Source organism: Hyla sarda, chromosome 10 (assembly GCF_029499605.1).
Source record: "Hyla sarda isolate aHylSar1 chromosome 10, aHylSar1.hap1, whole genome shotgun sequence".
NCBI lineage: Eukaryota > Metazoa > Chordata > Amphibia > Anura > Hylidae > Hyla > Hyla sarda.
This window is the reverse complement of record NC_079198.1, coordinates 24256565-24389044: the sequence shown is the minus strand read 5'-3', so window position 1 is coordinate 24389044 and position 132480 is coordinate 24256565. Positions and strand designations below refer to the sequence as shown.

Here is a 132480-nt window from a genome sequence, read left to right as displayed (position 1 = left end):
GCGTATGTAATGTACATACAGGCTACAGCAGTCTCCTGCAAATTACATAAGTAATATACGTACAGGAGCGTTAAGTTACGTTGAACACCGTGTGATGATGTCATCACTCGGCCTGCCAGAGAAGTCCTGCGCCACTTTGAAAGATCCAGGGAGTCCAGCCCTATGTTTCCCTACGTTTTGCACTTTTGCTTTCTTTACACATGTTCTGATCTTTAGGGTTTTCCCAGCTCAAATACACCACATTTTCTGTGGAAACCTTAGTTAAAGGGGTATTCCAGGCAAAAACTTTTTTTTTTCTATATCAACTGGCTCCGGAAAGTTAAACAGATTTGTAAATTACTTCTATTAAAAAATCTTAATCCTTCCAATAGTTATTAGCTTCTGAAGTTTTCTGTCTAACTGCTCAATGATGATGTCACGTCCCGGGAGCTGTGCATGATGGTAGAATATCCCTTGCATGATGGGAAAATATCCCCATAGGAGCTGGACAGCTCCCGGGACGTGAGTCATCAGAAAGCAGTTAGCCAGAAAACAGCAACTCAACTTCAGAAGCTAATAACTATTGGAAGGATTAAGATTTTTTAATAGAAGTAATTTACAAATCTGTTTAACTTTCCGGAGCCAGTTGATATATAAAAAAAAAAGTTTTTGCCTGAATAACCCCTTTAATATGTTGGGATTTTTTTTAAATATGGGGTACACGCCCCCTTTTACCTGCAGCCATGCCCTTTTTTGGGGTTTTCTAAACAAAATGCAGAGTTGGTCAGGTTTTTACATCTTTTGGCGCACATTCTGGCGCTGACACAATTTGTGGTGCAATGTCCCAAATTCTGGCGCACAACCCAACAAAACAGGTCGGGTTTACAATGTAAATCAGGCCCATTGTTTTATATCTGTAGGAGCTGATATTGCCCAAGAATTCCATATGAGCCCCTCTTTCAGTCGCCATATTCGTCCTTTTAATGTATTTGTATGATTTTATCATGTGTCTGAAATAATAAAAATTGTATTTTGTGTATTACAGTAGTCCCGTGTGCGTTTTTCTTGTAGGTTTTTTGTAGGTAGTGAGCGCACGTCATGCACGCTTTGCTCAGGTATGGTTAGAATGTGTAGAATTGTATTGTGTAAATACGCAGGAGGAGAAGGTATTGCTGTCATTGAAGCAGATAGAGAAAGATTTATCAAAACCTCTGCAGAGTTAGAATGGTGCAGTTGCCCATAGCAACCAATCAAATAGCTTCTCTCCTTTTTCAAAGGCCTTTTTAAAAAAAATGAAAGAAGCAATCTGGTTGCTATGGGCAACTGCAACATTTTTCCTCTACAAAGGTTTTGATAAATATTCCCCATAGTACGGGTACACTGTATGGATAATGCAGCATTTATTGATGCGTCATTACACTGTGCTGCCACATTTTGATCTACCTTTGTTTGCAGGTTGAGAAGAAGAGATGGTGCTTTAAAGGGGCACTCTGCCCCTAGACATCTTATGCCTATCCAAAGGCTAGGGGATAAGATGATCGATCACGGGGATCCCGCCGCTGGGGATCTCCGTGCTGCACCCGGCGTTCGTTTAGAGCATCGGGTTCAGCGCTGGAGGCTCTTGACATCATGGCTGTGCCCAGCTCGTGGCGTCACGGCCACGCCCCTCAATGCAAGTCAATGGGAGGGGGCATGACAGTCGTCACGAGCCTCCGCCCCGCATCGCCAGTCATCTGGAGTTCGCTCCGTGCACCGGATGTCTGGGGTGTGGCAGGCTACATCATGGGCGACCCCCGTGATCAGACATCTTATCCCCTATCCTTTGGATAGGGGATAAGATGTCTAGGGGCGGAGTACCCCTTTAAGGTTAATGGACAAAAATATTGCTTTGCTACCCCTCTTTGCCGTTGTTTTCATACCTACGTCAGAACACTGGATTATGTATATGTTCTTATGTATCTGTTTATGTGTAACCTTTTGGAAATATTTGTGATGTGTGACCCTTCTCTCCCACCTCCCTTTTTTTTTCTTTTATACTCCTTTCTCCATTTCATCTTCTGGTTCTTAAAAATAAAAAATAAAAATATTAAATGTGAAAAAAATATATGGCTTTGCATTTATTAGAGGACTGGTACTGGTGTGTCATAGGGCACTGGTGAAACAGGTGGATTCCTCCCTTGACCACTGGGAGACGCACTTTTTGGGTGCTGTCTGGGGACCCTGGATTTGAGAGAGTTTGCACAATGGGGGCATTCACTAAAATAGGTGTGATGCAGTTCATTATTTTTTTTATTTTTTGTGTGACTCCGACAAATGTATTAAATGGTCGCAGAACATTTGATACATTTTGTGGAGGACACACATTTTCTGAATTTTCACTCTTCACATACACAAAAAAACTGGACTGGTGTAGTTTTGCGACTTTTTGGTGTTTTTTGTGACTTTTTGAAAACGTTGCAGTTGATAAATTCATTACCACTGCACAAGACTAACCTTAACAGCTGGTCTATAAACTCTTTAAAAAAAATAAAAAAAATAAATAAAGTGTAAACCAAAAAGTCGCAAAAAATAGCCTAAGGTGCAGTGCTGCGCCAAAATAGAGACAAATCTACACTCAAAAGCTCTAAAGACAATGATAAATGCCCCCCAATATTTCTACCACCTCTGCCACTAGGGGTTGGGGGAAGTGGTGTTACTTTAGGTGAGTTCCTGAACCTTACCACGCATGTCCGAGAGGTGTGACCAGGAGACCTGAGACTGCCAAGAGAGAAGCATTGATGCATTCATGCAGTGACTGCCCATAAGTGAAGCCTCTGATCACATGTGCTAGAATAGGTGCAGTAGTCTACATCTATCTCTGTGGTTACAAATTTAACCCCTTAAGGACCAAGGACGTACTGGTACGTCCTTGGTCCTGCTCCCCTGATATAACGCGGGGTTACACGGTAACCCCGCATCATATCACGGCGGGCCCGGCGTCATAGTGAAGCCGGGACCCGCCGCTAATAGCGTGCAGCGCCGATCGCGGCGCCGTGCACTATTATTCCCTTTAGCCGCGCGCTCAGAGCTGAGCCGTGCGGCTAAAACCGAAAGTGAAAGCTGCCGGTTAACTCAGTGGGCTGTTCGGGATAGCCGCGGCGAAATCGCGGCATTCCCGAACAGCTTACAGGACAGCGGGAGGGCCCCTACCTGCCTCCTCGCTGTCCGATCGCCGAATGACTGCTCAGTGCCTGAGATCCAGGCATGAGCAGTCATGCGGCAGAATCGTCGATCACTGGTTTCCTATGAGAAACCAGTGATCAATGATGAAGATCAGTGTGTGCAGTGTTATAGGTCCCTATGGGATAACAATGATCAATGTAAAAGATCAGTGTGTGCAGTGTTATAGGTCCCTATGAGTCAGTGATCAGTGTGTGCAGTGTTATAGGTCCCTATGAGTCAGTGATCAGTGTGTGCAGTGTTATAGGTCCCTATGAGTCAGTGATCAGTGTGTGCAGTGTTATAGGTCCCTATGGCATAACAATGATCAATGTAAAAGATCAGTGTGTGCAGTGTTATAGGTCCCTATGAGTCAGTGATCAGTGTGTGCAGTGTTATAGGTCCCTATGAGTCAGTGATCAGTGTGTTCAGTGTTATAGGTCCCTATGGGATAACAATGATCAATGTAAAAGATCAGTGTGTGCAGTGTTATAGGTCCCTATGGGACCTATAACACTGCAAAAAAAAAAGTGAAAAAAAAGTGAATGAATATCATTTAACCCCTCCCCTATTAAAAGTTTGAATCACCCCCCTTTTCCCATAAAAAAAAACACAGTGTAAATAAAAATAAAAATAAACATATGTGGTATCACCGCGTGTGGAAATGTCTGAATTATAAAAATATATAATTAATTAAACGGCTCGGTCAATGGCGTGCGCGCAAAAAAATTCCAAAGTCCAAAATAGTGCATTTTTGGTCACTTTTTATATCATTTAAAAATGAATAAAAAGCGATCAATAAGTCCTATCAATGCAAAAATGGTACTGTTAAAAACTTCAGATCACGGCGCAAAAAATGAACCCTCATACCACCCAATACATGAAAAAATAAAAAAGTTATAGGGGTCAGAAGATGACAATTTTAAACGTATTAATTTTCCTGCATGTAGTTATGATTTTTTCCAGAAGTACGACAAAATCAAACCTATATAAGTAGGGGATCATTTTAATCGTATGGACCTACAGAATAAAGATAAGGTGTCATTTTTACCGAAAAATATACTACGTAGAAACGGAAGCCCCCAAAAGTTACAAAACGGCGTTTTTTTTTCAATTTTGTTGCACAATGATTTTTTTTTCCGTTTCACTGTAGATTTTTGGGCAAAATGACTGACGTCATTACAAAGTAGAATTGGTGGCGCAAAAAATAAGCAATCATATGGATTTTTAGGTGCAAAATTGAAAGAGATATGATTTTTTAACGAAAATGCAAAAACGGAAAAAACCCCGGTCCTTAAGGGGTTAAAGGAAATCTGTCACCAGTGTCACCTGCACTAACCTGTCGGTACCGACAAGTAGTGTAGGTGACACTGATGACAACGGTATTTACCTTGTCCCATTCCATGCAGGCGATCTCCAGTAATCTCCTCCATTAGCTTCAGCTCCGGCCTGGCTTGGGGCATGGGCGGAGCTTAGTAACATCACTGCTGCTGTTCTCTAGCAGCGGGACCCAGCAGAGAGCAGCAGCGGCTTGGGGCATGGGTGGAGCTTAGTGATGTCATCTCTGCTGGGTCCCGCTGCTGTTCTCTGAAGTCACTAAGCTCCGCCTGCGCCCCAAGCCAGGCCGGAGCTGAAGCTAACAAAGGAAATTACCGGAGATCCCCTGCACGGAACGGGACAAGGTAAGCACCGTTGTCATCAGTGTCACCTGCACTATCTGTCGGTACCGATAGGTTAGTGCAGGGGACACTGGTGACAGTATATTGCACTGATTTATGGATAGCACAGTATTGATTTAGGTGTACTTTCTCACCTTAAATATAATAAGCACTGACGTAGCGAGATATAAAACTTGACTTGTATTGGGCCATGAAGCATGCACCAAATGAAATTCAGCATTAGATCCTCAATATAGTATTAGCGTCTACAGAAAACTTAGTCTATATGAGCACAATAGTCCTCCTTAAAGTTCATCCTATAGCAGATGCAGTGCTAATGATTGTACAGTATAGCTTGATAATAGATGCTGTTACAAAGCTACATATGTCCAGATAGATGTTCAGGTCGGGCCATTTATATGGATACACCTTAATAAAATGGGAATGGTTGGTGATATTAACTTCCTGTTTGTGGCACATTAGCATATGTGAGGTGGGGGGGGAACTTTTCAAAATGGGTGGTTACCATGGCAGCCATTTTGAAGTTGGCCATTTTGAATCCAACTTTTGTTTTTTCAATAGGAAGAGGGTCATGTGACACATCAAACTTATTGGGAATTTCACAAGAAAAACAATGATGGGCTTGGTTTTAACGTAACTTTATTCTTTCATGAGTTATTTACAAGTTTCTGACCACTTATAAAATGTGTTCAATGTGCTGCCCATTGTGTTGGATTGTCAATGCAACCCTCTTCTCTATATACTGCTATATACTACTATATACACCGCAGGAGAAATGCTAGCACAGGCTTCCAGTATCCGTAGTTTCAGGTGCTGCACATCTCGTATCTTCACAGCATAGACAATTGCCTTCAGATGACCCCAAAGATAAAAGACTAAGGGGGTCAGATCGGGAGACCTTGAGGGCCATTCAACTGGCCCTCGACGACCAATTCACTTTCCAGGAAACTGTTCATCTAGGTATGTTCGGACCTGACACCCATAATGTGGTGGTCACCATCTTGCTGGAAAAACTCAGGGAACGTGCAGCTTCAGTGCATAAAGAGGGAAACACATCATCATGTAGCAATTTTGCATATAGAGTGGCCTACATGATGATTTGTTTCCCTCTTTATGCACTGAAGCTGCACGTTCCCTGAGTTTTTCCAGCAAGATGGTGACCACCACATTATGGATGTCAGGTTGTAAACTTGTAAATAACTCATGAAAGAATAAAGTTACGTTAAAACCAAGCACATCATTGTTTTTCTTGTGAAATTCCCAATAAGTTTGATGTGTCACATTGAAAAAACAAAAGTTGGTTTCAAAATGGCCAACTTCAAAATGGCCTCCATGGTCACCACCCATCTTGAAAAGTTTCCCCCCTCACATATAGTAATGTGCCACCAACAGGAAGTTAATATCACCAACCATTCCCATTTTATTAAGTTGCATCCATATAAATGGCCCACCCTATTGATAGATGTAACCATATAATCTTTATAGGAGTCAATACACACTGGCCGACATTTATCATTGTAATTAGACAGTTTTTTTTGTCTAAATGAGGCACATAAAGGCGCAAGTAGGGCTTTTTTTGCGCCATTTTTGTGCCTTTTGGCTTACACATTTCTGATGATTTTGAGTTGCAATCCACTGATTTTGGCAATACACATGATATAGAAGGGATTTATGAACTGCGCCTTTTTTTTAAAAGGCGCAAAAAAGGTGCAAAGCCACTGAAAAGTCTCTAAAACTACACCAGCCCAGACCTGGCGTAGCTTTTTGGTGTATGTGAAGAGAGAAATTTGAGAAAATGTGACCTGCAGAAAATTGATCAAATGCTCTGTGAACATTTAATACATTTGGTTCTCCTACACATTACAGCACATGAAAAAAGGTGTAAAAAAAATGCTTCACTTACACCTACAATGATAAATGCTTCACTTACACCTACAATGATAAATGTGGGCCACTGTGCGTACTTACAATTATTCACACACACTGTGTAAGAACAGTTCCTTCCAAAGTTATTATGTCAGTGTCCACACAGTACGTATCCCATACTCTCATGGAAAGCATAGTCAGTGTCTCTATATTCATGGTCACTGTAGTTAGGCATATTCGGAATGAATCCTCTAAGATGAACATGTAGCATATGATAATCTTCTATAGACAAACACATAGCCTATGATAAGATACCATTAGCAATATTCTCCACAGCGGCCATCAGAGTCGTGCCCACAATATGCCACCATGTGCTTTCCATGTTGGAATATTGCAAAGAAAGAAATGCTGCTTTAACAGATTCCTGATGACTTCAACAGCAAGAAACGCGTTGAATCTATGAAGAGTTTCTGTACTTATGGACCACACTGAGAAAGTAGAAAGTCCGGGAATCCAGGTTTTTAATATCTGTCTGAGGAAGTCTATCCTATGATACATATACCCAGGGCTCAAGTCCTGCAGGAACTCATGGGAACGGAGTTCCTGCACTTTTTCCACAGCAGGAACACAGTTCCCGTTAGCAGGAGTCCTGCAGGACCAGCCCTTAAAGGGGTACTCCACCCCTAGACATCTCCACCCCCGCGATCTCGGCTGTGGCACCCCAGATATTGGGTGCATGGGATGAACTTCGCTCCTCAACGAATGACTAATGAAGGGGGGCAGAGGCTCGTGACATCATGGCCATGCCCCCTCAATGCAAGTCTATGGGAGGGGGTGTGATGGCCATCATGCCCCCTCCCATAGACTTGCATTGAGGGGCTGTGGCCGTGACGTCACAAGCCTCTGGTGCTGCTCTCAACACTCTAAACGAATACCAGGTGTAGCAGGGAGAATGATGGGGTCCCCAGCGGCGGGAGCCCTGTGATCAGACATCTTATCTCCTATCCTTTGGATAGGGGATAAGATGTCTAGGGGCGGAGTACCCATTTAAGTGGAAATCTTGGGTGAGTTCCCACACTTTTTTTCCCAGGACTTGACCCCTGCAGATACCCATGCTATTACCAAATTACCAAGAAGTGGGACTTTCATAATACTCTGCTTTGATAACCCCATAAGTGCTATACCTGTGGAGAATATTGCTAATGGTATCTTATCGTAGGCTATATGTTCGTCTATAGAGGATTATCATATGCTACCTGTTCGTCTTAGAGGATTCATACCGTATATAAGACGTTAGACAGACTATGCCTAACTACAGTGACCATAACTATAGAGACACTGACTATCCTTTTTAGGAGAGTATGGGAAACATACCATGTGGACACTATATAGATAATAGCTTTGGAAGGAACTGTTATGACGCAGAGTGTGTGAATAATCACAAGAAGGCACAGTGTGTATTGACTCCTATAAAGATTATGAAGGAGATTTATCAAGCTCCGTAGTAGGTTTTTTTGTGTTAAGAAGTCGCACGTACTTGAGCACGTGCAACTTTTCTATACATGCTGCAACTTTTAGATTTTTGCTTATTCAAAAGCACATTTCGGAAATCTGCTCACATATTTATTTTATTTTTTTTACTTTGCAGTGGTCATGTATTTATCAAATGCGATAGTTGCTATTTAAGAAGAAAAAAAGTAGCATTTCCATCTAAAAGTCGCATATGTATTCCAGGTACAACCTGGCTTTCAGAAAGTGCATACGACTGCACAAAAGGACCTTAACACCCACTTTAACAACTGTTCTTGTTCTGCATCATGAAACAAAGCTACTACATTAATGTTAATGTTAATTATAGAAAAAATGTATTATATAACTAATAACGCAATCACTAATAACTAATTAATTTTAAGGTTGAAAATACACACTACACACCTTGTTAAAGGGGTTATTCACCATAAGGTGATTTTAGTATGTACCTGGCAGACAGGAATGGACATGCTTAGGAAGGATCTGCGCTTGTCTTGGGGATAAATAGCTATGTTGTGAGATTACCATAACACTGTGGCTAGCTTTTTGTGAACTTGTAGTTCCTGTTTGACTTTTCTTTTTTTTTTTTTTTACTACAAAAGCCACAATTCCATTTTCCTCCCTCCCACACACCAGCCACCCCACCCATTGAAACATAAAAATCCATCAAAAGACCTGTGGTTTTCAATCAGGGTGCCTACAGCTGTTGCATTAGTTGCAGATTGATCTCTCTCCCACCAAGCGATCGCTCCACCCATTGAAGCAGACAGGCTCCCTGTCATCAGCTGACTAGTGATGTTAGGTCTCGGCCGCATTGCAACCTGGGAAAAATCTGAGACAACAGTCATTTTGTATGCTGTTAAAAGTAAATATTGGGCTGAAAATCACAGAAGAATTGTGAGAAAACCGTCACACACAGGTACAGATACTATATTATGAACTACACTAACTTTACAGCCCCTGTAGCATAGTCAAAAAAATAATAATCCTGGAATACCCCTTTAATTTTAGGACACATACATGCTGGCATTCCCACTAAATATTAATGTTTTGTTAAAATAGAATAAGGCACAAAATAATTGTGTAAGAATTTTTACAGACTACCGAATTTTTCGCACTATAAGACGCACCTGACCATAAGACGCACCTAGGTTTTAGAAGGAGGAGAACAAGAAAAAAAACAGCAGCCCCCCCCCCCCCCCTTGTAGACAGTGCCCCCTTGTAAACAGCAGGCCCCCCCTTGTAGACAGTGCCCCCATGTAAACAGCAGGCCCCCCCCCCCTTGTAGACAGTGCCCCCTGGTAAACAGCAGGTCCCCCCTTGTAGACAGTGCCCCCACTTGTAGACAGTGCCCCCACGGTAGTTGCTCACCTGCGATTGCATTTGACGGCCGCACTGCAGCAGCTATCGGCCTTGGTATCGGGGACATTAAACGAGTCCCCGATACCATGCAAATGCAAGGTGACAACACACACATTCGCTCCATAAGACACAGACATTTCCTTCCCACTTTTGGGGGGAGAAAAAGTGTGTCTTATGGAGCGAAAAATACGGTACGTAAATAACCCATATGTGGCACTGTGGTGTCCCAGTACCATATTGCATACCGTGCCTTGTGTGGTGGTCCCCAAAGTCAGAGTTACTTTGTTCCAGTAGCATCCTCCTGGTAGGATATCCCCTAGTCGTCTCTTTCTTATGCAATTCTATGATGTTTATATGTATAAATAATTGTATACTTAATTAGCTATATAGTGTCACAGGACCTTAGGTCACATGACTCATGTTAATTCTAGTAAGGTGTGTTGAAGGACCTTTGGAGGTCTCATGTGTGGTCACATGGTTAGACCATAATTCCTTATAAAGTGAATGACAGATGGTATGGACCAGTGAGCTTAAGGCCAGACCCTGCCCATATAAGGGATCTGCCAACCAATTATCGCTCTCTTGTGCTCTTGTTCCTGTACTGCAAAGCAGTAACGGCTCTCTTGGGTTCCGGACTAGTGTAGAGAGAAGTGATCCGTGCAACTTACAAAGACAAGCTTAGGCCTGAAGCCTGCCAGCCTCAGCCAGAATCTAATCGTGAGTTACGATATCAATCCCCGCTAGTGTGACTGCTGGACCTAAACTCAATCCCCTAAATCCAGCGGAACAGCACTTATTCATTTTCTAAGCTCTAGAAACTCACGAGGTCCCAACCAACTGTCAAACTCCAAATAAACTTTGTTACATGTTACTGTTTCCTGTTTAATGTTGCACAAAAGCTGCAGTAAAGGTTCCGACAGTTTTATGAAAACCTCCGGTTGTGGACAATCATTTATTATACCTCCCTATCGTTCTTGGGACTGCTGGCGATAGGACAAGTATATACAGAGGAGCCCTCACCCTGGCATCACGAGTGATAAGGGTTAAACAAGCACCCTTTAGTTACCGCACAGCTACACCCCATATCCCCTACAACCCCAGGCTACCACAACACAAAAATGTTTCCTTATAAAAAAAGAAACATCCTTAGTAATACAGCTTCACATTTTGGAGTGGGTAATGTACCGAGCCATTTTTTTTATCTTTTTTTGTGGCTTCACTATTGTTTATGTGACTGTTGGTGCTGCGCTGTCTTCCTTCCTGATGTAAACTCTTGCCTCCGCCCACCAATGTCACAAAATGTGGGCTCAAAATAAAACAAAACAGCCTCCAGAGTACGGATATTCATGGTGCGGCATGGTATGTTTTTCATATTTTTTTATTTCTGAGGAGGGTGGATGGGTTGTTGCGGGATAGTTGGAGTCCAGCTATTTAGTGCCAGGCCGGCCAGTCAGGGTGTCACCTGGAGCTGTACGCCCCCCCCTCCCCGTCACTCTCTAGCAACGCTACTGGTAATAAAGGGTAGATAAAGAACTTCGGCTATTAACATAAGGGAAAACTTTTCTGCTTTAAAAAATGCTTTTGTAAGCGGGTTTCCCAGGTTTTGCTTACCTGTGATTTATTTATCAAGGTCGTGCGACTGTTTGATAAATAGGTCGCATGTAAGCAAAAGTAAGTTAAAAAAAATTGTCATATAAAAGCCAAACGTTTAAAAAGAATGATACATCTCCTTCTATATGGTTACATCTATGCTATCTGGATATATATAGCACTGCATTTGTTATAGGATGAACTTTAAGGGTACGTTCACACGAGCGGATTTACAGCGTATTTTACACTGCGGATCCGCTGGTGAAGGCCCGCTCTATGCTATCTTTACATGTGCCTGCTCGTATTGGCAATACGTACTCGCACATCGTGGCCACTCTCCCTGCTCTGAGCTAGGCAGAGAGCTTCCCCGATGTGCGAGTATACTGCGATTCACACATCGCAGTGTGTCTGCTCGTTGCGGCGTATTGCCGCTACGAGCAGGCACATGTAAAGACAGCATAGAGTGGGCCTTCACCAGCGGATCCGCAGCGAAATACTCTGCGAAAATCCGCTCGTGCGAACGTACCCTAAAGGAGATATTCAGTGGTGAAAAACTTATCCCCTATCCTAAGGATAGGGGATGAGTTTCAGATCGCGGGGGGTCCAACCGCTGGGGGCCCCCGTGATCTCCTGTATGGGACCCCGACAGCCCGCGGGAAGGGGGCGTGTTGACACCGCACAAAGCAGCGGCTGACCCGGCCCCTCAATACAACTCTATGGCAAAGCTGGAGCGCTGCCTTCGGCAATCTCCGGCTCTGCCATAGAGTTGTATTGAGGGGGCTTGTTGGCCGCCGCTTCGTGCAGTGGTCAACATGCACTATCTGGCCAGCGAGCTGGGGCCCTGTACAGAGAGATCGCAGTAGGGGATACGTTTTTCACCACTGGACTACCTCTTTAACCCCTTAAGGACACATGACGTACTGGAACGTCATGTGTCTACTCCCGATCTATAACGCGGGGCCACGGCGTGGCCCCCGTCATAGCTGGTCGGGCCCGGCCTCTAACAAGGGCCGGGACCCGTGGCTAATAGCGCGCGGCATTGATCGCAGTGCCGCGCCCTATTAACCCTTTAGACGCTGCGTTCAAACTTGAACGCCGCGTCTAAAGTGAAAGTGTGCCGGTTAGCTCAGTGGGCTGTTCGGGATAGCCGCGGCGAAATCGTGGCATCCCGAACAGCTTACAGGACAGCGGGAGGGCTCCTACCTGCCTCCTCCCTGTCCGATCGCTGAATGACTGCTCAGTGCCTGAGATCCAGGCATGAGCAGTCAAGCGGAAGAATCATCGATCACTGGTTCCTTATGAGAAACCATTGATCAATATAATAGATCAGTGTGTGCAGTGTTATAGGTCCCTATGGGAGTTATAACACTGCAAAAAAAAAGTGGGGGAAAAAAAAGTGAATAAATATCATTTAACCACTTCCCTATTAAAAGTTTGAATCACCCCCCTTTTCCCATAAAAAAAAAAAACACAGTGTAAATAAAAATAAACATATATGGTATCGCCGCATGCGGAAATGTCCGAATTATAAAAATATATCGTTAATTAAACCGCATGGTCAATGACGTGCGCGCAAAAAAATTCCAAAGTCCAAAATAGTGCATTTTTGGTCACTTTTTATATCATGAAAAAATGAATAAAAATAAGTCCCATCAATGCAAAAATGGTACCGTTAAAAACTTCAGATCACGGCGCCCTCATACCGCCCCATACACGGAAAAAAAATTTTTTATATGGGTCAGAAATGACATTTTAAACGTATTAATTTTCCTGCATGAAGTTATGATTTTTTTTCCAGAAGTACGACAAAATCAAACCTATATAAGTAGGGGATCATTTTAATCATATGGACCTACAGAATAAATATTAGGTGTCATTTTTACCGAAAAATGTACTACGTAGAAACGGAAGCCCCCAAAAGTTACAAAACAGCGTTTTTTTTTTCAATTTTGTCTCACAATGATTTTTTTTTCTGTTTCACCGTAGATTTTTGGGCACAATGACTGATGTCATTACAAAGTAGAATTGGTAGCGCAAAAAATAAACCATAATATGGATTTTTAGGTGCAAAATTGAAAGAGTTATGATTTTTTAAAGGCAAGGAGCAAAAAACGAAAATGCAAAAACGGAAAAAACCCCGGTCCTTAAGGGGTTAAGGAGGACTTTTGTGCTCATATAGACTACGTTTTTCTGCGGGCGCTAATACTATACTGAGGATCTAATGCTGGATTTCATTTGGATCATGCTTCATGACACTGGATGTGTGGACTCCTATATCTACATACATATATACTGTTGAGTAGTAAGTTGGATGTGAACCTTTGTTGCATTACTGATGGCGGCCTGTTATAGTATATTATGCTATACGTTTTTCAATTTTTTCACTTATAGTTTTTTTTTTCTTATACTTTTAATTGACCAAATAAAAGTCAAAGTTTTATATCTCACTACGTCAGTGCTTATTATGAGACTGGTGACAGATTTCCTTTAAAGGGGTACTCCGGCGCTTAGACATCTTATCCCCTATCCAAAGGATAGCAGATAAGATGCCTGATCGTGGGGGTCCCGCCGCTGGGGACCCCCGAGATCTTGCATGCCGCACCCCGTTAAAATCAGTCCCCAGAGCGTGTTAGCTCCGGGTCTGATCACTGTCGATTACGGCGCCCGGGAGCGTTGAGACGTCACGCCCCCTCCCATAGACTTGCATTGAGGGGCGGGGCGTGACGTCATACGGGGACGGAGTCGTGATGTCACGCTCTTTCGCTCGTGTGGTTGGGATCTGAAGCCTCCAGCGTTGCTGGTAGCCGTTGAGGTGGGTGCTGCAGCCGAGATCCTTTGGATAGGAGATAAGATGTCTAGGGGCGGAGTACCCCTTTAAAGCAACCAGATACCAGCCTGTTTTGTTTTTTTTTGGAAATGTTCTCAAGTTTGTGACTTTCTGCTGGGAAGAAAAACCTGACTGCCTTCAGCCTTTTGCAAATAAAAGTTGATTAGCAAGGTATCCGAGTGCTGGAATGTGTCGTTCGGCCGTCACGCCCCCTCCCATAGACTTGCATTGAGGGGCGGGGTGTGACGTCACACGGGGATGGAGTCGTGATGTCACGCTCTTTCGCTCGCGTGGTCGGGATCCGAAGCCTCCAGCGTTGCCGGTAGCCGTTGAGGTGGGTGCTGCAGCCGAGATCCCGGGGGTCCCCAACAGCGGGACCCCCGGGATCTGACATCTTATCCCCTATCCTTTAGATAGGGGATAAGATGTCTAGGGGCGGAGTACCCATTTAAAGCAACCAGATACCAGCCTTTTTTTTTTGCAAATGTTCTCAAGTTTGCGACTTTCTGCCGGGAAGAAAAACCTGACTGCCTTCAGCCTTTTGCAAATAAAAGTTGATTAGCAAGGTGTCTGAGTGCCGGAATGTGTCGCTCTGTGTCGGGGAAGTTATTCCTGTAAGGTGTTGTCTTCTCTAGCTCCGTGTCCATGTTTTGCCTAGGGGAGGGGGGGGGGGGGGGGTTGTTGCCCAACACCCCTATGAGTTTTCCAGTGTCTATACACCTTACCCTCTAAGTCAGGTTAACTTTGTGTATGATGAGTTCACAACCTGATACTTACCTGGAAATGTGACAGGTGATAATGGTGCAGATGATTCACCTGTACGGTCTCAATGTCATAGGACGAGCAATCTGGTCAACAGGTAAGCTAATACGTCTCCTGTGATCAGTCTATATGCTTTTACAATTTATATATTAATGTACAGAAGTGTTATAGGGTTGAATTTTTAGTCAAATGTCTTTAGGGATGTAACAAGAATCCAGAAGTTTAGGATCATTAGACCTTGTATTGTAGCAGAGCTGAGCTGGGATTTTATACAATAATTGCATTCTATTACGTTAATCCTTTTCTTATCCTCGGTCATGGGGCAATTGGCATCAGTCTCATGTTTTTTTTTTGTTTTTTTTTGCCTTCCTCTGGATCAACACAGTACGGACACAGTTAGGGTTGCTACCTGGCCGGCACAGCCGGGATTTTGGCGACCCTGCATGTATTTTTATATTAAAAATACCGCCAATGCAATGGGCGGTATTTATGCAACCAATCCTCCAACTATATACTACACCAGTGTTTCCCAACCGAAGCACCTCCAGCTGTTGTAAAACTACAACTCCCAGCATGCCCGGACAGCCGTTGGCTGTCCGGGCATGCTGGGAGTTGTAGTTTTGCAACAGCTGGAGGCACCCCTGGTTGGTAAACACTGACCTATACTATATACTAGTATATAGTTAAACATGCTGGGAGTTGTAGTTGTAGATTTCATTTGGGGCAGCTGCTGAGCCACAGGCTGTATCAGGGCATGCTAGGAGTTGTAGTTTTGCAACAGCTGGAGGCACCCCTGGTTGGTAAACACTGACCTATACTATATACTAGTATATAGTTAAACATGCTGGGAGTTGTAGTTGTAGATTTCATTTGGGGCAGCTGCTGAGCCACAGGCTGTATCAGGGCATGCTAGGAGTTATGCAACAGCTGGAGGCACCCCTGGTTGGTAAACACCGACCTATACTATATACTAGTATATAGTTAAACATGCTGGGAGTTGTAGTTGTAATTTTCATTTGGGGCAGCTGCTGAGCCCCAGTCTGTATCAGGGCATGCTAGGAGTTGTAGTTTTGCAACAGCTGGAGGCACCCCTGGTTGGTAAACACCGACCTATACTATATACTAGTATATAGTTAAACATGCTGGGAGTTGTAGTTGTAGTTTTCATTTGGGGCAGCTGCTGAGCCACAGTCTGTATCAGGGCATGCTAGGAGTTGTAGTTTTGCAACAGCTGGAGGCACCCCTGGATGGTAAACACCGACCTATACTATATACTAGTATATAGTTAAACATGCTGGGAGTTGTAGTTGTAGATTTCATTTGGGGCAGCTGCTGAGCCACAGGCTGTATCAGGGCATGCTAGGAGTTGTAGTTTTGCAACAGCTGGAGGCACCCCTGGTTGGTAAACACCGACCTATACTATATACTAGTATATAGTTAAACATGCTGGGAGTTGTAGTTGTAGATTTCATTTGGGGCAGCTGCTGAGCCACAGGCTGTATCAGGGCATGCTAGGAGTTATGCAACAGCTGGAGGCACCCCTGGTTGGTAAACACTGACCTATACTATATACCAGTGTTTCCCAACCCAGTCCTCAAGGCACACCAACAGTCCAGGATTTTAATTTTTCCCTCTTCTATTCCAATGGAGTAACTGAAAAAACCCGGAATGTTGGTGTGCCTTGAGGACTGGGTTGGGAAACATTGCTATATACTACTATATAGTCCAACATGCTGGGAGTTGTAGTTGTCATTGTCATTTGGGGCAGCTGCTGAGCCACAGGTTGTATCAAGGCATGCTGGGAGTTGTATTTAGTAACTAACTGCAACACCCAAATTTAATAAAAAAAACAATTAAAAAGTCACATAAAAACAAAAACTACAGATGGGGGTGCAAAAAAATTAGCCTTATACATCCCAGTATAAGGAGAAATAAAAAAGTGATAGGGGTCAGAATTGGACAAAATTTCCCCCACATATGTGTATCCTGTGATGTCACGCATATATAATTAATTATGCAAATTTGCATGGACGGTATTTTTATTTTTTTGCAAGAAAGGTGGCAACTAGAGATGAGCGAACTTACAGTAAATTCGATTCGTCACAAACTTCTCGGCTCCGCAGTTGATGAGTTTTCCTGCATAAATTAGTTCAGCTTTCCGGTGCTCCGGTGGGCTGGAAAAGTGGTTACAGTCCTAGGAGACTCTTTCCTAGGAATGTATCCACCTTTTCCAGCCCACCGGAGCACCTGAAGGCTGAACTAATTTACGCAGGAAAAGTCATCAACTGCCGAGCCGAGAAGTTCGTGACGAATCGAATTTACTGTAAGTTCGCTCATCTCTAGTGGCAACCCTAGGCACAGTAGAGCTTTAGGTTGAATTTGATAGTCTTGTCTTTGTTCAACCTTACAAACTATGTAACCATATAGACAGACATTTATCAACCGATTTACCCGAGTTTTTTTTTTGCATAAAATTGTCTAAAAAAAATTCGCAATGGCGCCACCATGTTATTTTCGTGCGACAATCTCCCACGAGAGCGAGAAAAGCATATTTTTTTGTAAATCGGCGTACATAAACATTTTTACAATTTTGACTTGCCATAGTCAAAAAATGTATCAATCGCGATGTTAGCAAAAAGGTCGCTAAGGCTTTAAAAGCCTACTAAATATACTCCAGCCGAACCTTGGCTTAACTAACAGAAACTGACTATTTTGTTTTCGCTTCGGTGAGAAAAAACTCCTGCTTTTTCTTACCTGCGAAAAATGTATTAACGCCGTGCAGCAATATAGTAAATTTGTCGCACGTAAGCAGAATGGAAGTGAAAAAAAAAACAAAAACTAAAAAATAGCATACCTACCGTATTTTTCGTCCTATAGGACGCACCGGCGTATAAGACGCACCCAATTTTTAGGGGCAAAATCTAAAAAAATAAAGATTTTGAACCCAATAGTGGTCTTCAACCTGCGGACCTCAAGATGTTGCAAAACTACAACTCCCAGCATGCCCGGACAGCCGTTGGCTGTCCGGGCATGCTGGGAGTTGTAGTTTTGCAACATCTGGAGGTCCGCAGATTGAAGACCACTGCATAGGAGGTAATACTCATGTGTCCCCGCCGCTCCGGACCTGTCACCGCTGCCCTGGATGTCGCTCCATCGCTGTCGCCGTGTCCCCGTTGCTCCGGAACGTCTCTGCTGCCGGCCGGGTATCTTCGCTCTCCGTCGCCGCCATCACGTCGTTACGCACGCCGACGCACGTACGCGACGACGTGATGACGAGGAAGGAGAGTGCCGGCCATACAGGGGATCCCTGAATGGAGAAGACACCGAGGAGGCAGGTAAGGTCCCTCCCGGTGTCCTGTAAGCACTAACCCGGCTATTCAGTCGGGCTGTTCGGGACCGCCGCGGTGAAATCGCGGCGGTCCCGGACAGCCCGACTGAACAGCCGGGTTAGTGTCACTTTCCCTTCAGACGCGGCGGTCAGCTTTGATCGCCGCGTCTGAAGGGTTAATACAGGGCATCACCGCGATCAGTGATGTCCTGTATTAGCCGTGGGTCCCAGCCGTTGATGGCCCCAGGGACCGCCGTGATAGGGGTGTATTCGCCGTATAAGACGCACCGACTTTTCCCCCCCAGTTTTGGGGAAGAAAAAGTGCGTCTTATACGGCGAAAAATACGGTAAGCAATCTTTCATAAATGCCCCTCATAGTACTTACACACTAGCTGTTTTTAAAAGAATCAGAAAGATATAGAACAAAAGTACAAATATAAAATGGTTGTGGCCCCTAAACACAGGCAGCCATTACCGTATGTAAGCTATGTACAACAAACAGCTGAAGGGAAATGGTATAAGTAGGTTCCCGAATAGTCAAACGCGCAAGATACCTCACATATTAACCAAACAGTAAAAAAGGTAGTTACATAAATATAAAATCGTTGTTATAAAGTCAAGTGAAAAAAAAAAAAAAAAAAAGGTAAAAATGGTCATGGAAAGAGAGATAAAATATAAATTACAAACAATCGAGAGAATCATGATGAGCTACAATGTGCTGTGACAAATGTAACTGGAGGCAGACCCATATATCACAAATATACACACAGAGGGGGACATTTATCAGAACCTGTGTAGAGGAACCATAGCAACCAATCAGATCGCTTCTTTCATTATTAAAAAGGCCTCTGAAAACCGAAAGAAGCGATCTGATTGGTTGCTATGGGCAACTGCTCCACTCTTCCTCTACACAGGTCTTGATAACTTCCCCCTAAAACCCTTAGGTCAGGAGGAATACCCATGAATACATTTGTTTGATAAAGCGTTGTCAAGGGAAATCTCAAGAGCTCTGCCATTCTCTTACCATTTTTTTTTTTTACCTTTGTCTTTTCGCTTGTGTATTTGTGTAATTTTGTATTTATATCGTCTTTCTTACCATGACCATTGATTAAAGAGATTTTACGCCTACGGAAGTACGTTGTCTGGTTTGTGTTTTTTTGTTTGCTCTTTTGTTAAAGGGGTACTTCTGTGGAAAACTTTTTTTTTCTTTTTTTTTTTAAATCAACTGGTGCCAGAAAGTTAAACAGATTTGTAAATTACTTCTATTAAAAAAAATCTTAATCCTTCCAGTATTTATTAGCTGCTGAATACTACAGAGGAAATGGTTATCTTTTTGGAACACAGAGCTCTCTGCTGACATCATGACCACAGTGCTCTCTGCTGACATCCCTGTCCATTTTAAGGACTGTCCAGAGTAGGAGAAAATCCCCATAGAAAACATATGCTGCTCTGGACAGTTCCTAAAATGGACAGAGATGTCAGTAGAGAGCACTGTGGTCATGATGTCAGCAGAGAGCTCTGTGTTCCAAAAAGAAAACCATTTCCTCTGTAGTATTCAGCAGCTAATAAGTACTGGAAGGATTAAGATTTTTTAATAGAAGTAATTTACAAATCTGTTTAACTTTCTGGCACCAGTTGATTAAAAAAAAAAAAAAGTTTTCCACGGGAGTACCCCTTTAACCCCTTAAGGACATAGGGCGTATCCATATGCCCCCGTTTCCAAGTCCTTAAGGACCGAGGGCGTATGGATATGCCCTGAGCATTTCCGGACCCCACCGCTAGCCGGAGGGGAGCCGGATGCCTGCTGAAATCGTTCAGCAGGCATCCCGGCATATCGCCCAGGGGGGTCATTATGACCCCCCATGTCGGCAATTGCCGCAGATCGCTGGACAATTCAGTCCAGCGATCTGCGGCGGATTCCGGGTCAATCGGGTCTCCGGTGACCCGGAATTACTGGCTGTTCGGGGCCGTCTCTGACGGCCCCGAACAGCCAGAGCCTGCAGGGGTGAGGTGGCACTGGTGCCACCTCACGATCGCCCTGATTCGTCGGCCGGATTACCGGCCGACCAATCAGGGCGCCTGCTGCGGGTGTCACTCCCGCAACCCGCTCCGCCCCTCTTCCGGAGGACGTGAGCGGGTGCGGGACGTGCACCCCGGGTGCTGGGGACCCCGATCCCCGGCGTCCCTGTTGGGATCGGGGCCCCAGGAGCGACGGCAGCGGCGGCGAGGGACAGTCCTGTGTGGATCGTTGGAGGTGAGTGACAGCCTCCTGCTGTTGCTTAGCAACAGCTCCCAGCATGCAACAAGGGCATGCTGGGAGCTGTAGTTATGCAACAGCAGGAGGCAGACCACCACAACTCCCAGCATGCCCTTATGGGCATGCTGGGACTTGTAGTTTTGAAACAGCTGGAGGCACATTCTTTCTATGGAAAAGTGTACCTTCAGCTGTTGTGTAACTACAACTCCCAGCTTGCACAATCAGCTAAAGTGCATGCTGGGAGTTGTAGTGGTGCATCTGGTGGTTGCATAACTACAACTCCCAGCATGCCCGTTGGCTGTCGGTGACTGCTGAGAGTTGTAGTTTTGCAACAGCTGAAGGCACACTGAGTTAAGTAGTAAACCAGTGTGTCTCCAGCTGTTGCATAACTACAATCCCCAGCATCCCCAGCCAATGTAGTATGCCTCCGGCTGTTGCATAACTACAAGACCCAGCATGCCCTTCCGCTGTCCGTACATGCTGGGGGTTGTAGCTTTTGCAACAGCTGAAGGCACACTGGTTGCAAAACACTGAGTTTGTTACCAAACTCGGTGTTTCACAACCTGTGTGTCTCCAGCTGTTGCAAAACTTCAACTCCCAGCATGCATTGATAGACCGTACATGCTGGGAGTTGTAGTTTTGCAACAGCTGGATGTCCCCCCCCCCCCCCCAATGTGAACATACAGGGTACACTCACATGGGCGGAGGATTACAGTAAGTATCCGGCTGCAAGTTTGAGCTGCAGCAAATTTTCTGCCGCTGCTCAAACTGCCAGCGAGAAACTATTGTGAACCCCCCCCCGCCCGTGCGACTGTACCCTAAAAACACTACACTACACTACCACAAAATAAAATAAAAAGTAAAAAACACTACATATACACATACCCCTACACAGCCCCCCTCCCCATCCCAATAAAAATGAAAAACGTCTGGTACGCCACTGTTTCCAGAACGGAGCCTCCAGCTGTTGCAAAACAACTACTCCCAGTATTGCCAGATAGCCACTGACTGTCCAGGCATGCTGGGAGTTTTACAACAGCTGGAGGCACCCTGTTTGGAAATCACTGGCGTAGAATACCCCTATGCAAGTCCCTAATTTAGGCCTCAAATGCGCATGGCGCTCTCACTTTGGAGCCCTGTCGTATTTCAAGGCAACAGTTTAGGGACACATATGGGGTATCGCCGTACTCGGGAGAAATTGGGCTTCAAATTTTGGCGGATATTTTCTGCTATTACCCTTTTTAAAAATGTAAAAATTTTTGGGAAAACAAGCATTTTAGGTAAAAAAAAATTTTTTTTTTTACATGTACAAAAGTCATGAAACACCTGTGTTACGTTCCCCGAGGGGTCTAGTTTCCAAAATGGTATGCCATGTGTTTTTTTTTTTTTTTGCTGTCCTGGCACCATAGGGGCTTCCTAAATGCGGCATGCCCCCATAGCAAAATTTGCTTTCAAAAAGCCAAATGTGACTCCTTCTCTTCTGAGACCTGTAGTGCGCCAGCAGAGCACTTTTCACCCCCATATGGGGTGTTTTCTGAATCGGGAGATATTGGGCTTCAAATTTTGGGGGGTACTTTCTGCTATCACCCTTTTTAAAAATGTAAAATTTTTGGGAAACCAAGCATTTTAGGTAAAAAAATAATAATTTTTTTTACATATGCAAAAGTCGTGAAACACCTGTGGGGTATTAAGGTTCACTTTACCCCTTGTTACGTTCCCTGAGGGGTCTAGTTTCCAAAATGGTATGCCATGTGTGTTTTTTTGCTGTCCTGGCACCATAGGGGCTTCCTAAAGGTGACATGCCCCCCAAAAACCATTTGTCGCTCCTTCCCTTCTGAGCCCTCTACTGCGCCCGCCGAACAATTAACATAGACATATGAGGTATGTGCTTACTCGAGAGAAAATGGGTTTCAAATACAAGTAAAAATTTTCTCCTTTTTACCCCTTGCAAAAATTCAAAAATTGGGTCTACAAGAACATGCGAGTGTAAAAAATGAAAATTTTGAATTTTCTCCTTCACTTTTCTGCTATTACTGTGAAACACCTAAAGGGTTAATACACTTACTGAATGTCATTTTGAATACTTTGGGGGGTGTAGTTTTTATAATGGGGTCTTTTATGGGGTATTTCTAATATGAAGACCCTTCAAATCCACTTCAAACCTGAACTGGTCCATGAAAAATAGCGAGTTTGAAAATTTTGTGAAAAATTTCAAAATTGCTGCTGAACTTTGAAGCCCTCTGGTGTCTTCCAAAAGTAAAAACTCATAAATTTTATGATGCAAACATAAACTATACATATTGTATATGTGAACCCAAAAAAAAATTATTTTGAATATCCATTTTCCTTACAAGCAGAGAGCTTCAAAGTTAGAAAAATGCTAAATTTTCATTTTTTTCATCAAATTTGGGGATTTTTCACCAAGAAAGGATGCAAGTTACCACAAAATTTTACCACTAAGTTAAAGTAGAATATGTCACGAAAAAACAATCTCGGAATCAGAATGATAACTAAAAGCATTCCAGAGTTATTAATGTTTAAAGTGACAGTGGTCAGAATTGCAAAAAACGCTCCGGTCCTTAAGGTGAAAAAGGGCTCGGTCCTTAAGGGGTTAAACAGCTAAAAGGGTGGTCTGGTTTAGAACTCATTTTGAAATACTCTATAAGGGAGGAGTTATTAGACTGGGGGGTGCCCCTTTTTGGACCCTCATCTTTTAGAGAAAGCATATGGTGGTTGCTAAGAGTCATCTTATGTGTTACACTTACAGCCATTTGATTTCAGTAAGAAGTGTTATGCTTAAAGGGGTATTCCAGCTTTATACATCTTATCCTCTATCCTAAGATATAGGATCACAAGGGTCCCACCGCTCTGGAACCCCTGTGATCTCGGTACAGCCCCCAGCATTCTGTGCCCGACGCTGCCTCCGAGACTACGATGTGGCCACACCCCTAGTGACATCATGTCACACCCCCTCCATTCATGTCTATGGGAAGGGGCGTGACTGCCGTCATGTCCCTGTTACGGAGGCAGTGCCCGGCACAGAATGCCGGGGGTGCACCGAGATCACGGGGGTCCCCAGCGGCGGGACCCCTGTGATCATACATCATAGGGGATAAGATGTATAAAGCCGGAATACCCCTTTAATGGTTTGGCTGCAATTCAGTTGAACACTTGCTGTCCTGTCCTCCCCATATTGGTTGGTATGCTGGTATGCTGTTGGTATTATTGGTATGCTTTAAAATCTTACTGTGTATAATGAAAAAACAAATTGTGATTTTAAAATTGTCAGAGATCCTTATATGACCGTTACCAATTTTAGGCTATATGCCTTATGGGTGGTGAGATAGTGGCTTATGCTTTTACAGTGTCAGTAATGAGGGTTAATTTTTCACCCACTCTCCAATTCTACTATTTTGTGCTTGGGTGATTTCAAACAGGGGTTCCCATATTCCTCCTTATATAACACCCCGCACTTGTAGAATACTTTGGCAACTGATAGCTAATATGCATACAGCACTGTAGGGGACTCTCACACCCTCCTAAATGGCTCAGTAGGGGGTCTCACACTCCCTTTTATGTAAATAGTGCTATATATCTTGTGAGGGATGCTCCTCTAATGCACTATAGGGGGTCTCTCACGCCCTCCTATATGATTACTATCCTGCTTGTGCTTCGAAATCTACTCGCACTAGAGAAGGTCTCTCACACCCTCTCATATCGTTATAGTGCCATATGTATTATAGGGAGTGCTGTACAGATCTTCACTGCTGGAAGCTTTTCCCTATCGGTGCCAAATTCCTAAGCGCACTATGACCACTCTCATTATTATTTTTGTATTCTTATATTTTTTCATCTCCCTGGATGGTCACATCCAGGATCTCTGTTTAGAATTTCAATTACCCACCTCCCCGACGTTTCGCCAGCGGACTGGCTTTGTCAAGGGTAATGAGTCTAATGGCGATCTTCACGTGCGCGCTGCTTTTTATAATGTTGTGATGTGGCGTTCCTGAGTGTTCCGGTGGTGTTCCTTAGTCTATGGCTGATTTTGCTGGGGGTTCCGGGGGCAGGATGCTTTGTAACCAGTTTATTGTTGTTGACAAAGAGGGGTTGTCGAAAACAGGTAGCCCCTTTTCAAATACAAAGTCACCTCTGTCACACAGAGGGGCAGCTTGAGCAATTTGGATCTTGGTATGAGCTTTGTAATAACACCCCATTAACCTTTAATTGGGGCTTTCCCCATAAAACTATATATCAATCTGCTTAGCTCATGGAAAGCTCTGCTTATTCTAAGCTAAATAGTCAAGTAGGCAGTCCAGTTAAGTGATAGACAGCTATCTGTGTAAAAGTATACTTATAGATTGAGCTGCAAATCACTGAGTAGGACCTCCCACCTGACTATTTAGCTCAGGATGATCAAAGATTTACATGAATAAATGACAATAAATAAGTTATACTGGAACTTAATGCCAGAGCATGTTATGTCCATGAAATGCAATGCAGGATGCAGGTATTCACCTTCATTTGTAAAAGAGGAAAAGAGGAGCGAATGAAACTTTTATTAGGGAAGGGGCTTATTCACATGTTTTACAACATTTTTATCCATTTTTTTTTCAAACTCTGGACGGTAAATAACTTTTGCAATTAATAGATGAAAAGCTTGTCTCTTCCTTAAAGGGGTACTATTCGAAATAACAGGAAGTTAAAGGGAATCTGTCATCTCTGTCCCGCCACTATCCAGGTTCTTTGGTACATGCAAATGAACTGCTCGGTGCACAGGGGCCTTCACAAGTTCCCTGATCATGGTGATGTCTGGCCTTCATCTTCCTGGTAACGCCTCCTCCCCTGTGCTGAGCCTCTGCAGACTGGAGATTTGGTGTGTGGGATACATTTTTTCTTTATAGGAAAATGGATTTTGTAAAAAGAAGCAGATCACATGTTCTCTGCGTGCCTCCAAGCCCACTAATGCACAGGGAATCCCTGTGATGTCATTTCTGACCTTATGTGGTTACCTAGCAACTGCCGGAATGCTGAAGGTGTGACGATGGATTTTTAGAAAAAAGATCAGGCTGACAATTTGACAGCCCAATTGTGCTGATGGCGCTGCAGGCAAGAGTGTGCAGAGCTGTTAAATTCAACAATTCAACTTAACTCGATGGGCTTTTGGAACCCTTTTGGTTAGATTTGTGACTCTAAGGCTTATATGGTAGGCTGTGGTAAGGTAACATTAAGTTTGTGAAACCAGAAATAGAGTTGTGTTATGTATACAATGTAGGATGAGGGTTGAAGTTTCACGTGGCTGGAGTGTGCAACCCTGGGTCACTATCAGAAGCGAACTGACTGGCTGGTCCAAGGGCCCGCCCAGGTAAAGGGCCCGCCACTGCCACTGCTATTGGGGTTCCGAGACACTTGTCCCAGATCCCAAGGCAGGCTCACAAACATACAGCTGAGCAGAATCTGCAGTGTGAGCAGAGTCTGCAGCCCACAGAGATGTTACCTCTGCCCCTGCCACGCAGTGCAGACACCGATGATGTCACTCATTGGCGCCTGCACTGCGGAGACTGAAGAACATGGCTGGCAGAAGACCTGAGAAGATTGCTGCATGGGACAGGTGAGTGTGTCTTTTTTTATTTTTATTTAATTTTAACCTGGCACAAAGGGAATGGGAAGGGGAGGAGAGGGAGGGAGGGCGCTCCCACATACCTGGCTGTCCCCACATACCTGGCTGCTGAACCTGGCCCACATACCTGGCTGCCTAACCTAGCCCACATACCTGACTTCCCCCACAAACTTGGCTGCCCCTCCTATCTACCTGGCTGCCTAACCTGGCCCACATACCTGGCTGCCTAATACTTACCTAGATACCTGGCTTCCCCCACAAACTTGGCTGCCCCCCCATCTACCTGGCAGCCTAACCTGGCCCACGTACCTGGCTGCCTAACTACTTACCTACATACCTGGCTACCTAACTACCTTCATACCTGCCCTACATACCTGGCTGCCTAACCACCTATGTAAATACCAGGCTACCTAACTACATACTTGGCTGCATAACTACCTACCTACATATCTGGCCATGAAACTATCTAACCACCTACATACTTGGCTACCTAACTATATACCTGGCTACCTAACTACCTACCTATGTACTTGGCTACCTACTTACATAACTGGCAACAAAACTACCTACTTACATACCTGGCTAGCTAACTACCTACCTAGCTACCTGATACCTACATAACCGGATACCTAGATACCTAAATACATACCTACCTGGCTACCTAACTACCTAGCTAACTATCTATTTTCATGCCTGGCTACCTACATATCTGACTACCTTATTACATAGTTAGCTACTTGCCCTTTTCTGTGCAGGACAACAAGGAGGGCATTATTATAGCTCGGGGCCTATAGATAGGGAGAGTGTGTAGAGGAGAGGTGGCACTGGAAAAATTAATATATAAAATGTTTGTCCTGCAGATGTTTTGCTAGAAGAAGGCAACATAGCAGTCTGAAAAGAAAAGAAAAAGAGAATGCCACCGATCAGAAAAGAATTGTGAGTCCCTAGATGTAACTGTAATCACTTATATTGTATACAGATCCTGTATACAGCTGGTATCTAACACTATATGGACACTGTATGGGGGAATATTGGTCTAAGTATAGTGGTTTTATTCTGTACAGAATGGTGGTATTATCAAGTTATTGTGTGGTTGTATAAATTTACATATTTCCTCTTTGTATACTGATATTATTAGTCATGGAAAATGATCTAACCTACATGTGTGTGTGTATATATATATATATATATATATATATATATGTATGTATATATATATATATATATATATATATATATATATATATATATATATATATATATTGGTGTGTAGGGGTGGGGCATGAAGAGTGATTTAAGTGGGGTAGGGTCATGACAGGGGGGTGGCCAGGGGCTGAGTCTCGAAGGGGGCCCTTTCTTTATTTGGTCCGGGGGCCCTGAGTGTTGTTAGTCCGCCCCTGGTCACTAAAAAGGATTCCTACCACCACTGTTTCAATGAAGCTGTAATCCCTACACAAGGCCCCGGGAAATAAAACCTCTAAAGCCAGGGTTTATAACATTACAGCAGAAAGTCGTATCTTGTCAAAAGTCATCTGTCCTTAAGCTATTTGTCTGATGTAAGCAGGGTTGTAAACATTGTTCTTGTAACCGAAGTTCTACTTTACTTTAGTAAACTCCATCTATTCCAGTGCTCTCCCTGCACCTGGACTTTAGGCACAGTATGCCCATGAGTGTATATCTGTAACACACAGACACAAAAAAATACATTTGCAATGTAATACACAGAGATATAGGGGGAGACTTATCAAAACCTGTGCAGAGGAAAAGTTGTCCAGTTGCCCATAGCAACCAATCAGTTCTCTGCTTTCAATTTTAACAAGGCCTATGGAAAATGAAAGAAGTGATCTTTTTCCTTTGCACAGGTTTTGATAAACATCCCCCATAGACCTCAGCATTTTAGACAAAGGGGGAGATTTATCAAAATCTGTCCAGAGGAAAAGTTGACCAGTTGCCCATAGCAACCAATCAGATCGTTTCTTTTCAGAGGCCTTTTTAAAAATGAAAGAAGCAAGCTGATTGGTTGCTATGGGCAACTCAGCAACTTTTCCTCTACACAGGTTTTGATCTCCCCCAAAGACTTTTGACTGTCCAGAAACCTTGTTAGGAATACAACAGCATGTACCATATGCAGTATTGTGTATTAACATCACTTGACCAGTAGAAGGCACTGTACACTAAGGTTGTCAGTTGTGTATATCTGTAAAACTTGTTGGTTTTTTCTCTCTTTTCTCTCTCTCTCTCCTTATACCAAGATGACTGCAGTTACAGTTAGCTAAAGTGTTTTTCTATGTTTGCAAGTTATCCACACAAGCAAACCAAGTTGTGCCTCATTACAAGCTGCTAGTGTCTTCTCTAATACATAACAAACAGGTTATGGGCCCAGCTCCAGACACTAGTGTGGTGTCAGCGGGGTGCAATGCAGGGTAGATGTTATAACCCAAGGGGCAGATGTTATTAACCCCATCTTGTCGTGACGCCAGGGCGTGGTTTAGCTGATCCTGGGCTAGGCACGGGGGCAATGAAGACGCTGACGCCAGGTTACGGACAAACTGTAGCTTTACTGAGGTTAGATAGATGACCGTACTATGCAGTACAGCCAGAATCCCAAGGAGGTGACCAGTGACACAGGGGGAACCTCGCAGGCTTGCTGTGACTTGCAGTATGTAGAGACACTTGTGACTGACAAGATGATGACCTTAGCTTACTTGAGCTGACTGGTGGCTGCAGGCTTTAGGCTTGAGGCCTCCAATGCTCTTGACATACGCACTGAGACGACTGCACTGGACCTCAGGAACAAGAGAGGAAAGAGCGAGATTGCAGCCTCTCCCCTGGTTTTATAGGGGGGCTGGGCAAGGAGCCCATAGGTCACTGGGGGGGGGGTCACCTGGTCACTAGTGCCTCCTGGGTAACAATCACATGGTATAACTTTATTCACATGGTACAAACTATTAAAGGTACAATACACTTTATAAGGAATAACATACAGTATTTACACTGGGGGTAACACTGCAGGGGGCCCTGAGGACATAGAGGGACTCTGCCTGACAGGGCAGGAGAAGGGTACGGGGAAACACCATCCCATACTGGGCCACCACAAACTCCCCCACTTTAATGAAGTCGTCCTCAATGCCCAGTCCTGGAGAGCAGAGGACCGGAATGACCACATGGGCCACAGACAGTTCCTGGGGCATTATAAACAATGTCCATATCCAGGTCTGATGTAGATGAAGACAAAGAGTCCATGTATTGTCAAATGTTCATACACGCTCTGAACTAGATGAAGACTTGTTAACTTTATGACTGTTTAGGAACATGACCCTAAGGCAGGGGTGTCAAACACCCGTCCCGCGGGCCCTCGTCATGTGGCCCGCCGCCAGCCTTCACCTTTAATAAAAATAAAAAAAATTAAAAAAAGAGAGCCGCCTCTTCAGTGCATGCGTGGCGATCCTTCCTTCTGTCCTCCTGGTCCTCCGCTTCTATGGTTGTACGTCAGTGACGTCCCATGCGTACAACCATAGAGACGCGGGAGGAACAGGAGGACGCACACAGGCCCTGATAAGTGACTGGCGGCGCGTTATCTTCTTCAGCATTCCGGTCACTGCTCAACCGGTCCTGGCACCTACTGCTATGGCCCATAGACCATAGCAGTAGATGTGACCCCGGGCCGGAGGAGCGGGGACCGGATCACAGTGGGGGCAGCACACAGACATACAGCGTTGGGGAACATGCTGCCTAGATAATGTGGGGGGAACTATACTCCCAACCTAATGTGGGGGAACATGCTGCCAACTAATGTGGGGGAACATGCTGCCTACCTAATGTGGGGGGAACTATACTGCCTACCTAATGTGAGGGGAACTATACTGCCTACCTAATGTGGGGGAACTATACTGCCAACCTAATGTGGGGGGAACTATACTGCCAACCTAATGTGGGGGGAACTATACTGCCAACTAATGTGGGGGGAACTATACTGCCAACTAATGTGGGGGGAACTATACTGCCAACTAATGTGGGGAAACATGCTGCCTACCTAATGTGGGGGGAACTATACTGCCAACCAATGTGGGGGAATATGCTGCCTACCTAATGTGGGGGGAACTATACTGCCAAACTAATGTGGGGGGAACTATACTGCCAACCTAATGTGGGGGGAACTATACTGCCACCCTAATGTGGGGGAACATGCTGCTTACCTAATGTGGGGGAACATGCTGCCTACCTAATGTGGGGGGAACTACAAGGTACTGTACATTGCGGTAGGAGGGGTAGTCTTATATGGCGAGCATATCCCAAACTCTACATTTTAACTGTAAAAGTTGGGGGTCGTCTTATACACCCAGTCGTCTTATACGCTGGCATATATACGGTATGTGGGGGGGGAGGGGTCCTACAGATACAACCGGCCCTTTGAGGGTGACCAAACTGCTGATGCGGCCCCCAATGAATTTGAGTTTGACACCACTGCCCTAAGGCATTACACAAAACAAAGGGATTGGGCTGCCGGAGGCTTTTTACCCAATGCCTTGGCTACTGGGGTACCTCGGTGGACACACTTCTCCCCAGAACTCTACGTATATCACCAGACAACGTTAGACATTTGTTACCTTATTTTGGTACGTGCACAGTGGGTTAGCAGGAATACCTTCTGGCCAGTAAAGTATCCTGGGCACGTGGACATAAGAAAAAGTATTGGAAATTTTTATCATAGACATTTGCATTGGACTTTACGTGTTACTTTAATCTTTATATCTGGCTGGGGTCTGGCCTTGAGTGGACCGTCGGGACCTACGTAGCACAACTTCTTGAGAATCAGGAACGCCTACTTCTTCGAGAGCTCTCGATACAACTTGAGTTGGAGCAGGTTCTCTTTCATCGAATTCTAAAATAGGTAGCTGTTCTGGACTGGCAGGTCTTGGACTTGTTGGCAGAAACATTGGTGAGACAGGTGGTCTGGAGACTGGAGTATAGACAGGACGGGGGCTGGTGTGGTGACGAAGGTTGGTTGCACCGGTCCCAGGGTTGGTGCGATACAGAAGATTGCAAGTTGGCTGGGAGAGAACATTGGAACATCCATGGATGGATGGATCCCCTCTCCTGGCACGTACTCCCTCGTAGGTCTGACTACTGGTGGTGAAGGTACAGGGAGCACAGGTAGGTCTTCTTTGTGACAAAGCTTGATTCTGTTACGATGGACAACTTGTGGCTCGTACTCAAGTTTTTGTACCTCGTACACGTCAGAGTCTGGATAGGGTATGGCCGTCACTGTGTATGGTTCTGTCTCCCAGATAGAGTCCATTTTATGAGTTCTCGGTAACTTCCGCAGCCAGAGTTTGTCACCCAGCTGGAGGGGTTTCGCAGAGGCATGACGGTTATAATGTTGATGTTGTCTTTGTTGAGCCTTGCCCATCTTTTTGCCAACAATCTCTTTTGCTTCTTGGATCCTTCTTTGGTGGTCAGAGACCCACTCTATGGAGGCTTGCGGGGAGTTATTGAATGGAGCCTGAAGCCCAAACGTCCGGTCTTCGGCAGCTGCCCAAGTCGCACCATCATCAGGTAGAAAGAGGTGTACCCTGTAGAACAATCGGGCCACTCTTCCTGCTTGGATACAGACGCTGCTTGCAACATGTGGATAAAGACTTGCATGATGCACTCACAGAGCCCGTTCCCTTGAGGGTGGTAAGCTGTAGTCCGAAGTTTCTTACAGGCATGGAACTGACACAGGTCCTGGAAGAGTTGTGCCTCGAAGGCCGCTCCACGGTCCGTTAGGACAGACTCCGGACACCCAAGGGTTTGCACCTAATTGAAGTAGAACATCTGGGCCGCTGTCTTGGCTGTGAGGTCCTTAACGGGTACCACGACAACCCATTTGGAGTAGTGAGCCACCATGGTGAGAGCATAAGTGTTCCCAGACCGGGTAGGAGACAACTTGACATGGTCTAGCGCGACCAACTGATTAGGCCTTTCACTCTGAATGGAATAGAGGGGTGCTCTTGTGTCCTTGCGCACATTCTTGGTGACGTTGTAGACTGCACACTCACTGCACCATTTCTCAATGTTGCTCCGCATTCCAATCCAGTAGAATCTTCGCCTGATGGTTGCCTCGGTCTTGTGGACTCAAAAGTGTCCCGACTGATCATGATATGCGTTGAGGACCATCGCCGCATCTCTTCAGGGGACCAGAATCTGATGAAGTCGATCACCAGAGACCGGTTCCAAAGAATTTTGGTACAAAAGTCCCTTGTGCATGAACAGTCGCTTCCTCTGTCACCACAGACATTTCAACTCGTAGTCACACTGGGCCCGGCATAGACGGGTTGGTACCTTTCTCGTCAGAAGGTAGTCCAACAGATCCCCCATGACTCGACTTTTGTCTTGTAGAGTCTTCCAGGTGTATAGGTCTTCTTGGACCTTCTCGGACCTGGGTTCGCCGTCCTCAAGGGTGGTCACAACATTCTGATTCACGAACTTCTGGTAAAATGGGGGCATCTCCACGTCTTCCTACTCTTCTTCAACAGGTGGTTCTTCACCGGTGGTCATCCGAGACAGTACATCAGCGACATTTGACTTGCCACTCCTGTACTTGATGGTGAAATTGTAATTGGCCAATCTTGAGGCCCAACGCTGCTCGATGACACCCAACTTGGCAGTATTCATATGGGCCAACGGGTTATTATCCGTGTAGACAGTGAATGGCATGGCAGCCAAGTAGTCTTTAAACTTTTCAGTCACGGCCCATACGAGTTCAAGAAGTTCCAGCTTGAAGGAACTGTAGTTTGCATATTTTTTTCTGCTCCTCGCAGGTTACGACTGGCATAGGCTATCACACGCTCTTGCCCTTTTTGCACTTGGGACAGGACAGCTCTGAGACCTTCGAAACTGGCATCTGTATATAGCTGGAACGGCTGACTGTAGTCTGGATATGCCAGGATGGGTGGTTCTGTCAGCAGACGGCCCATTCAGCAGGTAATGTTCCACTGTAGTTCTCCTTCGCCGTACCCCACAGGAGAGCTGTGAGGGGTTCTGCAACCTGGGTGAAGTGGGGAATGAAGCGGCGGTAGTAGCCGGCAAATCCAAGGAAGCTTCCGACATCTTTCACCGTGCGCGGGGTAGGCCAGTTATTGACAACCTCCACCTTTTCAGGATTGGCCTGGACTCCCTCGGCGCTGACAACATGACCTAGGTAGTGTATCTGAGGCTTACGCAAATGACACTTTGACAGCTTGATCTTCAACCCATGTTTGATCAGGACTTGGAAAACATCTGACAGATGACTGAGGTGCTCATGGTAGGACTTGGAATACACAATGACATCGTCCAGGTACAATAGGACACTTTGAAAATTCAGATGGCCCAGGCACCGTTCCATCAGACGCTGGAAGGTAGCAGGGGCATTACTTAGCCCAAACAGCCTTTATTTTTAACTCGAACAGTCACAAAGGCAGTCTTCTCTTGGTCCTCCATGGCCATAGTCCCTTGCCAATATCCACTGGTTAAGTCCAGGGTGGAGATGTAAGCAACCGACCTGAGGGCTGTGAGTGACTCTTCGATTCTGGGTAGAGGATAAGCGTCCTTAGGTGTGACATTGTTCAACTTTCTGTAGTCAACACAAAAGTGGATAGTTCAATTTTTTTTCTTGACAGAACAAGGGGCACCAGCATCTTCTTGACAGTCTGGGTCATGCCTTGCGTGACCGGACGGTGTCTTTCTTTAATAGGTGGACTGTTGCCGGTGAGGATTCTGTGTTGGATCATAGATGTATGTTCAAAGTCTGTGGGATGTTTACTAAAAGCCTCTTGGTACCTTTTGGCAATGTTGACAACTTCCTTTACTTGATCCCTCGGGGTAGTATCATCTCCTACTTGGAGTTGCGCTCACCAGGGCTCAGGAGTACTTGCACCGGATCCTTTAGCCACTTGGGCCCCATGCTGTGGGGCCACCTTGTGTTCTGTTAGAGTGTCCCTTGACTCTATGAGATACAGCTGGGCGACTGGGGTGTATTTAGGTAACACAGTAGCAGCATCAGACAGATTGACTAACCGGACGGGGACTCTCCCTTTGGTAACTGTGACAAGCAAGGCTTCTTGCAGCTCAGACAAGGGGATGATCTTCCAGTTGCATAAGCTCTAGCAGGGCTTAGAAACAGAACAAGAAGTAGAACTTACAATCAATAAGACAGTAGAACTTACTGAACAACAAGAAATCAGAAGATCCTCTCGGATGACAATAGGGATATCACCCCACAGGTTATCATACGCTGCTAAAACACTCCAAACCCAGAAGCCAACATCCTGGGAAGACATAGAAACGTTGCTGAGAAGTGGAGAAAAGCAGCTGAAGAAGAAATAAAATCACTTACAGAAAATAAAGCTTGGTTACTAACAGAACTTCCTCCTGGCTGCAAAACTATTGGATGCAAATGGACTTTTAAAGTGAAATATGATGCAGAAGGAAACATCTATAGATACAAAGCAAGATTAGTTGCTAAGGGATACTTACATAAATTTGGAGAAGCTAATGATGAAACATTTGCTCCACTTGTGAAACATACCACTATAAGAACCCTCCTTAGTGTTGCTGCCGGAAATGGAATGCAAGTGAAGCATCTAGATGTCAAAACTGCTTATCTATATGGAGATATTAAGGACGATCTATACATGGAACAGCCACCAGGATTTGAGAAGGAAAAGAACCTTGTATGTAAACTGCAAAAGAGCATCTATGGACTCAAGCAAGCGGCGAGAATGTAGAATGAAAAGGTGAACAAAATACTCACAAAAGAGGGATTCTCAAGAAGTAAAGCAGATCTATGGCTGTTCTCAAAGAATCAAGACAACAAATGAACATACATCCTAATTTACGTTGATGACATCTTGACGTGTTTTGAACAAGAAGGGGATCATGACCAAATAGTTCACAAACTGAAACAATATTTTGAAATTAAAGAGTTGGGGAACATTACTCACTACCTAGGAATTTAAATAGAGCGGGAAGAGGATGGAAGCTATCTGCTTAACCAAAGTCAGAAAATTACAGAAATGTTAGAACAGCTTCACATGCAAGACGCAAAGGAAGCGAGAAAGAGAGAAGTGCTCAGGCCGCTGTACAGAACACTGGTGAGGCCTCACTTGGAGTATTGTGCACAGTACTGGAGGCCATATCTCCAAAAGGATATAGATACTCTAGAGAGAGTTCAGAGAAGAGCTACTAAACTAGTCAATTTCAGTTTTCAAATTGCAGTGGTAACAGATTTGTAAGTACGAGTGTCGCACAAAAAGTCACAAACCCTTCCATAACATCACAAATCTGTGCCAGCCCTGACTGGCTTACAAAAGGAGAGGAGCAGGATAGGAGAAGAAAAAAGGACCTCTGTGCCAGCGCTGCTCGGAACGTCAGAAATCAATGAAGATGCCGATTGCATAGTCCAACGATATATTTTAATCAGACACATACATTTGGGGGTGAAACAAGGACAAGACGCGTTTCAGGAGTGAGCCCTCCCTTTTTCAATTGTGGATGCATACATCAACAATTGAAAAAGGGAGGGCTCACTCCCGAAACGCGTCTTGTCCTTGTTTCACCCCCAAATGTATGTGTCTGATTAAAATATCGTTGGACTATACAATCGGCATCTTCATTGATTTCTGACGTTCCGAGCAGCGCTGGCACAGAGGTCCTTTTTTCTTCTCTTATCCTGCTTTATGTACTTGCCGACTCCCAGGAGGATCCCGTCCACGACCTGCAGGCTGCAGCTCCGGACCATCCACCAGTACCCCACCACGGAGGGGACATATGCATGAACCAAAGGTTCACGTAAGGTGAGCACATTATCTGCTGTGTTTCATATAATACGTGACCCATCGGAATTACACGAGGCGCTCTCCTCCATTTTTCTTGTTATTTCCAAAAGGAGAGGAGGAGTTATACAAAATGGAGAGGAGGAGTTATACAAAATGGTGTTCTCAAGCGATTTATCAACATCGCAATATTTATCAACCATCCTGTGATAGTATGATAAATGTCACGTGTAAGCAAAACTAAAGTAAAATTTTATTACTTCAAAACTCACTTTCTAAAGATACACAATGATAAAGGTCCCCATCTATGTTTAAATGGGTACTCCACTGCCCCAGCTTTCAGAACATTTTGTTCTGAACGCTGAGTGCAGGCTGTGGGGGTCGTGATGTCATGGCCACGCCCCTCATCCACGCCCCCCATCACCCCCCCCCCTCAATACAAGTCTATGGAAGGGAGCATGGCGGCTGCCGTCATGCTCCATCCCATAGACTTGCATTGAGGGGTTGGGGGGTGACATGACGTCAAGCTGGGGCAATGGAGTACCCTTTAAGCGATTGAGCAAATAGCATGTGTCTCTCCAAGCCCCTTTAGCACTCCCAGGGCCAGGCCTGGCCTGCTTTCTCCCCCAACAAAGAACCTGCGGAACATCTCCCACAACCACGCATGCATATGTACCCTTCAGGTTAGTACAGTACTCAGTATTTTCCCCTAGAACACCCTATAACTAAGGCTTTGCCTGAATCTGCAAGACTCCTGCCCTCATAAGGTGCAATTCCATGTGAGACTCTATTCTAGACAACCCTTATGTATTCCTACATAGTAGGCCAGAAAAAAAAAAGTGCCAGACACAATCTGATGCTCAAAAAAATCTTTCATGTCACATATTTCACACCCGCCAAAAATAAATAAATAAATATAGATAATCAAACAGTGATGCATTTATAACAGGGAAATTGGCTATTGCCAATATCAGTCTAGACTGTCCGCAATAGTGTTCTGGCGCCATGGGGGGTTTGTAAACACACGTGGCCTTCACAAAAGGCCAATGGCGCTCCTTCTCTTCTGAGCATTGTAGTTCGCCTGCAGAGCACGTTACATCCACATATGGGGTAGGTTCTTACTCAGAAGAAATGGGGTTACACATTTTTTTTTCCCATCCAACTTTAACTACAAAACTACAACTCTCAGCATGTACTGATTGCTGAAGGGCATGCTGGGAGATGTAGTTATGCAACAGCTGGAGGTACGCAACTACAGCTCCCAGCATGGTGAGACAGCTGTTTGCTGTTCATGCATGCTGGGAGTTGCAGTTGATCTCCAAACTGTAGCCCTCCAGCTGTTGCAAAACAGCCTCTGCTCTCTTGCTTCCTGCTGAGGTCCAGTCAAGTCATGTGTCCAGAGTCATAGGAGGCCTCAAGTCCAGTCTGCAGCAACAAGCTAAAAACCTGCAAGTCACAGTCACAGTGTTGTCAGTCATCAGTCACAAGTCAAGTGAGTCACAGTCATCATTTGTCAAGTCAATGTGGCCTGCATTAAATTGACCTCATCTACTACAAGTCTCAGCAAGCCCTTAAGGTCTCTGAGTCACTGGTCACCTCCGTGGGCCTGGCTGAATTGTATAACCTCAATAAAGCTACCGTTATCCGTAACTTGGAGTCATTATTGCCCCTGTGCCTAGCCCAGGATCCAGCGGTATACCTTCACGTGGTATTGAGGATAAACCACACCCTGGCATCACGAATACAAGGGGTTAGTGCCATCTGCCCCTATGGTAATTCCATCTGCCCTTTGCATCACACCCCATACAACATACAGTACTGTATATAAACCCCAGAGGGTGCAGTGCTGTACAGGACATGCATGTTCAACGCTCGCTTCCCGGCAGCACATGTACAATGACTTCCTGTGAATTACACCACAGCTATTTATTACACAAACGCATTTGACACCTACTTATCTTATACTGACATAAATGTTGGACGTGAAGCGAAAGCGGCCCGATCCAGGTGAGGGAATAAATATACGTTGTTATCAGGACCACATGCTCTGTTATACAGGACATTATTCATGTGCATAGGGCAGTTTTATTTTTTTTTACTTACTGCATAGGGGAGCTCTGGGACCTCCCTAAAAAAAAGTTTTACTATGCATCCTGGTTTATGCATGATATCTAAAATTGAATCCCTTTTGTGGTGTAAGCATGGATCAAGTCCTGCAGGAACACATGGGAACTGAATTCCTGCACTTTTTCCACATTAGGAACACCGTTCCCATTAGAAGGAGTCTTTCAGGACTAGCCCTTGAGTGGAAATCTTGGATGAGTTCCCCCACTTTTGTTCCCAGAACTCACTACCTCTGCTACCTCTATAGCTATGCCCCTGCCCCTGGGTATAAGGAAATACTTCTGGCAGTGTCACTTTTTCTTCCCCTCTTTGAAAGGTCCCTCCTCATATGTTGGTAAGTGTGTGCTATCACCCCTTTGTGTATTAGTGGTGGTTGTGCTGTCCCACACGGGTTATTGTCAGCTTTAATGTCATTTTAATTTCCTCTGTGCACGGTGCAGCAGAACACCATTGAAAACACACATTTTAGCTCAGGTCTCCTTAGATATTAAATTAGGTGGTCTGCAGACGCCATTGTAGTTGTACTCGAGATAGAGGCTTTCATACTGAATACTAACTGAGGGACCTGTATGTTTAAAGGGTATGAAACCCCGTTATTTGTCAAATCCCTTTAAAATGTATAATTTTATTGTAACACCGTCAAATATATATATATTAGACTGCGTTACAATAAAAATATATTTTAGACGGTGTTACAAATACAATACAAATATAATACAAATATAAATTTTAAAAGGGGTTCACAAATAAGGGGGTTTCATACCCTTTGATCCTTCGGGTATAATGGGGTGTAGTATTGTTCTGGAGTTCTACCCCAGATCTTATCCTTTGGCCTCATGCTTCCTCCATTCATGTCCATGGGAGGGGGTGTGACGACTGTGGTCAAGGGACAACAGCCGTCACACCCCCTGCCATAAACATAAATGGAGGGGGAGTGACGGCACAACCACGGCTGTCAGAAACCGACGTTCTAAACATAAATGTTCAGAACGCCAGGGTGTATGCTAGATAGGGGATAAGATGTCTGAACGCGGGGGTCCCGCCGCTGGGATCCTCCACAATCTCTGAGGCACACCAGTCATCCAGTGTATGGAGCGAACTTTGTCCCGTGCTTGATGACTAGTGATACGGCATCGGAGACACTCGTGATGTCACGGCCACACCCCCTCATGAAATCATGCCCTCCCTCTCATTGCAAGTCTATACTTGACTTGCATTGAGGGGGCATGGCGTGACGCCACGAAGGGGCATGTCTGTGACATCATGAGCCTCCGGCACCGAAGCCAGCATTCTAAATGAACGCCAGGTGCTGTGGAAAGATCGCAGGAGTCCCAGTGGTGGGACCCCTGCGATCAGACATCTTATCCCCTATCCTTTGGATAGGGGATAAGATGTCTGGGGCGGAGAATCTCTTTAAAGGTGTATTCTGGGCGTATTCCTTATAGGAGATAAGATGTCTGATCATGGGGGGCCTGCTGCTGGGACCCCCACAATCTCCCTGCAGCACCTGCATTCCATGCGGCGCTGCGTCTCCAGTTTCGGAAACCTCCGGGACTGGGGACGTGACATCACCCCATGCCCCCCTCCATTCATGTCTATGGGAGGGTGCGATCATCCTTCATCCCTGGGATTCAGAGCGGCTTTCTCCTGCACTCGCATCTCTGCTCTGTACTCCGGCCCGGCCACTCACTCATTCGTATTTCCCGCTGAGAGTGGGGTTTGGCTGCCACCATCCGGCCAATGAGCGATGTGAATTTCTTTTCACATCACTGGCCGGCCCGCAGACCAGAGCAGAGGTGCGAGTGCTGTATAGAGCCGCTCCGCATCTCTATAATAGATAGAACGATGTCTATTAGTACAGGAACTACTTCTCTCATCATAGAACACAAAAAAAGAAAAGTGAAAAACACACACACACTAAATTTTTATTTTTGTTGGCTAAATTTTTTGTGGCCTGCCCGCCCACATAAATTGATCCCTATTTAAAAATGTATAAAAACTTCATTATAAAAAATATGACTTTCATTAAATAAATTTTTTCCATCAAGACTGCATCCTTTTTTTTTTTTTTTTTTGGTACCCAACACATTTTGAAAAAACCTCAAAGGGGCCAAAAATACAATTTCCACTCAAAGGCAAAAAAACAAGTAGAAACTTACCCTAAAGTATTCATGTAACCAATGCAACACCCGTAGGCTAAATACGGTATACTCCACGACATTGTGATGCACTCATATATGTCAAATGTCGGAAAGAGACACATTTTTCTAACTATCCTAAAGCTATAAATAATAGAGAAATATTTGGTTTCTTTGTTCAGTGAACATGTTGTTCATGGTGATGATAGATAAATTAAAATGAAGCAATAGATATTTCTATTACAACCACTGGGACCCCCGCGAACTGCTGCACGGGACCCTTGGAATGTTTATTTCCAGCTCTCCCATATAGATACATGGTTGGCCGTCATTTCGTGCAGGGGTCGACACTCTGTTTCTGGGGAGAACTTGGGTCCTGTGTAGGAGATCGTGAGGGGTCCCAGCTGTCAGACCCCTGTGATCTAAAATGCATCTAACCTTTGAATAGGGGCGGGGCCGGCTCTGCCTATAGGCAAAATAGGCAGCCACCCAGAGTGCACTCTTGATGGGGGCACTGCTCTGTCCACAGCAATAAAATTAGCTAGCATCCGAAGCACATGCCCATCTTGTTACAGTGTGTCACCCTAGTAGTAATAGATCAACACAAAAGTCGGATGGGCACTGCAAACACCTATGAACTGAGATAAATAATACCTAGGTGTAGTAAAAAGCCTTGGGGTGCTAGCCGATGTGTTAAGGAACAGCACCGTTACAGCACAGACGAGAAACCGTGCTGTAGTTCCTTAACGCTTCGGCCGCAGAGCCGCTAGCTGCTCCCCCTCCCTGCTCACCTGGGTGTATTTTTGGGATTTTCTATGGACATTGCTACTACGCTGAATAAAGTCCGAATTTCTTTCAAAGTCAATTGGTGAGTGCAGACATTTTTATTCTTGCATAAGATATTGATATACACAATAGTAGTAAGGTTGGGCATGTCAAAGGGCGGGGTCAGGGGGTGGCAAAATTAGCTTTCGCCTAGGGTGGCAAAAATCCTTGCACCAGCCTGTATAGGGGATATGTTTATTCACACCCCATTTTGCAATAAAGTTCCCACCTATGTGACTATTTAGTGAAAAGTACAGGCAACCAAATACTAAAACCCCCACATTTTTTAAACCTAAGGTCATAGCAAGAAAGTATAATGTAGGGAACCCAGGTCTACACTGTGATATCAACAAAATTTTTTGAACAGACCATAGTTTACATAAATAAGGTGAGAACAAAAAAATGTAACTGAGGAAGTTCAGCAACCACATCCTCTAGCAGTAAAATGATTAACCCCTTAAGGACGCAGGGTTTTTCAGTTTTTGCACTTTCGTTTTTTCATAACCCTTTCAATTTTCCACCTAAAAATCCATATTATGGCTTATTTTTTGCGTCACCAATTCTACTTTGCAGGGACATAAGTCATTTTACCCAAAAATTCACGGCGAAGCGGAAAAAAAAATCATTGTGCGACAAAATCGAAGAAAAAACGCCATTTTGTAACTTTTGGGGGCTTCCGTTGCTACGCAATGCATATTTCGGTAAAATGACACCTTATCATTATTCTGTAGGTCCATACGGTTAAAATGATACCCTACTTATATCGGTTTGATTTTGTCGTACTTCTGGAAAAAATCATAACTACATGCAGGAAAATTTATACATTTAAAAATGTCCTCTTCTGACCCCTATAACTTTTTATTTTTCCATGTATAGGGCGGTATGAGGGCTTATTTTTTGCACCGTGATCTGAAGTTTTTATCGGTACCATTTTTGTTTTGATCGGACTTTTTGATCACTTTTTATTCATTTTTTTAATGGTATAAAAAGTTACCAAAAATACGCTTTTTTGGACTTTGGAATTTTTTTACGCGTACGCCATTGACCGTGCGGTTTAATTAACGATATATTTTTATAGTTCGGACATTTACGCACGCGGCGATACCACATATGTTTATTTTTATTTACACTGTTTTATTTTTTTTATGGGAAAAGGGGGGTGATTCAAACTTTTATTAGGGAAGGGGTTAAATGACCTTTATTAACACTTTTTTTAAACTTTTTTTTTGCAGTGTTATAGGTCCCATAGGGTCCTATAACACTGCACACACTGATCTCTCATGCTGATCACTGGCGTGTATTAACACGCCTGTGATCAGTGTTATCGGTGCTTGACTGCTCCTGCCTGAATCTCAGGCACGGAGCAGTCATTCGTCGATCGGACACCGAGGAGGCAGGTAAGGGCCCTCCCGGTGTCCTGCAAGCTGTTCGGGACGCTGCGATCCCAAACAGCCCGACTGAGCAGCCGGGTCACTTTCACTTCACACGCGGCGGTCAGCTTTGATCGCCGCATCTGAAGGGTTAATACAGGGCATCACCGCGATCGGTGATGTCCTGTATTAGCCGCGGGTCCCGGCCGTTGATAGCCGCCAGGACCGACCCGATATGCTGCGGCGACACCGTGTGACCCTGCGGCATATTGCGGGAGCCGGTGGAGGACATAAATATACGTCCTTCGTCATTAATGGGTTAAATTACTTATTTTATGGTATACAGCTATCTATTTTCTTCTTAAAGTGGTACTCCCGTGGAAAACTTTTTTTTTTTTTTTAAATAAACTTGTGCCAGAAAGTTAAACAGATTTGTAAATTACTTCTATTAAAAAATCTTAATCCTTCTAGTACTTATTAGCTGCTGAATACTGCAGAGGAAATGGTTTTCTTTTTGGAACACAGAGCTCTCTGCTGACATTATGACCACAGTGCTCTCTGCTGACATCTCTGTCCATTTTAGGAATGGACAGAGATGTCAGCAGAGAGGACTGTGGTCATGATGTCAGCAGAGAGCTCTGTGTTCCAAAAAGAAAACCATTTCCTCTGTAGTATTCAGCAGATAATAAGTACTGGAAAGATTAAGATTTTTAATAGAAGTAATTTATAAATCTGTTTAACTTTCTGGCACCAAATTAAAAAAAAAAAAAAAAAGTTTTCCACGGGAGTACCCCTTTAAGAGGTTGATGTGTCATCTAGGAACATATATGAGTAAATTTTCAGAGAAAAAATTACAAACACAGGAAAATGAAGTGAAATCACTATTTAACCATTCGACATTATTGTATTCTGCAAACTGGATAGATGAACCAAGCTGAGACATAAGCAGGCATAAGGGATGTAGTGGAGCCTACTCTATTACCTACATAAACATGCAACCTTCAGTGACAGCTATCACGCCCCCTCCCGTAGGCTTGCATTGAGGGGCGGAGCGTGACATCACATGGGGGGCGGGGGCGTGACGTCACACGCCACCCGCCCTTTAGTCGCATGTAATCAGTCCCAGAGCGAACACGCTCCAGTGACTGATTACAAATGGGGTGCCGCGTGCAAGATCACGGGGGTCCCCAGCGGCGGGACTCCCGCGATCAGGCATCTTATCCCCTATCCTTTGGATAGGGGATAAGATGTCTAAGCACCGGAGTACCCCTTTAAGTGCAAAACAAAAAGGTGCAAAAAATTGCCTGAGGTACAATGCTGCACCAAAATAGAGACAAATCTACACACAAAAACAGCTCCAAAGACAATATTAAATGCCCCACTCTGTTCTTCCAGCAGCACTAACATCTGTTTCGTTCTCCAAGAGAGGTCGTTTCTGTTCTACTGAACCTCCTTTGGAGGTGTCTTGTATTGTTTCATTGTTGCATTGTTTAGTATGTTGACCTCATACAGAGGCCTCCTGTTAGGCTGCTTTCACACTATAAAGTTGCTCCTTTTTAAAGACCCGTTATAATGTCCCATTAGGAAACCCTTAAAAACAGCTGTTAAATGGCCATTACAAAATCCCATAGGGCCGTTAAAAAATCCCATTCAAGTCTAAGGGATTTTTTGATTAGCCGTTATCACCCGTTATAGCTCGTTATGAATATCGGACGTTATTTGTGACGGGAGAAAAATTTGTCCATATAGCGTTTTTTCTCCCATCACAAATAACGTCCGTTATTCATAATGGCTACTGTATTACGGGGGATAACGGCTAATCACAAAATCCCATAGACTTGGATGTGATTTTGTAATGGCCATATGGGATTATGTAACAGCCGTTTAATGGCAGTTTTTAAGGGTTTTCCTAATAGGACATTATAACATCTTTAAAATGGAGCAACTTTACAGTGTGAAAGCAGCCTTACTGCAATACTGTTGGCGCACTACAAATCAAAGCCAGCAGTAAACCAGACCATAAAATCTATCACATTGCAAGCAGCATTATTCAGTGGGCTTACCTCAGACAAAGACCTTCTGTGACCTGCAATACAGTTGGTGCACTACAAATCCAAGCCAGCAGTGAACCAACCGATAAAATGACATACAAGTATCTAGCAAACTGAGCAAAGCAGTGGGCTGACCTGCATTTTAGCAATACGTATTAAAAGCACTGTGAATACAACATAGCCATCTAAAGCACAGTTACATGTATTTTCCGGGTTTAATCATACCAAGTTCATTCACCTGAGTTTAACATAACAATGTTGTTAAAAGTATTAAAAGTTAATGCAGCATAGCCGTCTAAAGCGCAGTTATGTGTATTTTCTGGGTTTAATCAAATCAGGTTAATTTACCTGGCTTTTACAAAATAATGCAGTTTGAAGCAATAAAAGTGAACACAGTATAGCCATCTAAAGCACAGTTACGCATATTTTCTGGGTTTAATAAAACCAAGTTTAGTAAACTGGGTTTACCATAACAACACAGTTAAAAGTGTTGAAAGTGAATGCAGCGGAGCCATCTAAAGAGCAAATATGTGTATTTTCTGGGTTTAATCAAAGCAAGTATTTTTTACACAGCTATGGCGTTCTAGTTATGCAAAAAAGGGCACAAAAAACCTCCTTATAGCACCTAACTAAGACATACCTTTTATTAGTATATAAGGAGTAAAATTAAAGGAACATTTTTGAAGTGACACCTATATTGCCAGAGGGAAATAAACAATGTTATGTATCAACAAGTGTGATAGCATCTATGACCAGTGTGCTGGGTGTAAATATTGGTGCCACACTTGGTAATAGAGCAACAATCAATGATTAATACACCAACAATGAATAACACAACAAAACAACTAGCCCTCACCCCCCCCCCCCCCCGGACATGTTTCGCGCCATAGAGTTTCCTCAGAGGTCTGGGATAAGCTGGTCAAGCCCAGATCTCTAAGGAAGCCCTATGGAGTGAAACATGTCAGAGGGGCTAGTTGTTTTGATATTTTATTCATTGTTGCTAGAGGGTGCAAGGTGCACTGCAGGCACCAGCTACTGCAGCTTTTATATAAAGTGTGGTACCAATATTTACATCCAGTGCACTGGTAATAGGTGCTATCACACTTATTTATACATAACATTGTTCCTTTTCATCTGGCAATATAGGTGTTGATATCATTGCGCTTCATATTTTTTTCCTTTTATTTTAATCTGTATACACGTATAAAAGTTACATTTTAGTAGGAGGCTATAAGAAAGTTTTTTTTGTGATTCTGGTATTGATATACCTTTGACTTTTAAAGGGTAAATTTTTTTGTGGGTTCTAGTTATACAACAAGAAGGAGAATGTCCAGCGCAGTAGAAGCTCAATTGCAGATAAAATTTATTCTGACACGACAGTACAGGTAAAAGAACAGCAGTGACGCGTTTCGACCGCTTAAGCGATCTTAGTCATACTGGTATACGGTTCAAACTGTTGGATGTCCTATATAGGGGAGGTGCTCACACTCACAGGTGTTAATCATCCTCTCTTAGTGAGGAGTACCTCCCCCAGCACAGGAAGTTCCATTACAAATAAAAAAAGGTAAATAAACATAGTCCATTTACATACATCAAATTAAACATGGACAAACTCAAAGAAAAAAAGGAAAAAACACCATGTGTAAATCCAATAAAATCTTTGTAATGTGCAATAAAGAAAAGAAAAAGAACAAACAAACAGATAAACAAGGGCTTATGAGGAAGTATGGTTTAACGCACCATGTAATGCATATGTGTAATATTATTTTTATCTTTATTCCGACAGTATATGTCATATGCAATTGCACAGTGCGAAAAAACAGCTTGCGGCTATCATGACTCAAATGAGGGCAAATAGTAATAATGAATGTAGAGAAAAGAATCTTTTCCCAAATGGGGGGCAAGAACATGATTGTTTGGATATATTCAATAGTATGATATACTCAATATACTCAATAGTGTAATATTACATCTTGTCTTTTATTTAGCCCTTTCGGGTATCTACTGTCCAAACACATGATCCAGTAAACTTCCCTGTCGAGAAGTTTTTGCCTGTGATTTCCTCCCCTCGTTGGTATGGCTACTCTTTCTATGCCTTGGAGAACAAGTGTATCAGTGTTGCCATTATGTTTGTCCGCACAATGTTGGCTGGATCATGTCTAGAATTAAAGTGCTTAATATCAGACAGATGTTTCCGAATCCTTATCTTTAGGGGGCAAGTAGTGCACCCTACATACTGTACATTGCACTTTCGACATGTGACCAGATAGACAACGTAGCTTGTGTTGCAGTTTATGTATTGTCTTATGGTGTGAACCTCATTTCTAGTGGTGGAGCAAAAATCTTTAGATGGATACATAATACTGCAGCACAAACATTTTTGGTGACCACATTTGTAAGAGCCAGTATAAGTTAACCATGTAGGTAGTCTCATAGTCCCTGTTTTAAAGAGACTAGGGGACACCAATTGTCCTATTGTTGGTGCTCTCTTCGGTACACATCTATATCCTTTTTGCAGTGCGGATCTATAGGTAGGATCACCCATGATAATTGGCATATATTTGTTTATAATACGTTTGATAGACCCATAGTCCGCACTGTATTGGGTGACAAATGTGACTGGTTGTTGACTCGCATCTTGTTTATTTGAGTGTCTCTTCTTCCCAAATATTAGATCTGATCTATTTTTAGTCCTTGCTACGTTAGCCGCCTGATTTATTAGCCCCTTTTGGTATCCTCTATGTAATAAGCGATCACTGATTTTTGTCACCTCCTCTTCAAAGTCACTATCCTGCGAGCAGTTGCGACGTGCACGTATCATCTCCCCCACAGGCACATTTTTTGCAACGTGGGGGGGATGACAGGAAGCAGCATGGAGGATGGTGTTGGCTGAGCTTGGTTTACGGAAAGAACGTGTCTTAATTTTATCAGTGTCTGGGCATCCACAAATGGTTAAATCCAGAAATGTAACCTCATCTGCAGCCAAGCTGACAGTGAAATTGAGGTTGGCAGTGTTGTCATTCAGATACCTAGAAAAGGTATCAATGGCCACTACATCGGACCCCCAGATAAACAGGAGGTCGTCGATGTAGCGGCCATACCACTGGATCTGGGGGGTAAAGGGGTTGTGGGGAGAGAAGAGTGTCCCCCTCTCCCACCAACACATATAAATGTTGGCGAGAGAGGGGGAGAACTTAGCCCCCATAGATGCTCCGGTGGTCTGCAGGAAGAAATCACCATCAAACATAAAAAAATTGTGTGTGAGCAAAAAATCCACTACCTCAGTGATAAATTCTCGCAGGCCACCGGAGTACCCCGAATATGTCTCCAAAAACCACGACAGTGCAATCAGGGCCTGGTCGTGGGGTATCACTGAGTAAAGAGACGTGACATCGGCGGTGAGCCAAGTCCATCCCCGCTGCCAATTCATCTGGTCAAGAATGGAGAGGAGGTGACCTGTGTCCTTAATGTGGCCTGGCATCTCTGCTATCAATGGTTGGAGCATTGCATCCACCCAAGCACAGAGATTCTCATTGAGAGAAGAGATGCCGGCAACAATGGGGCGCATAGGTGGAGGGAAAACATTCTTGTGGACTTTTGGGAGTGAGTGAAATATAGGTGTCACCGAATGTTGTACAAATATGAATTCTGCCTCCTTTATAGAAAAAAAACCTCCCTCAACTCTCAAGTCCACAAGTGCCTTAAGCTGTTTTTTGAATACAGGGGTGGGATCACATGACAGGGGTCTGTAGGTCACACCATCATCCAGCATTCCTAAATTAAGTTTCCGATACAGACCCTTGTCAAGGACAATAATTGCTCCACCCTTATCAGCCTGTCGGACGACAATGTCATCCGATTTGCTGAGATCCCGTAAGGCAATACGTTCAGGTCTCGATAGAATATTACGTGAGTTGGTCTGATCAGTCCTGGTTCTGGACAGCTCCAGGAGCTCATATTCAACCAGCTCCTGGAACTGATCCAGGACAGGTGTTCTGGAATTAATGGGATAGAACTCCGGATTGCTAGTACTAAACAAAGGAGGACAACATTCCGCAAGATTGTCAGCTGCTAAATGCTGTAGATCAGATACCGTAATTAGATCTTTAAATGAGGACGAACCAGTTGCCCCGTACCCTTCTCGAGCAATACCCGTAGTGTCATCATCATACGGGTCTTGTTCGGTAACATCATCAGATTCATATGCAAGATTGGCATTAACAAAATGTTTGTGAACAGTAATGTTACGTATAAATTTATTTATATCCAAAATGGTACGGAAAAAATCAAAGCGGCAGGTGGGGGAAAAAGAAAGTCCTTTTGATAAAGCAGTCAATAAGGTCGTGGGTAAGATTTTAGCTGATAGATTGAATATGGGGATCGATCTTACCTCCTGCGGCCGTGTCTCGTGCTGTGACGTGTTTGGGCGATGCTTTCGCCCAGCTCGGCGTTTTTTGATGATGGTGCTCTTGCGCGCGTCGCTTTAGATGACGTAGGCGCTGGTGACGTGGCGGCCGCAGGAGTTAGCGCTTGCGCAGATGGAGATCGATCAGATGGAACCGGAGTCAACTCGGAAAGTCCAAGTTCTGTAGCATTAAAGCTGACTCTTGTATCCTTGGGCTTGTATCGTCTCCGTCCCTTGCTCTTCAGGATCGATCTTGGAGTGGAAGCCCTTGGACCCGTCTGTGGCCATTGGAACACTGAGTTACTCCGCTAATCTTGTAAGTCTCTGACAAATTTATTCTGTTTGATTTCAGTTATGGCATTTTCGAGTTTGGTCAGGTTTTCTTTCATTTTTAACTCTAATTCTGTAAATGATGTATGCTCTTTAAATTTTTCTGTGGATTGCTGTAAGGAGGCAATTTTATCACCAATTTCTTTGAGAGCTTTTTCCTCATGTTTAATGATGAGTGACATGAAGCGTGTGGAGGAATCTGCTAATAGAAACTCCCATTCCTGTTTAAACTCTTCAGAAAAAATGGTAGTTGGGAATTTCTTGATACGAAGGCCTCTCGGAATCATCTGATTTTCTACGTATTTCTTTAACGTGGTTACGTCCCACCATATGCGAGACTCCGAGGTTAGAGAGTCCTCCAGATCCCTCATAAGGGTTTGTAGTTCCAACTTGTCCTGAGTTGCCGTGTCAGTAGCGTTAAACATTGAACGCATTCTTTCAAAGCGAGCTTGGCGGAGATCCTCCGGTATTATATTGGCAGCAGTTGCCTCATCCATTTCTTTGGTGATGATTCACACCGGAGGTTCAGGTAGGGGGAGCGCGGATCAAGTCCGATATAGTAGCACAGTCCACAGGTATATCCAGCTCACCCCTAATAGGTTTCCACTCACGCGCAACGGACAACAGTCACAAAACCACAGGTCACAATTTTTTTTTTTTTGTAACCTGCAGACGACTTGCAAAATAATTGTGGCATTGCAATGAGAATACCAAATGAAAAACTTGGTAGCATCTGCAAAATTCAGCTGTCTGTTATAAAAAAAAGATCATTTATAAAAAAATATTTCTGAGATTATTTCATTATAACACGAAGAACAACTGATTCTCAATTCTTAAAATAATTAACCTGCTGTTTGGAACTTTGCAAACACAATCTTCTATCTGTTATTTTTCAGCCCTGTATTTTTCAGCCATCCAAAGGATGGGGGATAAGATGTCTGATAGCAGGGGCTGGCCGTCACGCCCCTTTCCATAGACATGAATGGAGGTGGGCGTGACGTAACGTCACAAGGAGGCGTGGTGTTACGTCGCGTCTCTAGTCCCGGAAACCCAGAGGTTTATATATATTTATACATAGAATGCAGGTGCTGCGGGGAGATCCTGGGTGGGGGTGCGGTCCCCAGTGGTGGGCCCCCCACGATCAGGGGGGATAAGATGTTTTTGCTCAGAATACCCATTTAAGGCCCTGCCCCACTGTCCTGAGACATCTGCATAAACACGTCAAACCGAGCCGTACATAATCCCGGTTACCTGCTCCTCTTTGCCTATATATATACTCAGTAAAGACTTGTGGTAGACTTATCAAAACTTGTGTCGAGGTAACGAGGTGCAGTTGCCCATAGAAACCAGTCAGATTGCTTCTTTAATTTTTCAAAATTGAAAGAAGCAATCTGATTGGTTGCCATGGGCAACTGCACCATTCTCCCTCTACATTGGTTTTGATTGATCTCCACCTGGGTGCTGTGTGCAAGATGCATCCAGAAGACTTTCAGTGAAGTTTCTGAGGCCGGAAGAGCCTAGCCGACGCTTCTATTCCTCCTCCAGTGTGTGAAGAGTCCAGCTCTATTTTCACATGAGCAACCACAAAGATCACGACAGAGAGAAACACACAGGTTCTGGCAACGGCAGTGCGTGTCTAAAAGGGGATCTGAAATCCTACAGTCACATATGAAACCCAGGCTTTTAACCCTTTACTTGCAAGGTTTCATTGATCTTAAGCTTGTTTTAAAAAAAAATCTGCAGCTTTTTAATACTAGATACTCCCTTTGTCACGTGTGTTCTCATGTGTATGGGGGATTCCAGTATGGGACATGGGTGGGTATTCCCTTTATGACTATTGTACAGACAGAAGACAAGTTCTGCCATGCCAGAAATATAGTAAACATGAAATGTAAATGCATATGCTGATTAAGGCTGCTTTCACACTATAAAGTTCTTCCGTTTAAAGATCAGTTATGAAATTCCGTTATAAAGTCTTTTATGACGGATCCTTAAACTTCCGTTAATAAATCCCATTAAAGTCTAAAGGATTTTTTTATCTTCCGTTTGTACCTTTTTTGTTCCGTTAATCTAACGTCCGTTAGTTATTAGGGAAGAATAGTGCGGACATGCAGTTTATAATTAACGGATCATTGAACGTCCGTTAATTATTAACATTGAAGCCTATGGCCTATGAGCATGCTCAGTAGAGACTTCACACTCCTGAAGTCACATGGGAAAGTTGAGTAGTGCTCACACCCCCTGTCACACCCCCTCTACTTCCTGGTCAGACAACAGGAGGCAGCAGTAGGAGTCTGTTCTGGGTATCCGTATTCATCCGCCGCCATCCACCTGATAACACCCCTGATAGCACTTCAACAGCGCTCTATTAACAGCCCAAGAACCAGAGCAGTGCACCCACCTGCACCCCCCCCTCCAGGAGGCAGAGCAGTGCACCCTCCTGCACCCCCCCCCCTCCAGGAGGCAGAGTAGTGCACCCTCCTGCACCCCCCTCCCCTCCAGGAGGCAGAGTAGTGCACCCTCCTGCACTCCCCCCACTCCAGGAGGCAGAGTAGTGCACCCTCCTGCACCCCCCCCCCCCCCCCCCGCCGATAGTCTGATAGCAAGCAAAGCATCCGATAGTACTCTCCCTCTCAATGCTGAAATGCAGACTGCGGCAGGATCATTGTGACATCCTTTTATACCCTCCCCTTCAGCAGGTAGGAGGAGGAGCTTCAGCTGTTGCAAACTGTGCAGGTAGGGAGAGGTTAAACAAAGGTGAATATAACGGACGTTAATAATAAGGTATTAACGGATAATAACAGATAAACATTTATCCGTTTAATTAACAGACGTTAGAAATCTATTCATCCGTTATAATCGTTTTATTCATCCGTTATATAACGTCCGTTAAATCACTATAGAATTGAATATAACGGATGTTTCATAACGGATTTATGAACCATAGTGTGAAAGTAGCCTAAGATATAATAGAGAGAATAGATGAAGCACTCACTGGGTATCAGTATAAAAATTCATGTTTATTCCATATCAAAAACGATAAAACAGCATAGCGCGGAGACAGCGGGTTGCGTGGATTGGCCATGACCATTTCTCACCACACATGTGCTTCTTCCGGCCTCCAGGTGACAACCATTTCTCACCACACAGGTGTTTCTTCCGGCCTCCAGGTGACAACCATTTCTCACCACACAGATGCTTCTTCCGGCCTCCAGGTGACAACCATTTCTCACCACACAGGTGTTTCTTCCGGCCTCCAGGTGACAACCATTTCTCACCACACAGGTGTTTCTTCCGGCCTCCAGGCTGGAAGAAGCACCTGTATGGTGAGAAACGGTCATCGCCAATCCGCGGTTCCCTGTCTCCCTGTTATGCTGTTTTTATCGTTTTTGTGATTAAATGAGTTTTTATATGGATACCCGTTGAGTGCTCCATCTATTCTCTCTATTATATTCTTATCAGTATACGTATGTAGGAGACAGGGACGATGAGGGCAGTGTGGATTGGCGACAAACGTTTCTTAGCATACAGGTGCTTCTCCCCATACAGAGCCACCTGTGTAGGGAGAAACGGTTGTCGCCTGGAGGCCAGAAGAAGCATCTGTGTGGTTGTAAATGGTTGTCACCAATCCCCTCTACCCGCATGTTCCTTGTCTCCCCGCTATGCTTTTTCATAGTTTTTTATATGGAAATAACAAGAGTTTCTATATGGATACCCGGTGAGTGCTCAATCTATTCTCTCAATGATATCCTACTTTTGCATACATTACTGTGTGACTGGATGCTGAACACTCCGGAACGTACCATACAGTACCGCGCTGTGCCTGGGGATATATCTTACCTTTATTTACATATACTCATTTTATTTCATGTATACCAGTGGTCTTACCAGTGGTCTTAAACTGTGGCCCTTCAGATGTTGCAAAACTTCAACTCCCAGCATGCCCGACAGCCATTAGCTGTCCGGGCATGCTTAAATTTAAAGTTTTGGAATGCCATAGTTTGAGACCACTAATCCCCTGATGCATACTATATTTGTGTATTATTTGTATGTGGGGGGCGCAGCCAACTGGTATGGTGAGAACCTCCATTTTATATACCATAGCGGTAGTAGTGTGCTACTGAACAGGGGTGGACTGACAACTCATGGGGCCCCGGGCAATAGAGGATCATGGGGCCCCCATGTGCGTCAGCCTCCGGCAACTCAGCATCATCAACCAATGAGAAGGCTGATGCTGGTCGATGTCCAGCATTAACCCTTTAGACACAAGCAAAGTTGATTGTGGCATCTAAAATAGAAAAACCTCATCTAAAATTGCTAGCTCAGTGGGTTGATTGGGACTACCGTAACAAAATTGCGGGGTCCCGATCAGCTGAATGGAAGGCGGGAGGATCCTTACCTGCCCCCGCAGCCGATTACACTGTTCAGTGTTTGCAATCTAAGGATTAAATGTAATAGTCTAATATAGGCAGTAAAGAATGGTGAATAAAATGTAAAATAAAATAAAAAAGTGAATAAGCCCATTTCCTGATAAAAGTTTGAATCAATTTTATTTTACTACTTTATTATATAATAATAAGTAATTTATAATTCTAACTACATGCACCAAAATTAGTGTGTTTAAAATTGTCATATTCTGGCCTCTATAACTTTTTTATTTTTATGCATACAGGGCTATATGAGGGCTCATTTTTTGCGCCGTGCCCTGTAGTTTTATTGGTACCATTTTTATTTTGATGGGACATTTTTTTTTCTTTTCTTTTCAAAACGAGTTTTATTAGAAAGTCATAGAAATAGTACACAATACCAAAGCGGTTGTACATGAGGTATACATAAGTTGTCTATATCAAGAACAAATAACTGAAAATGCAGCACAATAATCTAATATAAGAAGATAGACAATCTCATAGTAACTGAAAAGTGTGCTGGCTGCAAGCTATAACCCTCTCAGTGGAAACCTTCTAACAGTATTGAACATGAGGGATAAAAAGATCCAGAAACAGATATAGAGGAAACAGGAAGGAGTGGGAGCAGGAGAATAGAGACAAGAGGGAGAAGTAAAAAGAAGGAGGGGGGAGAGTTAGGGACAGGGGGTGTAGATAGTAGGAAGAAAACAAAGTAGAGAAGGAGCACTCACCTCGGGACCTCCGACCGTCTCCCCCCCCCCCCCGCATCCCCGCCATCCTCTACCAAAGGGGGGGGGGGGGGGTCGTCCAGTAGTCAGCTCAATATATCACTAAGCTCAGTAGTCAGTAGGGAGAGGGGGGGGGGGATGGGTATAGGGACGTGTACAGGTATGAGTCAGGGCCTGGGGGGTGGAGCACAAGGAAAGTGAGGGGGGAAGGGTGGTCAATCCGTCCTATAAAGGGGCGTCTCGATAAAAGTCAACCAGGGTTGCCATATGGCTTGATGGGACATTTTTATAGCTTCTTCTAATTTTTTTTTTTACGGTATATGAAGTGACCAAAAATGCGCAATTTTGGACTTTGATATTTTTTTTTACATGTACGTCATTGACCGTGCGGTTTAACTAACATTATATTTTAATAGTTCGGACATTTACGCACGCAACGGTACCTCATATGATAATTTTTATTTTATTATTTTAAAAAAATGGGAAAGGTGGGGATTCAAACTTTTATTAGGAAGGAGTTAATTAACTTTTAGAAACTTTTTTTTAACACTTTATTTATTTTTAGCCTCCATAGGGGGCTACAGCATGCAATCTGTTGATTGCATATGCTGATCAATGCTATGCCATAGCATAGCATTGATCAATGTTATCGGTGCTCTACTGATCCAGCCTGCTGAGCAGGCATGGAGAAGCAGAGCACCGATCGGACAGTGAGGAGGCAGGTTAGCACCCTCCCGATGTCATCTAAGCTGATCGGGACATCGCAATTTTGTCCAAAATTGCTGAGTTTTGGTAACTTTATATAGCACTAAAATAACGAAAAAGAGAGATGGTCTCAACTGGCAGGTAGGAGATGCTCAACCCCACATGCGGTTGTGCATATATACTGGGGGAGCAGATCCTGCCCTTGCAGTCTGTTGCTAAGGGTGATCCCCAGCATAAAAATGCATACGGTGGGGGATGCCTGCAAACAAACTGTGCCACATTAACATCCTACACGAGATAACTGGTTCGGATGTGTAACAATTAGAATAATAACATACAGGGATAGGTGCACTACTGTGGTAGATGTAACAGTGACATTAGCTATCCCTCAACACTGATGTTAAAATTGAGACATTAGCCAGTATATCCTTATATGAAGGACATACCTGAGCCCGCACACCAATGCCAAGGTTTCTCAAGTGGCATGGGACCTAGCACTAACCTACCTGTGCCTGATAAGCAAAACCAGGGGCCAGTGGGCAATTACGGCAGCATTAGGTCCGACTCACAGCTTGCTCCCAGTTACCTCCAGTGTGAACTGGGCACACATACAATGGGAGGAGGGAGGCAAGCTATAAGCCCCACCCAAGTGGCTGAGTATGTATGCCGGCCTCACCTGTGAGGCCGGCATACATACTCAGCCACTTGGGTGGGGCTTATAGCTTGCCTCCCTCCTCCCATTGTAGGTAATACATACTCAGCCACTTGGGTGGGGCTTATAGCTTGCCTCCCTCCTCCCAGGTAGGTTAGTGCTAGGTCCCGTGCCACTTGAAAAACCTTGGCGTTGGTGTGCAGGCTCAGGTATGTCCTTCATATAAAGATATACTGGCTAATGTCTCAATTTTAACATCAGTGTTGAGGGTTAGCTAATGTCACTGTTACATCTACCACAGTAGTGCACCTATCCCTGTATGTTAACTTTATATAGCAGATTTTTTTTTTTAAAGTGATCAAAAATGGTACCGATAAAAACTACTGATCACAGCGCTTTCATACATCCTCATACATGGAAAAATAAATGTTATAGGGAATCAGTAGAGTACAATTTCAAGCATACTTATTTTCGTACAAAAAGTTATTTTTTAAGTAGTAAAATAAACTAAAACCTATATAAATGGGGAGAACTGTGTTTATCGTTCCAAGTAATGATATGTTGTCTTTATTGATTCTCCATATAAGGCTCATAATGCTTACTCTTTCTTATTTCTTTTATGCTTATAGTTTCCTGGAACATTAAGGGACTGTGGTCCCCCCAAAAACACAGCATGGTCCTTCGTCCCCTTAAAGGGGTATTCTGGACAAAAACATCTTATCCCCTATCCAAAGGATAGGGGATAAGATGCCTGATCGCAGGGGGCCCGCTGTTGGGACCCTCCACAATATCCCTGCAGCACCCCCATTATATGCGAGGCTGCGCCTCTAGTTTCAGAAACTTCTAGGTTTCCGAGACTGGGTATGTGGCGTCACGCCTCGCCCCCTCCATTCATGTCTATCGGAGGGGGAGTGATGGCCATCACATCCCCTCCCATAGACATGAATGGAGGGGTCGTGGCATTACGTCTCGTCTCCAGTCCCGGAAACCCAGAGGTTTCCGAAACTAGAGACGCAGCCCAGCATAGAATGCGGGTGTTGCAGGGAGATCGCGGAGGGTCCCAGCAGAGGGCCCCCCGCGATCAGACATCTTTTTTCCCGGAATACCCCTTTAAGAGATTGTCAGTGGATATTGCCCTTCTACAAGAAACACATTTGGACACAGATAGGCTCACTACCTCTGCAGTGAAATACCTTGGGGTTTGGGTGGGATGATAAATAAGATAGTGGCAGAATTACGTAAGTGGGAGTCCCTGCCTCTTCCTTTGCTGGCCTGCTGCCACCTGGTCAAAATGCTCAGTTTTTCCAAGCTGCTTTACCCTGTCCAAACGATACCGGTCCTGTTACACCACGAGACATCACATTGTTGACTTCCTCTTTTACCAGGTTTATCTGGGCTAATAAACGACCCAGGATCACTTAACACAAGCTAATGCTGCCTAGAGCCAAGGGGGGAATAAGTGTTCCTGACGTGAGACACTATAACCTGGCCTGTTTCTACTCCATAGTATTGATTCGCTACGAGGCAGTGACTTCTTTTCTAATACGGCCCTGGCGGGTGCTCTGTTGGGGCCTTGGGATCTTTCCGCCCTTTTGCAAATTATGTTGTAAAAATCATTTCACAATAGGTAATGCCAATGTTGTATTATTTTGTCTTATGGAATAAAAATGTTTCCTTTAAAAGCTTCATGGTTACAGTAATCTGACTGTGTTATGAGTCACATGCCATACTGTGGATATTTAAAGCTGCTATACAATTTGAGCAAGATAGGTTGGGGTGCAGCATTTAAGGGATCTACTAGTTTTCATACTTAACAATATGGACTTTTCTGCAGAAAGATCGCCATGCGCAGTTCTTAGATTAGTCTTAGGTTGTTGATGGTAGCACGCAGTAGCAAATAGTCAACACCCCTGAGGAAGTCACATTCGGTGACGGAACGCGTGGGGTCTCTTCATGGACATGGGCTGACCAGGTCTATTTTTCCTCCCTTCCTTCCTCTGTCTGTGACCACTTTACCATACTGTTGTATACCAGCAACTCTTGTGTTTAATATTGGCATTACTTTTGATTGTGATTTCTATTGGCTGTATAACTTAGTTTAGCCGGTCTCATTATATCAAGACTTTTATCTTATACAGGTGTCCCTCATTATAGTGTGATAATATTGTAATTATCACTGCATTGTTTGCACAATAATATACTGTATACCTTACCTACTATACATTGTTTTTCCTACAGGGCTTGTGTATTTTTCAGGGGTTTGTTATTTGGAGGTTCCATTAACATTCTTCACCCATGTCCTTGGTTGACCATCACCTGGTCTTCTTGTTGTAGTGTGGCTCTGTGTGAGCCTTTAAGTGTTTTTATTCTTGTGTGTCTTTCTTCTGATGTTTTTGTACTTTGTATATGTTTAATAAAATATGTAATTGATAGATCACATTTGATATTGATTGTGCATCTGTTATGGCATATAGTCTTTGTTTGCAGTCATATATCAGCAAATAATAGAGGACAATGGTTGTGCAGGTTCATATTTATAGCTCTTGCTGCCCTAGACACTAACCTTATATATGCCCCTATAAAGATCACAAATTATTACTGTGATTTGCTTGTTTTTGAGCAGTATGAATGATAACGGGTAAATGTTAACAAAGGAAATGATCAAGAACAAAACTACTGTTTTTTGTCGATCATGAATTGTTATCCTGTATATAGTGCTCATTGCACACCTCCCAACTGTCCTGGATCCTGCAGGACCTTCCCGAATTTGGGGCCCTACCTTGCTGTCATTGGACATCTGCTGCACGTCCTGTGCTCCCCATAACACTGTCAGAGGAAACGCGTTACACCGAGCAGTAGATAATCCCAGCTAACTGTTCCTCCTTGCATATATTAAAGATTGTGTGCTATGTGGAAGATACTTCAAGAAGACTTTCAGTGAAGTTGGGGGAGGCCTGGCTGATGCTTGTAGTCCTCCTCCAGTGGTGTGCAGGGTCCAGCTCTCTTTTCACAGAAAAGGGAATGAACACAAAGTGCACAGACAGAGAGAAACACACAGGTGTGAAAGGGGATGTAGAATGCTACAGTCACAATGAAACTCCATTTACCCCTTTACTTGCAAAGTTTTATTGATTTTAATGGGCTAGGGGATAAGATGTCTGATCGCGGGGGTCCCGCCGCTGGGAACCCCCGCAATCTCTCATTCGGCACCCACCTGTCCCCGCCGTGCACCCAGCCATATGTAAGCCGCACCCATATAGTTCAGCGCTTGTGTACCCCTTTATTAGCAATAAGTGTGTAATTTTTCTCTAGCTGCAGACCCGTATAAGGGCTTGTTTTTTTTTTTATAGTTTTTTGTGCCATTAACAGTACGTTGTAACAACAATAATACACAGATTACAATGATACCCAAATATAACTAAGAAAATTAATATGCGTAAAATTGTCCTTTTATTTTCCTGGATGGCAATATGAGGTGCTCATTTTTTGCGCCATGATCTGTAGTGTTTTTTGGTACCTTTTTTGTTTTTATGATCAAAAATTGGTAAATTTTGGTATTTAAATTTTTTTATTTTAAGTTTATGCCATTCACTGTGCAGTTTCAATAATGTTATGGTTTAGACATTAATCCACGCGGCGATACTACATATGTTTATTTTTGTTTACATTATTATATTTGCAAAAATGGGGGTGATTTAAACTTTTATTGGGGGAGGGCTTATTCACATTTATTACCTTTTTAAAAAAAATTATTTTCTTCACTTCATTTTTTAGTCCCTGCCCATCACACTCATAATTACACCCATAATTGGCTGAATTGGGCTTCACACTTTTTTGTCTGCCTGTTTTGTTTTTGATGTGATCCTCTGCTTTGCAAAGAGTTAAAGGGGTACCCCGGTGGAATTTTTTTTTTTTAAATCAATTTAAAAAAAAATTGTTTTCCACAGGAGTACCCCTTTATGTTCTTCCTGGGCTGGCAGAAAAGGGTTAAGCCCATTTCTCCTGATTCATTATGGGTGTAATGATGGACCTGATGGACAGTGACCTCCCTTAACAGAGGACAAAATACCAAAAACAAACATACTTGTGGCGGGCCTGCTCTCTGACTTGGGCCCTTGGGTAATGCCAGAGTACCCGATCTGGTCATGTATGTGTGTGGAGGGGCTCCAGTATGCAACATGGATGGGTATGCACTTTACAACTACTGTACAAACAAGGACATGTTCTGCTACACCTTTTTGGCCCCATCACTTGCATATTATAGAACTAACTGTTCTTTATGAACACCCAGTCGGCCAACAGTCAAGTGTAAATCACCAAGTCAGTGCGCAGTCTGGTGTAAATGCTGCCCCTGGTCCCTGCACAGTCCGGTGTAATTGCTGCCCTGGTTGAAGCACAGTCTGGTTGAAATGCTACCCCTGGTCCACGCACAGTCTAGTGTAAACGCAAATCTGTGTGTGTGTGTGTGTGCAGAGCTGTGAGTGTGTGTAGAGTGCAGAGCGGTGAGTGTGTGTATAGTGCAGAGATCTTTGTGTGTGCATACAGGACAAAGTTGTGAGTGTGAGTGTATGTACAGTGCAGAACTGTAAGTGTGCGCGTACAGTGCAGAGCTGTAAGTGTGTGCATATGTTGACCTGTACAAAAATTCACTCTACTATTCATTCCACTATAGGGGTTGTTAACATTGGTCAATCCCTTTATGTTAGAAGGATCTCCCAATAAATAATGTAAAACAAAGCAGCAGATTTACTATTGCAAATGTGGCCTAGTTTGTGCATGAGTTCTGGGGCAATTTGTGCCAAAAATACACTTTTCCCAGCTTCTAAAAAAAAGGGTGCGACCTCTGAAAAGGGGATGTGCCTTTACTAAAGGGGTGTGGCTGGAGATGCAATACTGTGCTCCATAAATGCGCCAGGATTCAGTTGCAGTTTAAGCCACAATTTGGTCTAAATGTAAACTAGACTGTCTAAGAACACAACAGATTTATCAAACAGCCTGATACACAACTATCTGGTGCATTCTTAGAATGTCTAATCTATGTATAAACCAACAATTAGAATGTCTCCAAAATCTTCTAACCAAATTCTGGTGCATTTTGGGGCACAATGTTGCATCTCAAGCCACTGTACAGACTATTTTTGTAGATTTGGGCTATTGTGTTCTGTTACTGGGTTTCCCCAATTGGGTTTATAAAAAGATGAAGACACAAATTGGGAAACCCTCTCTAAATGTCCAAATACTGTATGCTATATGAACATGTGTTTTCAAAACCAGACAGAACCTTCATTGTATTTTTTGTGGTTGTTAAGTTATAGCCATTTCTGTACAACCCTTACCCATACACAGATATGCCTTCAACAAGGGTTGGTTACAGATTTAGCTTCCCTGTGGACTTTTTCAGAATAAAATATATGAATATTTACATTTAGGCTATTTCTGTGCAGCCAGAAGCCTTAGTCACATAGCATCTTGCCAATGTGCATTACATCTGTGACTATACCACTGTGCACTTACTTACCTATATTTTGTATCCATTTCTTTTGTAGTTGGGACCCCTGAAAAAATGAACAAAAAGTTATTTTGGTCCATTGGTTTAAGCCTACTTATCCTTGCCATGGGATTCACCATCATTTACAGCACCGACCTGAATGTTAACATGTTCACGACTGGGAAGAAAAAAATTATTCTAGAAGACACATCAGAAAAAAAAGTTCTTGAAGAATTTCAGCCAGAAATAAGGGAACCCAATTCACTGAAGGGTATATGGACTATTATTGCCACTGGGCGTTTGGGTAACTTAATGGGCGAGTATGCAACGCTTTATGGCCTTGCCAAGATAAATGGCCAACAAGCTTACATTTCCCCAGAGATGCACAACCAGCTGTCAAACATCTTCAAGATTAGATTACCTATACTTCACCCAGAGTCTATTAACAGAATCCAATGGAGAGATTATGAACTTCACGACTGGATGTCCGAGGAGTACAGACACATTGAAGATAAATTTGTCCGTTTCACTGGTTGGCCTTGTTCATTTACTTTCTACCACCAAATAAGAGATGAGATTCTCCGAGAATTTACTTTCCACGATTTTATTAAAGAGGAGTCTAACGCTTATCTTGAGAAAATTCGAGGAGACAAGAAGAACGTCACCTTTGTGGGGGTTCACATTCGGAGGGGAGACTACGTGCATGTGATGCCAAACACATGGAAAGGGGTGATTGCTGACAAAGGTTACTTGCAAAAAGCCACAGACTACTTCAGAAATAAGTATGAGAACCCTCTTTTTGTGGTCACCAGTAATGGGATGGATTGGTGTAAAGAGAATATAGACAATTCATTGGGTGATGTCCACTTTGCTGGAGATGGACAGGAGGGCTCGCCTGCTCGGGATTTTGCATTGCTGGCACATTGTAACCACACCATCATGACCATAGGGACATTTGGTATTTGGGTGGCTTACTTGGTAGGAGGAGAAACCGTCTACTTAACCAACTACACTTTACCTGACTCGCCCTTCCTTAAAATTTTTAAGTATGAAGCTACTTTTCTTCCAGAATGGATTGGAATTCCGGCGGACCTCTCACCACTTCTTAATGACAATAATCCCAAGCATGGTTTTCATTTGAGTATTCAGGAAAACATTGGGATTTTTGTGGTGTTTTTCCTGGTGTTTTTAATAGCATTTTCTTTTTACAAAAAATGCTTCAAGTTAAAAAGCTACATGCTGACAGGCAATAGACATTAAAAGCAATACGGCTGTTACATCTGTTTATTTTTTTTTGGGGGGGGGGGGGGGTCCTCATTGTTGGTGGATTTTTTTGGATCCTAGGCATTTTTTTCAAAACACAGCATGCTATAGGTATCGTGTTTTTTGCAGCTTTTCTATAGAGAAATAAATGCCTAAAAAAGTGCTTTAAAAAATATATTTACAGTCAGGGCCAAGGGTTTTGAGAAATTTTGGATTTCACATATTTTGCTGCTTTAATGTTAGATTTTTTTAGACATATGTTTCTATGGTTACCGTAGGACAGTTTATAAGGTTTTAAACTTTTATTGACATATACATCAAGTTTTAGCAAAGGAAACTTCATGATAGAAAATCACTTCTTCTGTAGACTAATCACTATACAGGGGTTTAATGGGTACTCCGGCAAAAATAAATCTTATCCCCCTATCCAAAGGATAGGGGATAAAATGTCTGATCGCGGGGGGCCCGCTGCTGGGACCCAACGCAATCTCTGCTGCTGCATCACAGTCATCCGGTGCATGAAGCGAACTTCATTCCATGTCTGATGACTAGTGATGTGGCACTGACGTCATGGCCATGCCCTCTTAAGAAGTCATGCCCTCCTTCTCAATGCAAGTCTATGGAACGGGTGTGACAGCTACCACTCCTCCTCCCATAGACTTACATTGAGGGGACATGTCTGTGACATCACGAGGGGGCATGGCCATGATGTCACGAGCCTCCGCTGCCGCAGATGGCGTTCTAGACTGTGCTGTAGGTAGATCGCAGGGGTCCCAGCAGGGGATAAGATGTCTAGGGTCAGAGTACCCCTTTAAGTTACTTTCTATTACACTTGATTTTAGGCAAAAGACCGATAAGCGATAAGTTACTTTCTATTATGAGGCCCCCTTCGGAATCTTTTGGACATCTTGAAGAGTGATTGTCCAGAAAGTCCTGTGTCATGTCAACATTAAAGCATCCTGAGACCATTCATGTGTGGAGCTGTTTTTAATCCAGTGGACGTACTGCCTGTAAACACCGCCATGAACAAAGAAAGGTATCTAAACACCCTCTAAGAGCAACTTCTCCTATCCATCCAGGAGCAATCTGGAGATGAACAATTGTTTCTCCAGCATGATAGAAACCATGTCACAGGACAAAAGTAATAGCTTAGTGGCTCAGTGTGGTCAATCCTCCATAAGCAATATCCAGCTTGCCAGGGCGAATTGAAGAAGTCTTAGAAAAGAAAGGTCAACGCTATGTTTAGTCTGTGCATAAGCTTGATGAATTTATCAGTAAAAGCTTAAAAACTTGTGAAATTCTTATAATTGTACTTCAATATACTATGGAACCATCTGACTACAAAACTTTGTGTCAGTCTCAAAACTTTTGGCCACGACTGTTTAAAAGGGGAGAGCTGTCTAAACTCTTATTTATTGATCGGTCATTTATATCAGTGGACTTTTAATGTAATGCAAGTATGTGACAGATACTCCAGAATAAGAGAAGCTCTGTGCAGCTATTCTCCTCTGGGGGGTGCTATCATAGTGTTTGTTTGTTTATTTTTATAAAAAAAAGAACTGATTAAATCATTCAGTTAAAGAAGCACTTATGGATTTTGTTTTTTACCAATATAATGCCTTCTCAAAACCACTATTCCTGTAGTGTCAACTGTTTCATCCCAGTTCGGCTGCACCGACAGGTTTCATTACTGTAGCAGGGTCATATAACTTCTGATCAGCTACTATCTTGACTTTCGGAGTTCCTTCTCTCCCTTTCAAATCTGCTAGCAATCCCATGTAACATCTATGGATGCTGGAGGGGGGGGGGGGTAAAAATTCTCTCATAATAATAATTTCTGTATATCTCTATATGTAAGCTAAGAGGCTATAAAATATACAGACTGAACTACAGACTTCCGATATATAACTGTGTACCAGGAGCTGTATAACCATCATCTGTAATGTGACGGGAGTTTCTGTCTCCCCTCCCCCCTGTGGAGAACCCATATTGAACGGTCCATGCAGTTTCATCATACAGGAGGTTCTAGTAGCTAAGATAGTGACCCCACTGAGATCACAGAAGAACATGTAATTTTCAGGGGAGTCACCATGAGATCACATGACACAACTGCAGGAAGTTTCCAATTTTCAGGAATTTTCATATAGGAAGGAGCAGCTAAATAAGGTAATACTTGCTAAAATATACACAAGGGCTGACTAGCTGCATAATAAAAAATAAATAAAAGTCTGAAACTGCTTCTTTAATATTGTGTACAATAGACGAGACAGGGTTTGTTTAAAATGTAAAGTTTATTTATTATATTAAATATGTTATACATTTCAATATACATAGAGGATATTAGACTAGTATTAGCATAAAGTCTATCCTAGGCATATGCCAGAAAAGGAATGCCAACATATACCGTGGTTCACTGCAGCAGGTTCATTCACTTTAATAGCCACTTTCTGCACCTTTATGTTTACTTATGTTTAAAGTGCTGCTTTATACAGCAACTCACCAATGACGTCTTCTCTGATTTGCTTCGTTGCCTTCTCTTCTCCATTTTGTCCAGGCCATCATGACAATTTCTTCCACCCACAATGCACCCTGGTTGGGAAACACTGGGCTGGCGGGGGTTTGAGGGGGGCTAGACATGGGTGACAGGGGGGGGTAGGACATGGGTGACAGGGATGGACAGGGAGGTAGACAAGGCGGACATGGATGAAATGGGGGGTGGACATGTGTGCCGGGGGGGGGGGGGGGAGTGCAGAGTGTTGACCTGGGTGACGGTGGGGGGGTTTGGACAGAGTTGAGAAGGGGTAACAGGGGGGTGGAAAGGGTACGGTACCTTCGGAAATCTCGCCTCACACCGGCCCGCGCAGCTTGCAGTTCCACGGCAGTCTGGCGCAAATGCAGCTCGCTCCGCCGTCGGGCACCATTTTCGGCTCACTGCGCCGCAAGTGGGAGGGTCACGCAGGAGGACGCTGTGTGCGCAGTGCACACAGCGTCCTCCTGCGTGACCCTCCCACTTGCGGCGCAGTGAGACGAAAATGGTGCCCGACGGCGGAGCAAGCTGCATTTGCGCCAGACTCCCTTCATCCCCCCCCCCCCCCCTGCGTGCAGGCCGGTGCGGGACATTTAAAAAAATATATATATATATGTCGCCAAAATCACTGCTCTAACTACACGATTTAGGCGGCTGCGAGGCCCCTTTTAGCACGAGGCCTTAGGCGGCTGCCTAAATCGCCTAATTAGAAAGCCGCCTCTGCCAAGGTGCTTTCCTTAAAGCAGTGTTTCCCAACCAGGGTGCCTCCAGCTGTTGCAAAACTACAAGTCCCAGCATGCCGGGACAGCCTTCGGCTGTCCCGGGATGCTGGGAGTTGTAGTTTTGCAACAGCTGGAGGCACCCTGGTTGGGAATCACTGCCTTAAAGTGTCATAACATTAGTAATGTCCAATATTATTATATTAACTCTTATTAAATAGCTAATGTTTCAATAACATACTGTGTTTGTGTATAATTCATCATTTAAATCAACCGTGAATTACTTGTGACAGCTTTATTTAGTCATAAAAATCCTTTAAATAGCACAGAAAAAGAAAGAATATATAACATAAAAGGAATACATTGTGAACAGACCGAGGAACATTACAGACTGAGGAACATCAAGAATGTAAGGAACGTATTCCACAATAGCAGCACCAGGACCTACATTACAATATGTGGTGAGCCATGGGGTATGAAGTGAGGTGCAAGGGGCAGATGGTATAAAACCCCTTCCTGTTCGTGACGCCAGGGCGTGGTTTGCCTATGTAACCACCTGAAGGTAGAACCACTAGTCCTAGGTTAGGCAGGGGCAAATAATAGTCCAAGACCAGGTTAAGGTTAACGGTAACTTTTACTGAGGTTAGACAGGTGTTACAGTCTATAGAGTTCGGCCAGGATCCCAGAGAGGTGACCAGTAACACAGGGGACCTCGCAGCTTGCTGGGACTTGCAGTGACTGCAGAGGCTATAGGTGCAGGCCACACTGACTACAATTGATTTGACTTGACTGAAGATGATGAAAGCAGATAAAGAGGACTTGACTTACTGACTTGTGGCTGCAATTTAGGTTGAGGCCTCCAGATGTGCTGGACACTGACCCTGAGACGTCTGGACTTGACCTCAGCAGAACTGAAAACACAAAAGAGAGATTGTAGTACCTCCCCCTCTTATAAAGGAGGGCTGAGCAAGGAGTCCATAGGCCGACTGCAGGTCACCTGATCATCTGGTGCTCTCTGGGTAACAAACATATGACTTAAACATGTGATGAACATTATCATGTGACAAACGATCATGTGACCCACTTCAAAGGTCCTTTACACTTAATATACAGTACAACCTATTCACATTATGGGGAAACACTGCAGGAGAGCCCTGAGGACGTAGGGACTCAACCTGACAGGACTGTAGGAACATATCCCGTACTGGGACACAAATATATTACTATACTTAGGAGGTTCTTAAATAACACAAACTAGACTGGAAACATGACTATCATACTGACGCGTTTCAGACATAATGGGGGAGATTTATCAAAACCTGTCCAGAGGAAAAGTTGCTGAGTTGCCCATAGCAACCAATCAGATCGCTTCTTTAATTTTGCAGAAGCCTTTTCAAAAATGAAAGCAGCGATCTGATTGGTTGCTATGGGCAACTCAGCAACTTTTCCTCTGGACAGGTTTTGATAAATCTCCCCCAACATCTTTATCCATGCGTCCTTACACATCCAAAATGTATAGTTTTTCCAGTTTGATTCGGGGCTTTTTAACTCCTGAATGACGCAGTGTTTATTTGTTTTTACATTTTAATTTTTTTTTTCCTACTTGCCGTAAAAATGCATAACATTTTCCATTTTCCATGAGAAGGGCCACTGATGTCACTGATATTACCACAAACTACAGTGAAACAAAAAAAAATATATATAAATATTTGTGCAGGGGTGTAAAAAAAATAATGCAATTTAGCTAATTTTTGTAATGCCCTTTATGCTAAAAATTACGTTATTTTTATTCTGTATGTAAGTTCGATTACACAGATTCCCAATTTATATTGTTTTATTTTAGTACTTTTAAGATATTACCCCAACAAAAACACTGTCCACAGATATTGTTATGACTATATAAAAACCCCACCCACATAGAGAACATGAAACCCATGGGAAGGAAGTACTGAAAAATAATGTGCTGAATGAATAAAGATGCTATGACAGATATAGAGACACGTCATTATACTGGTACAAAAGACAGAGGGAAAAATGCATTACACCATGCAAGTAAATGAGTAAAGCTGACCAGATAAGGAATGGAGAGCCAAGAAGGATAGATAAATAAGGAATATCTGTCATGTATGAGCCCTTACCCAAGGGTTGTGTGTACCCCAATGCCCGTTTCGCTCCTACTGAACATCATCAAGGGCCGTGAATACTGGTTGGGTATCTACGTTAACTTTTTTTAAATCAACTGGTGCCAGAAAGTTAAAAAGATTTATAAATGACTTCTATTTAATAATCTTAACCCTTCCAGTACTTATCAGCTGCTGTATACTACAGAGGAAGTTCTTTTATTTTTGAATTTCTTTTCTGTCTGATCACAGTGCTCTCTGCTGACACGTCTGTCCATTTCAGGAACTGTCCAGAGCAGGAGAGGTTTGCTATGGGCATTTGCTCCTGCTCTGGACAGTTCCTGACCTGAACAAAAGTGTCAGCAGAGAGCACTGTGGTCAGACAGAAAAGACATTCAAAAACAAAAGAACTTCCTCTGGAGCATACAGCAGCTGATAAGTACTGGAAGGATTAAGATTTTTTAAATAGAAGTCATTTACAAATCTGTTTAACTTTCTGGAGCCAGTTGATTAAAAAAAAAATTGTTTTCCACCAGAGTACCCCTTTAAAGATAAGAGAAGATGCATGTGCAAAGAAAGAGCTAACCCCATCTAGTGGACAAAACATGACACAACTAAGACAATGAACATAAATACCATGCAAACATGCAGTGACACATAATAACATATATGAAAGTGCATGAGTTGAATCAAACCCACATATAACAAACAAGACAAAACAATATTAATATAATAAATTATAGGAAAAACGTCTATAAAGTTTGGAAATGTGTGCGTGAGGGCTCCCCCTGCGCTCAGGTGACAAACAACAACTACCAGCATAACCTTCCTCAATTCCCTAAAGTTAAACAAAAAAAACCTTATCCCACAAATATAACCAAAGGGTTAAAGGAGAAGTCTCATGCCTGAAATTACAGTCAGGATTGAGGATAAGTTCTAGATTGCGGGGTCCAACCACTGGGGCCCCAACAATCTCCTGTACAAAGTTTGGCAATCCTCTCCCATATTTATCCCATAGTTATCCATGTGTTTTTACCAGCTCCTGTGGCCCCTGTTATCTCCTGAATATTCTTTTTCCTTATTGAGACAAATACATAGGTTGGTGAGAAGTAAAGGATGGGCTATGGGTATGTTCCCCGGAGTACCCCTTTAACCTGGGATCTACTTCCACAGTCCTGAAATAGAGAATATTAAACATGTCGGAAAGAACTCTTTGGGGGATATTTATGAAAGGATTTAGACTGCTTTTTCCTGTCTAAATTTGTCGCACAGAAAGTCGCAGTCTAAATATGTGCGACTTTTTTGCGACATTTGCTCTAGAGGATTTTTAGAACATGATGCATTCTAGTCTATTTTAGCATGCCTGATGAAGCTGCGCATGTGCAGCGAAACGCGTTGCATTCAATAAATCCTCTGATTTTAACCTGGCCTGACGGTTCCTCTCTGCGTCGGACTAACTCCTCACTCTCCGGTCATCCCACTCCTGTTCCATAGTCTATTTTAGACGGAAATGCATTGGAAAATGCATTGGTGCTGAATTTATCAAAAGCGACTTTTCAGCGACAAGTCGCATTGGCTGAAAGTACGCCGAAATGTCAGACCATGCTGGAGCAGGTTTAAATACAGTCTAAAGCATGGATCCCGAAGTCTGTGCACAGAATTTTAGAACAGTACATTGACCCCCCCCGACCTACGATGGCCCCGACATACGATCATTTCAACATACGATGGCCTCTCAGAGGCAGCATCAACATACAATGCTTTTGTATGTCGGGGCCATCGCATAAACTGCTATCCGGCAGCGCAGACTGCTTCAGCTGACACCGGATAGCCGTTTACGGTGCCCCGTGTGGTCCGCTGACGATCACTTACCTGTCCTTGGGGCTCCGGCGCGTCCTCTTCAGGATCCCCTGCATCGTCGGCGCTCTCCATCGTCGTCATCACGTCGCTGCGCACGCTGTCCCGTCATCCAATAGGAGCGGCGTGCGTAGCGACGTGATGGCGGCGACGGAGATCGCGTATGCCGGGGAAGCAGAGGCCTTGTCGGAGCGTCGGGGACACCCCGGGGACGAGGCGACAGCGATGGACGGCGACATCCAGGGCAGCGGTGACGAGCGGTGACGGTCCGGAGCGGCGGGGACAGGTGAGTATAACTTCCTATTCCAGTGGTCTTCAACCTGCGGACCTCCAGATGTTGCAAAACTACAACTCCCAGCATGCCCGGACAGCCAACGGCTGTCCGGGCATGCTGGGTGTTGTAGCTTTGCAACATCTGGAGGTCCGCAGGTTGTAGACCACTGTCCTATACTTTACATTGCACGGATCCCTCAACATATGATGGTTTCAACAAACGATGGTCCATTTGGAACGGTTTACCATCGTATGTTGCGGGACCACTGTACTCTCTGGTGATGTCTCAGACTTTCAGTTTTATTGCATTGAAATTGTTCATCTACCTGATAGGGGAGGGGATCGAATCGAAATCCTTCATAATAGAGAGGTTTCATCCGTGCTGGATGACTGGCGATGTGGGGCGGAGGCTCGTGCCGCCACGCCCACTTGTGATGTCATGACCATGCCCTCTCAATGCAAGTCTATGGGAGGGGGTGTGACGGCCGTCACGCCCCTTCCCATAGACTGGCAATGAAGGAGGCATGGGCTTGATGTCACGAGTGCGGCATGGCCGTAATGTCACGAAACGAACGCTGGGTGCAGCAAGGAGATTGTGGGGGTCCCCTGCGGCAGGACCCCTGCGATCAGACATCTTAGCCCCTATCCTTTGGATAGGGGATAAGATGTCTAAGGACAGACTACCCCTTTAAAGGGGTACTCCGGTGGAAAACATTTTTTTTTTTAAATCAGCTGGTGCCAGAAAGTTAAACAGATTTGTAAATGACTTCTATTAAAAAAATCTTTACCCTTCCAGTACTTTTTAGCAGCTGTATGCTATAGAGGAAATTCTTTTCTTTCTGAATTTCTTTTTTTGTCTTGTCCACAGTGCTCTCTGCTGACACCTGATGTCCGCGTCAGTAACTGTCGAGAGCAGCATAGATTTTTCAGCAGAGAACACTGTGGACAAGACGAAAAAAGAAATTCAAAAAGAAAATAATTTTTTCTGTAGCATACAGCTGCTAAAAAGTACTGGAAGGGTAAAGATTTTTTTTTTTAATTGAAGTCATTTACAAATCTGTTTAACTTTCTGGCACCAGTTGATTAAAAAAAAGAAAAAATGTTTTCCACCGGAGTACCCCTTTAAGGTCTTTAGATTGTGTTTTGCAAAGGCTAAAGAAAAAATTGGAGAAGTTGCAGTCTTTCCTTTATGTGTTTTCCAGTTATGATCTATTCCTGATTTTGGATTCCAAACCGGGGTCTGAAAACTTCACCATGGTAACACACCCTTAAAACTCAATAACAAATAACACTTGGTTTTAAGTGTTGGTGTGGCTATTTCCTGTCCTGACATTTCAGACTTTTCTGGGACTTAATGTGACCACATTACATCCCAGAAAAGTGATCAAAAAGTCACATGTGCGCAAAAGTGGCACCGACAAAAACTATAGATCACGGCACAATAAATGAGCCTGCATACAGTACAGTAGTCCCTCAAGTTACAATATTAATTGGTTCCAGGACGACCATTGTATGTTGAAACCATTGTATGTTGAGACCAGAACTCTATGGAAACCTGGTAATTGGTTCTGAAGCCGCCAAAATGTCATCCAAAAATAGGAAAAAGTGATGATTAAAGGAAAATAAGTAGATAACTAATATAAATAAAGCAAATCCTTATATATAAAAGTAATAAAGATCTGCTGGGAGCAGTAAATCACTGTCTATTTCAGTGTTTCCCAACCAGAGTGACTTCAGCTGTTGCAAAACTACAACTCCCAGCATGCCCGGACAGCCGAAGGCTGTCCGGGCATGCTGGGAGTTGTAGTTTTGCAACAGCTGGAGGCACCCTCTTTGGGAAACACTGGTCTATGTAGAGGACAGGAGCTTCTCCAGGGTCCTGTACAGTACACAGTGTCCTAAAAAAAAGGAAAATGGAGCCGCCCTCACCTGATGTCCAAAGGAGCAGGTAACCCTGGTACAGGTAAAGTGTACAGAACATGTAATACCTCCCTGTACTGTAGGAGGCGCTACCAGACACCAGTCAGTGCATGCACTTCAGTAATACAGGTAAAGAGAACAGAACATATAGTACCTCCCTGTACTGTAGGAGGCGCTACCAGATGCCAGTTAGTGCATGCACTTCAGTAATACAGGTAAAGAGTACAGAACATGTAATACCTCCCTGTACTGTAGTAGGCGCTACCAGACAGCCAGTCAGTGCATACACTTCAGTAATACAGGTAAAGAGTACAGAACATGTAATACCTCCCTGTACTGTAGGAGGCGCTACCAGACACCAGTCAGTGCATGCACTTCAGTAATACAGGTAAAGAGAACAGAACAAGTAATACCTCCCTGTACTGTAGGGGGCGCTACCAGATGACAGTTAGTGCATACACTTCAGTACTACAGGTAAAGAGTACAGAACATGTAATACCTCCCTGTACTGTAGTAGGCGCTACCAGACAGCCAGTCAGTGCATACACTTCAGTAATACAGGTAAAGAGTACAGAACATGTAATACCTCCCTGTACTGTAGGAGGCGCTACCAGACACCAGTCAGTGCATGCACTTCAGTAATACAGGTAAAGAGAACAGAACATATAGTACCTCCCTGTACTGTAGGAGGCGCTACCAGATGCCAGTTAGTGCATGCACTTCAGTAATACAGGTAAAGAGTACAGAACATGTAATACCTCCCTGCACTGTAGGGGGCGCTACCAGATGCCAGTTAGTGCATACACTTCAGTAATACAGGTAAAGAGTACAGAACATGTAATACCTCCCTGTACTGTAGTAGGCGCTACCAGACAGCCAGTCAGTGCATGCATATTTGCGCCAAAATTATCAATTGTCGTCCGCAAGTTTGTAATTTTGGCACAAATGTAGCCCTACAAAAGGCGCAGACCCCAGAATTCCAGGCAGTAAATCTGACTTTGGGACATTCTATTGTTGTAGCTATTTTCTCTGTCACTTTATTCATGGTGTAGATTTGCGCCTAAATGAAGGTATTTGCGCCTAAACTTGCGCCAAATCGAAAAGTTGCAATTAATGAATTCCAGACCAAAGAATGATTGTAACTGAAATCACGACTAACAAAGTGAAATCAGGGATTTTGTTCTAAACCATTTGGCGCAATTGTTTGCCGCAAAAAGTGACATAAAAGGAAATTTGAGACAAATCACAGTAAAAAAAAACAGGGTAAAATCCTTCATACATACCCCCCTATGTTTTTTTTCTTTTTTTTCGCTTATGCCGTTTTTTCGCTTACACCGTTCACCATACGAGATCAATAACATTATATTTAAAGGGGTACTCTGGTGAAAACATTTTTTCTTTTAAATCAACTGGTGCCAGAAAGTTAAACATATTTGTAAATTACTTCTATTAAAAAATCTTAATCTTTCCAGTACTTATTAGCTGCTGAATGCTACAGAGGAAATTCTTTTCTTGTTGGAACACTGATGACATCACGAGCACAGTGCTCTCTGCTGACATCTCTGTCCATTTTAGCAACCATGCATAGCAGATGTATGCTAAGGGCAGCATGGTGGCTCAGTGGTTAGCACTGCTGCCTTGCAGTGCTGGGGCCTTAGGTTCAAATCCCACTAAGGACAACAATAAATAAAGAGTTATTATTATTATAATGACGTCAGCAAAGAGCCCTGTGTTTGTGATGTCATCAGAGAGAATTCCAAAAAGAAAAGAATTTCCTCTGTAGTATTCAGCAGCTAATAAGTACAGGAAGGATTAAGATTTTTTAATAGAAGTAATTTACAAATCTGTTTAACTTTCCGGCACCAGTTGATTTAAAAGAAAAAAGGTTTTCACCGGAGTACCCCTTTAAATAGTTTGGACATTTACACAAGCAGTGATACCAGATATGGTGATTTCTTTATTTTTTGTAAAATGGGAAAAGGGGGGAATTCAAATTTTTATTGAGGGAGTGGCCTATTCACACTTTGAAATGTTGTATTATTTTTTTTTATACTACTTTTACTTTTTATACGTCTTTTACTTTGCAATTGGTCGTGTAACCCCAGACCCAAGGACACTCCATTCAGAGACTAGTAGTGGGAGATTTATCAAAACCTGTGTAGAGGAAGAGTGGTGCAGTTGCCCATAGCAACCAATGAGATTTCTTCTTTCAGTTTTCACAGGTCTCTTTAAAAATGAAAGAAGCAATCTGATTGGTTGCTATGGGTGACTGCACCACTCTTCCTCTGCACAGGTTTTGATAAATCTCCCCGCAGATCTCCAGTGCCTCCAAATCCCCCTCCTGATTAACCTGCTGCGACAGAAGATCCCAAAAACCAAGCCAGCAACCAAAACACTTGAACGCAACCACTAAAAGAAAGGGGGGGGGGGTAAGCGGGACAACTTCAATGCTGCCAGAATCTTGTTAAAGTTATACCCTGGTGGTAAACAAATTATTTTTAAAATCAAATGGTGCCAAAAAGTTAAACAGATTTGTAAATTACTTCTATTTCAAAATCTTAATCCTTCCAGTACTTCTTAGCTGCTGTATGCTCCACAGAATTTCCTTTCTGACCACAATGCTCTCTGCTGACAACTCTGTCCATGTCAGGAACTGTCCAGATGAGGAGGAGTAACAAGGAACCCTTTGGTACCGGCGCTGCGACTTGAGAGCATGAAGACAATGACGTCCAGGTGGAGGTAAAGGATCCTAAGCAGGACTGTTTATTAAACAAGAATAATAAAAAACAATAAAAGACAGTGGATTACGCGTTTCGGGAGGAGCCCTCCCTTCCTCAGATCAGGGTACACACACACCAACTAGCATGGTTTTTATAAGGCTCCAAAATGGTGGCCAGGGTCAGGGGGAGTGGTTAGCAGCATAATGAACATAAGGAATTTTATACATAAGTTATATACACTCATATAGGATGAAGCATAATCAATATTATAATGCATAAAGACAATAAAAATTGTAGAGAATAAACAAAGATATTATAAAATGTCCATATAACATAGGTAGTGATGTTTGCAGACAAACGCTGTGGTCCCGGAAGCAGACCCAGCGATGCCTGTAAACATAAGGACATGTGGCCAGTATGTTATGTAAACATAGAGATCGCGCCCATCAGGACCGCTGACAGAGCGCGATCGCATTCAGCGCTGTATTAGAAGGGAGCGAGTGCCCTGGCTGGGTACTGTCCAGAGTAGGAACAAATCCCCATAGCAAACCTCTCCTGCTCTGGACAGTTCCTGACACGGACAGAGGTGTTTTTTTTTTTTTTTTTTACATGTTGTCTGCACTCTTCCCCACCCCCTCAGCCCAACCCTATATAAGTAGTAGTTAGCTACACATGGGCCTTTTCTTTCCTGGCAGCCTCCCAGTTTGACTGGGAGAGCATGGTAAGTGTGCTGTAACATCCTGTTCACACTGGTGCGGTGCTGTGCGGCGTCTGTTGCTGCCGTGGCGCCGTGTCTGCGGGGACGTGCGACCCATGGACTGGTTTGAGTGCCATTGGGGCCGCTCTGCCAGTGGGTCGTTCCCACTGTGGGCACTGGTGTTGCAGCGGTGGTGGTCGCCGCCCAGTGCTACGGCATTTTATGCTAGGGACATTAGGGACCCACTCTAAATAGGTGGCCTTGACGTGGCCAGTGGGCTTGTACTTTTTGATCAAAACGTATATACTGACAACCTGTTAGTTTTTGAAATTATGCTGAGAAGAAATCAGATCATTGTACAAGATTGTAGATGTGCGACCATGTCTGTTTCTTCTACCCGAATTCACAGACAGAAAAGACATTCACAAAGAAAAGAACTTCCTTACTTGTCTCGTAGGGCCGGATATAAGAGCATTTCCTACTATTTCCCCTACTAGGTGTGGAAATCTCTTAAATGTGTTTTTTTTTTTTTTTTTACTTCTAAAAACTCCCAAATATTAACCTGTGGTGCACTGGTATAGGAGCCGCTGGCCAACTGGACCCAACCTGTTACTGCTAGACCTTTAATATAATATTTTAATATTTAATTTATTCATTATTATTTTACTTATGGATAATCCTCACTCCCCTTACAACCATATTGTGTATCCAGACAACCATACAGATGATGAAACCAGGGTGGGAGTTGTAGTTTTGCAACAGCCGGAAGCACCCTGGTTGGGAAACACTGCTCTATACACAGACTTGTGTATAAATTGCCATTGACATATGCTGTAAAAATATGAACTAGAGTAGTGTTTTCCAAACAGTGTACCTCCAGCTGTTGCAAAACTACAACTCCCAGCATGCCCGGAGAGCCTTTGGCTCTCCGGGCATGCTGGGAGTTGTAGTTTTGCAACAGCTGGAGGCACACTGTTTGGAAAACACTATACTAGAGCTCGAAAAAGGCCAAAAAAATAAAAATAAATAAAACCAGTAATATTACATTGTATAACATTGAGTTGTTACATAGTTATATATATCGTGATCCAAAGGAAAGAAAAAACTCTTAGGGTACGTTCACACGAGCGGATTTACAGCGGATTTTACGCTGCGGATCCGCTGGTGAAGGCCCCGCTCTATGCTGTCTTTATTTGTGCCTGCTCGTCGCGGCAATACGCCGTGACGAGCAGACACCCTGCAGCGATGTGCGCAGCGTACTCGCACATCGCGGCCGGGCTCCCTGCTCTGAGCTAGGCAGAGCTGAGCTACGCAATGTGCGAGTATTCTGCGACATTTTAAGAACTGTCCAGAGTAGGAGAAAATCCCCATAGCAAACATATGCTGCTCTGGACAGTTCCGAAAATGGACAGAGATGTCAGCAGAGAGCTCTGTGTTCCAAAAAGAAAATAATTTCCTCTGTAGTATTCAGCAGCTAATAAGTACTGGAAGGATTAAGATTTTTTAATAGAAGTAATTTACAAATATGTTTAACTTTATGGCACCAGTCGATTTAAAAAATAAAAAAAAAGTTTTCCATCGGAGTACCCCTTTAACACCCTAAAGACAAGGCTTTACACCACGGAATTTCCACGCAGAAAAGCTCCGTGCGGACATTCCGCAGACTATTCGGACATTTCATAGACGGTAATGTATTCTGTGCGGAGTCCGCAGAAAGAATGGACAGGTTCATTCTTTCTGCGGACACGGAAATCGGAATTTTTGTGCCAGAGAAATCCGGCACGGAAATTTCGCCGTGTGCACAGCACAGCAGAATCCCGTAGAATGCAATGGGACTCTTCTGCTCCGGAATTTTCATGCAGAATTCCAATGCAGAATTCTGCACAGAAATTCCAAGGTGTGATCATGGCCTTATAGAGGACCTGACATCTCTCCTGACCTGACTGGTTAACATGACAGAATTAAAGAGGAACTCCACTGCCCCAGCGTTTGGAACATTTTGTTCCGAATGCTGGATGCGGGCTGTGGGGGTCGTGACATCACGCAACACCCCTATGACGTCACACCAGGCCCCCCCCCCATAGCCTGCACCCAGCGTTCAGACCAAAATATTCCAAATGCTGGGGTAGTGGAGTACCCCTTTAAGCTTAATAGGGAAACATCCTTTAGACAAAGGGAAGAGTGACACCCAGTTATCAGTAAGGCTGGGGCTGCAGGGCGACTTTTTGATTGATTTATTGATTGGTTGATTTCATCTATCAAGTAACTGTAGTCCAGAAGATTACACGCAACTCAATGTATGGCTTTGTACTATTGCTTGAGCTATATAGTGTATATTATTTACTACCATCACAAAAACTCTATGTGGAGCAGGTCTTATACATACTGTACATTTCCAGGACCGATAGAAGAGAAGCATCACAATATAGAGTTCTAAGTAAAATGCTCCACAATGATCTGATAGGGAAAACAAGGATTAAAGGAGTAGTAATGTGAAAAATGTTTTCATCCTATTGTGCCCGGGCTGCAAAAAACAAACATTAACTCACCTCACTCTGTTTCCCTGTTGCGCACAGTCTTCTTTGCACGGATCATCAATCTGCAGTCAGCATATCGCCGGCCGCAGCGATGTCCCTGTTATCTAAGTAGGCTGGTGAGTTAATGTTTTTTTTTTTTTTTTTGCAGCCTGGGCACAACAGGATGAAAACATTTTTCACAATGCTACTCATTTAACTATGACACATGGCAAGAGAGATAACAGCTCCTCTAGAATCCAGTGCCTCACAGGTGACGTCTGCTCGGATTACAAATGTTCTTTTAAAATTCTTCTCCATATGCCCCAGACCGCCGTAAATACTTCAGATGACTGCAGTGTTTCCTTCCAAGCAGGGCTGCCATCAGAAATTTCGTGGCCCCTCACAGAGCTCTGGGCCTGCCCCCCCCCTTCCATGTAGAGATACATGGAGGGGGTGTCCTGCGGGTAACAGACGTCAGCTTCCAGCAAACCGCCGGGGCCTGTTCAGGAGATCACGGGGGGGGGTCCCCGTGCTTGGACCCCGCTGAGATCTATAACTTATCCCTATCCTTGGATAGGGGATAAGTTATTTTTCACCAGACTACTCCTTTTAAAGAGGGGCCTACCCAAACTATATGGAAGCAACTATTAACAGAGGGGCCTACCCAAACTATATGGAAGCAACTATTAACAGAGGGACCTACCCAAACTATATGGAAGCAACTATTAACAGAGGGGCCTACCCAAACTATATGGAAGCAACTATTAATGGAGGGGCCTACCCAAACTATATAGGGGGCTCCCTCTGTTAATAGTTGCTCCCATAGTTGTGGTAGGCCCCTCTGTTAATAGTTGCCCCCATAGTTGTGGTAGGCCTGGCCCCCTCTCAGAGAGGCATTCAACTTTATGGGGGGGGGGAACAATTAGCAAAGAGGGGCCTACAACAACTATATGGGCCGGGGCACAATTTGCCACTATATAGTTGTTGTACGCCCCTTTCTGCTGTTAACCGTTGCCCCCAATGCTGTATCAATGCGCAGCGGTCGTGCGCAGGGGTGTAGCTAGAAACCACAGGGCCCCGATGCAAAAAATTACCTCGGGGCCCCATACAAGTGTATGAGTTGTACCCCTCTGATGGTGGCCCTGCTTCCAAGGTATTTCTTGCCTTTTGATTCCGCAGACATCTCCAGCCTCTATAGCAACACAAATAGACTTAGATTCCAGACCTGTAATTAGATTCAAGCCCAAGGCCTGACCTCCTATAAATACAGTATTTAGACCACTTAAAGAATACAGACTGTACACCAGACCCCCTAAAAAAATGCAGATCCCAAGACCTTACCCTCTTTGAAAGACACAGCCCCAAAAAATACAGACCCCAGCGTGGTCAAGTCCTCACTCTAAATCAGAAAGCACCAATAAAATTAGCCAGCACCCATATCCCAACAGGTTGCCAATTCCTTGGCAGTGCAAAGACTTCTTATAGCAGCCAAGTGGGTAATGCTGAGTCTTATAGTCCCACAGGAGTTAGAGCACAGCAGAGCCATAAGTTAACTGTGCTCCGCCCCTAGAAATCTTATTCCCTATACAAAGGATAGGGGATAAGATGTCTGATCGCGAGAGTCCCACCACTGGGCACCCCCACGACCTCCCTGGTGCATCCGGCGTTCGTTTAGGGCGTCAGGTGCAGCGCCAGAGGCTTGTGACGTCACGGCCACTCCCGCTCGTGACACCATGTCCACACCCCCTCAATGCAAGACTTGAATTGAGGGGGTGTGGCCATGACGGTACGAGGGGCGTGACCGTGACATCACAAGCCTCCGCCCCGCATCACCAGTCATTCGGTATGGAGTGAAGTTCTCTCCATGCACCGAATGTCTGGGATGCCACAGCCCAAATTGCGGGGTGCCACAGCTGAGATTACGGCTGTCGTGCCCCCTCCCATTGGCATGAATGGAGGGACATGGCATAGGCATGAATTAAGGGACGTGGCATAGGCATGAATGGAGGGACGTGGCATGACGTCACTAGGGAACGTGGTCGTGACGTCACGTCCCCGTCTCTGAAGCAGCACTTGGCACAGAATGCTGGGGGCTGCGCTGAGATAGCGGGGGTCCCCAGTGGCAGGACCCCCGTGATCAGACATCTTATCCCCTATCCTTTGAATAGGGGATAAGATGTCTAGGGGCTGTGTACACCCCTTTAAAGTATACCTCTAGAGATACACTTTAGTATACAAAGATTACATCTCCCAGTGTGATCTATGTTCCTGTGCTTCTCTCCACCAGCCTTAGGGAGATGTGGCCAGGGATTACAAAGGCCACACAGAAAGACCACACAAGGAATTGTATTCATATATTGTAGCCATATATATTTACACATGCATAATTAACTTACAGCTCTGCTACACTGTAGCTCCTGGTAACCTTATGCACAGGCTGCTAGGAAAAATAGTGCTAAAATAGCAGAAAATTTGCCCTCCTGTCTCCCCATGAGGACAATGTCTTACACTAAATCTTACACTAAATCAAAAGCTGAATGGGACGTTAGTGACAGTATAACTATTCACAGTCACAACAATATTACTGTTTGCAGTCCAGGCTGGTCGGGTATGGGGGAGGCCAGTAGTAATATTTCCACCATCCAGGTGCCTGGGCTGTGTAAGCAGATAGCTGACGAGGGGGTTGACTGGTAAGGGGTAGAGGGACTTCCCTTCTCCCCCATAAAAACACTGGGAAACCAGCAAGTCAGGAGGCGGAAGAAGGGTATGGAAACAAAAAAATAAAAAAACACATCCCCCCCTCCCCTCCTGTCGCTGCAGAGTGTTGTGCAGCACAAAACTGGCACAGACTCATTGCTCCCTCCTGTGATCTGCTTTTGGTTTCATGCTAGCCAAAAAATGAAAAAAATTAAATAAAATCAGGCAACAAGGTGCTGCTGCTGTTAAAGTGCCGCCAGGGACCAATGAACCCACAGGGACCCATGGAAGGCTTCGCCTGGCAAGAGCTCTTGCTTTGTGATTGACGCTTCAGGCATTTACTGGTATTGTGCAAGCTACAAGCACTTTGCATGACTCACTGACACAGTAAAGCTTGCACACAAGCAGCAGAGCCCGTTTGTCAGTGATTATGGTTACATAAAGAAAAGGTTCCTGGCAGGACCCCTGCGATCATACATCTTATAGCCTATCCTTTGGATAGGGGATAAGATGTATAAAGCTGGAATACCCCTTTAAGAGTAAGGAGAGGTGGTCTGTAGCTGACAACCAGCAGTAAACAACAGGGCAGAGAAAAGCAGCTGTAACATGCAAAGAAGGCAAATTTGAAAATTATATATGTTTACAAAAGTGTATAACTTGACATGCCCTACAATTTAACAACTAGTAACAACTTTAACAACTTTTCCAATAGCACAACATGGCTGCAAGGAACCAAGAAAGAAAATGAAGAGAGCATCAAACTGAGGAAAAAAAGGAACCTTTTCAGTAGTGTGAAAAGACATCGAACAATATGCATCATACCAGGTGAATTAATTCATTATACCAATTCTTAAAACTAAAAGTAAATGTACACAGAAGACATACGGGGAGATTTATCAAAACCTGGCCGGAGGAAAAGTTTATTTTATTTTGCAGTGGCCTTGTTAAAAATGAAAGAAGCAATCTGATTGGTTGCAATGGGTAACTTTTCCTCTGCATAGGTTTTGATAAAGGTCCCCCATAGCCCTCAGCCCTCATATGCTTGTGAACTTTATTGCTCCATAGACAATACAATATAAACACAGGAAGAGAAACTGCTTAAAAACCACAAATCATAATTTCATGTGCTCAGAAAGACCTTGAACAAATACAATGCAGGGCGTAACTGACAGCACTGGACTCACTTTTAAGATCGTCGGCTTTCAAGATTGTAAAACAATAGCTCCTAGCACACTCGTCACTTCATACCTGCACTACAGTTGAACATGGTAAAGACTTCTAGCAAAGGGTTAATCTGACTTGGTAAGTAACATATTTTATTATTAGGATGTGTTACATCGTGTCTCTAATAGGTGTCTTTATAGAGACAATCAGGCATTTGCTTACTCTTTTCAAATGTTTTTAGAGCCTCTATGTACAAAAAAGTACCAAAAGCTTAGACCCATCTCTCTGACAAGCGTTGGCGCCAAAATAAACTAAGCGTATATCTTGGCATATATCTTTTTCAGAGAGATGGGTCTATGCTTTTGGAGTCGACTAGCTCATTGCTAGTCGACTCATCTCTCATCTTGAATTCCTAGTTCCCCATGATTGAGGTAGTGGTGTAGAGGGTGTGATGCAAAAGGCAGATGCAAGTAGCCTAGGGGCAGATGTCATTAACCCCTTGTATTCATGACACCAGGGCATGGTTTATCCTTGATACCACCCGAAGTTATACCGCTAGATCCTGGGCTAGGTACGGGGGCAATAATGACTCCGACGCCAAGTTACGGATAACGGTAGCTTTACTGAGGGTAGACAGATGGTAAAGTCAATACAGTTCAGTCAAGACCCACGGAGGTCACCAGTGACTCAGAGACCTCAAGGGCTTGCTGGAACTTGTAGTAGATGGGGTCAATTTAATGCAGGTCACGTTGACTTGACAAATGGTGACTGTGACTGACTTGACTGATGACTGACAATACTGAGACTGTGGTTACTTGTAGCTGCTTGTGGCTGCAGACTGGACTTGAGGCCTCCAATGACTCTGGACACTCTCTACGACTCGACTTGACCTCAGCAAAGACTTGTAAGGAAAAGAGCGAGAGCTAGCTCCACCCAGGGCTTATATGGGGGAGACTAGCAGGGAGACCATAGGTCACCCCTGGGATCACCTGGTCACAGGTACCTCCTGGGTAACAATCACATGACAAGTCACATGGTAAACAGTCTTAACCCCTTAAGGACGCAGCCCTTTTTCACCTTAAGGACTGAGCCCTTTTTTCGCAATTCTGACCACCGTCACTTTACGAATTAATAACGTGAAAACGCTTTTACCGAATATTCTGATTCTGAGATTGTTTTTTCGTGACATATTCTACTTTATTTTGATGGCAAATTTTCGGCGTTAATTGCATCCTTTTTGGGTGAAAAATCCCAAAATTTCATGAAAATTTTGAAAATTTGGCATTTTTCTAACTTTGAAGCTCTCTACTTGTAAGGAAAATGGATATTCCAAATAAATTTTATTTTTCTTCACAAATACAATATGTCCATTTTATGTTGGCATCATAAAATGGACATATTTTTACTTTTTGAAAAAATTAGAGGGCTTCAAAGTAGAGCAGCAATTTTAAAAAATTTCATGAAAATTGCTAAATCTGAAGGGACAGATGTTACAGAACTACAACTCCCAGCATGCCTGGGCATTCGAGGCATGCTGAGAGTTGTAGTTTGGCAACACCTGGCGGGCTACTGTTTGGGCACCACAAGGATTTTTGGCCCAGGACCCCAGGTCCGGTGGTGAGGAGACAGCCTCACCGGTGATGAAGCACGAGAAGAGGCCAGCATTCCCTCCACCAGGGTTGGCGGCCAGTCTTGGGTAGAGGGACTTGGTAGCAGGCTTCTTTGGGCCCGATGGAGATGTTCTGGAGACAGTCAGCTAACTCTTGAAAAAGGTGCGCCGTGGCTGCGGTGACTTTCCGAGCCTCCAGCGCCATCTTGGGTCTCTCTGCACGTGTGCTTGCCTGTTCCGCCATGTTGCTCCATTTCCTGATTTCCGGCAAACTGTGGGGATGCAGCAGCGCTGCTCCTTTTATGCAGGGCTTCAGGTAAATGACCGCCGACCGGAAGTGCATCAGCGGTGCATCGCTTACTCCCGCTCCCCCAGCAACAAGGGGTGGATCTTTACAGTTCCAATTCAGCATCGATACAGCAAGATGATTTCCACGCCCATGGGTGGGACCCCGACCAGCGTGGGACATTTTCTAACTCTTTTCTGGCACATCTTAAACCCTTGCATCTTTAACACAGAAAATACTTGACAACGAAACATAGCTTCTGATCTAATCTTGCACATGGTGGGCAAAATACTTAAACGTTTCACAATGGCAGACAACAGTCTTTTTTTCACCTCCCCCTTGGGTATGACACTTTCCACTGATAAAGTCCCATACGCTTTCTGGCGCAAAACTTTATTTGCATCGGCATGCGATTTTTTGACAATACTGGTGTCATGTCTGTGTCCACACACAGCCATTGGATATCCTTTTGTGTGAACAGTTTTATGTTCCTCGGCCAGGGAATAATGCCTCTGGCTTTTTCAGTCAATAGCTCCCAGGGTGTGTCTATTTACAGTCAGCCCAGTCTAGCCTGTTGGCTGGTGATTGACTTCATGATATCCTGACTTGCTTAGATGCTGGACATGCTGCATGAAACTCTTGGTGAAACACTCTTTGTTTGAGCTTTTATCTACTATCTCTGTTTAAGCATGCACGTTGTATTGTCTGGTTTTATCCTATTTTATGTGACATGCTCTTAGTAGATTTTAAGCTGTGTTTGTTTAGTCGGTTTTAGGATTTGTATGTTCTTTTTGCTATGTGTGGCATAAGCTTAATCCTCTAGAAAACCTTCCAGTAGACGCAGAAATAACAATACCATCTGAATCCCCACGGACAAAGGTAAATGGGATATCTAGATCAGAGCATCCAGTAGACACAGGAATGTCCCAATGGAGCAATAACACAGAAAACAGATTAGTCTGAACAGACTCCAGAAAAAAAAGAACATACAAATCCTAAAACCGACTAAACAAACCCTGCTTAAAATCTACTAAGAGCATGCCACATAACATAGGCTAAAACCAGAAAATACAAAGTGCATGCTAAAACAGATATAGTAGCTAAAAACTCAAACAAATTGTGCTTCACCAAGAGCTCCATGCAGCATGTCCAGCATCTTAGCAAGTCAGGATATAATGAAGTCAATCACCAGCCCAGAGGCTAGACTGGGCTGACTATAAATAGACACACCCTAGGAGCTATTGGCTGAAAAAGCCAAAGGCATTAACTATTTCCTGGCCAAGGAACATTAAACGGTTCACACACAAGCAAATCCAATGGCTATGTGTTAACACAGACATGACAACTGGACACAATTCAGTCTGGGGAAGAGGACTTGTCGCATAAGGCGCACACCCGTATCATGTTCGTGATGCCAAAAGTTGTGGTAGAGGGTGTGATGCAAAGGGCAGATGGAATTACCCTAGAGGCAGATGGCATTAATCCCTTGTATTCATGACGCCAGGGAGTAGTTTATCCTCGATACCACCCGAAGGTATAACGCTAGATCGTGGACTAGGCACTGGGGCAATAATGACTCAGACGCCAAGTTAAGGAGAATTATGACATAGTGGGTATAACAGAGACTTGGTTGGACAATAGCTATGACTGGGAAGTCAACATACAAGATTATAGTCTATTCAGGAAGGATCGGACAAAACGGAAAGGGGAGGAATATGTCTTTATGTAAAGTCCAGTCTGAAGGAGGATATACGGGAGGGAAACGATAATGTGGAGTCATTATGGGTAGAAATATATGGAGATAAGAATAAAAAATTCAGATAATGTGATAAAATAATGGGATAATAATAGGGGACTTTAACTATCCTGGGAGACTGAGACCTGTGAATCTCATAAGGGAAACAGGTTTCAGACTATAGCTTAAGACAATTATCGTATTTTACGGCATATAAGATGACTTTTTAACCCCGTAAAATGTTCTCAAAAGTCGGGGGTTGTCTTATACACCAGGTGTCGTCTTAGACGTAGGGTGCTGCAGTCGGCCGGGAAGCCTGGGGTATGGATTATCCATAGCCCGGGCGTCCCGGTCGAGACTAACTTCCCCCGTCACATTTGGAACATCCCTGTGTCCCGAAAAATCTTTTCGGGACACAAGGTTGTCCCAGTTATGTCTCTGCGGCCCCGCGTTAACTTTAAAAATGCAGGGGCCACCGGGAGGTCACTGACGTCCCGTGCGTGTGCCCATAGCAACAGAAGAGCAGAGAGCAGCAGCGAGGATGCACGGGCATGGGCAAGTTACCAGTCCCGGGACCCGGTAGGGGCGGTGGTCGGAGCACTGAAGTGGGGCAGTACACAAACATACAACCTCCAGCCATACACTGTATATGGCTGAAGGCTGTATGTCTGTGGGGGAACTATACTGCCAACCTAATATGGGGGGAACTATACTGCCAACCTAATGTGGGGGAACTACAACCTAATGTGGGGAACTACAACCTAATGTGGGGGAACTATACTGCCAACCTAATGTGGGAGAACTATACTGCCAACCTGATGTGGGGGAACTATGCTGACAACCTATTATGAGGGGAACTATGCTGCCTACCTAGTGTGGGGGGAACTATGCTGACAACCTAGTGTGGGGGGAAAATGGTAAGGTACCGTATCGCAGTAGAGGGGTAGTCTTATACGGCAAGTATATCTCAAACTCTATATTTAAACTGTAAAAGTTGGGGGTTTTCTTATACGCCAGAAAATACGGTATCTGTCCCAAATGGTGCAGAGCCCGACCAGATGGGGCACCCTACTAGACTTAATATTAACCATCAGACCTGATAGAGTAACTAATGTGCAAGTAGAAGGACACCTAGGGAATAGTGATCATAATATAATACATTATAACTTGTTCTGCAATAAGGGAATCTCTCGAGGGGCCACAAAAACAATGAATTTTAGGAAGGCAATGTTTGATCAACTCAGAGAAGCCCTTAACAACATAAAATGGGACAATGTCCTCAAAAACAAGAATCCTGACACTAAATGGGAGACTTTTAAGACTATTTTAAATTCTCACTGTAAGATGTATATACCTTAAGGGAATAAATGAGTCAGAAATAAAAGAAAACCAATGTGGATGAATAAAAATGTTAAGGGGTGTCTTTAATTTGTCTTTCTTTCTAACTATAATTTTTCTACTGTTATCTTTACCCCACTTTTTTTTTCTTTCTCCATTCTCTGAACCATATTTTAGCCAAAAAATGTCATCTTATAATTCTTTTATCCCCAGTCCATTATAAATCTTGTTATAAATGATAGAGAGGATTACACTTCTATTTGTGTATACAATATGTTCTTTATTAACGTTATAGAGAATAATGGTTAGGTTGCATGAATACTGTTACTAATTTTGAAAGGCATCATCACATGGCAACCTTGTTGTATCATATAGTGATATGCCAAATCTTATTCCTTATTGTAATTAGATGTGTACGTTCATGAAACTGAAAGTTATGATTACAAGACATATCTGAGTGAATTATACAATTAGAGGACTAACAATTTATTGGTTCGGATTCAGATAATACCGATATATTTTCTTTTTATTTGTTTTCAATGTCTGTTTTTTTCTTTTTTGATTCCCTTACTGTTAAAATGAAAAATTGTTTATAAAATATAAAAATAAACAGTTGTATAAAAAAAAAATGTTAAGGGGGGCAATAAATGACAAAAATAAAGCATTTAACCCCTTAAAGGAGTACTCTGATTCATAAATTTATATCCCACAAATGTTCCCCATGGCTGTACCTCTCTGGCCATGTACTTCTTGTTGCAATTGGTCCAGCCGTTCTCCCGGTCCAGCGCTCCGTATTTCATGGCACTTCCTGGTTATGGTGGTGTGGAGGGTGATGTAAAAATCATCATCCCCCATGCTGCCTTGCTTCAAGTTCCTGTCCCTCCATGCCTCCCTCCTCCTCCTCAGCCCCTCCCCTCCCTCCTGCTCTCCCCTCCCTAATAAGCAGACTATTGTGAATCATTAGGTCCGTTTTGCAATTGGTCGTGCGCATAGGACGGGTGTTACGTTACTTTTATGTGTAACTCCTTTTGTGAATAATCCTGATAGTTACGCCAGCGTAACTATCAGGGATATTACTGGACAAGGAAGATCACATGCCTGGTCCAAAGTAAATGCTGAGTGCGCAGGCGCGCGCAGCTCAGCATGATAGGAGGGAGACTGGGGAGGCATTTACTCAGCCAAGCGAATGCCGGCTGAGCAAATGAAGGGTGCATGCATATTTAGGAGTGGGAGTGACCGTCTCGAGGGTGTGGGGGCTGGCATACAGTGGGGAGGATACAGAGAACGATGACGCTTCATTCTCAAGATGGCTGCGGACGGCTGCACAATTGGAAACGAAAGTCATAATCCACACAGACCAGCTGTACTTCCGGTTTTCACAAAACACAGTGATGGCTGCCTGCAAGTCAATGGAGGTGATTTATTATGTTATATAACTTTGGCAATGCTTGCTATTGGTGGAGATAAGTTTTGCTTCAGAGTACTCCTTTAAGGACCAAGGACGTACCGGTACGCCCTTGGTCCTGCTCTCCTGATATAACACAGGGTTACACAGTAACCCCGCGTCATATCACGGCGGGCCCGGCGTCATAGTGAAGCCGGGACCCGCCTCTAATAGTGCGCAGCGCCGATCGCGGCTAAAAGTGAAAGTGAAAGTTGCCGGCTAGCTCAGTCGGGCTGTTCGGGATAGCCGCAGCTAATCGCGGCATCCCGAACAGCTGACAGGACAACGGGAGGGCCCCTACCTGCCTCCTCGCTGTCCGATCGCCGAATGACTGCTCAGTGCCTGAGATCCAGGCCTGAGCAGTCATGCGGCAGAATCGTTGATCACTGGTTTCTTATGAGAAACCAGTGATCAGCATAGGAGATCAGTGTGTGCAGTGTTATAGGTCCCTATGGGACCTATAACACTGCAAAAAAAAAGTGAAAATAAAAGTGAATAAAGATCATTTAACTCCTCCCCTATTAAAAGTTTGAATCACCCCCCTTTTCCAATAAAAAAAAAACACAGTGTAAATAAAAATAAAAATAAACATATATGGTATCACCGCGTGCGGAAATGTCCGAATTATAAAAATATATAATTAATTAAACCGCTCGGTCAATGGCGTGCCCGCAAAAAAATTCCAAAGTCCAAAATAGTGCATTTTTGGTCACTTTTTATATCATTTAAATCAATAAGTCCTATCAATGCAAAAATGTTAACGTTAAAAACTTCAGATCACGGCACAAAAAATGAGCCCTCATACCGCCCTATACACGGAAAAATAAAAAAGTTATAGGGGTCAGAAGATGACAATTTTAAACGTATAAATTTTCCTGCATGTAGTTATGATTTTTTCCAGAAGTCCGACAAAATCAAACCTATATAAGTAGGGTATCATTTTAATCGTATGGACCTACAGAATAAAGATAAGGTGTCATTTTTACCGAAAAATGTACTACGTAGAAACGGAAGCCCCCAAAAGTTACAAAACTGCGTTTTTTTTCAATTTTGTCGCACAATTTTTTTTTCCGTTTCACCGTAGATTTTTGGGCAAAATGACTGAAGTCATTACAAAGTAGAATTGGTGGCGCAAAAAATAAGTCATGATATGGATTTTTAGGTGCAAAATTGAAAGAGTTATGATTTTTTAAAGGCAAGGAGAAAAAAACGAAAATGCAAAAACGGAAAAAACCCCGGTCCTTAAGGGGTTAAACTACTAAAACAGGTAGGCAGTGAATAGCGGCTATAGCAAAAAATGTAAATTATGTAAAAAACAAATTAAGGCTAGGCTTCCACCTAAAAAAACACCAGCAAAAATGCCAGAAAAACTTCCACAGCTTTTTCCTGCATTTTGACAGTTTTTCTGGTGGTTTTCCTGGTGTGTGGAAACAGCCAAATTTGGACCCTGTGGCAGTTTTCTCACTGTCTTCAGGTACCACTCTGTGGGTTGGATGCTGAGCGCCCGGTCAACAGAGTGTAAGGAGGTGAGGAGTGATGTATAGCATCACTACTCACCTCCCCCGGCTGTATAGTATACAGGGGTGCATAGTGTACCAGATTGACAGGACTCCCTGCTCCTATAGCCCCTTTGAGCGGTATACAGAATATACAGCTATCTATAGATAGCTGTATATAATGTATACATAAGACGATGTCCGCTTACCTCCCTCGCTCCCTGTCCCCGTCGGGCCCCTGTAGCTCCGCCCCTAGTGATGATGTAATTAGGGGCGAAGCTACAGACGGGAGCCTTGTGATGATGTAATTAGGAGGCGGAGCTACAGACGGGAGCCAGGCTGGTAAGTGTGAGGCTCTGTTCACATTGTCCATTTTGTATACTGTAGTGAACAAACCCTTCTGCCAGTGTCCTCCCAGACACTCCAGCTGTTGCTAAACTACAACTCCCAGCATACCCAGACAGCCAAAGGCTGTCTAGGCATGCTGGGAGTTGTACATTTGAAACAATTGGAGGCTCTCTGTTTGGGAAGACCTTGCATTACGGGCGCTCTCCCCAGCGGAGAGCACCAAAAATGTCCTAACTAATTTTTTGTGTTTCTTTTTACTTCTCGTTTCAGATCCGTGTATGCAGAGGATTACGGCGGATTCAGAGGACTACTGCTGATGAACTGGATTTTTTTTCCTTTTAACAAAATGGTTAATGAGGGCTGTGGGGGAGTGTTTTTTGAAAATAAAATAATTTTTCCAATGTGTCATCATTTTTTTTTTTTATTGAATTTTCAGGCTTAGTAGTGTTAGCTGTCCAATAGACGGAATCCATTATTGAGTCAGGCTTATTGTTAGCCCCAAAAACAGCTAGCGCTAACCCCCAATTATTACCCCATTACCCACCACCACAGGGGTGCCGGGAAGAGCTGGTACCAACAGGCCCAGAATTTCAAAAATGGCACTCCTTGGCCTAGGCAGTAACAGGCTGGAATTATTTAGGCTGGGGAGGGCCAGTAACAATGGTCCTCGCCCACCCTGGTAACGTCAGGCTGTTGCTGCTTGGTTGTATCTGGCTGAGAATAAAAATACGGGGAACCCAATGCGTTTTTATTTATTTATTAAAAAAAACGCATAGGGTTCCCCGTATTTTTATTCTCAGCCAGATATCAATCAAGCAGCAACAGCCTGACGTTACCAGGGTGGGCGAGGACCATTGTTACTGGCCTACCCCAGCCTAAATAACATCAGCCTGTTACTGCCTAGACCCAGGAGCGCCATTTTTGATGCTCTGGGCCGGTTGGTACCGGCTCTTCCCGGCACCCCTGTGGTGGTGGGTACCGGGGTTATAATTGGGGGGTTAGCGCTAGCTGTTTTTGGGGCTAACGCTAAGCCCCGGCTTAGTAATGGATTCAGTCAAGACACAACACATTGGAAAAATTATTTTATTTAAAAATACAGCCCACCCCCACAGCCCTGGTTAGCCATTTTATTAAAAGAAAAAAAATCCAGTTAATCTGCAGTAGTCCTCTGAATCCACCGTAATCCTCTGCATACACGGATCTGAAACAAGTAGAAAAAAATAAATAAATAATTGGTTAGTACATTTTTGGCGCTCTCTGCTGGGGAGAGCGCCCATATTACATTGTCTTCCCAGACAGGGAGACTCCAGCTGTTGCAAAACTACAACTCCCATGCTGGGAGTTGTAGTTTAGCAGCAGCTGGAGTCTCCCTGTCTGGGAAGACTCTGCCAGATGGGTCTGTTTACATTTTACAAAACATACAATGTGAACAGAGCCTCACACCCTTACCAGCCTGGCTCCCGTCTGAAGCTCCGCTCCAACGGCTGTCCGGGCATGCTGGGAGTTGTAGTTTTGCAACATCTGGAGGTCCGCAGGTTTATAGACCACTGCACTGGCCAATTAGTTCCCTATACCATTAAAGAAGGGAGGGCTCAATATTCACGAATATGCACATATATTTTCGCATATGTGCATACATTTTCGCATATGCGCAAAAAAAAAACCCTGAATATAACGAATCTGCGAATTTCGCGAATATATGACGAATATTCGTCCATTTATTTGCGAAATATTGCGAATTCGAATATGGCCCATGCCGCTCATCACTAGTAAGGACATTAGAATATATAATCACCTGAAAGTGTAAAACATTTATGTGCACGGACTACAAGTGGCACAATGCCCTACTAACTTTAATATTGGATTTTTATTCTTTTGCATTTGATTTCAGCGGCAGTTCCCACGGCACTATATCTTTTATCTATTTTACATTATTAGGATCATTATTTCATGTTTTTATCATTATTTTTATATAGCTAGAGGTCAGCCACAAGGGCCCCGTGGCTTTTCAGACGGCTATATATATTATGTATTTTTTATATTGTTATTGTTAATAAACACATACTCGAGATATTATATCCATGTAACTTTGAGCACCGTCATTCTTTTCCTAAATTTAAATGATTTATTTAACACCTAGGGTATAGGTGTTTAGACGGGATTTGCTCGGTTTTTGGTATTAAAGGCTAGGTGAGCACCTTCCATTTCTTTTGCATATTTATCTAACCCCATTCTGGTCCTGTCTGCAGTCCTGCTTGCAGATTACCGTATTTTTCGCCGTATAAGACGCACTTTTTGTTCCCCAAAACTGGGGGGGAAAAGTCGGCGCGTCTTATACGACGAATACACCCCTATCGGGGCGGTCCCTGCGGCCATCAACGGCCGGGACCCGCGGCTGATACAGGACATCACCGATCGCGGTGATGCCCTGTATTAACCCTTCAGACGCGGCGATCAAAGCTGACCGCCGCGTCTGAAGGGAAAGTGACACTAACCCGGCTGTTCAGTCGGGCTGTTCGGGACCGCCGCGATTTCACCGCGGCGGTCCTGAACAGCCCGACTGAATAGCCGGGTTAGTGCTTACAGGACACTGGGAGGGACCTTACCTGCCTCCTCGGTGTCTTCTCCGTTCAGGGATCCCCTGTATGCCGGCGCTCTCCTTCCTCGTCATCACTTCGTCGCGTACGTGCGTCGGCGTGCATAACGACGTGATGGCGGCGACGGAGAGCAAGGATACCTGGCCGGCAGCAGAGACGTTCCGGAGCGACGGGTACACGGCGACAGCGATGGAGCGACATCCAGGGCAGTGGTGACGGGTCCGGAGTGGCGGGGACACGTGAGTATTACCTCCTATCTAGTGGTCTTCAACCTGCGGACCTCCAGATGTTGCCAAACTATAACTCCCAGCATGCTGGGAGTTGTAGTTTTGCAACATCTGGAGGTCGGCAGGTTGAAGACCACTATTGGGTTCAAAATCTTTATTTTTTTAGATTTTGCACCTATAAATTGGGTGCGTCTTATACGCCGGTGCGTCCTATAGGGCGGAAAATACGGTATCTCCTGCAGCAGCCTGGCAGAGACAATAGTCAGGAAATGCAGGTGGGACATCAGCTCAGCACAGTGTATACAGTTAGACTGTAGAGCCATGATACTTGTGCATAGTGGCAGATGGATGTATTAAAAAAATATACTTTATTATATCAAATTAAAAATGTATATCACATCAACAAATACACATACAAATTCAAGACTAATAGCAACTGGAACACATAGCAACAGTGGCTGGGCATGAAATGTGCTAAAAAAAGCACATGCATAAAGTACGTATGCTCCCCAAAAGCAAGGAGAATGCTAAAAAATGACATAGGGTATAAACAATTAAAGGGGTATTCCGGGCAAAAACATTTTATCCCCTATCCAAAGGATAGGGGAAAAGATTTCTGATCGAGGGCGGCCTGCTGCTGAGACCTCCCCCCCCCTCGATCTCCCTGCAGCACCCGCGGGTGCTCATTCTCCAGTTTTGGAAACCTCTGGGTTTCCGGGACTGGGGACGTGACATTACACCACACCCCCTCCATTCATGTCTATGGGAGGGGGCGTGACGGGCGTGTCACAAAATGTTTTTGCCCGGAATACCCCTTTAAAGACTGAAGAGGTAAAAGTATAAATTGCATGTGCAAAAATACAGAGAGGACAGCAGAAATTACAAAATGATACCCACATATAGCAGCAAAAGAGAGATCAGACCACTGAACACCCACCCCACCAGGTTTATATATATTGTATATTGCATTTTGGCAGTGCTTCCTTACATAACCAATTACTATATATTCTGTTGGCATAGGGGATTTAGTTGGGATGTAGAGTCTTTTCCATCTTCTCCCACATTTTTTGCCTTTCACTGCACTGTATATTTGTGTTTGCTTGTGCATAGTGCTGAATATTGCTGCACAGAGATCGCGGTGATCCCAGCAGCGGGACCCTGCGATCAGACATCTTATCCCCTATCCTGTCTAGGGGCGGAGTACCCCTTTAAACTAAACTGTCTGGCTTATTGGCCACCTAGCTAGCACTAAAAGTGAATGTAATAACTTCAAACGTGAATCTAGTCCTGGAAATTATATACTGTATATACTCGAGTATAAGCCGAGTTTTTCAGCACGATTTTTCGGCTTATACTCGAGTGAACTCTCCGCCTGTCAATCCCTTCTCAGTGGTCTTCAACCTGCGGACCTCCAGATGTTGCAAAACTACAACTCTCAGCATGCTGGGAGTTGTAGTTTTGGTAGTTTTGAAACATCTGGAGGTCCGCAGGTTGAAGACCACTGCGGCCTTCGTCATCATCCAGACCCCCCCAGTTTTGGTTTCTACTCACCTGCCCTCGGTGGGTAGGAAGGGTGAGCTGGTCTGATCTATGCTGCAGGGACCGTCCGGTGGGGAGGGTTAGTCGTTCCGGGCTGTCCATCTTCACCGGGAGGGCCCTCTTCTCCACTCTGGGCCCGGCCCAGGACTAGTAACGTTGCCTTGACGACGACGCACGGACTGCGCATGAACGTCCCTGTGCGTTGTCGTCAAGGCAACGTCACTAGTCTGGGGCCGGGCCCGGTGAAGGTGGACAGCCCGGAATGACTAACCCTTCCCACCGGACGGTCGCTGCAGCATAGATGGCCCGGACCAGCTCACCCTTCCTTCCCACCAAGGGGAGGTGAGTAGAAAACTAAGGGGGGGGGGGGGTCTGGTTGATGACGAAGGCCGCAGTGGTCTTCAACCTGCGGACCTCCAGATGTTTCAAAACTACAACTCCCAGCATGCCATTGGCTGTCCGGGCATGCTGGGAGTTGTAATTTTGAAACATCTAGAGGTTCGCAGGTTGAAGACCACTAGATTTACAGGCGGTGATGATGAGGGGGGGGGGGGTGTGGGATGATGACAGGTGGTGATGATGAAGGGGGGGTGTGGGATGATGACAGGGAGATGATGACAAGCAGTGATGATGAAGGGGGGATGATTACAGGCGGTGATGATGAAGGGGAGGATGATGACAGGGTGATGAAGATTGGGTGATGATGACATGGGGGGATGATGTATTTCCCACCCTAGGCTTATAGTTGAGTCAATAACTTTTCCTGGATTTTGGGGGGAAATTAGGGGCCTCGGCTAATATTCGGGTCGGCTTATACTCAAGTATATACGGTAACCACAAAACACTCCAATGACACTAAGACACAAATAAATATATTTACAATCTATGCCCATTAAGAAAAATAATGAAAGCTCATGTGTAGAAATATTTGGTTTGGTAGCAAAAATAAGGTACCATGACAATCTCATAGGTATTGTAATATCGATATTGTAAGATTGGTATATGTTATTGAGATGTAAAATACACATGTAACACTGTAATTATATACAGGCTGTCATTTCCAGAGCATTATTATGCACCAGAAGATATCATGCCCACCAATGCTGATTCATAACTCATACAGATCCTATCATGAAGAATCAAGTCAGTATATGTAACACATCTCAATTTCAAATATCGCATTGTAGACAGATCAGGCAAGCTTCACACCATCTGGCAGTACTTAGCCTACCATAGTGTAAATATATGCAGCCAGCTGCCAATCTGCCACAATACGCCATATATAAAAAAAAAACATGTTGTATAAAATAAGGATTAGGTTTGATAGGCTTTCAGATGATCAGATACCCCATTCTTTAAATGGGCACTATCATTAACTCTAATGTTTTGCTATTGCACTCCATTGGTAAATAAGACATCTTTCGAATGTACTTTGTTTATAAAATTTTAGGTTTTCTATGTTTTCTTTGTGTGTTAAAAAGCTGCCACTAGATGTCTCCCTATTGTTCAGAGAACATTTTCCCACATCTCTTGCACAGACTGTGGACTCCTGCTGGCCTGGCAGAAGTCCACAATTTAGGAATTTCAGTCTGGAGTGCTGTGGGGGGACGTGTGCAGCCTTAGCCAATCATAGCTCATCTCACACTGAACTGCTCTGGGTTGTGTGTAGCAGAGTGAGGGATGAAGTTCTCCCCTGTATGGCTTCAGATGATGTCATGCCTGCTGGTGAACGCCCCTTTCCAGTTTGTGAATCTGACTGAGACTAAGCAGAAAATATAGAGCAATATCAAGGTAGAAAACTAAAAAATAATAAAAATAAAAGCAGTTTTTTTTTATCATTATGGGTGCAGTGAACTGGGGGATTATAAAATTTAAAAAGATCATGACAGGTACTCTTTAAGCATTTTTCTCATAGAGATCGTCAGGAGAAAGATAGAGTTAAGATATAGGTCATCCTGTTGTCCTTCTCCCGATATAGATGTATATCCTGTAATGCAAGAAGGATATATGGTTCAGCCCACAGCAAAAAGGGCTAGTGTACACTTAGGTAAACTAAATTTGCACCAATACCCAAATGTGCAATAATGTAAAATAGCTAGAAAACAAAGGTGGAGCAGTCTTAAAGTATGTGCCTAGTAGGGAATAAATAACTATATTGCCCTCCGCTAAAAAATAATATATACTATTTATGGCGTGTACTGTTAAATGACGGGCATTCCACATGTGTTGGTAGATGAAGAAAATAGTCCTCATGGACCTTGATAAAGGGGTGTTCCCGAAACGCGTTGGTTTTATTCACTTATATTGTACTTCTCCTAATGATTTTAATGAAGAAGAAATAAACCTTAATGTTATAAGAATATCCGGATCCAGAGTGCTGAGTTTTCTTACCTCCAGGAAGATTGTATCATAAAAAAAAATATACAATAAAAAGTCCACTTTGCAGATATGGTTCAGGAGTAAAATAGTAAAAAAAATACAGTTTAGTCAAATCAAAGTGCAGTTCATATTGCAAGTTCCTGTAAAAAAGGTGCAAATAGAATGAGCAACATATGTTCAATAATAGGCACCTTTCTGATGCAGTTTAACTCCCTCAGGACGAAGGGCGTACCTGTACGCCCCTCGCTCGGTCCCGTTGTTTAAAACGGGGTCACACCATGACCCCGCATCACACCGGGTCGGTCCCGGCTGCTAACAATAGCCGGGACCCTGGGCTAATAGCGTGCGGACCGTCACCCGTTTATTTGAATCACCCCCCGTCTGCACCATCTGTTCTGCCTCCCTGTGTATCTGTACCCCGTGGATCAATAAAGTTTGTGTCTAGCTGCCATTGATGAGGTGAGTGCTCCGTTTGTACTTTTCTTCAAGAGGATACTGTACAGTGCAGTACAGAAGTGTACTGTACTATATAATTTGTGTATACAAAAAGTGAATTGAAAAATAATTATAAATGTGAAAAAAATACAAAATAAAAATAACTGAGAAAAAGGAAAATAAAAATGTGATAAAAACCCCAAAAAACGAAATGAGCAAATTAATAAATAATTGTAGAAAAAATATGTAATAAATCTACGTGTTGTGACAGTGTGGCAAGGAAAGGGTGTATTTCCCTAGCTAACCCTGGAGAAACCTCCACCTGTGGCTTAATTAATGAGGTAGCAGAAAGGGGAAGTCTGTTTAAAAAGAAGTCTGACAGAATAGTCTGGGCTCTCCCTAGAAGACAGCAAACTGGCTGTAGGGGAGAGGCAGGGGTCCTGCTGAGGAACACACAGCCCAAGCTGTGAGTGGCCCTAAAGAGTGGTGTGGATGAGACACACAGCAAGAGTTTGCAAACGCTGTGTGTGAACAGTGAGTAAAAGGTTGCAGGAGGCATATGTTTAACTAGCCAGGAAAAGCCCATTAGTTGATCGTCAGGGCATGCTGGATTGTTTAGTTAGTGACTAGTCTAGGGTTTTGTTTGTTCCTGACTTATGTTGTATTTTATCCTGCATTCTGTCTAATAAAGCTGGCGAGGAGCCAGACTTGCATAAAGTACTGTTGTCTGCTGGTTTATTGTGATTGAAGTAGAAACATGTCCTGTGGCTGTGTCAAGGACAATCCCAGAGCTATCCACAGGGAGAAATCCTTATAGTGTGTATATAAAAGTTGCTAATTTTGTGCACAAATCGACTTTTTGAGTAAAAAGGTCGCAGAGGAGAGGTAGTGCCAAATTTATCAACAAACCCTCACCCCCCACACACGATGTGTGTGATAACTATGTTGCACAAAAGCAAAACCAAAGGAAAAAATGTGACATTAAACACACTTTCCAAAGACAATAGTGAGAAATGCCGCACATTGTCTTGTTGGAAGATGAATCTTTGGAAAAGTTGGAGGTCCACAGCACTCCGGATTAGGTTTACTTTGCTTCATTTTGCTTTCCCTCAACCCTGATCAGTCTCCCTGTCCCAGCAACTGAAATACATCCCCACAGCATGATGCGGCCCCCAACATGCTTCACTGTAGGGATGGAATTGGACAGGTGATGGGCAGTATCTGGTTTCCTCCAAATATGATACTGCCCCCCACCAGGCTTCACTGTAGTGATGATATTAGGCATGTCATGGGCAGTGCCTGGTTTCCTCCAGACATGATGCTGCCCCACCATACTTCACTGTAGGGTTAGTATTGGGCAGGTGATGGGCAGTGCCTGGTTTCCTCCAGATATGATGCTGCCCCCACCATGCTTCACTGTAAGGATGGTATTGGGTCGGTGATGTGCAGGCCTGGTTTCTCCAGACATGATGCTACCCCCACCATGCTTCACTGTAGGGTTAGTATTGGGCAGGTGATGGGCAGTGCCTGGTTTCCTCCAGATATGATGCTGCCCTCACCATGCTTCACTGTAGGGATGGTATTGGGAGGGTCATGGGCAGGGCCTGGTTTCTCCAGACATGATGCTTCACTGTAGAGTTGGTATTGGGCAAGTGATGGGCAGTGTCTGGTTTCCTCCAGACATGATGTTGCCCCCACCATACTTCACTGTAGGGATAGTATTGGGCAGGTAATGGGCGCTGCCTGGTTTCCTTCAGATATGATACTGCCCCCCACCAGGCTTCACTGTAGTGATGATATTAGGCATGTCATGGGCAGTGCCTGGTTTCCTCCAGACATGAAGCTGCCCCACCATACTTCACTGTAGGGTTAGTATTGGGCAGGTGATGGGCAGTGCCTGGTTTCCTCCAGACAAAATGCTGCCCCAACCATACTTCACTGTAGAGAGGGTATTGGACATGTCATGGGCAGTGCCTGGTTTCCTCCAGACATGATGTTGCCCCCACCATACTTCACTGTATGGATGGTATAGGGCAGGTGATGGGCAGTGCCTGGTTTCCTCCAGATATGATGCTGCCCCCACCATACTTCACTGTCGGGATGGTATTGGGCGGGGGATGTGCAGGGCCTGGTTTCTCCAGACATGATGCTACCCCCACCATGCTTCACTGTAGGGTTAGTATTGGACAGGTGATGGGCAGTGCCTGGTTTCCTCCAGATATGATGCTGCCCTCACCATGCTTCACTGTAGGGATGGTATTGGGCGGGTCATGGGCAGGGCCTGGTTTCTCCAGACATCATACTGCCCCCACCATGCTTCACTGTAGGGTTGGTATTGGGCAAGTGATTCGCAGTGTCTGGTTTCTTCCAGACATGATGCTGCCCCACCATATTTCACTGTAGGGATGGTATTGGGCAGGTGATGGGCAGTGCCTGGTTTCCTCCAGACATGATGTTGCCCCCACCATACTTCACTGTAGGGAGGGTATTGGACAGGTCATGGGCAGTGCCTGGTTTCCTTCAGACATGATGCTGCCCCCACCATACTTCACTGTAGGGATGGTATTGGGCAGGTGATGGGCAGTGCCTGGTTTCCTCCAGACATGATGCTGCCCCACCATATTTCACTGTAGGGATGGTATTGGGCAGGTGATGGGCAGTGCCTTGTTTCCTCCAGATATGATGCTACCCCCACCATTCTTCACTGTAGGGATAGTATTGGGCGGGGGATGTGCAGGGCCTGGTTTCTCCAGACATGATGCTACCCCCACCATGCTTCACTGTAGGGTTAGTATTGGACAGGTGATGGGCAGTGCCTGGTTTCCTCCAGATATGATGCTGCCCTCACCATGCTTCACTGTAGGGATGGTATTGGGCGGGTCATGGGCAGGGCCTGGTTTCTCCAGACATCATACTGCCCCCACCATGCTTCACTGTAGGGTTGGTATTGGGCAAGTGATTCGCAGTGTCTGGTTTCTTCCAGACATGATGCTGCCCCACCATATTTCACTGTAGGGATGGTATTGGGCAGGTGATGGGCAGTGCCTGGTTTCCTCCAGACATGATGTTGCCCCCACCATACTTCACTGTAGGGAGGGTATTGGACAGGTCATGGGCAGTGCCTGGTTTCCTTCAGACATGATGCTGCCCCCACCATACTTCACTGTAGGGATGGTATTGGGCAGGTGATGGGCAGTGCCTGGTTTCCTCCAGACATGATGCTGCCCCACCATATTTCACTGTAGGGATGGTATTGGGCAGGTGATGGGCAGTGCCTTGTTTCCTCCAGATATGATGCTACCCCCACCATTCTTCACTGTAGGGATAGTATTGGGCAGGTAATGGGCGCTGCCTTGTTTCCTCCAGACATGATGCTGCCTCCACCATACTTCACTTTAGGGATGGTATTGGACAGGTGATGGGCAGTGCCTGGTTTCCTCCAGATATGATGTTGCCCCCACCACACTTCACTGTAGGGATGGTATTGGACAGGTGATGGGCACTGCCTGGTTTCCTCCAGACATGATACTGCCTCCAACAAGTTTCACTGTAGGGAGGGTATTGGGCAGGTAATAGGCAGTGCCTGGTTTCCTTTTTATTTTATTATATTTTCTTTCTCTAATATATATCTATATATACATTGTATATCACAATATTGAGCATCAGTTTACAACTAGAGCTTATTTTTCACTTAGTTACAAAAATAATCTTTTATTCATGCATAACTTCATTTATTTATCTATCTACTTAAATTCACTACATATTGTGCCCTTATTGCCCCTGAGGATCAGCCTATCTTCCCTTTTCCCATATGTATATTCAGTTAGTGCACAGCGAGTCATGCATGCGACCAGCAGTTCTTAGACATATATTTAGATTAATGAAGAAATATTAGAGCGGTTCTTATCTCCCAGACAACCTGTGACTCGGGCTGCCCAAATAACAACTGTACCCAAGGCACCAAAAATTATACAAAATATATAGAAAAATTGGGGCTCAAAGTCATGAATACTAGATACAAATTAATTTATTGATAATAAGATATTCGTAATATTTGTGTCTTTTGACCCACAGGGCCCTTGTGGGTCAGCAGAAATACACTGATATATTAAATAGTCTATACATAAAATATTCAATCACAATGAAAGAGAAGAACTCCAGCTCAGTTCAGGAAGATATGGCTTTATTCACATCAACGAGGCAACAGGTACAGGGAGGAAGTGACGCGTTTCGGCCAGGTGCTGGCCTTAGTCGTACGACTGGCCGAAACGTGTCACTTCCTCCCTGTACCTGTTGCCTCGTTGATGTGAATAAAGCCATATCTTCCTGAACTGAGCTGGAGTTCTTCTCTTTCAGTGTGATTACTCCAGTTGAGGTCTGCACCCACTCCGTGCCCAGTGTCCAGACCAGGGATTGAGCCGGGATACCTGTTTTTCGTATGCATAAAATATTCAATGCATAAAATATGGCATATATTATTTAAAACTGATAAAATACATAAAATGAGAAAACTTTAAAATTATTCGCTAAGTGTCCACACAGTCTGTAGAAATAATGCAGGTAGATAATGTGAATAAATATCTCAGTTGCAGCAATAAATCCAGATGATTTAACTTCAATTATGGTGTCTGTAGATATTGTCTCTAACGGATACAGCGATTGATACAATAGTAACTGGGCAAGAGATTAAACAATTTGTAAGCTTATATGAGGTTGTGATTCTAGTTCTCGGCACCGCGCGCTACTAGAGACTTGGCGGTCTCAAAAATGTGCAGCGGCGGTAATTATTTTTGGTTGCTACTGGTTACAGTATTTGAAATGCAATATGGTAAAAGTTGGTACCTTGTTGTATTCTGGGTTGGTCGCCGGACGGGTCCCGGTTGGTTGGTCGCCGGACGGGTCCCGGTTGGTTGGTCGCCGGACGAGTCCCAGTTTCCCAAGCAGTAACAGCGCTGCTAGAGACAGGGCTGTCTCACAGGTATGCAGTGGAGATGGTGTATAGTGGAAGCGCTTCTCACATGATAAATAATTTTTAGTTGGTACCTCTATTGTGTTGTCCTGATCGTCAGCCGGTCACAATCCCTGGGCAGAGCTGTTAGAGACCTGGCCGTCTCGGTTCGTACAGCGGCAGCGGTGGGCTCGATCTGAGGGTACTGCAGCAGTTCTCCTGCAAGCAAGAAAAATGGAAAGCCAGCGATGTTCTCGTGGTGTGGATGGCACGTAGTGTCCTGATTATTAGCAGGTGCCGTGGGTCTTTGTGTATCGCTGTATCCTTGTGGGATTTTGGTGGATGACACTTAGGATAAATAGTAGTTTAAGGCTGGACGCGTTTCTGGTCCTCCATAGGACCTTTCTTCAGCAACTCAACATGTAATGGTTAGAGACCTTTTTGTAAGATATAAATATATATATATATATATATATATATATATATACATAGCTCCCCCCCCTAATTAGGGGGGGAGCTAGGTGTATATATATAACCTACAAAAATGTCTCTAACCATTACATGTTGAGCTGCTGAAGAAAGGTCCTATGGAGGACCTGAAACGCGTCCATTGAATATTTTATGTGTAGACTATTTCATATATCAGTGTATTTCTGCTGACCCACAAGGGCCCTGTGGGTCAAAAAACACAAATATTACGAATATCCTATTATGAATAAATGTATTTGTATCTAATATTCATGACTCTGAGCCCCAATTTTTCTATATATTTTATATATTTAGATTGCACCAGTTCCTTTCCTCTCTCTTATATCTAATGTCTAGAGAAACTTTTTTTTCACAGTCTGAGAGTCCTTTAGGTACTTTTTTTTGCAAAATCAAGGTGGCTTTTTTGTTTTGTTTTTACTGAGGATGGGGCTTCTTACTTCTGTAGACACCTAATTGGTGAAGTGTTGCAGTGATGGTTGACCTTCTGGGAGCTTCTGCCATCTGCACGGAGGATCTTTGTAGCTCAGCTTTCTTACTGAGGCTCTTCTCCCCTAAATACTTTATAGTGTCCCATTACCTGTGTTCGAGCTGATATACCCTAAAGAAGTTATTGTGAGGATGGGAATTAACTATTGTAAACCACATGAATCAGTTTCTCCTCACAATCTGAGGTCTACAGGCAGTTCCTTCCCCTCATGACTTTTTTCTCTGATGTGCATCAACAGCTATAAGACCTTATATAGACAAGGCTGAGTCTTTCTGAATCCTGTCCAATCATCTGACTTCTTCTTCTTCTGGGCGGGGAACATTTGCGGAATGGTGCAGTCGCTTGCTTGAAGATTTATTTTATGCTTCCCTTAAATCCCCTTACATTCCTGCTGCCTCCACGCACACTCTCCAACAACTGAATTCTCAAAACAACTGAACTGAATAACTCCTCCCCCCTACACTACATATATATGGCCTAGCTAGGGGGCCTCCCATTGGGCAATCAGGGTCACATGGGTTCTCTGCATCATACCTCCTTACAGATACTGTACATTTCTTAAAGGGGTAGTCCAGTGGTGAAAAACTTATCCCCTATCCTAAGGATAGGGGATAAGTTTGAGATCGCGGGGGTCCGACCGCTGGGGCCCCCTGCGATCTCTCTGTACGGGGCCCCGGCTCTCGGCCCAGATAGCGGGTGTCGACCCCCGCACGAAGCGGTGGCCAACACGCCCCCTCAATACATCTCTATGGCAGGGCCGGAGATTGCCGAAGGCAGCGCTTCGGCTCTGCCATAGAGTTGTATTGAGGGGGCGTGTCGGCCGCCGCCTCGCGTGGAGGTCGACACGCCCCCTTCCCGCGGGCTGTCGGGGCTCCGTACAGGAGATCGCAGGGGGCCCCAGCGGTCGGACCCCCCGCGATCTGCAACTTATCCCCTATCCTTAGGATAGGGGATAAGTTGCTCACCACTGAGTCACCACTGGACTACTCCTTTAAGGGTACATGGCAAAACAACATAAATTAACAGGCAAAGACTACAATGAATTACTACAAACGTGCACAATTTTAAAATAGACACTTTCTGCAAAACTAACTGTGAAATGCAGTGAATCATTATAGACATCTCAGTGGAAGATATTTTCCTTGAAAAAGGTGCAAAAAAAGCACTCAAGTAAGACAAAAATACTGCAAAAAATAAATAAAAATTAATGCAGGAGGAATGAATGCCCACAACCCCCCAATGTGTCATTAAAACATTCTCAGAATAACTTTAGCTACGTGAAGTGACACGTGTCAGATTTGTACAAATGGGGCTGTGTCCATAGGGACAAAACTGTCTAGCTCAGTCATCTTTATATTGTCATATACTGGTTGAATTGCAGGTGTGAACTAAAATATGTAGGCATCAATAGACACACCCTAGTGACTACTCTTAACATGGAGGCTAAAACTGTCTAATTCTTAGAGTAAACAGACTAGATAGTCTAAAAATGCATGCGTGACTGATTGTGGGGGTCTGACTGCTGGGACCCTAAGATCTCCAGAACGGCTCATCTCTTCCTGCTGAGCGTTCTGGCCCCTAAATTCTGAGATGAACTGGTCTGAGCAGTGACGGCCCAATCAGCCAATAACCAGCTGAGATGGGACATTGCTGCTGACAGTGATTGGCTGCCACTGCCGAGATAAGTTTGTGTCAGAAGGTGGGGGCTGGGCCAGTAGGAAATAAAAACTTATCGGAAAGTTGCTTAACCCCTTAACAACAATGGACGTAAATGTACTTACAGCACCATGATGTACATTTACGCTCCGCCATGACCGCGAACACCGGACCGGTATTTGCGTCATGGGCGGCAGGTCCCTGCTGCTGTCAGCAGCCAGGGACCCGCTGGTAATGGCGGACATCTGCGATCATGCGGATGTCTGCCATTAACCCCTCAGATGCCGTGATCTATACAGATCACAGTATCTGCGGCAGTGCGTTACTTTAAATGGATGATCGGATCGTCCGCATTTCTGCCGTGGGGATCCGATGATCCATAATGGCGGATGGAGGCCCCCTCACCTTCCTCCGTCCGTCTCCAGGGGTCTTCTGCTCTGGTCTGAGATCGAGCAGACCAGAGCAGAAGATCACAAATAACACTGATCAGTGCTATGCCCTATGCATAGCACAGAACAGTATTAACAATCAAATGATTGCTTTACATAGTCCCCTATGGGGACTATTAAAGTGTAAACTAAAGTGAAAAAAAAATGTAAAAAAAAAAAAAGTTAAAAATAAGTGAAAAATCCCCTCTCCCAATAAAAACATAAATCATCCGTTTTTCCCATTTTACCCCCAAAAAAGCATAAAAAAAATAATAAAAATATTTGGTATCGCCGGATGTGTAAAAGTCGTAACTATCAAAATATATTGTTAATTATCCCGTATGGTGAACGGCGTAAACGAAAAAAAAAAAAAGTCCAAAATTGCTGCTTTTTTGTCACATTTTATTCCTTAAAAAATTAATAAAAGATTAATAAAATGTTAAAACAAAGCAAAAGTGGTACCAATAAAAACTACAGATCATGGCGCAAAAAATGAGCCCTCATATTGCCCCGTATACGGAAAAATTAGAACGTTATATGTGGTCAAAATTATTAATAAGTTGTAGGGCAATTTCAAACATACAAATTATGTTAAAACAAATTTTTTTTTTTTTACCAGTACAATTATAGAAAAGCATATATCATGGGTATAATTTTAGTCGTATTAACCCCCAGAATAAAGAAAACATGTCATTTTTACCATAAAGTGTACACCGTGAAAACAAAACCTTCCAAAATTTGCTAAATTGCGGGTTTCTTTGAAATTTTCCCAGAAAAAGAATATTTCGGTTGCGCCGTACATTTTATGGTAAAATAAGTGGTCATTACAAAGTAAAGTTGGTGACGCAAAATACAAGCGCTCATATTGGTCTGTGTATGAAAATATAAAAGAGTTATGATTTTTAGAAGGCGAGGAGGAAAAAATTAAAATGCAAAAATAAAATTGGCCTGGTCCTTAACTCCTTAAGGACCGGGGTTTTTTCCGTTTTTGCATTTTTGTTTTTTGCTTCTTGCCTTTAAAAAATCATAACTCTTTCAATTTTGCACCTAAAAATCCATATGATTGCTTATTTTTTGCGCCACCAATTCTACTTTGTAATGACGTCAGTCATTTTGCCTAAAAATCTACGGTGAAACGGAAAAAAAAATAATTGTGAGACAAAATTGAAAAAAACGCTGTTTTGTAAATTTTGGGAGCTTCCGTTTCTACGTAGTACATTTTTCGGTAAAAATGACACTTTATCTTTATTCTGTAGGTTCATACGATTAAAATGATCCCCTACTTATATAGGTTTGATTTTGTCGCACTTTTGGAAAAAATCATAACTTCATGCAGGAAAATTAATATGTTTAAAATTGTCCTCTTCTGACCCCTATAGCTTTTTTATTTTTCTGCATATGGGGCGGTATGAGGGCTCAATTTTTGCGCCGTGATCTGAAGTTTTTAATGGTACCATTGATAGGACTCATTGTTCGCTTTTTATTCATTTTTTCATGATATAAAAAGTGACCAAAAATGCACTATTTTGGACTTTTGAATTTTTTTGCGCGTACGCCATTGACCGAGCGGTTTAATTAATGATATATTTTTATAATTCGGACATTTCCGCACGCGGTGATACCATATATGTTTATTTTTATTTTTATTTACACAGATTTTTTTTTTATGGGAAAAGGGGGGGTGATTCAAACTTTTAATAGGGGAGGGGCTAAATGATCTTTATTCACTTTTTTTTTTTGCAGTGTTATAGCTCCCATAGAGACCTATAACACTGCACACACTGATCATTGTTATCCCATAGGGACCTATAACACTGCACACACTGATCATTGTTATCCCATAGGGACCTATAACACTGCACACACTGATCTTTATCATTGATCACTGGTTTCTCATAGGAAACCAGTGATCGATGATTCTGCCGCTTGACTGCTCATGCCTGGATCTCAGGCACTGAGCAGTCATTCGGCGATCGGACAGCGAGGAGGCAGGTAGGGATCCTCCTGCTGTCCTGTAAGCTGTTCAGGATGCCGCGATTTCGCCGCAGCTATCCCGAACTGCCCACTGAGCTTACTGGCATACTTTCACTTTCACTTTAGACGCGGTGTTCAACTTTGAATGCCGCATCTAAAGGGTTAATAGCGCGCGGCACCACGATCAATGCCGCACGCTATTAGCCACAGGTCCTGGCCATGGCCCCGCGTTATAGATCGGGAGCGGACACATGACGTTCCAGTACGTCATGTGTCCTTAAGGGGTTAAAGGGGTACTCCGGTGAAAAAAAATTTATTTTATTTTTTAAATCAACCGCCCGGTTCTCGCAGTCATGGCGAGGCGTAAATGTACGTCATGGTGCATTAAGTACCACGTCATCATGACGTACATTTACATCCATTGTCGTTAGGGGGTTAAAGGGGTACTCTGGTGGAAAACTTTCTCTTTTTTTAAATCAACTGGTGCTAGAAAGTTATACAGATTTGTAAATTACTTCTATTAAAAAAATCTTAATCCTTCCAGTACGTATTAGCTGCTGAATACTACAGAGGAAATTCTTTTCTTTTTGGAACACAGTGCTCTTTGTTGACATCATGACCACAGTGCTTATTTTAGGAACTGTCCAGAGCAGCATGGGGATTTTCTCCTACTCTGGACAGTTCTTAAAATGGACAGAGGTGTCAGCAGAGAGCACTGTGGTCATGATGTCAGCAGAGAGCTCAGTGTTCCAAAAAGAAAAGAATTTCCTCTGTAGTATTCAGCAGCTAATAAGTACTGGAAGGATTAAGATTTTTTAATAGAAGTAAGTTACAAATCTGTATAACTTTCTAGCACCAGTTGATTTAAAAAAAGAAAAAGTTTTCCACCAGAGTACCCCTTTAACCCCCTAACAACAATGGATGTAAATGTACGTCATGATGACGTGGTACTTAATGCACCATGACGTACATTTACGCCTCGCCATGACTGCGAGAACCGGGCGGGTGCATGCGGCATGCGCGACAGGTCCTGGCAGCTATAAGCATCCAGGGACCCGCTGGTAATGGCGGACATCTGCGATCGCGCGGATGTCCGCCATTAACCCCTCAGATGCCGTGATCAATACAGATCCGATCATCCAACATGGCGGCCGGAGGTCCCCTCACCTTGCTCCGGCCGTCTCCCGGGTCTTCTTCTCTGGTCTGAGATCAAGCAGACCAGAGCAGAAGATGACCAATAATACTGATCAGTGCTATGTCCTATACATAGCACTGAACAGTATTAGCAATCAAACAATTGCTATAGATAATCTCCTATGGGGACTATTAAAGTGTAAAAATAAAAGTAAAAAAAATGTGAAAAATCCCCCCCCCAATAAAAATGTAAAATGTCCTTTTTTCCCATTTTACCACCATAAAGTGTAAAAAAAAAAAATGAATACACATATTTAGTATCACCGTGTGCGGAAATGTCCGAACTATTAAAATATAATGTTATCGATCCCGTACGGTGAACGGCGTGAGCGTAAAAAAAAACCCCGCAAAATTGCTACTTTTTTGTCACATTTAAAAAAAATAATAATAAAAAAATTAATAAAAGTTTTATAACCACAAATGTAGTATCAATAAAAAGTACAGATCATGGCGCAAAAAATTAGCCCTCATACCGCCGCTTATACGGAAAAATTAAAAAGTTATAGGTAGTCAAAATAGGAGAATTTTAAACATACTAATTTGGTTAAAAAGTTTGCGTTTTTTTAAGCGCAACAATAATAGAAAAGTACATTATCATGGGTATCATTTTAATCGTATTGACCCAAAGAATAAAGAACACATGTTATTTTTACTGTAAATTGTACGGCGTGAAAACGAAACCTTCCAAAATTAGCAAAATTGCGGTTTTCTTTTTAATTTCCCCACACAAATAGTATTTTTTTGGTTGCGCCGTACATTTTATGGTAAAATTTGTGATTTCATTATGCAGGACAACTGGTCACGCAAAAAACAAGCCCCCATACTAGTCTGTGGATGAAAATATAAAAGAGTTACGATTTTTAGAAGACGAGGAGGAAAAAATGAAAATGCTAATATAAAATTGGCCTGGTCCTTAAAGGAAAACTGTCACATATTTTCTCCCGCACTATCCCCAGGCACTGGGAGACGCTGATTAAAATGAGCCCTACCTTGGTCTGATCCGCACCGCCGTTTGCCCGCAATTGTAGTTTTAATCTCTGTGTATATCCTGCTTTAACTGGCAAGGGCGGGGCTTCTGCGGGCTAACTGACACTGACGTCAGCGCCGCTCATGAATATTCATCCCTCCTGTTCTCTCTCTCTTCGCCGCTCCTAACCAGAGGGAGGGGGGATGAATATTCATGAGCGGCGCTGAAATCAGTGCCAGTTAGCCCGCAGAAGCCCCGCCCTTGCCAGTTACAGCAGGATATACACAGAGATTAAAACTACAATTGCGGGTGAACGGCGGCACGTATGGGCTCGTTTTAATCAGCGTCTCCCGCACTATCCACCAGTACCTGTGGATAGTGCGGGAAAAAATATGTGACAGTTTTCCTTTAAGGTCAAAATGGGCTTGGTCCTTAAGGGGTTAATAGCAGCTGTGCAGTATACTAGGGTACTGTAACATTCCCTAGAACCTTGCACCACCGCTACTAAATGCATGACGATGCAGGCCTAAACGCTGCTAAACTCTAATAAAGCTGCAAAGTAAAAAAAAAAAAAACTATTTGTGAAGAATTTGTTGGTAATGTTTTTTTTATTTTTTCTAATTTACCATTTAAATGGGCACTGTCACCAACTTTATTTTTTGATATGTTGTAGTACTTATGTACTACAACATATCTCTAATATACTTTTATTTTTATTTTTTTTCATTAAAAAGGTTTATTTACATTTAAAAACCGGCCACTGAAAAAGGACTGATTTTGGAGTGGCAATCAGTCCTTTTTCAGTTAGGCTGCACTCCCTCCCTGCCTGTCAATCAGACAGGCGGGAGCGAGCGCATTGGCTCCCCAGCCACTGGCTGGGAGGCCACTCCTCCCGCATATCGCCGCCTCGTTGCCCCCGCTGTCCCTGCACGCCCGCTGCCAGACTCTGCAGTAACTGCAAGTGTAATGAGGGAACGGGGTATGCAGGGCGGGGGTGGGAGGAGGGAACGGGCTAGTGCCGTAGTGCGGGGGGGGGGGGGGTAAACGGGCTAGCAAAAAAAAAAAAATAGGATGGCGGGAGCTACCCTTTAAGGATCTATAGTATAAAATAATCCTGAAATCTGTCTGTTTTCAGTTTGACCACTAACTATAACACTAAACGAAGACTCATGGTTCTGTATGGATCTTTTCCTAGCAGTCTCCTCTATAGTATGACATACAGGAGTACAGTAAAAAAATGACCTTGGTATATAGATAATACAATAGCTGACACTCAGAAATCAGCCTCCCCCTCCACGTGGAATGACCTGTGGACAGGTCCCAGACCCAGAAAACATTCTCATTCCAGTCTATGTCCATGGATCCTACTGTAAAGCACATTTATAAATGCTGTAAAAAAAAAAAAAAAAAAAAAAAGGCAAGACTGTTACCCCCTTCATACAAGGAAGAGGTAGGATTATGTGCAGTTACACAACTTTCACACCTCTAAGGCTGGCCCTGAATTTATAGTCAGATCTCTTGTGTCAGCTGTGAGTTCACACCCTGTAAGATACACGGGAAGGTGACTGGTGACTGTGATACAGGTTTTTCTTCTCTTTCTCATCATATTATAGGAAACAAAAGGTCTAAATCTACAACTGAAGCAACCTGCGTCAACAGGTAAGGCTACTCGTCTCCTGGGATCAGCCTAGGTGTTTTTTCTTCTATTGATGGATTATATTTAGCCAATTGTCAGAAATGTAACAACAATCATGACATTTAGGATCATAGATGTTATGTAGATTACTTAGTATACCTGGTACAACTCCTGATGATGTGTCACTGTCATTTTATGTGGAGGGTGTCCATCATTATGTTATGTCAATCATATGGACCCCTCATTCGGGAACGATAGGCCTAGTGGGATTGCCACCTTTCTTACAAAAACATACCAACCATGCTAATTTGCATAACTAATTAGGTATGTGTGACATAACATGAAGAGATACAATATGTATATGCATGAATTATGATTAAATCAAGCAATACGGGGCAGTATGAGGGCTCTTTTTTGTGCTGTGATCTGTAGTTTTTATTGGTACCATTTTTGTTTTGATGGCACATTTTACGGTCAGTGGACGTGCTGCACGCTGAAACATCTCTGCTCTTAAAGTGGCAGAGCTGTCAGAAAGTGTCTGCTTGTTTCCACAGCCCTAAAAGGAAGAGGGCCTGGGTTCAGGGGGCCCCTTGTTCGACTGGGGACACGAGGCCTGGAGCAGGAGCTCCAGGACTGCCAGTGTTAATCCGGCCCTGGTTAATCCGATTCCAGACAGTCTCTGCCTTGAAAAATACCAGCCATTGCATTTTATTTCACTACCCATCATTCTCAAAAGCAGGCAGAAAAATGTTTCTCCTTCAGTCATTCTCACTGCAATTCCCAGCTGCGGGGTACACAGACTTGGGCACTGTATTTCCCAGCTGCAGCACATTACATTCTGGCATGCTAAGCCCAAAAAGTGTAAAGTGCTGCAAAATCTATTGGCGCTATATAAATAAATATTATTATTATTATATTATTATTAAGCTAGGCCTGAGGCGTACTGCCTCGTCTAGGTCTGTGACATCTCAATGTGGTGCATAATACAGTAAAATGTCCCTTAGCAGACACCTTCCAATAGGGGACACGTCCCAATAGCGGACAGTTATTTATTCCCAGGCAGAGTGCCATAAGACTTAATTTATTTGCACCCTCTGAATGAGAGACACCCCCAATAGTGGACAAGGACCCGAAAGGGGACAAAACACTCCCAATAGTGGACAAAACACTCTGAATAGGGGACAAAACACACCCAATAGGGGACAACGAGGCTTATCTGCCGGCCCTACCTCATACACAGAGCCGCCGTCAGGGGGGTACAGCCAATACCAGTAATGGGTCAGGGCTCCCAGTGGGAGAATGTAATGGCACAGGGGTTGGTAAAGAGGGAGTGAGGAATTTGCACAGAGAGTAATAAAGGAGGAATGAAATGGCACAGGGGGGATCAAGGGGAAATGATGTGGCACAGGGAGTAAGGGGGGGGATGATTCAGCACAGGTCACAGGGGGGATAAAGTGGCACAGTGGGATAAAGGAAGGATGAAATTGCATTGGAGGGATCAAGAGGTGGAATAAAATGGCATTGGAGGATGAAATGGTACGGGGGGGGGGGCGATAAGGGGTGATTACACGGCACAGGGAGATTATACTGTAATATTTTTTTTTATCATGTTTTATAGGTAATTAGGCTCTGGAGTGAGTACAGTACAGTGTTTGGTAATTAAGTAAGATTTTTGAACCTTTTTTCCCCATAGGGTACATCTCTCAATAGCAGACAGTTTTTTTTTCCCTGTGCGTGTCCATTATTGAGAGATTCTACTGTTCAGTTACCAACCATGTAGCCATAGACTTCTGCCTGTGAAGTCTGTGGTCTCGCACCTCCATTAATTTCCAGAAGTGAATGGCTCTTAGATTTCAAACCCTATTTGCACAGAGATTTCTGTTACTGGAAACCTGGCAACATTATCTAGTCTATTTATGGCAACATTATCTGGTCTATTTATATAAATAATATTGGCTGTGAATACTGGAATCATATCTCCAGTAACAGAAACTTAACAATACCACCTAGAAATCACACTCAGCTATGAATGCATTAAAGTAGTTTTAAAATAGTTTTAAATGGGCACTGTCACCAACTTTATTTTTTGATATGTTGTAGTACTTATGTACCACAACATATCTCTAATATACTTTTATTTTTTTAATTAAATTGCTTTAATTTACATTTGAAAACCGGCCACTAGGGGTCTCCCTCCTAATGGCCGGCTGCAGCCTGGCGTGACGTCACGCCTGAAAAAGGACTGATGCAGCCGGGCATCGGTCCTTTTTCATTCAGCCTGCGCTTGCTCCCTGCCTGTCAAACAGACAGTTAGGGAGCGAGCGCATTGGCTCCCCGGCCACTCCTCCCGCACATCGCCGCCGCCACCTCGTCGCCGTCGCTGTCCCTGCACGCCCACTGCCGGACTCTGCAGTAAGTGTAATGAGGGAATGGGGTATGCGGGAGGGGGGTTTGTGATGAAGGGAACGGGATATGCGGGGGAGGGGGGGTTTGTGATGGATATTTTTTTAATTAAAATGCTTTAATTTACATTTGAAAACCGGCCACTAGGGGGTCTCCCTCCTAGTGGCCGGCTACAGCCTGGCGTGACGTCACGCCTGAAAAAGGACTGATGCGGGCGGGCATCGGTCCTTTCTCATTCAGCCTGCGCTCGCTGCCTGCCTGTCAATCAGACAGGCAGGGAGCGAGCGCATTGGCTCCCCGGCCACTCCTCCCGCACATCACCGCCGCCTCTTCGCCGCCGCTGTCCCTGCACGCCCGCTGCCGGACTCTGCAGTAAGTGTAATGAGGGAACGGGGTATGCGGGAGGGGGGTTTGTGATGAAGGGAACGGGATATGCGGGGGGGGGGGGGGGGGGGTGGGGGGTTGTGATGGAGGGAACATGGTATGGCGCGGGGGGAGGGAGACGGAGGGGACGGGCTAGCGCCGCATGTAACTAACTAATAGTTTATCTACACAGGGTGCCTCCAGCTGTTTCAATACTACAACTCCCAGGATGCCCTGACAGCCAATAGATGTCAGGGCAAGCTGGGAGTTGTAGTGGTGAAACAGCTGGAGGCACCCTGTGTAGATGAACTAAGGGCGGAAGTCCCCACAGCAGGCATCAGTGACGTGGTGCCTGCTGGGGAAGTCTGCCTGGTAGTGAGCACACTGCCAGGCAGACAAAAGGCATTTTTAATATAGTTTAAAAAAAAATTAAAAGCAGGGAGGGGGTTAGGGATAGATTGGCAATAGGCAGGGACAGAAAAAAATAATAGGATGGTGGGAGCTACCCTTTAAGGCTTAGTTAATCTCAAAGTAGCAAGGACAAAGTAAAGGTGCATAAAGTTTGCCTTTAGAATGACGCAATGACTTTTTCCAAGCTCTCCAAAAAATCTCTCTTTTTAAAAGTTGAAACAGGATTGGTGACGGTGTCTCAAAATAGTAAAGTACAGTGGTCCCTCAACATATGATGGTAATCCGTTCCAAATGGACCATCGTTTGCTTAAACCATCGCATGTTGAGGGATTCGTGCAATGTAAAGTATAGGACAGTGGTCTACAACCTGCGGACCTCCAGATATTGCAAAACTACAACACCCAGCATGCCCGGACAGCCGTTGGCTGTCCGGGCATGCTGGGTGTTGTAGTTTTGCAACATCTGGAGGTCCGCAGGTTGTAGACCACTGTTAGAGGAAGTTGTACTCACCTGTCCCCGCCGCTCCGGACCGTCACCGCTCGTCACCACTGCCCTGGATGTCGCCGTCCATCGCTGTCGCCTCGTCCCCGGGGTGTCCCCGATGCTCCGGCATGGCCTCTACTTCCCCGGCATCCGCGCTCTCCGTCATCACGTCGCTACGCACGCCACTCCTATTGGATGACGGGACGGCGTGCGCAGCGACGTGATGACGTCGATGGAGAGCACCGACAATGCAGAGGATCCCGAAGAGGACGAGCCTGAGCCTCGAGGACAGGTAAGTGACCATCACCGGAGCTCACGGGGCCCGGTAAACGGCTATCCGGTGGCAGCTGAAGCAGTTTGCGCTGCCGGATAGCCGTTTATGCGATGGCCCCGACATAAAAAAGCATCATATGTTGATGCTGCCTTCAACATGTGATGGCCTCTGAGAGGCCATAGCATGTTGAAATGATCGTATGTCGGGGCCATCATAGGTCGAGGGGTCACTGTACTAATAGATAGTGAACAAATAGCCTTTGTAAATATTGAAAATTTGAAAAAAAAATTTAAAAAATTATCCCATTATGGAAGTTGCAACAGGTTTTCTAGCTGGCAAGTGAAGAAGACGAAATGGCTTTTTTAAGTGTTCCAAAAATTCTCTCTTTTAAGAGTTGCAACTGGATTGGTGTCCCGAAATGTTGAAGAAGAAATACGTTTTTTTTTTAAAGCCAGAAAAATATCCCCTTTTTTTGGGGATCATTGGTTGTGTATGTGAAGGCCTGGCTGTTAGAAGCAGCAGCAAGGGTAGTGGACTGGTTGTAGTAGTAGCCAGCAGAGAGCAGCAGTGGTGGACTGGTGGTAGTTGTAGTATCCAGTGAAGAACAGGCAGTAGTGGACTAGTGATACTTCTAGTTAGGCCATGTAATGTTACCACATGTGCTTATGTAGAGCTGTAATTCCTAAAGTCAGACACTGGTTATGTCTTACTTTTTGCAGAGACAGCACTGTCCCTGGTTTTCTGCATCTGTTAAGATAGAACACAATTTTAACAGCAGGATACCTGGAGGGCTTTTTTCTCAAACCTACTGATGCAGCAGTGTCACCGTCACCTGCTCCTTAGCTGATCAGACCAACAGGTCTTGTACATTTTGACAGATATTCTGGCCTTACCTTGGCTCTGCTCTTTATCGCTGACATCATCAAACTTCTTCTCTTCGTTCCCACCAATCTTTTCAGTATGAGCTTCTGATGTATTATTCTGCTCCCCCTCAGCCTATCCACCATGATGCCTTACAATCACGCCACCACGCCTACCACCACTAAGCCCACATTCACCACTGCGACACACTCCAAAGGCTGACTGTCCTTACACAACTCCTCCTCATGGCCAGTGCTATCCTTCCACTTAGCACTAGTGGGGGAAAGCAAAGACAAAGATGTTGGAACAGACAGTCTAGGATGGACAGACAATGAAAAATCCATTGACACCTGCCTCATCGTCATATTGTCAGACTCTTCTTCCTCCTGAGATGACCAAGAACAAGTCAACCAGTTCACAAAGGTCTTATTATCCTCTGAAACCCTCTGCTGATGCCGCTGCTACTGCTACCTCAAGGCATCGGGTACTGTTGCTACCTGCACTGGGCCTGGGCAAATGGGTAGTGCCCATAAAGCTGCTTCTGCCACCAAAGTGCTTACTGGCAGAGGACATGGCAGGGGTACTTTTTCCTCTACCCCTTCCACTGCCAACTATTCATTTAGGTTATATATATATATATATATGTATATATATATATATATATATATATATATATATATATATATATATAAATACACACATATTTTTATTTTTTCAAATTGAAAAATATTTGGAGGTTATTGTCATGTTTTAGGATGATTTGGCACTCACCAAATAGTCAAGTGGTGGAGAAACTGCCATTGAACGTTCACTTTCAGTGCTTTCAGTATGTATTTATGTTAAACATGTAGAAACACTATGGGGGGTATGTATGAAGGATTTTACACAGTTTTTTGACTGTGATTTGTCGCAATTTTCTTTATATGTTACTTTTTGTGACAATCAGTTGCACCAAATGGTTTAGAACATTTATTCCCGGGCATGTAAAGTCCCTGCATTACTGTGTAAGCCAAACAGGAGATAGCATAGAGGTGGGTTTTAGAGGCTGATAAAACACTATGCACCGAATTGCAGCTGCCATCTTGGAGAGAGTGATAGATAAAGCAGTGGCTCAATGCTTTGCTTAGCTTTCTTTCTATTAGGTTTCTGAGATCACTATTTCTTTTGTGCACTGCTTTATCCATCACTCTCTCCAAGATGGCAGCTGCAATTCGGTGCATAGGGTTTTTTACAAACTCTAAAACCCACCTCTATGCTATCTCCTGTTTGGCCTGGGAGCTGTGTGTAACATAATGTAAGCAATGATTGTCTAATCTAGGGTGATGTGATCTCAATTCTAGCAAGATATGCTGGGCTACACTGATATCATCTCAGTCTTCCTCTATTTATTTGGGCACCGAAATTCCATGTGTTTCTCATCCCTCTTGCTTATAAGTGCCAATGCCAGGCTAGCGAGAGCTGAGTCTGGTCAGTTTTGAATGTTTTGCCCTAAAGTTCTGAGCGAGACTGGGTTCACTGGGTTCATCTCTATCCAAGATCACATACTTCATTAATGTCATCTCTTCTTTGTGTCTATGGCACATTAGATGATAATTTCTTACTTTTTTCCCTTTAAATGTACTTGCTGTTAAATTTCTTAAATGAACAATGACAATCATACCGGATGACTGGCGATGCGGGGTGGAGGCTCGTGATGTCACGGCCATGCCCGCTCTTAACGTCATGGCCATGCCCCCTCAATGCAAGTCTATGGGAGGAGGCATGACAGCCGTCACGCCCCATCCCATAGAATTGCATTGAGGGAGAGTGGCCGTGACGTCACGAGCCTCCGGTGCTGCACACAATGCTCTAAATGAATGGCGGGGGCAGCAGGGAGATTGCGGGGGATCCCTAGCAGTGGGACCCTGCAATCAGACACCTTAGACCGGGGCATCCCGAACACCTTGCAGGACACCAGAAGGATCCCTACCTGCCTCCTGCATGTCCGATCGCTGAATGACTGCTCCGTGCCTGAGTGATTTAACCCGTTCCCTAATAAAAGTCAGAATCACCCCCCTTTTCCCATTAAAAAAATATGTAAATAAAAATAAATATAAACAAATGTGGTATTGCCGCGTGTGTAAATGTCCAAATTATGAAAAAATATATAATTAATTAAACTGCACATTCAATGGCATACAGGTAAAAAAAATTCCATAGTCCAAAATAGCGTATTTTGGTCACTTTTTATTCCATTAAAAAATTAATAAAAAGCAATCAAAAAGTCCAATCAAAACAGAAAGGGTACCGATAAAATCACGGCACAAAAAATTTGTCTTCATACATCCCCATATGCGGAAAAATGTAAAAGTTATAGGGGTCAGAAGATGACATTTTTAAACGTATACATTTTCCTGCATGTAGTTATGATTTTTTCCAGAAGTACAACAAAATCAAACCTATATAAGTAGGGTATCATTTTAACCGTATGGACCTACAGAATAATGATAAGGTGTCATTTTTACTGAAAACTGTTCTGCGTAGAAACAGAAGCCCCCAAAAATACAAAATTGTGTTTTTTCTTCCATTATATCGCACAATAATAAAAATAAGCCATAATATGGATTTTTAGGTGGAAAATTGAAAGGAAAAGGTAAGGAGGAAAAAATGAAAATGCAAAAACTGGAAAACGCTTACAAGTCCTTAAGGGGTTAATAGAAGTAATTTACAAATCTGTTTAACTTTTGGGCACCAGTTGATTTAAAAAAAAAATGTTTTCCACCGGCGTATACCTTTACCCCTTAAGGACAGACCCATTTTTTACCTTAATGACCAGGCTTTTTTTCTTTTCTTTGACTGGGTCTCTTGGTAATAACTTTAGAACGCTTTTTTTGAGCGGAGAGATTCTGAGATTGTTTTTCGTGACATATTGTATTTTATATAACTGGTGCATTTTTTGTGAAAAACTGGAAAATTTCTGGCGTTTTTTTTTTTTATTAATTTTTTTATGGTGAACACTGTGCGATAAAAGTGATGTTATATTTATTCTGTGGGTCAGAACGATTATGTGATACCCATTTTATATAGATTTCTATGTTCTTTTTCCTTTTCTTAGCAAAATTCTTTTTCTGCCATTCATTTTCCAACAGCTATAACTTTTTACATTTTCGGCCAACGCTATTGAGTAAGGGCTTAATTTTTGCGGGATGAGCTCTACTTTTTATTGGTATCATTTTTGCAATATGTGCAACCTTTTGATCTTTTCTTATTCTGTTATTTGTACCAAAATTGGCGAATTTTGCGCTTTTTTGTTGTTGTTGGTTTTTTTTACGGTGTTCACCGTGTGGGATGCTTTACATTATAGTTTTATAGTACACATCATTATGGAAGTGGCAATACCTATTATGTAAATGGTTTTTGATCTTTTTTGATGATAATACAGGGTTTTATTGGGAAAGGGGCATTTTTTTTTTTTTTTTTTTACACTTCATACATACATTTGTACTGCAGCACAGTATGACCTGATCAGCTGCACACAGTACAGCCTGTGCGATCCAGCCTCTGGCTTGATCTCACAGGCTTCCGTAGCAGGCAGACAGGAGGTCATCTTCTGACCTCCTGCTGCCATAGCAACCAACGGCGAACCGCGATTGTATCACGGTGCCGCCGTTGGTGAACAGGGTTGATCACGGCATCTATGGGTTTAATGCTGCCGGGAGCAGCGCGATCGCAACCACGGCAGCTGCGGCAGTGCAGGAGATCGCTAGGATGTATCGCTAGGACGTGTTAAATTACTTTGAACGTGACATGGTTGTTAATGCCAGATGAGATGGTCTGAGTATTTCAGAAACTGATGATCTATTGGTATTTTTAATCTCTAGGGTTTACAGAGAATAGTATGAAAAAGAGAAAATATCCAGTGAGCGACATTTGTGTGGACGAAAGGCAACAGTAACTCAAATAACCACTTGTTACAACCAAGGTATGCAGAATACCATTTCTAAACGGACATTGCATCCAACCTTGAAGCAGATGGGCTACAGCAGGTGAAGACCACAGCAGGGGCTACTCCTGTGAGCTAAAACAGAAAACTGAGAGTACAATTTGCACAGGCTCACCAAAATTCTACAATAGAAGACTGGAAGAACATTGCCTGGTCAATGAATCACAATTCCAACGGTGAGATTCAGATGGCACGGTCAGTATTTGTTGTAAACAACATGAAAGTATTGATCCATCCTGCCTTATATCAAAGGTTCAAAGTCACTTAAATCCTGAATGCCTAAATGTATTGAGTTGCTGCCTTGTGATTGGCCAATTAGATATTTGTGTTAACAACAGTTGCCATTGAGTGTATATATGTTTGTTTTTTATTCAAGCAGCCTCAAATTTGTGGTTGGTGAAATGTAACTGTAAAATACACTATACTTGTAAAGCTATATATAAATATGTATAAAATCTGTGACTACACCACTATGTATTTACTTTTTTTATATATTTTTCCATTTTATTCATCCTTTTTTTTTTTATATTTTTCCATTTTATTCATAGCTGGGACCCTTCAAAAATGAACAAACTTTTTTTCTGGTCCCTCTGTGTAACCCTACTTTTCCTTGGTATTATGTGGATCTCATTCATTTACTACTACAACCTGGATATATATATGTTCATGAACACATTCAAGAAAGGGATCTTACTTAAAACATCAGAAAAAAAAGGTATGTGGACTGTCAATGCCATTGGACGTTTGGGCAATTTAATGGGTCAGTATGCAACACTCTATGCCCTTGCCAAGATGAATGGCCACAAAGCTTACATTGTGCCCGATATGTACAACCAGCTGTCAAAGATCTTTAAGATTAGATTACCTGTGCTTCACCAAGATGTCATGAACCGCATCCAATGGAGACATTATGGACTACAAGACTGGATGTCTGATGAGTACAGATACATTGAAGGTGAATATGTTAATCTTGTAGGTTACCCGTGTTCATTTACTTTCTACCACCATATAAGAGATGAGATTCTTCGAGAATTTACTTTCCATGATTTTATTAAAGAGGAGTCTAACGCTTATCTTGAGAAAATTAGAGGAAACAAGAAGAACATCACCTTTGTCGGGGTTCACGTTCGCAGGGGAGACTACGTGCAGGTAATGCCAAACACATGGAAAGGGGTGATTGCTGACAAAGGTTACTTGCAAAAAGCCACGGACTACTTCAGAAATAAGTATGAGAACCCTCTCTTTGTGGTCACCAGTAATGAGATGGATTGGTGTAAAGAGAATATAAACAATTCTTTGGGTGATGTCAACTTTGCTGGAGATGGACAGGAGGGCTCGCCTGCTCGGGATTTTGCATTGCTGGCACATTGTAACCACACCATCATGACCATAGGGACATTTGGTATTTGGGTAGGTTACTTGGTAGGAGGAGAAACCATCTACTTATCTGATTATGTTTTACCTGACTCTCCATTCCTTAAAGTTTTTAAGTATGAAGCTGCTTTTCTTCCAGAATGGATTGGGATTCCAGCGGACCTCTCACCGCTTCTTAATGAAAAAAAAACCCTAATGACTTTTTCAGGTTTCATAAAAAAAAATTAACAATAAAATGTTAAATGCTATAAAATTACAAAGACAGTACTGTCTTCTTCAATCTCCCAGCTATCTGGCACAGGTGCTTCAACAGTCCTCCCTATTACTTACAAGCAGCTAGCATATGACCACTGCAGCCATTGAGTGGCCTTGAATGTTAAATCGGTTGCCTGATCACTGGTAGTAGTATGACATGTGACCACTGACACAACTGATTGGCCAACAGCAGTCATGTGTAGTCCATGTGTAAACAAAGACAAGTTGGCATCTGCCCTGGATCATTGGAGAATTGAAGAGACAAGTAATGTTTTTGTTATTATTATTATTTTGATGTATTATATTTTATTAAAATATTTTTTTATTTTTAGTGTTTGTTGCTCTTTTAATTTTTTTAGAAATGTTTTTTAGAAACACTTTCATAAGTGTTTATGTGGCTCCCTGAATAAGGCCAGAAGGACATTGTCATGTCTTCGGACTCTTCTTTTTGTATTATTATACCATAGGGTTTTAGTCCAATTATTCAAACCAATAGACTGTCAATAACCTTTCACTGTACCTGAAAGTGAGAACGAGGGCTTCTTAGATGTCAGGTACCTGGAAGTAGAGCCAGTATTAGAATAGTCCCAAAGCACCAAGCGCCTGCCGCTTGTCATAATGGTTTGGTATTGAATTAAGGAAGAACGGGGTTTGCATACGTTCCACTGGATTAGTAACACACTCCCCCACTCTCTGCATCCCGTGTTAGACAGCACTTGTCCATCTAGGGCAACAGTACACAACTGGAATACTGTAGTCCAGACTTGGACTGCGGCAGCCAGGTGTCCGGACCTCCACCACCCTCAGCCGATTCAGGTAAATAGCGTGAGGAGACATTTACTCTCCTTGCATTCCATTGTCACAGCATTTTTAATTTTTTTTCATATAATGCCGATGGCTTAATCAGCACTGCCTGCATCATTTTGTTCTGGCCATGACTTACTAGAGGAGGTCAGAGCAACCTGAAGCAACGCAGGAGCAGGGACAGGTGAGTATTCTCAGGGGAATAGGTTATTGCACTAAGTTCTAAGCCATGATGGGTATACTACGCAATGTCTATATGGAAATCATGTAAGCCTTTAACTGACACCATTTTCTATCTCCCTGGGTGACATCAATAGTGTTGCTCGCGAATATTCGCAATTCGAATTTTAATCGCGAATGTCACATATTCGCAAATATTATGAATATAGCACTATTTATTCGTAATTATGAATATTCGTTTTTTTTGCGCATATGCAAAAATGTATGCGCATATGCGTGAATATTGAGCCCTCCCTTCTTTAATAGTACAGTGGTCCCTCAACATACGATGGTAATTCGTTCCAAACGACCCATCGTTTGTCGAATCCATCCATCAAAAATGAAAGAAGCAATCTGATTGGTTGCTATGGGCAACTGCATAACTCTTCCTCTACACGGGTTTTGATGAATCTCCCCCGTAGAGGGAGATTTATCAAAACCTGTCCAGAGGAAAAGTTTGTGAGTTGCCCATAGCAACCAATCAGATTGTTTCTTTCATTTTTCAGAGGCCTTTTCAGAAATGAAGGAAGCAATCTGATTGGTTGCTATGGGCAACTCAGAAACTTTTCCTCTGGACAGGTTTTGATAAATCTCCCTTTATGGGGGAGATTCATCAAAACCAGTGTAGAGGAAGAGTTGTGCAGTTGCCAATAGCAACCAATCAGATTGCTTCTTTCATTTTTGAAAAGGCCTCTGAAAAAGGAAGGAAGCAATCTGATTGGTTGATATGGGCAACTCAGAAACTTTTCCAGGAAAGTAAAGTTTAACCACAACACTGTAACACTCGAACCAGTGGAGGTCTCCCATTCCACTGTGCTGCTGAGACAGTCCTGCTTATCTTAATGTTTAACATGATGAGAGATCCCCATAGACCACAATGGGCCTATTGGCTTCAATGGGCAAAAAATCAGAGAGTTAATGCACTAGTCACAGTGCACTATACCATTAAAGGGGTACTCCGGTGCTTAGACATCTTATCCCCTATCCAAAGGATAGGGGATAAGATGCCTGACCGCGGGAGTCCCGCCGCTGGGGACCCCCGTGATCTTGCACGCCGCACCCCGTTTGTAATCAATCCCCGGAGCATGTTTGCTCCGGGTCTGATTACGGGCGATCACAACCACAGATGTCATGCCCCCTCCCATAGGCTTGCATTGAGGGGTGGAGTGTGACGTCACACGGGGGCGCAGGCGTGACGTCACACGCCGCCCACCCTGTGATCGCCGGTACTCAGACCCGGAGCGAACACGCTCCGTGGACTGATTACAAACGGGGTGCCGCGTGCAAGATCATGGGGGTCCCCAGCGACGGGACTCCCGTGGTCAGGCATCTTATCCCCTATCCTTTGGATAGGGGATAAGATGTCTAAGCACCGGAGTACCCCTTTAACCCCTTCAGGACGGAGCCCATTTTGGCCTTAAGGACCGGAGCGTTTTTTGCACATCTGACCACTGTCACTTTAAACATTAATAACTCTGGAATGCTTTTAGTTATCATTCTGATTCTGAGATTGTTTTTTCGTGACATATTCTACTTTAACATAGTGGTAAATTTTTGTCGATACTTGCATCCTTTCTTGGTGAAAAATCCGTAAATTTGATGAAAAATTTTAAAATTTCGCATTTTTCTAACTTTGAAGCTTTCTGCTTGTAAGGAAAATGGATATTACGAATACATTTTTTTTTGGTTCACATATACAATATGTCTACTTTATGTTTGCATCATAAAATTGATGAGTTTTTACATTTGGAAGACACCAGAGGGCTTCAACGGTCAGCAGCAATTTTCCGATTTTTCACAAAATTTTCAAACTCGCTATATTTCAGGGACCAGTTCAGGTTTGAAGTGGATTTGAAGGGTCTTCATATTAGAAATACCCCATAAATGACCCCATTATAAAAACTACACCCCCCAAAGTATTCAAAATGACAATCAGTAAGTGTTTTAACCCTTTAGGTGTTTCACACGAATAGCAGCAAAGTGAAGGAGAAAATTCACAATCTTCATTTTTTACACTTACATGTTCTTGTAGACCCAATTTTTGAATTTTTACAAGGGGTAAAAGGACAAAAATTTTACTTGTATTTGTAGCCCAATTTCTCTCGAGTAAGCACATACCTCATATGTCTATGTAAAGTGTTCGGCGGGCGCAGTAGAGGACTCAGAAGGGAAGGAGCGACAAGGGGATTTTGGAGAGTACGTTTTTCTGAAATGGTTTTTGGGGGGCATGTCACCTTTAGGAAGCCCTTATGGTGCCAGAACAGCAAAAAAAAAACCACATGGCATACCATTTTGGAAACTAGACCCCTTGGGGAACGTAATAAGGGATAAAGTGAACCTTTATACCCCACAGGTGTTTCACGACTTTTGCAAATGTAAAAAAAAAAAAAAATTTTACCTAAAATGCTTGTTTTCCCCAAAAATTTTAATTTTTAAAAAGGGTAATAGCAGAAAATACCCCTAAAAATTTGAAGCCCAATTTCTCCTGATTCAGAAAACACCCCATATGGGGGTGAAAAGTGCTCTGCTGGCGCACTACAGGTCTGGGAAGAGAAGGAGTCACATTTGGGTTTTTGAAAGCAAATTTTTCTCTGGGGGCATGCCGCATTTTTTTTTTTACCTAAAATGCTTGTTTTCCCAAAAATTTTACATTTTTAAAAAGGGTAAAAGCAGAAAATACCCCCCAAAATTTGTAACACAATTTCTCCCGAGTACGGTGATACCCCATTTGTGACCCTAAACTGTTGCCTTGAAATACGACAGGGCTCCAAGCGCATTTGAGGCCTAAATCAGGGACTTGCATAGGGGTGGACATAGGGGAATTCTACACCAGTGATTCCCAAACAGGGTGCCTCCAGCTGTTGCAAAACTCCCAGCATGCCTTGACAGTCAACGGCTGTCCGACAATACTGGGACTTGTTTTGCAACAGCTGGAGGCTCCGTTCTGGAAACAGTGGCGTACCAGACGTTTTTCATTTTTATTGGGGAGGGGAGGGGGGCTGTATAGGGGTATGTGTATACGTAGTGTTTTTTACTTTTTATTTTATGTTTTGTTAGTGTAGTGTAGTGTTTTTAGGGTACAGTCGCACGGGCGGGGTTCACAGTAGTTTCTCGCTGGCAGTTTGAGCTTCAGCAGAAAGTTTGCTGTAGTTATACAACAGCTGAAGGTACACTTTTGCATAGAAAAAATGTGCCTCCAGCTGTTGCAAAACCATAAGTCCCAGCATGCCCATAAGGGAATGCTGGGAGTTGTGGTGGTCTGCCTTCTGTTGCATAACTACAGCTCCCAGCATGCCCTTTTTGCATGCTGGGAGCTGTTGCTAAGCAACAGCAGGAGGCTGTCACTCACCTCCAACGATCCACGCCGGAGAGTCAGTCCCTCGTCGTCACCGCCGCTGCTCCTGGGGCCCCGATCCCAACATTGACGCCGGGGATCGGGGTCCCCAGCACCCGGGGTGCACGTCCCGCACCCGCTCACGTCCTCCGGAAGAGGGGCGGAGCGGGTGCGGGAGTGACACCCGCAGCAGGCGCCCTGATTGGTCGGCCGGAAATCCGGCCGACGAATCAGGGCGATCGTGAGGTGGCACCAGTGCCACCTCACCCCTGCAGGCTCTGGCTGTTCGGGGCCGTCAGAGACGGCCCCAAACAGACAGTAATTCCGGGTCACCGGGTCACTGGAGACCCGATTGACCCGGAATCGCCGCAGATCGCTGGACTGAATAATGGTATAATGACCCCCTGGGCGATATGTCGGGATGCCTGCTGAACGATTTCAGCAGGCATCCGGCTCCGGTCCCCAACCGGCTAGCGGTGGGGGCCGGAATTCCCACGGGCGTATGGATACGCCCTCGGTCCTTAAGGACTCGGGATGCAGGGCGTATCCATACGCCCTATGTCCTGAAGAGGTTAAAGAAGGGAGGGCTCAATATTCGCGAATATGCCCATATTCAAAGAGCAAAGAACAAAAAAACAAAGAAGCGAATATAACAAATATGCGAATTTCGCGAATATATGACGAATATTCGTCCATATATTCGCAAAATATCGCGAATTCGAATATGGCCTATGCCGCTCAACACTAGACATCAACCCTAGCTATACAATTGCAAATCACACTAGATGGATTGTGATGCATCAGTAATCCATCAGTCACAAGAACGCCATCTTGTGATCCACAAGAACATCATCCTGTGAACTCCAACCCATTGCTATCTCTCCAAACTCCCTATACTCATGCACAATTGACTGAGAATGCATGAGTTAGACTAGGTTTCCAAAGTGGATTCATCATGAAGGAGAAGTATAAATCCTTCCTTTATATGTTCCATTCCTCTTAAATACACTTCTGGCTTTGGCGCAAAACTGCAGTGGCAGATATCCAAAAGATGACAGAAAAAACCTGAGTAGTGGATTTTAAAAGGAGGAAGGAGGAAAAAACAAAAATGCCCAAAAAAGTCCTCAATGTCAAAATGGGCTGAGTCCTTAAGGAGTTAGACAGTGGATCAGAGCTGTTAGATTTTGAGCACATGATTTTTTTGTAAATAATACATGGCTCTCTAGAGATGACATAATATATGTAGCTATGCCTGGGACAATTGGCATCCGGTGGGCTCAACTGCTGAGCCATTTTCATTCGCTCTGTACTCTCACCAGCCTATTCTTTCGGGTTCACACCACTTTCGAGCAGCTCTGTATGGGGATGGGACTTGCTAATCATCTTCTCTTTAGGATATATGCAATGTTGGGATCCTCTCCGGATTGACAAGACCCTAAATATATCTTGGACTAGGAGCTGAATTTGGGAAATACATTGTCCGATACCCAACCAGACGAGATGTACCAATGAGCACATGGTTCATTTATCTTGAGTAAATTTCAAGAATTGGGCTATAAAATTATCCCTCGATGGTACCAGTCAAGTTAATTGTGTTTGTCATGGATGCCACTCTGCTGGAGGGAATGTTTCCAAAAAGGATCTTACAGATTTTACATATTTTCTGGGAATGCCCCAAACTGAGAGCTTTTCTGGGGGAAAATATGGCGGATTACAACATGCTTTACAAAGGTGCCAATTCCCTGGCAGTTTTTTTTCCCCTCCTCATTTCTCCTATCCTGGCTAAAAACTATAAAGTATCCTTAATACGACATTTGACAAACACAGCAAGAACCCATGGATTATGAATAAGAAAAGGTGGAGATCAAACAAATCGAGGATCTAACAGCTCACCTCTGCGGACGAGGAACTCTGTTTGCACAGACCTGGTATAGATTAAATATAAGCAATTCGTTTTGTCACGAATGCATATTCGTACGAATTTTACTGAATTTTTATTTTCGGATCTATCCGAATATACAAAATAAATTTTTCCAATCAATCCGAAAAAAAAAAACTAAAATTCAAACAATGGACTGCCGAAAGCTGAAAACTAAATAAAGAATGTAACTTAGTTAAAAAGGTATGACCTGGCCTATCTGTCTTTTCACTTCGGCTGTTTCATTTATACGTTAGAAATAACAAACATCACCTAAAGATTTTTTCAAATACCTTCAAGTGCGCCACTGCATTGCATCCTTCCAATGGGGGAAAAATGTAGAAAGGAAGGTATATAATGACTACTTCTTAGAATCAAAAGGGAAAAAGGGTGGAATCTCCACAGCATATAAAGCCTTGCAACCAATGGTTTCTGGAACAAAAATGGCCTGTCAAGTGAAATGGGAGAAAGGTCTGGGCACCCCTATTTCTGACGAATCGTGGGACAAAATATTCTCTATCCCATCTAAAGTTTCCCACTGTGTGTCCCACTTAGAATCATCTCGTAAATGGTACATGACCCCGGTAAGGACGGCAAAGTTTAATACTAGAAAGTCCCCACTATGTTGGTGTTGTAATATAGAAATTGCAATATAAAGGAGGTTGGGGGGCTCACACTAATATATGATGAATACCGTATTTATCGGCATATAACACGCACTGGCGTATAACACGCACCCTTATTTTTAGAAGGAAATTTCTGTAAAAAAACGAAATCTATATATATAAAACTCAATGTGTGTGTGTATGTATGTATGTATGTATGTTCCACAAAAACGTCCAAAGGGCTAAAGATATTAACATGAAACTTGGCACACATGTTACTTATATGTCAACAACAAATATTTAACCCTTACTCACCCCAATTTGCCAGGGGTGGAGTTTATGTTTAACCCTTAAGGACCCAGCCATTTTACACCTTAGGACCCGGCCATTTTTTGCACATCTGACCACTGTCACTTTAAACATTAATAACTCTGGAATGCTTTTATTTATCATTCTGATTCCAATTTTTCGTGACATATTCTACTTTGACATAGTGGTAAAAATTTTTGGTAACTTGCATCCTTTCTTGGTGAAAAATCCCCAAATTTGATGAAAAATTTGAAAATTTTGCATTTTTCCAACTTTGAAGCTCTCTTCTTGTAAGGAAAATGAATATTCCAAATACATTTTTTTTAATTCACATATACAATATGTCTACTTTATGTTTGCATCATAAAATTGACGTGTTTTTACTTTTGGAAGACACCAGAGGGCTTCAAAGTTCAGCAGCAATTTTCCAATTTTTCACAAATTTCCAAACTGACAATTTTTCAGGGACCAGTTCAGGTTTGAAGTGGATTTGAAGGGTCTTCATCTTAGAAATACCCCACAAATGACCCCATTATAAAAACTGCACCCCCCAAAGTATTCAAAATGACATTCAGTCAGTGTTTTAACCCTTTAGGTGTTTCACAGGAATAGCAGAAAAGTGAAGGAGAAAATTCACAATCTTAATTTTTTAGGGGTAAAAGGAGAAAATTTATACTTGTATTTGTAGCCCAATTTCTCTCGAGTAAGCAAATACCTCATATGCCTATGTAAATTGTTCGGCGGGCGCAGTAGAGGGCTCAGAAGCGAAGGAGCGACAAGGGGATTTTGGAGAGTACGTTTTTCTGAAATGGTTTTTGGGGGGCATGTTGCATTTAGAAAGCCCCTATGGTGCCAGAACAGCAAAAAAAAAAAAAAAACACATGCCATACCATTTTGGAAACTAGACCCCTCGGGGAACGTAACAAGGAATTAAGTGAGCCTTAATACCCCACAGGTGTTTCACGACTTTTGCATATGTAAAAAAAAAATATTTTTTCACTAAAATGTATGTTTCCCACCAAATTTCACATTTTTGCAAGGGTTAATAGCAGAAAATACCCCCCAAAATGTGTAACCCCATCTCTTCTGAGTATGGAAATACCCCCATAAGTTGACCTAAAGTGCACTACGGGCGAACTACAATGCTCAGAAGAGGAGTAATATTTTGGCTTTTTGAGAGCAAATTTTGCTAGGGGGGCATGTGGCATTTAGGAAGCCCCTATGGTGCCAGAACAGCAAAACCCCCCCACATGGCAAACAATTTTGGAAACTAGACCCGTTGAGGAACGTAACAAGGAATTAAGTGAGCCTTAATACCCCACAGGGGTTTCACGACTTTTGCATATGTAAAAATGTATTTTTTTCACTAAAATGTGTGTTTCCCCCCAAATTTCACATTTTTGCAAGGGTTAATAGCAGAAAATACCCCCCAAAATTTGTAACCCCATCTCTTCTGAGTATGGAGGTACCCCATAAGTTGACCTGAAGTGCACTACGGCGAACTACAATGCTCAGAAGAGGAGTCATATTTGGCTTTTTGAGAGCAAATTTTGCTTGGGGGGCATGTTGCATTTAGGAAGCCCCTATGGTGTCAGAACAGAAAAAAAACACATGGCATACCATTTTGGAAACTTGACCCCTTGAGGAACGTAACAATTAATTAAGTGAGCCTTAATACCCCACAGGGGTTTCACGACTTTTGCATATGTAAAAATGTATTTATTTTTTTCACTAAAATGTGTGTTTCCCCCCAAATTTCACATTTTTGCAAGGGTTAATAGCAGAAAATATCCCCCAAAATTTGTAACCCCATCTCTTCTGAGTATAGAGGTACCCCATAAGTTGAGATGAAGTGCACTACGGGCGAACTACAATGCTCAGAAGAGAAGGAGTCATATTTGGCTTTTTGAGAGCAAATTATGCTTGGGGGGCATGTTGCATTTAGGAAGCCCCTATGGTCTCAGAACAGCTAAAGAAAACCACATGGCATACCATTTTGGAAACTAGACCCCTTGAGGAACGTAACTAGGAATTAAGTGAGCCTTAATACCCCCACAGGGGTTTCACGACTTTTCCATATGTAAAATTTTTTAATTTTTTTTTTCACTAAAATGTGTGTTTCACCCCAAATTTCAAATTTTTGCAAGGGTTAATAGCAGAAAATACCCCCCAAAATTTGTAACCCCATCTCTTCTGAGTATGGAGGTACCCCATAAGTGGACATCAAGTGCACTGCAGGAGCGCCACAATGCTCAGAAGAGAAGGAGTCACATTTGCAAACTTTGCTGAAATGGGGGGGAAATGTCGCATTTAGGAAGCCCCTATGGTGCCAGGACAGCAAAAAAAAAAACACATGGCATCACATTTTGGAAACTAGACCCCTTGAGGAACGTAACAAGGGGTACATTGAGCATTTACCCCCCCCCCCCCCCCCACTGGTGTCTGACAGATCTTTGGAACAGTGGGCTGTACAAAAGTTTTCATTACAACAAGCTCATTCATCTCATTGGGTGATAGCTGTGAATAGAGGATACATTGTTTATGGCTAGAAAATCCCTTTTATATACTATTCTACTCGTATGGTATATAGTGATTTTTTTTTCCCTTAGACATCCAGGGGTGTGGAAATTTTATAAAAAACTACTTGTCCACGGGACTAAAATGGAGCTAAATCTTCTTGTCCCTCATGACGATCCACTTGTCCGGGCCAATTTTCGCTTTTACGCTCTAATTTTTTCCTCCTCGCCCTATAATAGTCATAACTACCTACTATAAGGATACCTTTTAATTTTTCAATAACATATTTTCTGAACCAAAAAAAAAAAAAATAATAAATAAAAAATATATATATATATATATATATATATATATATATATATATATTAAGGGAAGTGATATTGAAATAGTAGAAGATAATTTTGCAGATTGGGTGTTTTTCTTTTCTGCGCCATTTACCTTTTGGTTGAGGTAACATGTTCGTTTTATACTTTAGGTCGCCTGATTACAGCGATACCAGATTTGTATCGTTTACGTCATGTTTTACTAATTCTGAACTTTTTAAAAATGTTTTAATTGCCATTTTTTAACCCCTGTAGCTTTATTTTTTTTCCCGCATACCAGGCTTTATGAGGGCTAATTTTTTGCGCCATAATCTGTTTTTTGTATCGGTACCATTTTGGTATTGATCGGAGTTTTCAATCGCTTTTTAACTTTTTTTTAAAATTGCAATTCTGTGATTTGGTATTTTTTTTATATTTACTGTACAGGATACTGTTATATTTTAATAGGTCGTACAATTACGCACGAAGCGATACCAAATATGTTTATTTTTTATTATGTTTGCATGTTTTTATATAGGAAAAGGGGGTGATTTGAACTTTTAACATGGAAGGGGTTAATGCAGCGGTCTTCAAAATGTGGCCCTCCAGATGTTGCAAAACTACAACTCCCAGCATGCCTGGACAGCCAACGGCTGTCCTGGCATGCTGGGAATTGTAGTTTTGTATCATCTGGAGGGGCACAGTTTGAAGACCACTGGGTTAATGTGTGTCTTTCAAACTTTTATTAAAACTTTTTATTTTATTTTTTACACTTTATTAGACTTATGAGGAATCATTAGATTCCTCAGACAGATGAATAGATTCTATTGAACTCTATTAATCTGTGAGCTCTGTGATCCATTGATAGAGCCTGGTCCAGCCAGGATCTATCAATGACAGAGCCGGGACAAGAGGGAACAGAGGTAAGCCCTCCGGCTACCTCCATAGTGGATCTCCCCCCCATGATCGCGCTGCGGGGTGGGGGGGGGGCGATCCACCCCACTAGCCCAGCAGGGAGCATTCACATGTCCCTTTAGACGCCGCTGTCAGCTTTGACAGCGGCGATCTAAAGGGTTAATAGCCAGCCGCGGCGATCGCCGCATGCTGGCTATTAGCGGCGGCCCTCGGCTACTGAGAACAGACGGGGGCTGCAGAGTATGGAGCGGGCAGGAATCCCGAGCCCGCTCCATCCATACTCCCCTGTGAGCGCCGCATGCATCTCCCCGTGCAGACGTGCCTCCTCCCCTCAGCTCTCCGAAGCTACAGCTGGGAGGAGTGAAGGCAGAGGACGCAGGTCTGCACGGGGAGAAATAAGCCACACCCCCTCATCTCCCCCCGCACGTCTGCAGAGCAGGGGAGAGAAGACA

The 132480-nt window shown here is 43.6% G+C and overlaps 2 protein-coding genes across 12 annotated transcripts; both read left to right on the top strand.

Moving 5' to 3' along the window:
• Positions 1-25093: 25093 nt before the first annotated feature.
• Positions 25094-62333, top strand: LOC130294104 (galactoside alpha-(1,2)-fucosyltransferase 2-like). 7 transcript variants are annotated; one of them, XR_008848384.1, is made up of 3 exons: positions 25094-25581; positions 26856-26931; positions 61073-61208. XR_008848384.1 is itself a non-coding variant. In XM_056543556.1 (2 exons), exons 1-2 carry the CDS (start codon positions 25531-25533, stop codon positions 62272-62274), a joined length of 1224 nt encoding a protein of 407 aa, XP_056399531.1. In that variant the 5' UTR covers positions 25094-25530; the 3' UTR covers positions 62275-62333. The 7 variants fall into 7 exon arrangements, 5 of the variants coding, with proteins under 5 accessions (XP_056399531.1, XP_056399533.1, XP_056399532.1 ...); XR_008848383.1 differs by having other exon boundaries at positions 25094-25986; XM_056543556.1 differs by lacking the exon at positions 26856-26931 and having other exon boundaries at positions 25094-25552; positions 61073-62333.
• A 19143-nt stretch (positions 62334-81476) lies between these two features.
• On the top strand, positions 81477-121358 carry LOC130293594 (galactoside alpha-(1,2)-fucosyltransferase 2-like). Of its 5 annotated transcripts, none has more exons than XM_056542459.1 (4): positions 81477-81625; positions 110677-110722; positions 119355-119671; positions 120025-121358. In XM_056542459.1, the coding sequence occupies exons 3-4, from the start codon at positions 119634-119636 to the stop codon at positions 121076-121078; spliced, it is 1092 nt and encodes a 363-aa protein (XP_056398434.1). In that variant the 5' UTR covers positions 81477-81625; positions 110677-110722; positions 119355-119633; the 3' UTR covers positions 121079-121358. The 5 variants fall into 5 exon arrangements, with proteins under 5 accessions (XP_056398434.1, XP_056398432.1, XP_056398435.1 ...); XM_056542456.1 differs by lacking the exon at positions 81477-81625 and adding an exon at positions 94350-94448; XM_056542457.1 differs by lacking the exon at positions 110677-110722.
• Positions 121359-132480: the final 11122 nt, after the last annotated feature.

Excerpts from the sequence above, each read along its gene's own strand:
- LOC130294104 (XM_056543554.1), top strand. The coding sequence starts at position 38,166 with ATGCCCCTGCCCCTGGGTATAAGGAAATACTTCTGGCAGTGTCACTTT. Across the intron at positions 38,251-61,072 it reads AGGTCCCTCCTCATATGTTG|TTGGGACCCCTGAAAAAATG; the intron begins GTAAGTGTGTGC and ends TTTCTTTTGTAG.
- LOC130293594 (XM_056542457.1), top strand. The coding sequence starts at position 119,634 with ATGAATCACAATTCCAACGGTGAGATTCAGATGGCACG. Across the intron at positions 119,672-120,024 it reads GGTGAGATTCAGATGGCACG|CTGGGACCCTTCAAAAATGA; the intron begins GTCAGTATTTGT and ends TTTTATTCATAG.